A 144,179-nucleotide genomic window follows, 5' to 3' on the forward strand; every position below is an offset into this window, starting at 1 on the left:
GGCCGCCTCTCGTGACCACTCCTGTTCATCGTACCAGCCGACGGCTCCGAGGCTTGTCCCCCGAGGCCTTCCCTCTTGACGAAGAGACTCTGGCTGTGGCAACGACACCGCCCGCCCATACCATGACTGTCCCTTCCACCCCTTCGTCCTGTCTCATCCTTCAGACCCCACGTACCCCTAAACCATTTCAAGGTGAGCAGTTTGAAGACGCCGAGGACTGGCTAGCTCACTATGAAAGGGTCGCGACGTTTAACGGCTGGGACGACGCTGCGAAAATGCGGAACGTCTACTTCAGCCTTGAAGACGCTGCTCGGACATGGTTCGAGAACCGCGAGGCCACATTCTCTACGTGGCCGGCCTTCCGAAGTCAGCTCCTCGGTACGTACGCCAACAGTGACCGCCGAGAGAATGCCGAGCGTGCCCTGACCTCTCGAGTTCAGCGTCAGAACGAGGGGGTCGCAATGTACGTTGAAGACGTCATGCGCCTTTGCCATCGCGCCGACCCGTCTATGAGTGAGGAGAAGAAGGTTCGGCACCTGATGCACGGCGTCAAAGAACAGCTTTTTTCCGGCCTCGTGCGGAACCCGCCCACCACCGTCGCGGCGTTTCTGGCTGAAGCTGTGACCATGGAGAAACTGCCACAGCAGCGATGCAGCCAGTACGGTCGGCCGCTGAATTCCATCTCCACACTACAGCCGTCTGACCGAACCGACTACAATCCCGGGGCAGATATGAGCTCCCTTTGCGACCTCATTCGCACCGTGGTTCGCGAGGAGCTCCAGAAAGTTCATGGATCATTTACTCCTGGCGCAGCTTCCCTGGCCAGCATCATCCGTGAGGAGGTCCAGAACGCACTCACGCCACCAACAAGTACAGTCGTTCCACCACTACCTCCGGGCCCCACCGAGCGGATGACTTATGCTGATGTCACACGCCGCCCAGCCCTGCTACCTACCCCTTCGCCTTACACGCAACCTCAGGTCGCTGTGCACGCTGCGGCACCGCTACCCCTTTGGGCAGATCGGCGCCAGGCGCCCAGGAAAACTGATCTCTGGCGCGCTCCAGATAACCGCCCTCTCTGCTACCACTGTGGTGAGGCAGGTCACCTGTACCGGCAGTGCCCTTATCGTCAGATGGGCCTTAGGGGATTTTCCTCCGACAGCCCTCGTCCACGACCTGGTCAGCGGCCTCAGGACATCGCCGAGTACGTCACCCGCCAGTCTGCCACATTCTCCTCGTCGCGAGTCGCGCTCGCCTTCGCCTCGTCGCTCTTCACCCTCTGGGTCACGATATACCGCTGGACGCCATGGTTCCTCGAGCCCTCATCGGGAAAACTAGCTCCGGCGACCTTTGGGGGCGAGGCCGCCGCACACCGATTCGCTGTAAAGCTTCCACCGCCGCACCGCTCGATTCGCCCCGACGTCGAACGCCGAATTCCTGTCCAGTTTTCGCCGCACAGACCAGATCGCCCCGACGTCGTCCGCATCGCCGACCAGTTATCACCGCCGTGTCGCTTAAATCGCCCCGACGCAGACCACACAACTGCCGCCCAGCTTCCGTCGCCGCACCGCTTGCTTCACTCCGACCTGCCGTCGACATTGAATTGTCCCGACGCCGACCACCCAACCGCCGTCCAGCTTCCGCCACCACACCGCTCACTTCACTCCGAACCGATGTCGACAGGCCCTGGTCTTGGCCGGGTCTCCCTGGACATCCCTATTATCGTCGACACGAAGGAGGTCAGCGCTTTAGTTGATACGGGAGCCGATTATTCTATCCTTAGCGGGCGGCTTACAAGGACACTGAAAAAGGTGATGACGCCATGTAACGGACCAGACATACGTACGGCAGGCGGACATGTGGTTGCACCACTGGGTATGTGTACAGCCCGGGTTACGGTGCGAGGCTGCACATTTGTTGCGACTTTTCTCGTTCTACGCGAATGCTCTCGTGTACTTCGTTCAATGATCTGGTGAAAAGTAACAAGTGTTTTCGTGAAAAGGGGCTTTCTTTTTTTCATTTAAATACACAGAGTCTGAGGAACAAACAAGATGACGTTAGTACATACCTCTCACAACTACAGTGTTCCTTTGATTTCTTGGCTTTTTCAGAAACATAACAGTATAATTAAAAATATTGAGGATAAGTTTTACACCGTTTGAATATTTCTAGATTTTCGCAAAGCCTTCGATTCCATCAAACATCATATTTTGCTAAGAAAACTGGAAATATGTGGAATTAGGGGCATAGCACTTCAACTCATGAGCAGTTACCTTGAGTCGCGTTTTCAGTTCGTATGCCTACATGGCTACAAATCAAACCCAAGGACTGTAAAATATGGTGTACCGCAAGGATCTATATTAGGCCCTTTGCTCTTCTTGATCTATATAAATGATATAGTTAACATTCCTCAAACTGATGACATAGTATTATATGCAGACGATACGAATGTATTCTTCTCTGGAACAAATCTTAATGACCTTGAAAACACTGCTAACACGTGGCTATTAAATCTTAGTGTATAGCTAAACTTAAATAGTCTTGAACTCAACGAGAAAAAAACTAAATTTATGCTTTTCTGTGCAAAAAACAAACCAATATATTACGATTTTAAGCTTCGCTACGGCTCTTGCTACCTTGAACGTGTCAGCTCCCATTCCTTTCTAGGAGTTAAATTCCATCACAACCTAGGCTGGAGCGACCACATAGACCACACCCGTGTCAAGATAGCGAGAGCTATTGGTATGCTTTCCCGGCTTCGAGATCTTATACCTTGCTCGCTGAAAAGACAGTTGTATTTCTTTCTTATCCATTCTCGCATCAGTTATTGTCTTCTTATCTGGGGTACTTGTAACAAAACTGACTTAGAAAAAATATCAGCCCTCCAGTCGCGTGCAGCTCGGTTACTTTTACCTGCAGGAAACAACACAAATAGTTGCTCGGCAAATACACAGTCTCGAATGATCCCTGTGAAAATCATGTATGAACTCAAAATATGTGTGTTTATTTATAACGAAATAAAAACAAATTACATTAATTTTTTTAACACGTACCTAAACAGATCTACTGGTTACAGCTTGCGTCAAACTTCTATTGTGGTAAATAGGCCTCGTACTAACTACGGAACACAATCAATTGAGCATCAGATCATGTTGATGTGTAATTCTCATCCGTTTGTAATAGATGCAGCTAAAAATAGTTCCACGCACAGGGGTTTTAAACGCATCTGTTCGTCTTTCTTTTTGTCTAACGTTGTGTCCTAACAAAATGCTTACTTCTGGTTCCGTTTGATGTAACCCTGCTGGGGGGCGGGGGTCCTGTGGTGCGGTGGCCTCATAGATTGTTCATAGTAGGATGTCGTGCGGTCTGTGTGGCATATCGTGCGGTCTGTGTGGCATATCGTGCGGTCTGTATGATATGCCATACAATTCGTATGATATGCCGTGCGGATGGGGTGGTGTGTCGTGCAGATTGTGCGGTGTTCTGTGGTGGATGGTCTGTGGGGTTGTTGCGTCGTAGGAATGCTGTATCGGTTCGAACAACCCTAATGTATTGCATTACTGTACCATTTTTGTATATGATTTAGTGTGTATTATTATTTTATTATCTGTATATATTTACAAGAACTGTTTATGATGCGTCTGTTTTGTAAGCGATGGCAAAGACAGCCTTTTGTTGTTGTACAATGCATACCGCTCCTGCTGCTGTACCCAGGCGAGGACAAGACCCAGTCAGAAGGTTTAGCACCTCCTTTTGTCTTGCCTCGTGGGCAATACCTGTATGTTGCCCGAAGGAGAAATAAACAAAAAAAAAAATGTTATTCTTGGCATCGACTTCCTTCGTGAGCACGGTGCCACTATCGATCTACCGAACCGCTTGGTGATGTTTTCCGCCAAACTGGCCACTGAAAAGCATGAGTACCGTGGGTCCCACTCCACGCTGCGAGTCGCCGATGATAGCCTCACAGTGCCACCACGCGCCAGCACCCTCGCCAGAGTTACTTGTGACGAGCCACATCACGGCCTCCGGGTTGTTGAGCCTAATGTCTCCCTCTCACTCGCCTTGGGAGTTTCTGTGGCAAGAGGTCTTTGTTTCCTTCGTGGAAGAGAGACGGAGGTACTTGTCACCAATTTCTCCAATGAACATCGACATCTGTTCCGTGGCACTGTCATTGCTTACGTCGACCATCTGCACGAAGTCGCCGAATGTTTTGCTTCAGAGGAAGCTACGCCTAGCACTGAACCGGATGATGCCGTACACGCTGTCGACATCAATTCTAGCCTTTCCTCCGTTGAAAAGAGGCAACTCCAAGATCTATTGCTGGAGTTTCGTGTGTGCTTCACGTCTTCATCTAAAGTGCTGCAAACGTCGGCCATTAAACACCGGATTATCACGCATGAAGGCACTCGACCCATCCATCAGCAGCCCTGTCGTGTGTCTCCTCGGGAGAGAGACGCTATCCAACAGCAAGTCAAGGAGATGCTCGCCGATGGCGTCATTCAACATTCAAGCAGCCCATGGTCCTTGCCTGTAGTCCTCGTTAAAAAGAAAGACGGAACACTTCGTTTCTGCGTTGACTATCGGAAACTTAACAGTATGACAAAGAAGGACGTCTATCCGCTGCCACGGATTGATGACTCTCTCGACCGACTTCGCCGAGCCAAGTACTTCTCCTCCATTGACCTCAGGAGTGGTTATTGGCAAATTAAAGTTGATGAGAGGGAGCGTGAAAAAACTGCCTTCGTAACACCAGATGGGCTCTATGAATTCCGCGTCCTCCCATTCGGGCTCTGCTGTGCTCCTGCCACCTTCCAGCGGATGATGGACACTGTGCTCACAGGTCTTAAGTGGCAGACATGCCTTGTTTATCTCGACGACGTAATAATTTTTTCACCGACGTTCACGGAACACCTGAGCCACCTGAGAACTGTTCTCGAACCTGTCCGGTCTGCCAACCTTTCTCTCAAGCCTCAAAAGTGCCACTTCGGGTTCACCGAATTGAAGTTTCTTGGGCACATCGTGAGTGCTGATGGCATCCGAGCTGACCCTGAGAAACTTGCTGCCGTTGCTGCCTTTCCCGTCCCCGCCCATAAAAAAGCAGTCCGACGGTTTTTGGGGCTGTGCTCCTATTATCGTCGCTTTATCAAAAACTTTGCACAGATGGCCAGCCCTCTGACTCTCCTGACTCGAGATGACGCATCATTTTCCTGGGGCGCCGAGCAGCAGATGGCTTTCGACGAGTTACGACGCCGGCTCCAGTCACCCCCGATCCTGGCACATTTCGACGATGATGCCGACACAGAATTACACACGGATGGGAGCAACGTCGGCCTTGGTGCCGTTCTAGTTCACCACCAAGACGGGGTCGAGAAAGTAATTGCCTACGCCAGCCGTGCACTTTCCCGTGCTGAGTATAAGTATTCCACCACTGAAAAAGAATGTTTGGCGGTAGTATGGGCCGCTGCCAAGTTCCGCCCGTACCTTTATGGCCGACAGTTTCGCCTCATCACTGACCATCACTCGTTGTGTTGGCTGAAAAACTTAAAGGATCCTTGTGGCCGCTTAGCACGTTGGGCATTGCGCCTACAGGAGTTCGATTTCGATGTTATTTATAAGTCTGGCCGGAAGCACACCGATGCTGATAGCCTGTCCCGCGCGCCCGTCGGCCCTCCTTCGTCAGATGCCACCGATGACGATAGCTTCCTCGGAGCAGTCACTACGTCCGATCTCGCCTCCAAACAGCGTGCCGACGGCGAGCTGCGTCTGATTATTGACCATCTTGAAGGTGGGCATCCTACAATACCCCGATACCTTGCTCGGGGGTTGTCGTCGTATTGCCTCCGCAATGGGGTGCTTTATAAGAAGAATTCTACGTCGAGTGCGAAAACATACCTGCTAGTCATACCGGCTGATCTAAGGCGAGAAATCCTCCTGGCCTGCCACGACGAACCAACTTCAGGGCATCTTGGCTTTACACGCACCCTAAACCGAGTCCGGCAGAACTACTACCGGCCGCATCTTTCTCCGAGCGTTAGACGTTACGTACAGACTTGTCGACAATGCCAGCGGCGAAAAAAACCCACGCTCAACCCATCCGGTATGTTACAATCTATTGAACCACCCCTCACACCCTTCGAGCAAGTTGGCATGGACCTGTTAGGCCCATTTCCTTTATCCTCGAACGGACACAAGTGGATCGTAGTCGCCATAGACTACTTAACACGCTACGCTGAAACGAAGGCCCTTGCCCGAGGTACTGCCGGCGAAGTTGCTCGATTCTTTATGAACGACATTGTGCTCAGACACGGTGCACCGTCGACCATCATTACTGACCGAGGAAAGGCGTTTACAGCTCAGCTACTGCGGGACACCTTAACTCTCAGCCATACCGAGCATCGCACAACAACAGCGTATCACCCTCAGACAAATGGATTAACGGAACGACTAAACAAAACTTTGGCGGACAAGATCTCAATGTACATCGACGTTGAGCATAAAATGTGGGACGAGATCCTACCGTATGTAACCTTCGCCTACAATACGGCGCCGCAGGAAACCACGAAGTTTTGCGCCGTTCCGTCTCGTATATGGCAGAGAGGCCCGCACGATGTTGGACGGGATGCTCCCGTGCGGGGAAGAAGCGGTCGAACCCGACGCCACCCATTTCGCAGAACAGGCTGAGCAAGCCCGTCAGCTGGCCCGCTTGCACATCAAGGAGCAGCATGCCACCGACGCTCGACACTATAACCTTCGGCACAGGGAGGCCCACTACGAACCAGGTTACCAAGTGTGGGTGTGGACCCCCGTGCGTCACAAAGGCTTGAGCGAGAAACTACTCCACCGCTATTTCGGACCCTATAAAGTCCTGCGCCGCTTAAACAACGTTAATTACGAAGTCATTCCAGATGGAACTGTGACCGTCAGTGTTCGACGCCAGCGGCCTGAAATTGTGCATGTGGTGCGCTTAAAGCCGTACTTTTCGCGTGACTGAGCGTTCCCTGCAAGTGAAACCTTGCGTTATTGTACAGTTCACCTCACGCCTAATTTTTTTTTCTCCTCTAACCTTGTCATCGGGACGATGTTTTCTTTCACGGGGGGGAGCCTAGCGCCGCGCGACAGCTGTTTGGTGCCGACGACGACGAAGCGGGGGTTGGCACGAGCGGCGCGCTGGTGCTGGACGCTGTGACTCTGTGTTCGGAACTACAAGCCGACCTTATTCTCGGGTTCTCGGCTACGTGTACTTTCACGGCTCCCTCTGACTTCAGTCGTGACAATATATAATTAAATATGAAGTAAGGGATCAATATTTCTATACTTTGTGGCACGCATGCTAGAAGCCATCTTATTGTATTTCTGGTAAAAGCATTGTAGTGATGACTGCATTTTAGCACAAGCATAAGGAGCCTCATTGAAGCCATCCATTCATGATACACGCATAAAAGTCACGAGAATGAATGGCAATGTGAGTGGCCTCGTGCACGCGATGAAATTCCATATGTCGCGCCAAGTAACAACGCATATGGCTGCGTTATTCGACGAGGTATTTCTTCCTTGTCTGCCGATGATGATGTAGTAAATTTTTTTTTTCTGCGTAATCACTTGCACTCTTGCGGATCGTTTATCGAATAGCACTAACACAGGCATCTGCATCTATGTAATGTGTTCCGTCTTGTACACACAATATTTATTGAAAAAAGGTATCCGAGCAGTCAGTAGTTGTAACTGTAATCATTTTTGTTCGTTTTGGTTGTTTTTTTGCACGAAGCTGTAATACATTTGGAATCAGTACCTGATACAGAACGCCACCCTATGCAGATGTATATTAGTGATGCGTGAACAGGCACCATGGTAATAAGATTCGGCCGTGCTAAAAGAAATAGTATCTATGGTTTCATGAATCTAGGAGAAAATGAATAGAATGACGATAGGTGTTAGACGTTTGACATCCTAGTTTAACAAAAAGCCCACATCAGAGTGCATTTGTATTTTATGAAGTGTTTTAGATCTGTTGTTTTTTCTAAGCAGCCTTTTTCCAACACGAACCAATATGCCATAGCACACAGCCGCACATTTACCGATGTTTAGAGCTGCTTTAAAGAAATAAATAGCTGAGTTCGTTGTAAAGTAGTAGAAGCAAGAGGGTATATACATAAAAAGTAAGCAGGAAGGAAAATATTTGTGGGAGAGCGTGGGAACTGCGGTCAGTGGAACCGTGGTGCTGACGGGGTGCCAAAGCGGTCTCATTTCACCAATGCGCGGGGGCTACAGGATTTCAGTAGTTAGCTTCGTGCTTCGTTATTCGAAATAATAAAACAGTGCATACTAAACAAACGTATGTAGTAGGTAACTCACAGTCCAACCAATTCGTTTATGCTGAGAGTGTGCCTTTGTAAATGACGTGACGTACAAATCTTGAGGCTTTTTTCCTTATAATGGGAACGCCCTAAATATCTTCGTGAGGATGTTAACCGCTCACATTCTGGCACTGGTGTAATTCGTGGAAGCTGAAAAGGCGTTTGAAATCAGCATACAAATTACGTACTCACGGAATGTTTGGGTACATATATTGCATAAATGTCAAAAGCAGTTTAATCAGCAAGTCACATTTCAGTCCATTTCTTGGACAATTTGGGTCATCCAGCTAAAGTAAAGGTACCACACGCGGTGGATTGCGTGTGGTTCTTGAGGGTAACGGAATTCATTCACATTCTAGTGACACGACTAGATCCAAATATGTTTTAACCATATCAACTAATTGTTGATGCCGGAAACCCAACGTTGGAATTAAGACATGATGTTTCGAATTGAGAGAGGCGTGCGATGCTTGCACCCAGCCAAGCGCCATGAAACACATTTTGTTTGATATAAACGCACTTTTACAGGGCTTTACAATTCGATAATTGATTTTGCTTCATATATTACTTCTTAAAGAGCCAGGTGAACTGGCTCTACATGGGATAAAACAAATGGAAGAAATAAAGAACAGTAAACTAAGAAATTTAGTATAGAACACAACACAAGCAAAATTCCGCCGCTCCTTATAATTCTTGACATCCTCTCACTGCCCCTCCTCACTTTTAAGTTTCAGATGATCGAATATTCTGCTCTGTTTCCTTTGAATTTTCTTTGAAAGTTTTTCCGGCGCCAGTGAGCTCGGGTGTGCGTGGGGGGCAGCAAGAATAACATATCAAATGCAGCATGGAAAATAAGTCCGTTTTAGTTATAATAAAGGTCTGTGCTGGGAGGGGGGGGGGGGGGGACACGTGACTGACTTTTTTTATCTGGAAACAATACCCATATATTGCAGGCTGTTATACGAGAAAAAATCCTCAACACAAAACACCCTAATCTCTCCAAAATGCCGAAATATGCCGTAACGCGTAAGAACGGTGTTCATAGAAAAAAAAAACTAATGTAAACAAGGTTGTCGGAGGAGTGACAGTTGACACCATGTGCATTTGAGAGCGATTTGCTAATTATGGCTTTATATACCCTAAACAATTTTTAACCTCCCTGACTGCTTCTTTTTAAATTATACATTTTAATCATAAAAGAGAAGACTGAGCAGAAAGAGAACATATCAGCATAATGGTTGGTTGGTTGGTTCACAGAAAGGGAAAGGCGCAGTATCTGTCACACTTGCTCTGTGGACACCTGAACCGCGCCGTAGGGGAAGGGATGAAGGTGGGAGTGAAAGTGGATAGAGAGAAAGGGGGACCGTAGTGGAGGGCTACGGAGTAATTTCGACCACCTGGGGATCTTTAACGTGCGCTGACATCGCACAGCACACGACGCCTCTTCGTTTCGCCTCCAACGAAACGCAGCCGCCGAGGCCGGGATTCGATCCTGGGAACTCCGGCACAGTAGTCGGGCGTCTTACCACTGCACCACCCCGGCGGGGCTAGCAGCATAATGAGTGAATAAACGAGCAAAATGAGAAAGTACTGTCATCGATCTGTTATTGAAAATACAGAGACCGTAAATTGAGCTTGCAATCTTCTTTATTTTTGCACCACACAATAAAAACGCGGCTGAAATCAAATTATGATTGTTCTCTGTCGTTTTATATACTCAACATAATTCATTTGGAAAAACTTGAGGCGCTGAAAAAGGGTAGAAAGCCGAGCAGCTTTCATCGGCTTCGACCTGAAAGTAAGAAAAGCAACAACAAAATTTTGTATTGTAGAAAGGCACACCAGCCTTATCAGTGCAGAACAATTGGCTACTCAGAAATGGTCCATACAATTCATTGTTCCAAGGGATGTACAAAACACAAAATCTCTCAAAACACATTCACACATTACTCAGTTCAGAGCTTGAATCAGCGGCTGAGATATTCTTCGGAAATAACAGAACCCCCGTAAATTGTCTGAAAAGTATTTATATAGGCAGCAATATGAAGCCCATAGGAGATACCCGAAAATATGCTGCTCCAAAGAATGAGGGACACCAGAAGAAAAAAGCACAAGCATGCAGTCTAATAAACAAAGATACATTTCGGGAAAACTCTTGTCTTTAAGAGCAGAGCAATGATGCTCTCGCATACTACATTACAATACAGAAAAACCAGCCGGAATAGTGTTAGAAGTCAGGTCGCTGTTCAATAATTTATTAAGTAACAGACACTTTTATTTCCTCCAACCGTTATTGCACGTTGTGGCACGTCCCGCAATAGATTGACTGATTTCTAGGAAGAGAAGGGCGCGGTAACTGTCTCACTTGTTTTCTGTGGACACCTCAACCGCGCCGTAAGAAAAGGGAGGAAGGTGGGAGTGAAAGTGGAAAGAGAGAAAGAGGAGCCGTAGTGAAGGACTACGGAGTAATTTCGACCACCCGATTGTGATTTTTTGTGATTGATTTATAGGAAGGGAAAGGCGTGGTAACTGTCTCACATGTTTTCTGTGGACACCTCAACCGCGCCGTAAGGGAAGGGAGGAAGGTGGGAGTGAAAGTGGAAAGAGACCACCTGGGGTATTATAGTGTACAATTGCGTACGAGGGGGAGGAGAAAGTGTATATTGACACAGCAAAATGCTTTATGGTTATAGCTTTGGCTGGCACTGCATACTGTGGGACACTATTGGTAGTCACCGCTGTCTGCGTACTCTAGATCAGGGCCTCCTGGTTGTGGTGGTGAAATCATTTATTATATTACATCGAGGAATCCTGGGCCTCCGTATCCGATTTGAACAAGGCCGCATCATATTCCTCCCTAGTTGGCTGACTTATAATTTCAATATTTGGGCTCTCCTGGCAGGCCCACACCAATTGATATAGGCCACCGTGCTGCACGCAAAATTTCACAATCAATGAACGTTTATTATTCCGTACGGAGGGCAAATTGTAAGGTTCGATAGGGGAAAGCACACAAAGCGGCATTCACCGAACAGAACGTTTAGGCACGAAAAATGAATGGGCTCCAAGTTAATTTTGTTGAAAGGCCGCACTTCTTTGGGTGTGCCTTTTGTAAGCATAATAATAATAATAATAATAATAATAATAATAATAATAATAATAATAATAATAATAATAATAATAATAATAATAATAATAATAATAATGATAATAATAATAATAATAATAATAATGATAATAATAATAATAATAATAATAATTTGTTCATAAAAAAGGAGGGCGTAGTATCTGTAACACTTGCTCTGTGGACGCCTGAACCTTGCCGCAAGAGAAGGGAGGAAGGTGGGAGTGAAAGCAGAGAGAGAGAGAGAGAAAGGGGTGCAGTAGGGGAGGGCTCCGGAGTGATTTCGGCCACCTTGGAATCTTGCACTGACATCGCACAGCACACGGACGCCCCTTCGTTTCGCCTCTATCGAAACGACGGCGGCTGCGTCTGCATGGGCATTTTGTGCCGGCTATGCTTCTGTTAGCAAAGTTGTCTGGGAAAGCTTGCCATGTTGTTAGCTTTCATGGCACATGATAAAAATGCAATTGCGGGAAATCTCGCCGCCCGGCCCTGATGCGAAGAAGCATTCAGCGTGGCCGCCAAAACTTCGATCTTCTCGCAGTTGACATAAGTAGCAGATTGCCTTCTACTGACACTATATTTCAGTGACTTAAAATTTGAATCAAGCGCGCACAAAACTTTGTAAGCGACCAAAGTACCCCTCAAGAGTTACACCCATAACGTCGCATGGAACATTTTGCCTAAAATGAGCAAGCAATGAAATATTGAAGCTTTAGTTATTTGTTTTAACAGTCAAATTTCGAACACTAAAAGCACAACAGCGAAGTTAAATTTTTGTTTCCCATATTGCGTTTCCCTCATTGCATTCGCAGCAAGAATATTCACTGAACAAATTTTCGCCTATAGCAATATAAGCAGACACAAATGTAACTTCCGCACCGCTTAGGAACAAAGCCCTCAGGTAACATTGCTTGGACACTGAACATAATGACTTCGATTCAGTACGACCTGCGGTGTCTTGATAAAAGTTTGGTAGGTACAGTAATTCTTAATTTTCTTTAAAATAATTATGATCAGGTTTATGGTACTTACACCCTTTCCGGAAATGAGACCTATACTGTCTAACTGCTGAAGGCTCATTCCAGCTTGCGTTTTCAACATCATTGATAAAGTCGCAGAAAAGCTTCGTGTAGTTTTTCGGCGATACGTTTTCCGAAATCAGTTTGGCAAGACACTGAAACGAAAGGAAGCAATGTAATCGTTATTCACCGTGGGCGTACGATTACTGCTTACACAAAACGGCAGTCTGTTTCGATTCTTTGCGCTGCGTCGCGTAAGGCAACTACTTAGTTACATAACGAATTAATTGTTTGAAAGCAAAAGCAAGGAACTACACTGGTTTGCGCTACATTACATCCCGAGATTCGCTGTGAGCAAAGCCTTGTAAGAAAAAGAAAAATAATAAAATTTGAAGCCGGTACATCAGCTCGAATAATTGAATATTTCAAACTGGTGAATCGTTCATGAGCGCCTAACATTTCACTGCGTATGTTTGATAATGTAGATATTGAATGAAACAGGAAAATACCAGCATTTTGTATTCGCGTACGCAACTGCTTTTATTGGACACCATCCCATTGGCACTTGTAGCTATTCAAAAGAAATGCAGGCAAGTTCTGCGCGAGTGTGAAAGTTTTTCAAGCATTTTTACGCAAGGTAACCCCGTCCTCGGAGGCACTATGGTTCCAAGCAGTGCTAAAATGTTTAACCTTCTTTTTTTCTTCACTTTAAGACTGCTACTAAAAAGCTTCTGAATTTTCAAAGAAGTTTTAATTGTTAGAGGTTTAGTCCCTTCCACTGTAGGCTACAGTTTCCAAGGCTCATTGCGTGAATTGTTTTAATGTTGCATAATTATTTTACAAATGTTATGAAAGCTGTTCTTTACAATTGAATGTCTCTTGAGAAAATCAGTTCAGCAGCTGATGCACTATATTTGAACAGAATATATTTTTGAAATTTGGAAACGAAAACTGCAATGTTCAATCTTTTCTGTGAATATATGGTACAGTGCTCGAGGTAAGTACAACGTATGACTGTAAAAGAATAATTTTGCAAAGGCATTTATTGTTGTACATTACAACACGTACCCAGTAATCTACTTGCTGAGTTCAGTCATAAAAGTACCTAACTTCATGTACACTCAATCAAGACGTGAAACAATTGTCATGCATCTACCTTTAGCTATCATAATGTGTTTGAAGCGGCCGCTAATTCATTGCGGCGTAGTTCTTCTTACTTTCTTCGGCCAGAATTTGGAAGCGCGTATCTTTCGTTGCTATCCTTTCGTGCGCATCCTTTCACCCTTTCCACCACGATATCGTTTTGGCGGTGTATATGGCAGAATAATGCACATTTATTTTTATTTATTGCGGATTTAAAAGCTCTCTCTCCGCCCGTGAAAACTCATTACGGCTCTTACCGTGCGCTTTGAAGCACACTCTGCACAATTTCTCTTCTTTCGGAACTCTCTCATCAATTCAGATATATGTTATGGATCCGCCATCCTTCCAAGATATAAAGAATCCCTTCTCCTGCGACATTTCGACAGGCGAAGTTTTGCTAAGAATTAGACAATTGAAGGCTATGTCTGTAGGGCATTCTTTTACATTTTTTGTATACTTTTTCAGGAATCTCCTCCCTACCTGGTTGTCCCCACGAGGGCAGGGAAGAGGGACTTAGACGTATCTCATCAATGTTACTTTGAGTCATTGTTAAAAAAAAGTATATATGTAAATATTACAGTTTCAATCCTCCCCAGGTAGCACAGAATGTTGGGCCCCAGTAGGTCTGATGCAGGTAAGAGGGGCTGGGGCGACCATCATAAAACCTGCATCGGTTCCCGATGGAGCAAAGGTGGGCAAGCCCCATTTGGGCTATGGGGCTTGCCCTTTCTCCTCCTGCATGGGTCCCATAGTGGCGTTTCTTGGGCTAATGCAGAGCACGTTCCTGCATCCAGACCACAAGGGTCCCTTGCTGGATATTTGAGGGTAATCCAACCTAAATGTGGGCTTTTTATGGGAAAGCCCTCATAGATCCGAAATGAGGCCGCCCCCATTAAATCTTTGTGGGACCAACATCGGCCGTAGTGGGGCAAGAAAACGGACATACCCACATGCTGCCCAAATCGGCCCCTTGTAGGTTACTTGAGGGCAGAAGAATTATGAATAAGGACTCAATTTGGCAAGCCCTCGTGAAGCCCAAATGCGGCAGCCTTAGCTAAACTGCTTTAGGTCCCACATAGGCTGTAATAGGGCTGGAAGGCGGGCGTGCCCGCATGGTACCAAAATCGGTCCTTTGTGGGGACTTTGAAGGCCCGTGCAACAGCAGGTGGGCTCTAGCTTCAAAAACAACGTCCAGCCCAATTGGGGCTGCCGACATAAAACTGCTTTATATCCCACATGGGCCGTAATGGGGCTTGAAGGCGGGAGGGCCCGCATGATACCAAAATTGGTCCCTTGTGGGGAATTTGAAGGCACGTGGAACAGCAAGTGGGCTGTAGGTTCAAAACCAACACACAGCCCAATTGGGGCTGCCCACACAAAACCGCTGTAGGTCCCACATCGGCCTTAATGGGGCTAGAAGGCGTGCGTGCAATTGCGTAATCATTGTTTCCAACCTTTATTTGCATTCGATGTTGCCCTAAATTACTATTATAGATGATTTGTATATCACTTGTTGCCATGTTTAGTCGATTAGAAATTTACATGGCTTTAGTTCTCGCGCTCATGCAAAGTGCGCTACAAATACTAAAACAAACTGATTGCTAAATGTTGCCTCTTATGTGGTTGCTTTGGACAGCCTGCAACTCCCAGCACAATATTACTGTTCAGAACACACATCTCCATAGCCTGAACAAGATGTACATGAAGTCATTTCGGCAAGATGAATGTTATGAATTACTGTAAAATTTATTATTATGGCTGTTTAGAAAGTGCAGAGATGTATAAAATAATTACCTCATTATGTGCATAAATATTGATTGGGAAAACTTGGACTAGGGCTTTCCATCAATTTCCTGCGTCGGACCCCTATGAGGATAATGTGGGCAAGCCCAAGTGCGGCTAGCGCTATAGAACCCGCATTGGTCCTATGTCATTATCTGAGGGGCTAACTGAAATACAAAAAAATGTTCCTCCAAAGCGGCTCCCCAAATCGGTCCAAAGTAGGACCATCGCGGGGAGTTGGCGGGATGTGCCCTTTTAACAATGCCGAAAAAATTTGGGCAGCCCTGCAAGGGCTGCCTGCCCTAGTGGGGCCCATTGGGGCTTTGTCGACAGCCCCCTTCGGGCCTACCTCGGCCCCTCTTGCAGCACCCACACTGAGTCAACCGGGGCTGTCCTGCATTGCCTACATCGGACCCACCGGGGCCCACCCTTCATATCCCACTTTGTGCTACCTGGGTCATTTCTTAGGTATGGCGAAGGACATGCTGGGAGTCCCAAAACCATCACAAATGGACGATTATGCAAGCAGACGGATAGCAAAAGAAGATTGTTTATCAAGTAATGTAATATTTCTGCGGGGTGTCAAAATAGGATCAGGGAGTGTGCAATGCCAGCCTGCGCACCTTCGAGAAGACGGGGATCAAAGTCAGGCGCTAAATGGTGCATGTCGAGTAGCACACTTTCTCTTACTTTATTGCGTTGTGCCTGCGAATAATATAATTAACATTCGACACATCGTTTGTTACGTATTTATGTTAAGTAACTTCGTCACAACGAATCATACTGAGTGGGTTTAGGCTTGGCAAATATAATGAATAATTTAAATGCGTGGGATACTCTGAGTTTGTTGTTCACGTAGGCTCTTTAGGTTTCTGAAAGCCCCATATGCATGTTGCCATACTAAATAATCTTACTGCTTTGGTTTTTCTTAATATGCAATCCGTAATTCCTTCAAGTTTCGAATCTCTTCTTTTAAAAAACTTGATTCCAACATCACGATGAACGAAATGGGCTTATTCTGTAGCCTTAATGTTTTTAATGAATACCAAGCTTTTTTATTGAATGCGTCAGCGGGAAGGAGCTGTACCCGTAAATTAAGGTTTCTTACCTCGCTCACGTTTATCGCTGGTATTATGGAGCATTCCTGAAAAGATTTAAACATTTTCATACCAAACATTCCGGGTAACAGGTAATGTATTCAGATCTTCAAAAAGTTCATGCGGCTTGGACGAAGAGCAGACCAGCTTGGCACATCCTTAGGATAAAGCTTTAAGAGTGATCCCAGAAATGTCCTAATGATATCTATTCTTGATTACGAATTACACTTATGTTTGCTTGTTTTGAATAACTTTAAATGTGTACTTAATTCGCAAAAATGAACAATTTGAGTACTTATCTTGTGCGCCACAATAGCTTGCCTCTCGTGAGAGAAGCGACATTGGAAACCGGGGAGTATATCAATTACCCCCGAATGTCAAAGAATGAACACCTGCTCTTATATAACATTTTTAATAAGGTTTTGCAACTGACAATGCTTAAGTTCCGATACCCAGTCTCAAAGCGCAATATCGATGGTGACATGGGTGTTATGATGGCATGGTCATGGTGCTGGTTTTGGTAGCAATACAAGCTAGCCGATTCAAGACAGAATAAGCCAGAAGGTGTAGTCAAGTTAATCCGGTGCCTACGGGTACCGTTCTTCTGAGTTCCCAAGTTTTGTCATCAATTGGCGCACATTCAGGCTTGATAAATAGGCAGAGCACCAGTACTCAAAATCCACTTTTTCTCATGGCCATTAAATCTTCCAAAGCCAACTGGACAATTTAAACTGTCGTTGTCTGTCCGCGTCAATAGACCTTTGCAGTGCGGATGCATCAGTGTTGTTGAACTTTTCGCACAAAGGAACCTACACAGCAACGTAGCCAGTAACCTCGGTACAGAGCGCACTGGCATGGTGCTTTCTTTGGCGATTAGCTATTCGGAGAGGTTGACAATTCATGCTCATGTAGCGTCGATACCTAATTTGTGGCGAGTTGAGTACTTCACTGTTATATCGAGCAACCTATTGCAGCGCGGCGCAATTGATTACTCATTGAATTACAGCCGCAGCGTCGCTCACAAAATTCTTCATCACGTAAACTTCAGAGGATGCTGCAGAGTATACTGAAGCTGCTTTATCAAAAATACCTTTGAATTATTGGCTATCAGCTGCATAAACCTTGTGTATGCTCTGCTTGTATTTTGTCGCATTACAGTTTCTCAAATTTGCCGACTCTTTGGAACGCCGAAAGTGTCCATAATTGGCACGTTCTCAATACTTTGTTAAGAAGTGCCTGTTCAAAACTGTGTCCTGGATATAAGAGATGGAAAATATCAATTCCACCTATTTCAGTTGATTTACACAGGTTAACATCCTGTCTTCTAAATATGCAACACTAAATATTGTTAAGGGTTCTCTATTTCCCGTTACAGGTGTATAATGCACCTGTTGCAGGGTGCTCCCTTTATTCATTGCAGGGTAGATAACATATTACAGCCGTTCAGAAACAATATATGAGAGCACAATAGCCATGCAGGCTACTAGGTTTTAAAATTTGATGGGTTTATTGTGGCACAGCAGGAAACAAACTACAAAAAAGAGGGTGCACAGTACACGTATGTGGTGCCAACACTAGTTTGTTCACAAAAGGGGATAAATAACACAGTTCACTTGCGTTCTCAAATCCATACATTCACTCAAACACGGTATCGCCAGCAGTGTCGGACTCTTGGGCTGCCTTGTGTTCTTTGTTTGCTTCACCCACTCATTTCTCATTGTGAAAGGCAGGTGCTTACGCACACTATCCCAAACTGGAGACAAAAAAAAGAAATTAAAATATGTTTGCGTGCTGCTGCTTCTGCTTCACACTACCACGCGGCGCGCGTTTTGTTCTTCACAGGTTCGGCACGCGGAGACGTCTGCGCTGGCAGCTTTGTCTGCTTCGCATACCTTCTTCTACATCACACGCTTGGCAAACTTCATTAATGAAGCGCAATGCTCCAAAAATATGCAACACTGCATGACACAATGCCGCCCAAAACGTCTAGAACTAAAATGTCGTTTGGCCAAGCATAACACGCATAACCTTAAGCTTTCGCGTTTTCTACGAAGGTTTAGTCACGTCAAACCTTTGCTCAAGTATTTTATCTGGATTCAGCATCAGGATATTAGGGTAGTCTAATATTGTTCAGACAAATGATGTGTAAAGATGCACTTCTATGGCTTGCTCAGTTACACTCACGACATCTATGAACCGCGACGACTCACGAAATCTTTATTTTGTTTAGAGCTTCCTGACATCATCACGGCCGCATACGTTCGAGAAGCTTGACTCCTAACGAGGTTGGACCCCCACGTTAGCCATGTCAGTCTGATAAATGAGGGACACGTTACTGAAGTTATTCTCACATTACTATTTTGTAGAGGCCCACTCGTTTGTACGAGGTAATTCAATTTCCGAAGTCATCCTCATTAGTGCATTTAAGATAACCAGGGTCGTGGTGGGGATTGGAGCTAGGTGCGCTGTCAAGACAAAGCTGAGCGCGCTCAGTGACCGCTATATACGAAGACTATTGAAAAAGAGCTTCAGCGTGAGCGTTACCTGGTGAATGAATTGTATTTGAGGCCGGATAACTGGTCAAGAAGCCGAACCAAAACACGGGTATAGGAATATCGTCACTTGTGAGGAAATTGATCTTTCTTTTTAGACTTAGTTTACACAGGTTGACTTCCTGTTTCTGAACTTGCCAAAGAAGCGCTATATCCGACATAAAAGTACAATATTTAAGCCTACAAACAGCTTTTTGTAAGGCCTTCCTAAGATCTGCATGATTTTGAAGATTTTATTGCATAACGAACGGAATATATCTGCGTGAGGCCTATTCTGCGAGCATCTGTGAATCTGTGGTTGCTTAGGGTCATGGGTGACCATATTGTTTTTCTTAAAGTTTGTCATGCATTCTGATGAAGACAGCAGAAATTTCTTTTCTTATTTTAGACGAATCGTCATGTTTCAGTATACCTGAAAGGGATACGAGAGTTACGATCGACTGTATTACAAGCGCCACAGCTTGTATGCATTCCAACGACTGGTCTGCTTTTTTTATCTTCTACTTGTCTTACCATATACGATTCCTCATTGCTACATTCCATTGAAACCGAGAAAATGAAAAAGTATGAACTCACATTTGATGCTTGTTCATCATCAGCAGCGAATAGGCTGAAGTTTGAGCACTGCAGTAAAATGGGCAAATAAACACATCGCTTTTTAACCACAATGTGCAGTTTCTTACACAGGTAGACTTGAACTGTTTAATCTATGTAGATGTAATACTGCAGTAATAGTGGTGCAGAAAGATATTCCGAGAGCCGAACTTAACGCACATTATTGGTATTTCTTAAGTTCTATATTATAGGTAACACACTGCATTTTCGCCTCGAAACTTTTTGTTACTCTCAGTTTTACATTCGGACCATGCACTGAACATTTCTTGGAGTTCAAAGGAAACATCTACAAGCTGGCATGTGCTGATGGAAGGTTGCAAACAGCACTGAAAGTGTAGATAGTACGCGCTCTACAATTGCGTACAGGAGAATGTTACTAACCAAGGAAGAGACACGGTCACATGGCCCAACTGAAGGAAGCTTGTTCAATGATGGTAAGCTGTGTATGTTTGGCGAAATTCCAAAGACTCAATTCCTGCTGGAATGTCAGCAGAAGACCTTTAATAATTCGAATATTCAGGCACTGATGTGCAACATGAAATTGCTACTGTGGTAACAAAATTAATTCTACTTTGTCAAATAGATGGGAGGTCATCCCGTGCACCACTTCAGAAGAAAAAATAAAGTTTTAAACATTACTTGTCCCAAAACAAAGCTTAATACGAGAGTACATGTATTTACATCTCAGATCTGAGATGGATCACAGTGGAGTGGAGAGCCTTTGCGCACAAACATGGGTGATAGATTGACCCTCATAACGTAGCAATCATACACTTTCCGTCACCAGTTAATGCGATATTAGCGTAAGGCAGAACGTCAATCCCCCAAATTATTGGTAGAGTGAGGAATAGTAGTGCTATTATGCTATGACGGATAGCGCACGTGTCAACTAAAAAGAAACTCACCTCATTCCAGACGCTTGGGAAAAAGACTGTGATGTTTCCTTTGCAAGCACCTCTCAGAAATGGTTTCCTGCGCAGAGCTTTCCTCGCGCGTTCTATATAATAAGCTGTAAAAATTTTGACAAAAAATGTAGTGATTTGCGTATAATGTTCTAGCAATGCTGTAGCGAGTACTAGTTTGTCTGACAAGGTTTAAAAATATGCTCTAGATTTTCAACAATCTGCGAAATGCCACCCGACCGAATATCTTGAATAACTCTGAGTACGTATGTACTCTTTTCCCAAGTTAAACTACGAGCGGGCTTGATTATATGGCAATGCAGAATTCTATTTTCTATTGAATCAAAAATTAATTTGCAGTGACTGTTCAATAGCTATGCTTTCCTTCACTTTTCTAAGCTTATTTTGTTTTGCAAAGTAGAAATCGGTAGCTGATAAAAATGAGTACATATAAATTCACACCTTTGTAACACTAGACCGTCCAAACTGTGGCAGCTTGTGAGGAGTTTACGCAATGCATATTTTGACTTCAGCTCTGTATTAATGCGCCCTCATGACCTCATGCACATAAAACGTGAACGTTTGATCTTTTATCAACAATATTGTGCTGTAGTTTTGCCTTTTTGTTCTCTCTATTTTCAGAAAAAATTCTAAGGATGGTTACGGCACTATCTAATGTCACATTTGAACTCACCTTTTGAATGCGTTTAATGTTTAAGACAAAATTTTAAGGACGGTTACGGCACTACCTAATGGCAAATTTGAACGCAGCTTTTGAATGCGTTTAGCGATTAGGTGAAGGCCGGCCTCCCAAGTACTGCTCCGCATTATGAAAAGCACAGGACTGACTGAAAGGTTGTCATTTTGCTTTTATGTTACGTGATATGCCTGTGACGTGATGTGATGTGACTGTACTGAATTCACTCTTTCCTCTCTTACCAACAACTTTTATATCCACTCACGCCTTTCCCCTAGTGTAGCGTAGCTAGCCGGTTTCTTTTACCGGTTTACCACCCTGCCTTTCCTCCTTAGACAAAAAAAAAACAATTGAGGGATTATTACATGCATGCTTGTGCGCGCAGTTCCAAAGTACTCTTTGTCTCGCGAGTCTAATAGTTTTTCTTCACCGATAAACTTTTTTGACTCCAACAGCGACGTGTCTTAATTGTCGAATGGCAGCATACCAAGGCACGTTCTTATATCTTTACTCGAATATTCTTCATCCCAAAACTTATTTTTTGACATATCTATTTCATCATTTGCCACTGTATGGTTATTTAAACACATATATATATATAAGAAACCTACGCGTACTTCACGTACATTTAAAAGCTAACGTCATGCTGAAAAACAAGTAATGAATGAATTGAGTATGCAGACTGGAGCGCAAGCATGAATTTTCAGATCTCTAACAAGGACCTCAATGTTTACGAATGTGTTTTATATTGAAACAATATTGATAATATGCGCTTAGCTGCTTCTGTACTATATCCCCAACTCTTTCCTTGGCCTCGCCAACTGTTGGCTTCTTTCCTTTATGTATTATAACGAGCACCCTCATTTCCCCTTGATTGATCTGCTTGTAGCTTACGGGGGTCTCGGTTCTGGCAGTCTTGAAGCAATAGGTAGCGTAAGAGGGTTCTAGCACAGCTTTCGCCCTCGCTCTTGATCACGTTCTACGTGACGCTGGCGGTAACAAAGGACGTCCCACGTCCGCCGCTATGGCTGAGGGTGGCGCTGGTGAACACTCTCAAGGTTCGTATACAGACATCATAAATACCCAAGAAAGTAGCAGTGGGGACAGCGGCCGATGTAGCTCAGTTGGGAGCACCGGACGCGTTATTCGGAGGTCGTGGGTTCGGATCCCACCATCGGCACGTTGTTTTTTCTTCTACTTTGTGTCTAATTATCTTTCCCCTAAACAGATTGTATTACTAATTTCTGTGATTATAAAAAGTAAACATTAAATAAAAAAAAGACATAAAGTACCATCCCCAACGCTTTCCTTGGCCTCGCCGACTGTTGGCTTCTTTCCTTCATGTATTACAACGAGCACCCTCATTTCCCCTTGGTTGATCTGTCTGTAACATCAAGTGTTATAGAGAAGTAGATTCAGCAGTAAGCATCACGACATATTTAATGAGTCCAACACTGCTGCCAAGCGCAGCGTGAATTTTTTTTTTGCGAACAACACTGTTTCATCCGCCTATACACAAGAAAGCTATACACGTAAAAAAAAAAAAGACTACATAATTTTAAATTTGCGAATACGTACATGAATTGTGTGCGTTTATGCATATTTTTGAAGAACACAGGCATAGTAAATAAAGCAACGTATATAGATAAGAAGGCAGCAATCTTGTCTCCTTATCTGCTGTAAGTGGCGTCGTTATCTCTGCGTGATTGGTCGTTTTTTGCTTTTATATCTGCGCTCAATAGCAGAAATAAATATATAGGTCGTAAATTCGAGATACCATGCCGGATGTTTGATCCACAGTAGTCTTGACGGTAGAAAAAAAACGAAGTGAACAAATTCATTAATTGCATTCGTACACTCCGAAGTGGCCCTGTGTTTACTGAGGAGGCTGCTGCACACCGAAGTTTTCCTGCACTCCCCCCGGAGGACCCGCCTGTCTCTGGCGCCGCGTTCTTATCGCGGCTTTCCCGGGCCCTGGATCGAGTCGTGGAACGACCAACCCCGGAACTGCGCCCGTCCAAGGCGCAATGCTTCACATTCACGGTGCCGGAACCTGTTCCGGCGGACAGCCTCATGGACACTATCGAGGAGGTTGTCGGAGTAGGGGGTTGCAGTACTTGCAGCACCTTGGTCTTCGTTTCCTGGCCGCCGTGTCCTCCATGGCGCAAGCGACCAAAATGGTGGCGAGAGGCTTCCTGCGTCTCGCCGGGAAAGAAGTGCCGCTGGAGCAGATGGGAGCTCCGATGATTTATGTGACGGTTTACCGTCTTCCCCCGTGCGTCAGCGACGAGGCTGTCGCGGCGGCGCTTTCCCCGTACGTAAACGTCGATCCTGGCGTTCCAGACTAGGAGGCACGTCCGGAACGGGACGCGGCTGGTTAAGTTACCCCCCAACTTCCTGATGGTAACTGGGACCCGCGTGATGCTGGAGTATAGAGGTATGAAACGCGTGTGCTCCAGGTGCGTCTTTGAGGGCCACATTGGCGCTGCTTGTTCGGCGGTGCGCTGCGTTCGTTGCAGCGCTTATGGCCATGATAGTGCGAGTTGCCGCTCCGCGTGCAAGCGCTGTGGCGGCGAACATCCAACGGTGGATTGTGCTCTGCCGCGCTCTTATGCAGCGGCTGCTAAGTCGTCCTCGTAGCCTGGCGTACAACCAGAAAAGGCCGCGAACCTGGAGCTGGAATGAACTCCCTGATGCCATTGTCACTGAAACAGAACCAAATAAATTCAGGCAATTATTAACAGTACATTTCAAGTACTGAATGATTCTTCCGCGCTTCTTAGTGCGTGTTGTTTTTTCAGGTTGTTCTTGAGCAGCAGTGTCTTTTATGTTGATGTTTAACGTTGATGTTTTGTTTTTAGAATAGTTACAAGATGAACACTGTACCATGTATTTCTGTTTTATATTATTGTATTATCGACCAATGTATTATGTCACGGTTGTCCCCCCCCCTTATGTAATGCCCTAACAAAAGGGCCCTTAAGGGTAAATAAATGATGATGAAATGATGATGATGAGCGACTCCGAGACTTCCTGAGACGTACCCGTCTCTGAATCCCGAGCATTGGAGTCGCAACCTGTGGAGGGCCAGCACACGCACGGCGACAAGCTGCAGACGACGCCCGCTCCACATGTGAAGTCGGCAAATCTGGAGGCACTGCTGAACGCCCCGCGCCTCCTGCAATCGGCGGCTTCTGCACCCGTCCTCCTGAGTAAGGAAGCCACCCTGTCTGGCGTTACGGTGGCACGACGCTCTGGCTCCGCTAGGCCGCAACGCCTGAGTGCGGGCCGCGCTATGAAAGCGCCTTCGGCGGACCATGGCTAACATCACCTATCCGGCACAGAGAGCTGTGCATCTTCTTCGAACGCATCAGCGCCGCATAAGAAGGTGCGGAAGGCACCAGACGACTCCGAGATGGACTTCTCGGTCTCCGAGTCGTAACCATCATGGCGATGCCTCTCAGGCTCAACGGCCGCACCCTCCTCCTCCCCTTCGCAGGTCTGCGGTGGCTTCGACGCGGCTCAGTCGGCGCCGCCCTGCGGCCACCGCTTCTCGCTCCCGGCTAATAGTCGCCTCGGCTGTGTCGCTGCGGCCTGCGGGTGGGGAACTTCGTGCGTTTCGTGCAGTGAGTGTGTGTGTGTGTGTGCTTGACTGTACTTTTGTTTGCACAGACGCGCGCGCCCCACGGACCATGTCGAGGCCCGGGCCCGCAGCAATAACACTCAACTCCCCGAGTGCCTCCCTAGTGCTGATTAGCGGACATGTTTGCAGGCTTTGCCCGACGAACTTTTCCGTGAGTCTGCTATGTTCTCCTCTCTTTGTTTCTGTGATATGTATAGTAGTCTTCGATGGAGGCGAAACGAAGAGGCGTCCGTGTGCTGTGCGATGTCAGCGCACGTTAAAGATCACCAGGTGGTCGAAATTACTTCGTAGCCCTCCACTACGGCTCCTCTTTCTCTCTTTCCACTTTCACTCCCTTCTTCCTCCCTTCCCTTACGGCGCGATTAAGGTGTCCACAGAAAACATGTGAGACAGTCACCACGCCTTTCCATTCCTATAACCCAATCAGTCTTTGTTCTTCCTCCATTTTATGATATCTCTTTTTCGTTTTGCGTCCATTAACGTGCAAGGCTTTCGTCACCTTGACATGCAAATGGAGGTGCTTTATGCGCGTTCGCATCGAGTAGATGGTTCGTTTTTGCAGGAGTGCAACTTCCGCACCCCTCCGATGTCCTTTCCTTTCGTTCTCGTTTTATCGTTGAGGCCTTTGTTTCGTTAACAGACTCACGGTGTTGTGGCGTAGGCGTGATCTTTCTTTCACCAGCATACAGGGCATGTGCTCATTGTACATATGGCATAGATGGGCGCGTGATTGTCGTTGACATTTTTCTGGATGGCCGCAAGACTCATTTTGTCAACGTGTACGCGCCAGTCACGCTGTCTGACAAACGAGTTCTTTCGGTCCATCATGACATTCTTTCTCGACGACGTGCCCCACTTTCTGCTCGGGGATTTCAGTTGTGTTTTGGACACAATGCGCGACATCTGGGGGCCTGGTCAGGGCGCCTCCAATTACCACGCAAAATGACTTGGAAAACTTGTGCGATCATTACGCTTAGAGGACGCGTGGGTCACTCTTCACAGAGACCATTTCGAGGCAACTCGAGTCTGGGGCCAGAGCGCCAGCCGAATAGATCAAGTTGACATCCCCTCCGCCATGGCACCTGACTTGCTACTGTGCGAGGTATTGCCTTTCCCACCAGGCCTAAACTAAGTGATCGCTTCCCGGTCACGGTTACTCTGCGAGCAGCCCCGGGCCGTGCAAACAGCCCCTGATGTGGCGGATGGATGCAGCGGTACTACGTGATGAACAGTGTTTCACTGATATACGCCGAGAGTTGTGCTTGTCTGTTGCAGCAGTTAGTGACATAACACCTGTTACCTGGGAAGTACTGAAAACACGCTGGTGCGATGTTCTTGTGTATGCGGGGAAGGCGCGGCGTGTCCGCATTACGACCATGCTGAATGACGTTTTGCGCCGTGTGCGCATCGTACGTGACGGTGAAATGCTTTTGTTCGAGATGCGCGAATATCTCGAGACGCTGCGCGAGCGTTATCACCGCATTCTCGAAGACAGTTCTCGCGCATCACTCTCAGCGGGACCATCAAACGTGCAGCTTGAGAATGCCACGGACTTCAGACACGCTCGAGCCGTTGGCCAGCGCAGTAACAGGCGAACGCGCGTGGAGAGCGTCATGTATGCGGACGGTACGACGTCTTCGGAACCCACGGACATCCGCAACTCGTTTACAGAGCATTTCGCTGCCCTCTTTTCGTCGTAAGGCACGGACTAGGAGGAGCATTTTCAAGAAGCTGTCGACTCCTTCTGTGGGCTTCTCCCTCAACTTCCAGCAGACGCATGTTCGGCACTTAAGGAGCCGACAACTTTGGAGGAGGTGCGTTGTGCCTTAGGCGCCATGGACCAGTCGACCGCTCCCGGTGCTGACGGACTTGTAACCGGTTTTTATTCTACTTTCTTTGACATCCTCGGGCTTTCTTTACTTAAGCTCGTAAATTGTTTCCTCGAGAGCGGCACCAAGCCACCCTCGTTCAGTGTCGGCAGTATCGTTCTAATACCTAAGGAGTGCATGACGCTATCGAGTCCCTCATCGTGGCGACCGATTACCCTCTACCGACTATAAACTCGTAGCCACATTGCTCGTGTGTTTGGTGCGAGTCTACCTTCAGGACTTGGTTAGCCCATACCAGTCCTGTTCGGTATCTGGACGATCGATGTTCGCTTCGCTGACACTGACAAGAGACGTCTTCGAATACGCCTGTGCCAAACGGATCACTGGAGCTTTCGTTTCATTGGACCAGGCAAAGGCCTTCAACTGCGTAGAACATGACTACTTGTTAGCTGTGCTCCGCTAATTTGGTGTTCCTGACGAATTCATTCAGCGCCTACGCGGCCTTTACACAGATCTTAGCAGTGAACTAGTACTGAATGGCCAAATTGGCGGCAGCTGTCCGATTACGCGGGGAGTGCGTCAGGGGTGCCCGCTCTCACCTGTACACTTCATACTTTCGCTTGACCCGCTGCTGCGTAGGGTCGCCGCGGACTGGCGTATTGGAGGTTTTCCAAGAGTAGGACAGGAGACTAGCGTTTTATCTGCATACGCGGACGACATTTCACTCTTCGTGCCTGACCATGACAGCTTCATTGTTTTTTTGAACATTTTTTCAGAATACGCAGATGTGTCAGGAGCACAGCTCAACCCGAAGAAAAGTAACGCTCTCCGCTTCGGTCAGTTCGGGGGCCCTTTAGCCGCCGCCGTACCGATTGTGGACGCAGTGCTTGTACTTGGCGTGCTGTTTGAGCCAAGCGGAGTCTTCCCCCGGACATGGGACGTAGTTCTCTCGCAAGCCACGCACGCCCTTTCTGACGCAGCGCGTTTCAACCTCGCGCTTGATGCTAAAGTTAGCGTCGTCAAGACACGAGCGTGCGCTTTCACCTTTTATGTGGCGCGTATCGCGACAATCCCGCACCGGGTGGTGAACAGACTCGCGTCCCTCATAGGGACTTTTGTTTGGGATAGCAGGACAGCGCTAGTCGCCCGTCACATCCCACACCTTCCGAGGAGCAGGGGAGGCCTTGGCCTTCCGTGCATCCCCACAGTGGCTCGAGTGCTCGCGTTAAGGCTGGTAAAGAGGCTATTAGCTGACGAGTCTTACCCTGGTCGCTCGCTCATCCTGTACTGGATGAGCACGGCACGTCGTGTGCTTACATCCGAACAATACCTTGGTCCACATCGGACAGACCTCTGCCTTTTTACGGCGAGGTTGCCGACATAAAGTAGACTCTAGATGCAGACCTGTCAGATGTTAAGGTAGGCGACCTACCATCCATACGCATCAGCGAATTAGTAGCCGTTCGCAGGCTTTCAGCTGATGAGCAACGAGAGACCGACGTGCGCAAATGGCGAGCGTGGGCAGATTGTCGGCTGCCAAATGAGGTGCGAGATTTTGACTGGCTTAGGCGCTGGGGCGTCCTCCCCACGAGACAGCGCCTTGCCAGATGGGGTGTTGTACGCAATGACCAGTGTGCAAACTGTAGTGCTTTCGAGAGCCTCGGGCAAGTTTTTTTTTTCGAATGTGTAGTTGCGAGAACAATGTGGCGGCTCGCATATAGGATGCTTAACGTCCGCATGAACCCCGGCGTCAGGCACCGGCGCACCTCTTTTGAACGCCTTGTGTTTAGTGTGGCTCTGTTTGTGTTGTGGCGTCTCAGGTGCCTCCATGAGGCGCGCCGAACTCCCGCCCGAGCAATGTACCCAGCCTTGCAGAGGCTGCGCCTCGTCGTCTGGAAGTATCTGTCTGGATAGTTAGAAACTGACGGCGAGACGCGGTTTCTGTGGCGCTGGCACACGCGCCTCTATGTTGTACGAGGCAGCAGACTTGAGATGCCTGTCGTCCTTTATTAGAACCCTCCTCGTTTATACGGTTTTCCCCTCTCAGGGGAATCATGTTATGTTTAGTTTATTATGCATATGTAACCTATAGTGTTTTGTTTTGTGAGTAATGCGTGTTTTTGTATGTATGTATGCATCAAATAAAATCTCTTTATAAACATTGACATCACGTGGTATCACTGTTCACCAATCAGTTTCATTTATGACTGTTACCGTTCACCTTATGTTCCAGAGCCACCCACCTGGTGATAGTTGACATATGATGTAGCCTGCGCTGCTTCTACTTTGTGTTGCATACATGTACGTTGACAAGACCACATTATAGCACAAATTTGGCAGCAATTTTCAACTGGGTTTATTCTTTTTAAGTGTGAAGGTTCAACAAGTATCAATTCTGCAAGGCTATTTGATGTCATGTCAGCCACGCTACTCCTCATCCACAGCAGCACGTTTGTACGGCTTTGTTAATGCAAGGTATTATAACTACATCTGGTGGTTCTTTCCTATCGAAGATACTATGTTACCTCTGGATTGTATGCAAGCGTCACAAGATCATGATAACGCTAGGTAAATTGAGGCTGCCGAGCCTGAGCATCGCCATGTACGGATCAGCGTGGGAGCACGCGTCGAATCGGGAAGCTCACTGGGCTGCTAAAGATCGGCGTTACCAATGGCGTAATGGAATAGTCCAGCGGATATAGCTCTTTCAAAAGACAAATTGGGGAAGCAACGACCGCGAAAGCAAACCAGTATTGAAACAGAGACAAAATAACGGAGGAAAGAAATCTCGAAGCTATTCGACAGCAGACTAGTGAAACCCGGATACCACTGCGGAATCCGTCGCTTGAAGCAGCGTTATACTTGTCACGTTGCCAGCGAATAAAAACATGCAGTAAACCTCAAAGACTTATCGCTTGACCTTCGGTTTTATGAAATTGATGTACCGTTAGTTTTTCAGGAACATTAAGTAATATAAAATGTTTCATCCGGATATAAATCATGTAGTAGCTATTTCAACAAAAAATAAATACCCTTTTATAGATAAATTAACAAGCAAAAAGAGCGCTTCCATTTTAATATAGGCATAAAATATCCAAGTATTACTGACCTGAAATATAAGCATTATCTCGCAAAAATTCACAAACAAAAGAATTAAATATTCTTTCTACTTCTCCAAATTTAGAAAGATCAGCTTCTCACCATACGCTTGCCGTAGTTCTCCAAAATAGGGAATAAGGTTTCCCAAGTCTCTGTAGGCGGCGAGTGGAGGTTGCTGACGGAATTCAGTAAGAAGTGTGCACTGAAAGAGTATAGGTGATTGCATTTGGGGTGTTTGATTATTTCACAGCACAGCAACTTAATGTTAGAGGTTCGTAGAATTTTACCTCGCTAAGAAGTGCACCCTAGTACATAGCTAGAATCAAGTGCGAATTGGGTACTAATTAAGCGCTCTTTTTCACTAAAAGAGTGAAAATATCGCAATATGTGCACTTAAATAATCAGCAAACAATGTACTAGTCAGATGCTACGAAGAATCTCAGAAATAAATCATTATAATTCACTTTTCACCCGGAAGCAGATTCGCACCCATGTTACAGGCATATGTCAAGTTTAAAACCTACACGAAAATCACACCAAATATTGTAGGAACCAGAAGTTTTTTCAATGAGTTCTGCACAAAGTAAGATTTTTTTGCATACCTTAGCAGTGTGCCGACAGAAACAATGTGGCGGTGCCAATTTTAACCCCGCGATTGTGATTTTTGTATTCTCTAATTAAAGAACCAACGAATTTGTACGCGCCGGGGTGACGCAGCGGTTACGGCGCTCGACTACTTTTCCCGAGAATGCTGGATCGAATCCCGGTATCGGCGGCCGCTTTTCAGTAGAGGTGAAAAGCAAGGCGCTTGTGAGCTGTGCGATGTCAGTGCACGTCAAAGAGCCACAGGTGGTCGAAATTTCTGCGCTCCTCCACTACGGCGTCTCTCACAGCCTGAGTCGTTTAAGTTAAACCCCACAAACCAAATCAACGTATTTGTGTTACTAGGTAATTGTAAGCCTCGACAAAGTTTAAATCTAATAATTTAAAACGCCTACGACGGTTGGCCCATTCCAATTTAGAACATGATACGTTGAATTATTTCAGAGTCACACCTAAATAAATATCGCATTTGAGAAATCAGGATGAAAGCCAGAAATTCGTTTGTATCCATACAAATTTTAATCAGTTTATTTCATTCACAGATTCTGGGAGCCAAAGCTATTAATAAAACTGCGCTTGTCATGATTACTTTTCACACACATGCACTCGAAGCTAGTCTATACGGCGTGTCGAATCATAGGCAAAATGAAATAAGGAAGCCTAAATCCTTTATATTCATTTGTACTGGCAGCTGATTTCTGGATGACAAAAGCATTAAAAAATTTTTACGAGCCAGCCGCGCGTTAATCAACCTTTGATGTAAGCACCATTAGTTCATCAGTGATAAGAATTGAATCTTTTTTCGTATGTTTCCCCAAGCACTAAACAAATCAAGAGCAATTGCAGTACGGGGTCAATATTTCTGCAATTGTTTTGCTGTTTTTTTTCTGACCTATCCAAAGCAGTACGAGTTTAGACGCATCGACGTGTTACCCACGAATTTCAAGCACCAACGCGAAAGATTTGCGAGAACATTGAATATCCCAGAGACTTGATTCAATGAATATACAATTTTCCTAATGTCTTCAATTATTTTACTCGCATGTGTGCTGATTATGAGTGTGAACTAGTATTTCTAATTTGTAATGCCACATGTAAGATATAATTTGTAAGGGCATGTTGTAGTCTACCAAGGAAGGCTAAGTGGGACGATTAAAGTCGTTTTAATAGAAATAGTTAAATAAATATGAAACTGATTGATTGATTGATTGATTGATTGATTGATTCATTGATTTATAAGAAGGGAAGGCGCGATAACTGTCTCGCTTGTTTTCTGTGGACACCTCAACCACGCCGTAAGGGAAGAGAGTGAAAGTGCAAAGAGAGAAAGAGGAGCCGTAGTGGAGGGCTACGGAGTAATTTCGACCAGCTGGGGATCTTTAACGAGTCTCCCCTGATGGGGCGGGGGCAGGTAGGTCACCGCCGCTTGCGGCGGGGGCTTGCCTGCCACCGAATTTTTAATCGGTTGTAGGCCGTCATTGCACCCGCCACCACTTCGGTAGTGGACGATGGCTGTTGTTGCGGCGCGCGTCTTTCTCTCCCTCTTCTTTTTTTTTTTCTTCTCTATTTCCTCTTCTGTCCGCACGAGACAGCGGAGGTGGCTCAGCTTACAGAGCCAGTAGCAGGCCCGTGCATTTTAGTTTTCTTCTTCCTGCAGCGACAACAACAACGGTGACATCGCACAACACACGGACGCCTCTTCGTTTCGCCTCCATCGAAACGCAGCAGCGGAAGTCGAGATCGACTAATTTATTTATAGGAAGGGAAAGGCGCGGTAAATGTCTCACGTGTTTTCTGTGGACACCACAACCGCGCCGTAAGGGAAGGGAGGAAGGTGGGAATGAAAGCGGAAAGAGAAAAAGAGGAGCCGCAGTGGAGGGCTACGGAGTAATTTCGACCACCTGGGGATCTTTAATGTGCGCTGACATCGCACAGCACACGGACGCCTATTCGTTTCGCCTCCATCGAAACGCAGCCGCCGAGGTCGGGTTCGAACCCGGGAATTCCGGACAGTAGTCGGGCGTCTTATCACTTCCTCACCCCGGCGGGGCAATAAATATGAAGGAGCTCCTACGTCTCCGCTATGAGGCCTTCGCACATAGAGTGTAAACTGTAGCAGTTAGCGAACGCTGAATAGTGGTGTTTCTCCCCGGGCTAAACTGAATAGTTTTGAAATACTGAGCGCGGTGCGCAAACAATTTACGTGGGCACGTTTTGTGACGCAACGTGCCCTGATGATGTCGCTGAATTACAGGAACTTCTAGGGCTTTTCAACTGAGATGAGAAGGAGAATGAACTCCTAACTTCCGGAGAGCTTTCATTCCGAGGTAAATATGCTACCGCTAGGACACGTAGGCACAGTCAAACAGCTTGGTTCAGCAGGGCTTTATATCTGCGTCGCGAGCTCTTTCAGATACACTAGCTATGTACTCTATGCAAAAGAGTATTCACCCCCCTGGGGTAGTACAGTGGTTACAACGCTCGACTACTGTGCCCAAGGACGCGGGATCGAATCCCGGCCTCGGCGGCCGCTTTTAGATGGAGGCGAAGAGTAAGGAGCCAGCGTACTGTGCGATGTCAGTGCACTTTAAAGAACCCCAGGTGTCGAAATTTCCGGAGTCCTCCACTACGACGTCTCTCATAGCCTGATTCCCTTTGGGAAGTTAAACCCCCACAAACAAACAAACAAGCAAGAGTATTCGTGATGTGTTACAGGGATAAATTAACATGCCATGTTATGCCATTCAAGGAGAAGTCTGTGTCCGTCCTTTTTTTTCTCATATTTTTTCCTCTAATGCAAACTCAAAATATCCAATCCTGGGTCCACTTGCACCATGGCTTTTTGAGTGTTTTACAAAGGCAAACCGAGATTCAGGCACGAAATATTGTGCTCTGATTTCTCTAGCAATAACGCTTGTCTCGCCTAAAACCTAAGAGCACCTTTTTTAAAGTACAGTTCTAATAGGGGTGGGGAGGGAAGTAGAGAATAATGCGAAGTAGATAAGAATGCACACATGCACCGTTTTACTGACGTGTATCTATAGTTTCCGATTGTCGGCTGCTAATGGGATGCGTGGAAGAGGTTATTTGCAAGCATAGCTTTATCTATAACGAACTCGGCAATACTGTTCGTGTAAAATAGAAGAAGTACTAGTAGACATCCTTCTACTTTTCACTAAATGTGCGATAATTTACGGCATTATTTCATCTACTCTACTTTTTATTTCGTACAATGTGTAAAACTTCAAAAGAAAATAATGCGTGTGAGGAGTGTGCTCACGTTCCTGCAAAAGAAATCAAATTTTTGCTATTTATGTCGCTTCTGACTAGCTATCAAAGTTATCTTAGAATTAGATAAAGGTACAGCATACGTACGAAGGGATTCCACGTGCATGATTATGATTATGAATTTAAATAAACTAATGCATGCAGGCGTGGGGATACAAACGAACGCACATGAACGGGTTTTATTCTACCGATGCCATATGGTTCTTTTTCTGCTACTTCTAAACAATTATGTTTATCAGTATATAAATACATTACAGTCATAAATACTAAAAGAAACAATTCACTCTGGTTTTCTTGTTTTGCTTGGTCTCAGTGGCTATTGGGTGCCTATGAACGCAAATAATGTGGACATGCATATCTCTAAGTGTGATTATAAAATAACACTTCAACGACATTTCGATCCCAAGCGCTCATCTCTGTATAAAACTTGACCTGCAATGATGGCGCAACCAACTTGCGCCGAATTAGTTGCTTGCTGACAAATCAGCTCTTGCGCCATTCACTGGGGATATAATGCAGATAACATGTATCTGGAATAAATAATTGAAATGCTGAAATGTTACCGGCAGTATAATTTTCACAGTATTTCAGGTTGCGCAGCGCAAAATTACTACAACAACCTTGCAGAAAGGATGCCACAAACTAAATATTCGTTTTCAAATATTTGTACAATCTACTTTTCTGAAAAGCAAAATACTTTTATAACTGCGCCCAGGGCCCAAGAGCAGAAATATAACTTTGCGCCTTTCTCCACACTGCGCTCTATTACAATTCACAGATGACAGTGAGCTGCTGAAGGCCGCTCGTCTCGAACATTTCTCCCTTCCAGTTCACTCTTCTGGTATTTGATAAAGCTTGAGTAAGCGCTTGGACCGCCAACACCTCTTTCGTTTTTACATGAACAGACCTATTCCCCTTTCTAAACATATTGTGCAGCTCAAAGTAGGTTGCTATCCAAACACACCGCTGGGCGAATCAGACATCAATAAAATTTCGTTTAGGCTTAATAGTGACACTGTATTTAACAATACTTAATAATTTTACTTCATATTCATTAGCCTAGGTGCCACGTAAGCTGAGGCTTTGTTTTTGGTATTCAAAATTCGATGGTGCGGCGCAAAAGAATAAACCTCGAAAAACGATGCAAAACACGGCTGACAATGCAACCTTTGTTCCTTGTCGTCCTTCTATGTTTTACCCTTTCTGTTTAATTCCGCTAGTTCACGAGAGCACTATCTCGTAATTTCAGAACACACTCAAGCTCGCTTACGCTAACTATTCATTGATAATGCGAAAAACTATGGATTTGAACTTAAATTTTTGTTGTTTTGAAGTCTTGTTTCTGTCGCTTCCCTATTTAATTGGCAGTAATAAATGTAGGTGCTGTTTGCGTCGTGCGGATGTTTCTCGTTCCAACGAAAATATATCGTGAGTGTTCCGTAAATTACGTGGCAAGCATTTGGGCTCGTCACAATCCCATGGGATGGGTTTTATTTCCAGCGCTGATACAGATGGATTTAAAATACCTTCACAGAAGTGTTTTTTTTGTCGCATATAATTACCTAATGTTAAGAGGGAGTTCTTCGGCAGATTAGTTCATTCCCTTAAAGCTGCTTAGAACGGGGATTATTTATAACGTAACTGCAAGCGCAAATCTTACTAGAATAGATTTTAAGCATCAATTATTTATCCACCGTTCGGATCAGTCCGTTTTCTTACGATTTATTGTGGATAACTTGAAAATTCTCACGTGCACTGCATTCAGCCCACATTAAATGAGAAACCGCGTAAGGAAACAAAGAATACTCTTAATTTCTTATCGAGATAGATTCAAGATTTCTTAGTAATAGATGTATGCTGTATCAAAGGAGGCACAGCGAAAGACATGTCCTGAGTTATTATAGAAGTTCTGTATACAGTGCTTCTCTGGATTGGGCGATGGTACATAAAGGCAGAGTTGTTATTAACTCCTCACTTTAAGTACGTAGCCACCTTTATTCCATGCCTAAAAGCTCTAGAGCCTCTCAACAACACGCTGTGTAAGCCCTTTACCATGTAGAGCTAGTCAGGTACATAAGTGCACCCTGGTTTGCTACCCTGTACGCACCTCCCTGCTATCCTGCTCAGGTATCGCCGAGAAACCTGCACCGGCACTAAATGACTAAAATTTGTTTCTTTTTGTGCTCAAGTATACCCTCGAAGTTTTGTTTCCTCGCATTATTCACTGCATGCATGTCTTCTTCTCAAGGATACGACGAAAAACATTTTAATTGGGCCGCATAATATAGTTATTTCCCTTTGCTTTTTCTAGAGTTTTAAAGGTTGTAAATGTCGCTTCTTTAATAAATGGGGTTTTTCCTGCTTACTCAAAGACAAAGATCTAACGCCAGGTTCCAAAGCATGCATTGTGCGCATGAAATACAACTCAGCATGTGCAAATCAATGCTGGGACGAGCAGGAGGCCTTCCAAGTTTTCATATTCTTAAAATATCTGCGCAAGTTCCCGCCTCGCATTAAAGCGCTACTTGTAAACGTGAAAATCGTGAATAACGGTGGTACTAGGTACTTTCTACATCACACGTTCACATATACCTCTTTTTTATTAAAATACCTTGAACGTGGGCGAGGTGGTGCTTAGCTGTTGGCAAGAGGAGCGCTCTGAAGGAAGAAAATGACGGTACAGGCACTCTCATGTGCATTATTTGCAGCTACGCCAGCAAACGAATACGAAGGTGAAGACATGCGCAGTAACATAATGGACATTAAACCCATCGGTGGTTCACAAAACATGTTCAAGGTTCTTCACCTCTGCCATCAATAACGTTGGCCATATATCGCTGAAACACTCTCGCCCTCTCGTCCCTAAATAAAATGCTTCTAACAGTTTACGTGCAGTCTGCTACGACCCCTATCCAGTATCTTAATCTGATTAAGCCTTGGCTCGCACCCTATGCAATCAGCCCAATGTCCAGCGATATTTGTGCCTCCACACCTTATCACCCGCAAACGATCCCCTGGTCGATTATTCACACAACACCGTGTCTGGCCTACGTAGGCCTTTCCACTTGTAAACCGAATCACGTAGGTAACTCCGGAACAGCAGTTGACGAACTACTTAGCGTCCATTTTTTGCACCCGCTCATTCTTCCCGCGCATGAAATGGATGAGCAAAGTTGGGCGAGTTTCTTAAGGGCAGGAAACACGACTGGAACACCGCGCCGGATGGCCACTTTTTTCACATAATGGGCAACGTTGTGCACATGCGGAACGACAACAGGTTTGAGCGCATTCCTTTTCAGCGAGCTCTCTTGCTCAACCATGACTTGCTTCGTTTTTCGAAGAAGGGCCGCTGTGAGGAATATAATGACCGAACAAGGGTACCCGGCCGTAAGTAAAGTAACCGGTGCACCTGCTAATTAAAACAAGACTGCATAGCACGTTGCCACGACGTCGTGAGAGCAAACCCCAGACATAGGCTCATGACAGACCTCTTCGCAATGTTTGAGTGCGCAGACTCATAGGGCTAAAGCTCTTTCTGTGCCCGCGGAGTGTACTCCCAACGCACATGACCCTCCCCTAAAATAAAACACACGTCTAAAAAATGCATCGAACATTGTAAAGGGAGTTCGAGCGTAAAACCCAGTCCCTTACCACACTGCTGAAGGTTACCTAAAATGCTACCCACTGCATCAGTGTAAGTCAATCTGCTTAGTTCGTTTAGAACAATCAAAAATTCTTTCACGTACCTAAATTATTTTATCACTCGCCTCTCATTAAAATTTATTGGGACCCGCCGGGGCGGCGCAGTGGTTACGGCACTCGACTACTGTTCCCAAGGACGCGGGATCGAATCCCGGCTTCAGCGGCCGCTTTTCGATGGAGGCGAAAAGCAAGGTGCCCGTGTGCTGTGCGATGTCAGTGCACGTTAAAGAACCCCAGATGGTCGAAATTTCCGGAGTCCTCCACTACGGCGTCTCTCATAGCCTGAGTCGCTTTGGGACGTTAAACCCCACAAACCAACCAAATTTATTTGGGGGGGGGGGGGGGTGGGGGGGGCGTTGTCAAGAGAAGCTAAAAACAAGTTACACAAAACAGATCCCACACAAGCTCCAATGCAGATCCCTTGTCTCCAAAGATAAAATTTCTTCTCAAGAGAGATAACAGTAGACCCAAGATAAAAAAATCGAGAAGACGTAAACAGTTTTTCACAGAAAGCCCACGGTGAGTGCATCCGTCACAGAGGTCCTTCTTAGAGAAACGAAGCAAGGCATGGTTGAGATAGAGAGTTTGCTGGAAAGGAATAAGGCCAAATCAGTTGTCTTTTCATAAGTGCACAAGGTTGCTCATCATGTGAAGAAAGTGGTAAGCTGACACGGCGTTCCCGTCGCGTTTTCTACTCTAAAGAAGCTAGCCAAACGTTGCTCACGCATTTCATGTACGGGACGAAGGAGCGAGTGCAAAAAGAGACACGCTCAGCAGCTTGTCAATTGCTGTTCCGGAGTCGTCTACGAGATTTCGTTGAAATACGGCGGGGGGGGGGGGGGGGGGGGGGGGAGGCTACATAGGCCAGACAGGGCTTTGTGTGAATAACGATTAGGGGGATCATTTGCGGGCGATAATGAGTGGGGGAGCAAATTTAGCTGAGCGTTGCGCTATCTGCAAAGGGCGCGAGCCAACACATAATAAGATTAAGGTACTGGGTAGGGGCCGTCGCAAGATGGCACAAGAGCTGTTGAAAGCATTTTTGTCGCGAAGTTTAATGTCTCAGGGCATAAAAGGAATGTTATGATGGATGAAGGATGTGGTCAAATAAATGAAAAATTGTTGGCTGTTATAATGAAATACAGGAGTGAACGATGATGCGGTGCCAGCGTCCAAACGGCAAAGGACTGCGGATTATGGGGGGAAATGCATTTAATATAAGGAAGAGAGAGCGAGCGTGTGTTAGAGATGCATCGGTAAAGGTATTGAGGACAGAGCTAGAGTATCTTGAGCATTTTTTGTGAACCCCGGGTGGGTTTAATGTCGCTTCTTTTACTGTACATGTCTTCAGCTTCGAATATATTTGCTGGCGTAGCTGTAAATTAAACAGTTGAGAGTTAGCGCCTGTCCCGTAGTTTTATTCCTTCCGTGTGTCTTTTCTGCGCTTGTTCCGCTTACAAATATTTTTTTGCTTGTAATCAAAATAATCCACTTATCAACATACTCACAGCGAGAAAAATATTTTTGTCCACATAATATGAATAAAAAGTACAGCAGTTTAAGAAGCACGAGCCTAGTTCATGCAAAAATTTTATGTGCACCCAAATTTTTAACAGATATTTGTTTGCAATTTTTCTCCTTCTTTATTCAACGTTTTCTCCTCCACAATGTCTTCCGAATCGACGAGCGTGATCACAAAACGAAACTATAATTTTATCTCGTAATCAAATATATGGGAGAAGATGACTTTCTTTTTCTCGGCAAGCTGTGATCTCCCTACATCTTTTGAAAAAATTCTCTCGCTCCCTATAAATCGTGCCGTAATTAGCGATAAATCAATGCTTCTTTTAAATCATGGCCCGCTTTCGACAATTTCACATTTATAAACTTACCGTAGAGATTTTCCACTTACTACGCGCAAAGAAGGCAGCTGTGACTTTTGAAAATTTAATATACTAACATAATGAAGCGCAAGAGAGTGGGAATTCTGAGGAATATTGATTTATTAGTCCAGCTTTTGCGTCTTCAAAGAGTGCCACCACGCACGGTATTTTCAACAGGCAGCTTGATCACTGCCCCATTTATAAGCTTTTCATCCCTCACAACTCGAACGGCTCGCCCATGAAAAGGTTTTAAATATTCTGCCACTAGTTGGCTTCCCTACGCTCCTGGTATATATCCATCCTCTGTTTATGCTAAGGCAGTAAGGAAATAATTACCAACTATCTATTTTCCAATCAAGAATAAAATGAGCTATTTTATAAACTCAGAAATTTTATTGTGGCACTGGAGACAAAAGACACGAATAAGCGTGAAAAGAAATCTGATATCATGACCATAGATAAATGAAGTAATGACGCGATATCAAACGACAAAAATCCCGCCTAAGTTCGCAACAGCAGCCTTCTGTTGTGTTGTAATACACCAGCTATGAAGATAAGAATCTGGGTAAGTTTTCGGTCAGCTCTTTTTTTTTTTTAGTCTCATGAGGACAATTTAAAGGTATTCGCAGAACGTAGTTTGGCAACAGAACAAGAATGCAGGGTTCATACTTACACCAATCAGCCTCACAGCCCTTGTCACCGCTGTTTGCTGAAAGATATCAAATAACAATATGTTTCAAAGTATACAGTCCGTTTGTCCCTCAATCCAGAGTTCATTTAAGGCATTTACCAAGTTCTTGAACAAGCACGTTAGGATACACTGAGCAGAGTCTTCTGTACGAAAAAAAAAATATTATGGCTTTGTTCGTCAAATTTCTATATTACTATAGTAACGTGCGCCCCAAATTAGTTGCAGTGGGCTTGAGCAAATATCCGTCAATAAAACATTGAACTGGGAAAAAGTTCTTTCTTGCGAACTAATGTAAACGTCATGCGTTCCTCTTTGCTAAGGATGTTTGCACGTAGATAAAATGAACTCCACCGAGGTATTGTATATGTGGCTGACACCATATTGTGGTGTGATTTTCTGGTGAGTTCTGGCGTGCAATAATGATATTATTGTGCACGTCGCATGTTCTTCATTATTGTGGAACGTTATATTCTGTTGATATATAGTAACTGAAAGCTGTTCTATTTTTTCTGTGCTAAAAATGCAGCATGGTTCCTAGTGTAAAGTCATGGGACTCTTTAAGAGTGCGTTCATAAAATACGCCGAACACCACACTATGAAGTGTTCCACTATGTGGAAGTGGCGAGATGTTAATCTTTTACTTAGGAACAGCGTGCCCTGCAAAGGTAAAGATGGTGCTTAGTTTTTCACTTAGTTTGATGCGATTTTGCATAAGACACTGGTTCAAAACATTACAGTTCGTGGTGTCACAACAGCTATTCTACACCGCTTTTTACAGTGAACCCTTTTTGACGACTGTAATTTCAGTAGTAACGTCCGAAGTTAGTTCAATTACAACAGAAAGGTAGTTAATAGGCTACAGAAAAAGTATGAGAAAAATGCAGAACTGCAAAATCGTTTTACATTGTGGCACAACCACCGAGTATTTTGTGGTTGTGCCACAATGCAAAATATTACTGCTTACATGGCCAATTCGCAGCATTTTGTTTTGCTGAAATGTTTTCAAAGCGACACGGTTTCACTGTATTTTCGAAATCTTACAATGTAGCGTGATTTGGTACCCAATAGTTCAGTAAATGTGTTTAAGGTTAATCTTGCCTATATTAAGATTCACCTAATTTTAAGTTCATTACTGCTGTAAAGTATGTTTTTACCACAACCAATCTTTTTTGCTTCAGTTATGTGTCACGAAAAACATATGCATCAGTCAAGTGTAAAAAAGAAATTACTGCTGCTAAAATAAAATGTAAAAAGCGAAGCAGAGCAATACTGGTACCTCCTTTTCGCACATGTCCTCATACCCCTTGAAGCACTATAATGAAAGAGAAAGTTATATAAAAATAAATTTCGTCAGTCCAGTATAATCATTATCACAATTGCAACGTTCTTCAATCCTCAAACTAAGAGGCTATTCAACGTTACAATGATGGAAAAGACTTTTTCTACCAAGATTTCGCTGGTCTAGACTATGCACGCATGAGAAATCTCACTTCGCAGTTACAGTTTTGTGTTGTGTTAACTGTTTTCAAACTCTGAAGAAACCTAATTTTATCTCTTAACTTCATAGCCGTTTCAAAGAGTTCTCAGTGCCATCGAATGATGTCTGAAATATATTAAGAATATTTTTATTGATCACATATGGCATATTTCAACAGTGTTTTCGGGAATTGTGACTTGTAATTTGTGAAATTCTTACTGCGAAAATAACGATTCTGTCTTTAACATTGAGGACTTCCTTCCAGGAATCTATGATTGCTTCTGGGAAGGCGCTTGTCAGGGTTGATTTCGTTTTCATTTATTTGTGCCGTGACATCAATTTTCTTAAGACCAAAAGAATGACAAGGAAACGAACACTCAAAATAACGGCTTGAGAGGCTAGTTGGTGCATCATCGTATTCAGATATGTGGCGCAAACAAAGACAAACAAAGGAGAAGATCCACAACACACGCACACACTACCAACTGTAAGAAGAACCGGAAAACACTTTCTCTTCTACACTCAGGCACGTCTCAACTTCTTCTTCTTCTCATCTCCCTCTTCTTTGCCAAGGGGAAAATGTCACACTCTTGCTCGCACACCATACCCTTGTCCAAACATGGCGGTGACCAATCTCTTCTTTCTTTTCTTCTATTCTTTCTCTTCTTTACCAAGGGGAAAGTGACACTTTCTTCCTCTCAGCCCAAAAAACATCGACCAAACATGACAGTCACAAATTCTATACTGTCTTGTAAATCCACACCACTGCATTGCCCAGTAACTCCTACCACACTGGACAGGTAAATATCACCACATAGTCACAAATCATACACTAAAAACACCACCACACAAATACAGCAAATACAGTAGGACATGTCCATCTACACACCATAACTTAAGTAGTCCCTATCTATTGAGAAACTATATCTTGCCAACATCTAAGAAGCCACGAGGCCCATGTACTTAAGGGGGAAAAAATTCTGCAAACTCCCATGGCCCCAAAAACGTAAGATGAGTCCAAGAATAACAACTTAAGGCCAAGAATAACAGCTTGAGGCCCGATAATAATCTCATTCTTTGCATAACTCAAGAGAATTGCTCAATAAAATTAAATTCTTTTCTACGTAAACTCAACGAAGCTTCACTAATGCATCTTTCATTCTTCTTCTGTATCCAATACGCCTCTAAAATTTCGCGTGCCATCTTATCCCGACTCTTGCCTAATATGTTTAACCTACTAAACAACGGCTCACACTTGCACTTTTGGCAGTGCAAGGCTAAATTTGACCCTTTGCCATTTTCTATGGACTTCTCATGTTCCCTCATTCTATCATTAATACATCTTCCTGTTTGCCCAATATATAGATTACCGCACGTCAGAGGAACCTCATAAATCACCCCCACCCGACATCCAATAAAACTCTTAACATGCTTCTTATCGCATTGCCCTTTGTTTTTTCTCCCTATTATTGCACATAACCCACCCAGTTTATTGGGGGCAGAAAACACAACTGGCACCTCAAACCTACTAGCCATCTTTTTTTCCCTTTCATTTTTTGAAGCAAAGACTCTGCCACCCCACATATAATCATACCCGGGAAACCAGCCGCATCAAGTCTTTGTAATTGATTATTAAAGCTTTCCTCTGCCATATGTACACATGATTTTAACAAGGCCGACTCCAAACAAAGGGAAGCTATCCCTCTTTTTATAGTCTTTGAATGGGCTGATCCATATGGAAGTAGCTCTTTTTTAGCCCTGGGAAAATATTTCCAACACACTTCGCCATTGCAAATTTTTATATTTAAATCAAGAAACTGCAATTTGTTGTCCACCGGTAGCTCATGAGTAAACGTAAGCCCTTTTCCTTGTATCTTAAAAATAGAAAGCACACTTTCCACACTTTGACTCACTGCAGCGCCCCTATCCACAATGACTAAGAAATCGTCAACATATCTAAATATTTTAAAACCTGATCCATTAAGGGCTGTATAAATTGCTCTGTCAACACAGGATAAAAAGATGTTACATAGAACTGGGGCAACACATGACCCTATACAAATGCCCCTTCTCTGCACATACAAATCAGACCCAAACGATACAACAGTGGACTTAAGGTAAAACTCAAGTAGGGCTAGAAAATTGTCCACATTGACACCAGCAGAGTTCTGAAAGTCTATAGTCCCATTACTTTCAATGCATTCCCGCACCGATTCAAACAATTCTAAATGTGGCACCGAATAAAACAAATCCTCTACATCAATAGAAAAAAAGTACCCAAGATTGGTTTGATCTTTTAAGAAATTGATCACTTCAAAAGAATTCTTAGTAGCAAAGGGATCATGAACCTCCAAACCTTTTAAATGTTTAAGAAGATACCGGCTGATCTGATGCTGCCACGCATCACGTTCAGACACAATACATCTGAAAGGCGAGTCCGGTTTATGAGTCTTAACAGTGAAGAACACATCCAAACAGGCCTTCTTGCATTCACTGATCCCTTTTGCCAACCTGGTTAGCTTCATATCATTACATAACGCAATAGCTCTTGTTCTACCAAGATACAAGGGGCATTTGTATAGGGTCATGTGTTGCCCCAGTTCTATGTAACATCTTTTTATCCTGTGTTGACAGAGCAATTTATACAGCCCTTAATGGATCAGGTTTTAAAATATTTAGATATGTTGACGATTTCTTAGTCATTGTGGATAAGGGCGCTGCAGTGAGTCAAAGTGTGGAAAGTGTGCTTTCTATTTTTAAGATACAAGGAAAAGGGCTTACGTTTACTCATGAGCTACCGGTGGACAACAAATTGCAGTTTCTTGATTTAAATATAAAAATTTGCAATGGCGAAGTGTGTTGGAAATATTTTCCCAGGGCTAAAAAAGAGCTACTTCCATATGGATCAGCCCATTCAAAGACTATAAAAAGAGGGATAGCTTCCCTTTGTTTGGAGTCGGCCTTGTTAAAATCATGTGTACATATGGCAGAGGAAAGCTTTAATAATCAATTACAAAGACTTGATGCGGCTGGTTTCCCGGGTATGATTATATGTGGGGTGGCAGAGTCTTTGCTTCAAAAAATGAAAGGGAAAAAAAGATCGCCAGATATGTTGAGGAATAAACGACCACAAGTGATCCCTTATATACATAGAGTTGCACACGGCCTGAAAAAGGTGGCTAGTAGGTTTGAGGTGCCAGTTGTGTTTTCTGCCCCCAATAAACTGGGTGGGTTATGTGCAATAATAGGGAGAAAAAACAAAGGGCAATGCGATAAGAAGCATGTTAGGAGTTTTATTGGATGTCGGGTGGGGGTGATTTATGAGGTTCCTCTGACGTGCGGTAATCTATATAATGGGCAAACAGGAAGATGTATTAATGATAGAATGAGGGAACATGAGAAGTCCATAGAAAATGGCAAAGGGTCAAATTTAGCTTTGCACTGCCAAAAGTGCAAGTGTGAGCCGTTGTTTAGTAGGTTAAACATATTAGGCAAGAGTCGGGATAAGATGGCACGCGAAATTTTAGAGGCGTATTGGATACAGAAGAAGAATGAAAGATGCATTAGTGAAGCTTCGTTGAGTTTACGTAGAAAAGAATTTAATTTTATTGAGCAATTCTCTTGAGTTATGCAAAGAATGAGATTATTATCGGGCCTCAAGCTGTTATTCTTGGCCTTAAGTTGTTATTCTTGGACTCATCTTACGTTTTTGGGGCCATGGGAGTTTGCAGAATTTTTTCCCCCTTAAGTACATGGGCCTCGTGGCTTCTTAGATGTTGGCAAGATATAGTTTCTCAATAGATAGGGACTACTTAAGTTATGGTGTGTAGATGGACATGTCCTACTGTATTTGCTGTATTTGTGTGGTGGTGTTTTTAGTGTATGATTTGTGACTATGTGGTGATATTTACCTGTCCAGTGTGGTAGGAGTTACTGGGCAATGCAGTGGTGTGGATTTACAAGACAGTATAGAATTTGTGACTGTCATGTTTGGTCGATGTTTTTTGGGCTGAGAGGAAGAAAGTGTCACTTTCCCCTTGGTAAAGAAGAGAAAGAATAGAAGAAAGGAAAGAAGAGATTGGTCACCGCCATGTTTGGACAAGGGTATGGTGTGCGAGCAAGAGTGTGACATTTTCCCCTTGGCAAAGAAGAGGGAGATGAGAAGAAGAAGAAGTTGAGACGTGCCTGAGTGTAGAAGAGGAAGTGTTTTCCGGTTCTTCTTACAGTTGGTAGTGTGCGCGTGTGTTGTGGATCTTCTCCTGTGTTTGTCTTTGTTTGCGCCACATATCGGAAAACGAACACTCATGTCATGTGCTATCATGACCCTTCGCTAATCGCAATCGTCGGTCCCGGTTTTATAGGGTGGTAATGGCGTCGACTGTATTCAACCAAGCAAGCACCTCAACAAATCACTACGTCTTTTTCAAGTCTGGCTATCAAGCCTGTGTATGCCGGCGAGGGGCGGGGTATCTGGCTAATAGGTATCTGGCTAAAATCTTTGGGTCATTCCCAAGTATCACGATATAAACAGCTCCCGGATATTAAAGCTAATAGAAGCAAGCAAAAATGGACACTTGTTGCCAGAGGAGTAAACCAGAGCTTACTTCTCCAAAGTCGTAAATGTCAGGCAAATCTGCTGTGGTGCAAGAGCTGCGGTTGCCTGGCGTTTCTGCCACAGTGGCTTCAGGAGACGTAGTAGTGACTGCCGTGGAAGGGTCTGCGTACAGCAGAAATCCGACATAATGATAAGACGCGTAAGCGCCAACAATGCACAATCTATTCGAAACAGTTGTGGAATATATCGAATGTTGTTAAAATTCTGGAATGTCAGCAAAACTTTGAAATAGATGTACACTTTACATGCAATACCTAGCAGAGTGCACTGATCACTGCGTATTACATTTCATGCCGGATTGAAGAACGAAACAAATTGCGATAAACTTGTTGACCTTGTGAATAGATACCTTCTTCCTTCTCTGTAGTGGGAGATCACTGTATAATCGTCCAGGTAACTGCAAATGTGTTATGTCACCTATATTATAATTCTTTTTACATGCCACCTAATCTAACAGAAGTCTCAGTGGCCTGCACTTATTCAAGCATATTTTTTAAGTCACTAGAAGAATCGCATACATTTACTGCCCAGCACATTTGATATAGTAATACCGAGGTTATTGCCTGGCTGAAGCTTAAAGCGTGTTCAGGGCGCTGCTACTTTTGGTATTAATACGATTCCCTGTGCTTTCGTAGGAGCTATCAAAATTATGCATATGTAGGTGACCTGATGCATGTCAGTTCCGCTGAAGCAACCCTGCAGGCAAACGTCCAGGGATGACTGCCCATTTCCTCGTGTTTTCTCCCTCGTTTTTTTTTCCACCGTCGCAACAATAATGGCAGCGCCTATGTATAGTATTTTGGCAAACATTTATTGCACAAAATAACTTTTCCGCTGATTGGAATAACCGGGAATCATACCTGTCCATGCCAATGAGGTTGCTTTACCGATAAGGCAAGGCGGCACTACAAGGAGAGCTGAAGCTGCTGAAACTGAACATAATTATCATTAACCTGTATAACATGTTTGTGGGCTGACAGCTTATGGCGCCTGAGGCACCCTGTTTTTCGAGGAGCCGTAATTCGTACCTCTAGTGACGCTAATTATAGACGAATACCTTTGTGCCACAGCAGCTCCAGCTATGTTCTTCACAGATATTTTGTACACAAGACATCCGTCGAGTTTTCTCTTGAGTTGAGCCGATGTATTAGAGCAAAATGCCAAATTGGAGCAAGGTATGACGTATACAAAGATAGCATCAGCTATGAAACGTTGAGCAATCTGAATCCAGGTTATACAGGCATGCTTTCCGGTCACAACAGCAGTTTGATGCAAATATAGCAAACTATGTTTGAGAGACCATACTTTGGACGGACGCGACAATTTGTAAAATGCAGAAATATATGGCTGCCACAAGCGAAATTTGGTGGCTTGAAAGTCACCAAAAGTATCATGCATGACCAATTCTCGTTGGTTGGACCTGGGAACAAATATAGGGCTTGCAGTACTGACTGATGGGGTTCTAAATGTGTGACCATATAGCTGCCTTCTGCGTACCGTGGGGGCTACAGACGTAAAGAAAGCACATTACAACGTGTCATACTTGAACACAATCGAGGCTATGAAAGATTTTGAAATTCTTTTGTAGATGACGTAAGCTGTGTACAACTTGACTGAAGGGAGGGCCTTATCTATTCGGCTGAGTGGAGAACAAGCCTTTCATTAGATAACAAATTGTGGAATCCCAAAAGGTTCACCCCTTTTATAATATAGCCTTTTTATCATTGGATAGAAAACTAGGTGAAGCAACATAGATGTTCCTGATTTATGGTTGTGACGTCACAATATGTGGTCAACTTATTAACGTCTACAAATGCAGCACCTTCATTTACAAGCAGCTTTCGACACCTTGGATTGGTAGAGTCGCGAGTAAAAAGAATACCACACTACACGTATGAACGGATCACCGGATCATCGGAATGACAACGCGTGGCACTGAGGTTTACGAACCGGCTGATAACGAGAGTGCCGGGTCAATCCCGTATATCAGTATTAGGTGGGTACAGCGAAATTCATATTTGCTGACATTTGTAATTTGTGCTGCTATGTTTTGCTTGCGACGGTATGTACAAGAGGCAGGCCTAGAAATGTTGCCTGAAAAGTGCAACTACATTCATGTGGGTTACAAGAACAGAATAAATTGCAAGATAATAACTGCGTTTTGAAGATTTGTAACCACAAATTACAGGAAGTTAAGATGAGGGCCCTTGGGCTAGACATTTAAAGGTCGGGCAGAGGAAAAGGAAACAGTGACTATGCTACCTTTCATCAAACAAATCTCGTCAAAAGGAGAAGAAGACCCGAACCAATATAGCTAGGTGTACCGTACGTTCGAACCTCCAACTTGGATAGTGCACAAAGCTCGATTCTGTAGACTTTCAAAACGGCAGTGGGTGGAGCAAGAAACCATAAATAGAAATGCACTGCTCATCATCACAAGTTTTGCCCCGCCGTGGTGGTGGACTGGTTAAGGAACTCGAATTCTGTTCCGAAGGGCGCCGGATGCAATCACGGCCACGCTGGCCGCTTATCGAAGGAGGCGAAATGCAACGTGCTCGTGTACCGTGCGATATCAGTGCGCGTTAAAGCACACCAGGTGGTCAAAACTTCCGGAGCCCTCCACTACAGCGTCTCCCATAGCCTGAGTCGCCCTGGGACATTAAATCTAATCAACCAACCAAACCAACCACTAACAGCTTTCCAAAACATAGGTGCATCCCTATAGCTGAGGAATATGCGCAGTTGAACATTCGCGAAAATTATTTAATAGAGAGAAGAAACAACAAATTAATGAGAATGTATGTCGTGCCCGTTGCAGCCATATGCAATAAGGTGACAGCATAGACAGCAAAAATATTAGAGCCGCTCTGTGCACCTACAGGGAAATGAATATTATTAACACGACCACTAATGTTCACTTTAAAGCACAGCCAACAACACATGCAATGGTTGATATCAGTATCAGAGTATGTATAGCTTATACAGACATTGGTGAAAGTACGCCACCCACAATCGCAGTTTTCCGCACATCGGGTATACGTAACACTTTGCCCAGACTCACTTGTAATGGAATGGAGCTTTAAGCTATCCGCGATTCGAAAGAGGCTAAAATGTCGTACTCTCTATAACAGAACCCTACATATACATCGAATCTCTAGTGGCTATTAAATACCTGAAGAGAGTCACAAAAACCCTAAGCATTACACAGGAGAAACATGCTCAGATAAGAGAAGAATAAAAAGCAGTCAGATACATTCCATACAATAAATTTGGCTAAATGATATTTTCATTGCATGGTCAGCTGCCTTGCGCGAGTTGTTGTTCCTAAAAAAAAAACTTAAAACGCAAATGTAGAAACCAAAATTTTAGCATATAACACCTATATCCGCTCGAAATTGTAATAGGCAGCAATTGTATGGGATTCTCATACCGAAAACGATATAATGAATTTATAGCATGTGCTAAGGAAGGTCATTAGATTTATCTTTTGAAAATATCAAAAGAATATTCAACGCTTTTGCTAGTGCTTACGAACAAACTCAGCGCAATATAGCACAGGCTTAGAGTTAGTGGTCTGCAGTTTCTACATAGCATTGTAGACAGGCAAATCGGACTTCAGCCACCTCATTATGTAAAACATTAACGCAAGACACGACACAAACGTAACATGCTCATTACGCTAATATTTTGTGAAACAAAAAACCACATGAAAACAACCAAACGAGAATAAGTAGAAAAGCCAGAAAAGGGGGAAATGAAAAAGGGGCGAGAAAGATAAAACAGACATAGAAGAAGCAAATGAGTGAAAAAGAGGTAAATGAATGCAAGAGTCGTACGAGAGTATTTCGCCTTTCGGCCCTTAAAAGAGATATAAGTGCCTTCAATGAATTTTATTGCCTCCCATCTACCTAACTCTGGACTCTGATTGGCGACTGCAGTTTACCGCATGAAACCCTTCGCTTACTACTCTCTCTCTCTGTCCTAGTGGTCGTCTTCCTCGCATAGTTTTACCGCGAATCGACTGGATGAATTTTACATACCATTGTTCTCCTCGCCACATAGGCTTAATTGATCTACGCTGGGCACTGATTAGGAATATTAACTTTGGCACAGAAGCATAAAACACTTCCTCGTGTATGCCCGCAATATTATTCCCTCTGCACCACTACCACATATTTTATGCCGGCTTGTAATACTCAATGCGTGTTATTTTATGCTTTGACGTTATCTCCCCATTAGTGTTATTTGCCGTTAGTGATCAAGGGTAAGAGAAAACAAATTTTGGGGTAACTTGAGTCTCTTTACATGCTGTGAATGCGTATCATTAGGTGCTGTCATTTGACTTAGATTCTTTTGACCCAGCTTTACTTAGTAATGTTCACTTTTAATTACTTTTACGTGATTTAAAGCTAAATTGTAGATAGTACTCAGCGGAATCATTTAAAATATATGACTTTATAGTGCCGCCTAAACTTCAATTGTTAACCACGCTTAACTGGTTAACTAATCTAGATTGATCACTAAGAGCTGCACTCAGTTTAGTGGAATTGTTGTCGATATGAGCTATTCAACAATAGATGACCTCATGTTATAGCATAAAGTTCTCTCTTAAATATGAGCGCCTATTTAACAATGAATACCTGGAACGTGCAAAAGGCCTATTTTTAAATTATACTCGACATCAGCTTTCGAATAATGATATCTCATAAGTCTCTTTACACGTGTGTGGGGTAGAGCCTGCTCGCGTGAACTGCCACTGCATGAAAAACAGATTACCATCATTTGTTTCGAACCCAGAGGTCAGCTTACCTGCACCACGCACAAGAGTAATATACTGTCGCCGGAGTCGATCATGACTAAACAGCAGCACAACACACTACGGCGCTGTCTAGTAACCATCGTTGTCTTAACAGTGGTCCCACAGCAATACACTCTTGCGTGGTGCGGTCTTTGTCGTCTTCATAAACTTCACTCAGCCCAGCTTCATTTCCTCAGAAAAAAATCCGCCCCTTTGGGAAACGCAGGAGAGTTCCACGATTGCCAGGTGGCGTGGAAGAGAAGAAAAATTATGCGCACACGTCTAGTGCACCGAGAAAAGTAGCAACGGTCAGGCTTTCGCTTTTCTCCAGTGCAAATTATGTGGTGTTGTCGATGTCTTTATAGAAAAATAGCACTGCCCGTGTTTTATTGCGATAGCAATACTGCGCCAGGTTTCGAGCCGTCGCGTGGTCCCGCGGAAGATATGCTTGACCTTGAATAGCCGAGGAGGAGGAGCAAGAGCAGAAGAAGAAGAAGACTGGTAACGTACGCTTTCGCGTCACACTCCTAAAGGATTAGTTTAAGTGTCCCCAATATTGTAGCACCTTACACTGAGAGGGCGTGATAGGGGAATAATGTAGCAGGCAAAATAAGCTTGCGCCGCTGCTATCGCAATTCAACTAGCGTTAATCAAAGTTAAACTACAACTCATTTTTTAAATAGCACCGTACGTAAGCAAGCAGTTGCATTTGCCCACAGTGTCAACCACTGCGAAACAGCAAAAGTGTACAATTCAAGTATGCCACGTCAGCAAAGTGACTTGGTTTCTCTAGGGAGAAAACAACAGCCGCAGACAAAGTCAGATATCGTTTGCGAACTGTCATATATACGCTGTAAGGAAAAAAAAATACTTGCGTTCATATAAGCGTAACTACAGTTGTTTCGCACTATAGAGCGAAATGAATTACGACTACTTCTGATATGCCTTTGAAAGAAGTAGCCACACTCCCCCTCAACATGTTCAGGAAGCAAAGGCCACACACCATGAGACATCGTTGGTGGTAGCATTTCAAGTGGATATACTAAGTTAAGACAAAGAGAAAATAGTAATCAGACAAAAAAACCGGGAAGGCATGTGCTTACCACTCATATGGCATAAACCAAAAAATGAGAGGTAGAGTATGAATGCCGAATAGTCCATCGCAAACATTGAACCCTGAAACTGCAGCAGTTATGATTAAAATTACTCGCTACGAATCATGGGCCGAAACTACGATTCTTGGCATAGGCCAGCATATAGCTCGTGGTCCCTGAATAATACACGTACTCTAGCTGCGCATAACACCTGCTCTGATGAACCATCATGTGTTGTGGGCGAAAACGCACCTGTGGACGATGTTTATATTCCAGGTGCTACACTCAGAGAATGTAGAGGTAGTGGTGAATTCTGGCTTAAATTGGTACGTTTTGTACTGTTCACTGCAAGAGAAGCTACGTAAGTAGTGGAATTGATATTGTTCGGTTCTTAGTTTATGGAATGCACCGCCATATGCTAAGCAACCCTAGTCGAACTATCTCTCTTCAAGCCTGCCTATATTTAAAACGAAAGCATTTCTTGCCTTAGGCGTGGTGTGACTTAGATCGGCGAACTGGATGCGTGAACAGAAGGTGCTCACCGAACTGATCAGCGAATAAAAATATCTATTAAAAAGTATTGTATATGAAATTGACCTCGAGTCAAAGGCGTGCGAGAGAGAGAAGCAGCAATCCTCCCGTGATGCTTCGCCGTTTTAAGCTCAGTAAAGACACGTCTACGGTATGCGCAGTTGTCCTAAATTTATATCATGGAGATATGTACTGAGGCGAGCATCATTAGTCAACAAATTGAACAACAATAATTAACAAACACAATAGGTCAGCGAAATATTTAATACTAATTAACAACGGCCATCATCAAACCATCAATGACAACAGGTCATAAACAACAAGCATCAACAGAAGCAGCACAATGCCACCAAACGCAAGATCAAAAGCTTTATCTCTATCCCACATAAGCAGACCTTAGAGTCCCCTCCCCCAAGGAATTGCGCAGTTCGCACGTCTGATACAAATTGATGAAACGGCTTTGAAGGCGCGAGCATTTTTGGCCTAATGTATTGAAACAAACTGTCACCAGAGTGTGTGACCAGAAAACGTCTTTCGCATTGACACTGAGAGAAAAATGTCACCGCCAGAAATCGAATCATCATTCATCCGACCCCAAGCCGAGCGTGCCAACCAATACTCTATACAATCACAGTAGCTTCATGACACACCGCAAAAGGCTCCTTCAAATAGCTTGTCACACTATGAATGATTCATTGATTGATAGTACACCTTCTATTTACATTAGAAAGTGGGCGCCTTTCTCTTCGCCGCGCACGCCTGGGAAAGCGGAGAGTAGTGAGCCCGCAGCTTATAGGCTCGCAGGCAGCCATTGGCTTCTTGCGGCCTCTTCTGCTAGATGGATGGGGCTTCTGTGGATCAAAGTGTCGACGCTTCAAATCCCGTACCCTGAGGCTCTTTAGTTCCTATACTTTTTCCGGCCCCTGAAAACTGTGGGCACGCCTCAAATATGTGAACGAGATCCTTCTCGACCTACATTATTTGCAGTGGTCATTGGTGTTAAGGTTCGTCAGCACGGAAAACGCCCAGACCAGGCTCATCAAGCCTCTCTCCCCCCCGCGACACCTTCTAAAGTTATTTAGGACATCGGGCGGGGGAGCCACTCTTCGTCCTTATGTATAATGGTCTATAATTTTTCTGTAGTTATGAACAGTCTCCTAGTATGCCTAGTGTGCGTCGAAGTTGGCTGTTAAAGGAAGTAGAGAGCTCGGGCTAGCTCGTGAGCCGCATCGTTACTAGTGACGGCAGCATAAGCATGTGTCCAAAGTAATGTATTTTCCAATTCAGCGTTCTTTCGGGGAGTATTTTGGCTGCTTTCTGTCATATCCTTTGCTTTCCCAAATTATAAATGAACTTTTCGGTGTCGCTGATTATGAATTTAGCCTGCGTTCCTATGCAACAAGCGAGCGCTGTCGTAACTTTTGCCATAGTTTGCGACTCTGATATCTGCCGCGGATACCGAGGCTACTCGGCTATTACTACCGAGTCTACCACCGCATATCTTCTGCCAGTCGCAAAATATACTTAGGCTACATCCTTCGCTTCCATGCTTTTGAACCCTTGGTTCTAGATCTCCGGACTGTGGCTGATCTTTCAACATTAAATTCTTGATGCATGTTTCTAGGGAAGGGGGAATATCAAGGAAATCGTGCTTTTCCTACTAATTTCGACTTTCGTTTGGCTCCCTCTGTCTGGTTTAAATGCTAAATTTGTAAATGTCAGACTGTCCATTACGGTCGTCATTAGCCTATCTAACTTGGAGGCTAATCTTTCCGCCGATTCTATTAACCTTTTGTGCACCACGAGTTCTAGCACTAACAGTACGTTTAAGGGGATGTAAGGCAGATCACTTCACCAATAGAGGACTCCGACGGTTTCCAATTGGTCAATTCATGCACTTGCGTCACTTGAACAGTCCCGTAGCAGAAAAATAATGTTTTTCGAAACGACTTATTCACAGTGGCGATCCATCATTCTAGCTTTTCATAAACCAGCAGTCCAGTTAGAAAAACATACAAGAGATAGGTGTATGTACGCCAACATCACCAACAGCTGCGACATTAACATCAATGTCGCAGCTTTCAAGGTGCGCTGTAGGACATCTGAAAACGCCATTACGTCCTAACCCTTGTCGAGAAATCTCCTATAACTTCCGCAATATCACGAAGATGACAAAAAATACCCTTCATTGGTGATGCAAAATACCCTTTTTTAAAGCCATGTCTTCAAAGGCGATGTTTCAGTGTGTAATCTATAAAAGAAAGCGTCCGAGAAAAGAGAACGCGGCATATTTCGTACTCCTCTAATAACGTCATGTCCTAGCAATTACATCAAACGGTACAGAAGAGGGAGGAAAAACATAAAATGATGCCTTTGTTCAAGAATTTTTGTGACACTGGAAATAAAAAAACTGCGCTGAGAAACGAGCGGGGAGAAAACGTACAGCAAAATATACCTGATGCATAAATACCTATCCCTAAACAAGCACGGATGTTAGAGGACATGATACCCCCCCCCCCCCTTCCCCCAATGCGGGTAAAGCATAAATTAAAATTTCCCGCAGAAAAGCTTGCAGTTCTAGCGGAGACATATCTCGAAAAGCATAGCGCGGCATCATTCTGTCGCTTTTTTTTTTCCGATCGGCAATGAGACGGTGTAAAAGTAATCACGTCATCGCATGGGTTGCATGCAAGAACCACACAAAAAACTCGAAAAATTGCTATGAAGGTGCTGAGTACAAGTTCTTGCGCAGTGAATATTATGGGAATACAATATTTTCTTTTGCGAAACAAATTACATAAGGTATATTTGCCGATTATTGGTAGACCATATGGGACGAACGCCTCAGCATTGCACTGTACAACCGATACCCTTATATTGAATTGGTGCCACTGGGGCTTGTGCACGTTAATTTGCATTATGCGTTCCTTTTGATTTACGCACGTTCATGCCACTCCAGCATATACCGCTGGTGTAGATGCCAATTTACCACAAACCCCAACTCTTTCAATGGTTCATCTGGAACCTAGAAACTGCTCTGAGCTTCATAGTAAAATGAGAACTCGTCTACACTAGGCTGGCCTACACAAAACAAAAAGCCAGATAATCTGCATAAAACAATACTTTGAGCTCAATACCCAGGATGCGTAAACCACGAACGGTGCTACTCTGCGGAATATCAATACATAATGGTTTAAGTAGAGAGTGAACAGAAACGGAGATGATGCATACCTCTGTTCGACAGACCAGGAGTCGGACAAGGATTGAGAAAGAACACTAACATTCAAGCGGGTTGGAGAAATTAATGAAACAAAGACGTTTTCCCTCGCATACAACGCACATATTCATACACTAAAGGACAAAAACAAAATCGTGACGCACACGAACAAAAGGCTTCGCAAGGTCAATGGTAAGCATTTCAACTAATTCCTCAAAATTGCTGCCAAACTGTTTACATGTTCGTGATAATGCAGGTCATTTTGAAGAAATGGTCCCTCAAATTACATGTCTGATGGGGTACAATGACAGTCAACATCATAAACAGTTATTGATTTTTCAAGTTTAACAAGAATCGTATAGTCTACATTATACATTGTCATAAGTATACAGCCATCGATATACGCCAATTTTTTTATTTTTGCTGTTTTCTATCAATACAAATCTTTGTAAATGCCTGCGACAGAACACCGATATTCCGGCTGCCATTGAAAATATTTAATATAAGTCAATAGGGGCTACATATCTTGTAAAATTCATCAGAAAGGTCTTCAGGCCCAGGTGTCATCAAAAGTGGTAGCTGGGCAATTGCAGCTTCTAGTATATGCAAATGGAAAGTTACTGCCAAGCACTCTTCTTGCCTAAGGGACTACACAAGTGAACTGAAGAGCACCACAACCATAGCAGCGAGGCCTGGGAGGAAGTGGAAAACAACGAGACCTGGTATTTCTGGATTAATATATATTATTGAATTCGTGCTAGTCTCCATGGCTGTGCCACAATAAATTTATGATATCTTCTTCGCACCCGCATAAGCCTGCTTAAGAAGCAAAGCTTGACGATCCATCTCCTCAGATTGCAAGGCGCAATTGGCACGATACTGAATGCAGGCAGCCTTGCAGCGCTCCATATCACACCACTGAAGCTGACACTTCCCACCAGCAATCTTTTCACAACATAAAACAGGTGTCTCAACTCGAAGTTAAAACATTTATTATGGAATTACCTCACATCCATGCCTTCTGCGTTTGAGATTAGATCTAAGCGAGCCAATCTCAACTGGTAACCTTCCCACTTTCTACTTAACAATCACTCAACCTTCACAGAAACGAATTGCCGTTGAGGAACAAGACTTCAAACTCAATTACCCGTTCTCTTAAACCTTCATTACCAATTATTTCAATAGTGAGCTTAAAAAGAAAACACCGAAGTTGCAGTTTAAGTCGACTGTTTTCCCTATAATAGACAAATTAGTCACATTGTGATCTGAGAAAGACACAGGTATGACGCGACAGGACATGCGCTAGGAAATAGAGGATATGGTGCGTAAATCCGAAGCCGACCGACGGGTACGAGAATTTCCTTGCGTTTTCTTGCAGCCTTGATATCCCAATGTCGAGTAGGTCCGCATATTCCCTGTTTAGGCTGCACACGTCACAGTTTTCTTCACTGCATCGCTATTGGAAAGTTCGTGTCAACGAACCATTCCTATATCACGCCTTGAGTTGCTCTGCGTAAAGAACATTGTTCGTTTACCGACTGCTAATATCCAGGCCTTCCTGTGTTGTGAGAGTGCAGAGGATAGCATAGTAGGCCTAGAATCAACAGTGGTAAATTGTACATCCAAAATCAAAACTCGCAAAAAAGTACTTTGCAGTGTGGGTTCTAGAACTTTCATTCTTGAAGCGTTAAATTTTTCGCACGCTTTGCTGAACAACGGAAATACGTCCTACAATATTAAATCATCCTAGAACAGTGTGTAGCATCAGGCTTATACTCATCATATAAAAAGTCCCAAACGCCGAATGAGTCTAAGATATGCAATACTCTTATACTCCTCAGAAACAAAAAAATGCGCTATTGGTAAATAGACTACCTACATTTGTTGCGTATAGAGTGTTTATACAAGACAGTATTGTCGCATCCTCTGAGAGGCCGCTTTCTGCGCAGAAAAGGCATGAAAGGTGTTTCACGTTACCATTTTTTTGTGAACAGGAGACGCGGTATTCATTTATGTATACCTACTGTTGGCTTCCCTCGCTAACCTTGCAATATAGTAGTAGTGTTTTAGCCCTACCATCCTTAGGATACAAATAAGACGTCCGTTTCACTCTCTCGTCCAAGGGCTTTATATTTACCATCACTGGATTGGAACATGTGTTCAATAAAAACTATTTGAGAAAATCAGGAGACCCCGAGAACTGACTGCAATAAATGTAGGTTGTAAATGCAAGAAATAAGTGCAAGAAATTTTAAGAAAAGAAGAAGAATGTATCAAATGCGCGTTTTGCCATGAGTCGCCGATTCAAACGGAAAAATTAAATCCCAAATGGAGCATATACAAAGGTAAATCATTGCAGAAAAAAGCGCATTAAGCAATCACCACAAAAAATGCCAGAGATGGCAGTTTAAAAACCAGAAACCACATGCCGCAATGCCTTTTCGGAACACTTAAGCTTTTTCTAGAAGGAACACTGGGCCTCACAAAACGAAAACATCCACGAAAGCTGCATACTAGTGACACTTTCTTTACCTTTGTACAATTCGCTCGATTCCGCGGGTAGTCGCGAAGCATATGAAACTGCTAGCTAGCGTAGACAAAATGTCCGACAATTTTCTGCACGCTAACTTGCCGAGAAGATTCAGTGTCGCATGCTGAGTCCGTAACGTGGCCTCAGTAATGCTATTCCCCAAGAAAATCCTTTTTGGCGATAATCGGCAGTGGAAGCAGTGCGAGCACAAGGGAAGAGGGTGTTGGTCCGATAAGTCTTTTCTTACCAAAGGCACGACCTCTACGAAGGCAAATTCCTCTTTGCCTTTTCCTCTAGGAAGAGCTCAACGTGTCGTCATATATTGTTACTTGTGTACCAACGCCAAGTCTAGCAGCGTTACTTGTTTTCGTAATTTGTTTACAACAGACAGATAAAAATACGAAGGATGAAGAAAGGTACCTCTATGCGCAATGACGTATCAGAAAACGAAAGCCAGATAATGCGAATAGGGGCATAAATCGACGACATCAATCAGTGATTTGATTTCTTCTACAAGCTCGGCCACGTATAAATATTCCGAAAAAAAGCGGTGCTCTATATTAGCTGAAGTATAAAAATCAATTTGAATGAAGAGCGTCTAAGAGGCAGGTGTCATCATACCAAGTTTCAGGTTTCAGTTTTTGCTAGGGTTTAGTGCATAGCTGAGTAGTTGAAATGTCTGTAATAACTAAACCCACAAGTAACGTCCATTAGAATAAACCTAATCCGTAGAATGTCCTCCAATTCAGATGCTATCATTCATAAGGTATGAAATCAAAATACCCTGAAAATGCAATGCTGTCGGTAAGAAGCAGATGAACAAATTTTAGGCAGTTTTGGCATGTGAGCAACCGCAGCACGGGAAGTTTTATTCTTAGTGTCTGCTACGCTGTTACTTTGTTTCCGAGCTCCGCTGCAATTCTAGACTTGTTTCTTATCACACTATCGCTTCCATTTTACTTACGCTACCTTTCTCCTGAAACCTGTCTTGGGAAACAAGAATATTGTGATGTGTGAAACCAGCTGTCCAAATCTCTTTTCAGCAACAAATACTTCCCACTTTTGTATACTTATACGTAATGGATGAAACAGCAGAAACAAAAACAGACACGACGTCTACGATGCGGTAAGCGTACCGCAAACAAGAGCAGCGAGGGTGAAAAACTAGGATGTACACTTATTTCTTTTTTAGTTCACTCTTCTAAGCGAGATACAAACCACAGCGAAGGGCAGCGCGGCTGCATGACTAACTAAGTGCTAGGATTTAGGAGAGATGGATGGACGACTCTCTGAAGGATCAAGACACTTTTTGCCCGTGAAGCAGCCTGACAACAGAGATCGCGATCAAGCAGAAGCTCTTTTCCTACAGCAGTAAGGGATGCAACAAACGTCAGTCGAGAAAAGGTTACACCACTCGATCTTGAAGGAGTAAAGCAAAATGATTCATTTCTGGGATGGGTAAGAAGACTAAGCAAGTGTGCCAGAATAGTTGGCCACTCTTTGCCCTGTGTGCAAGATATATGGGAAGTGCTGCCTCATTCTGACGTTCGTATGATAATAGAACACATGATCTGCATATCATTAAGAGAATCGTAGGAAGAGCGCTATCAGGTTGCCACCCGCACATAGTCCTGTATCACGCACTGTATACACATCATAGGTAAATGTCGCCGAGTATCCAACCAGGAAAAGTTCTGAAGAGCAGCTGTCTGAGATGATTTATTTTATTTATGCAATGTGTGACACATATACAAAAGTCAACACTTGACAGCTCTTGCCTAAATGACCTCTGAATAAAGCCCAGTGTTTAGGCCAAATCCATTGGGGATAATTATTTTTGTTTCTGAAATAGTGCTGGAAAAATTTCATTTTAACTTTCAGTTAAGGCCGTCATCTATTGAAATGCGCCATTGTGCCGGAACTCATTTATCAGTTCAGTTCAGTCGTTCAGTCGTGTCCGACTCTTCGTGACCCTATGGACCATGTCACGCCATGCTTTCCGGTCTCTCACTATCTTCCTAACATCACATAACTTCATCTGCAGTGCCTCGAGGAGGCCATCTAACCATCGCGTTCGCTGCCTACCCCTTCTCCGGCGACCTTCAACCTTTCCCAACATCAAATCTTTTTCCAGCGACTCCTCTCTTCTCATCAGATGACCAAAGTAGCTGAGCTTTAACTTTAGAATTTGACCCTCCAATGAGCAGTCAGGGTTTATGGTCGACAATATTGACTGATTTGATCTTCTGGCAGTCCAAGAAACTCTCAAGAGTCTTCGCCAGCACCACAATTCAAACGCGTCAATTCTTCGGCGGTCAGCCTTTTTCACAGTCCAACTCTCGCATCCACACATCACAACTGGAAATACCATAGCACGAGTCATTTATACTAACATTTATACTAACTCATTTATACTAACAAACAATTTATAAAAGCGCCACTTAACTCAAAGAATATGCTAAGGTTAATTTGAAAAATGTTCCATAATAGCAAAGAGATGGTGTCCTAATATGATACTTGCCATGTTTTCTGCATTGCAGAAGCGTTTCCTCTAAATCGACATACATGTCGGTAGTCATCGCCTAAACAACAATGTGGCGTGAATTAAAATCAGTTGTACAGGGTCATCTACTTCAAGCTATAACCCGGTTACTGATTTCAAAGAACCGTGGCATCCGATCAGGCTGTGAAATAAAGCCACGTGCCAGGCCATGCGAAGCTCCTCCTCCGCGTCCTTCTGTCTCTGCATCGGTTTGCTTGGATATGCACTTGAGTCAGATTCAGTGTTGCTTTCAAAGCTGTCAACATGTTAGAGCTAGAAGTGGATGGCTCTGTACCTGTGATATTGAAGCGCAAGTTTCTGAGAAACGTTTGGAACATTTTTTTCACAAACATTCAGAACTGCGTTTAAGATTCGTTATGATGGCGAAAACCACTTGACAGGACTATTCTTACTATTAGTATCGTCACTGCAATACCTAGTTTCATCATCATCGTAATTATCCTTGTCGCAACTATCATCATTATGAACTAAATGCGCCATCACTGTCATCGCTACCACCATAATTTCAAGCTAGCGTTTTATTTGATAACTTTCTTGCCTAGTGAAGGCAAAACTTTTACCAATCTTCATCCGTCAAATGCAACAGGAATTCACGAGCCTTTGAATTCTCCAATCACCGTACGTTTTATGTCAGCTTGCCACACAAGTGGCTGACATGGAAGCCCTTCTTCTTTCTTAGCAAAGTAAGCTGAAGGCGATTGATACTGTTCGTTTGCACTACCCAACGTTGAAGATAAGCAGCAAAAGATGTGCGACTACAATGCCCTACAGAAGGATCTCATATCCGAAAAACAAAATCCAACAATTAGATAATCTAACATGTGCTTGAAATAAAGGTAATATATATTAAGGGGGAAAGGAGTGCCTTAATATTTGTAGCATGCAAAATATATAAACATTGCAGAATAAGCCTCTACAGAGGCTTATCTCAAGAAAAAACCCAAATCGGAGACCGTTGAAGTGTATCACAATAAATATTTATTGATTTATTTCGATAACATCCCAGTAATAGCAGAACTAAAGACACGTCAAAACTTCAATTCACAATTCTCACTCTCCATTCAGTGATAAAATATACACAAGTAAAATGAACATAAGTAACATAATGAAAGAAGAGTAGGCTGAAAGGATTCGGGTAAACAGTCAGCTCAACTATTAATTCAGCGCCGACGTCAACCTAAGGTTATTCGAGGACAGAACTCGATTTTAGTTTTTGTGCTAAAAGGAAAGCACTATTGGTAAACTAATAAACAATGTGGCTTTCAGTCATCAAGAGTTAAAGATGGTCTGTGTGTTTACTACATTCTACAATTCCGCATTGCGAAAAGCGATACAAACATTATGCTTTAAGTCGATTAGCGAGTACACAAGGTTTTTCTCCTGCTTCACATTCCGGGTCTCAAGGATGGCGAAGACGCATGCTGTGAAGGAATAGAAGATAGTATTTCAACCTTTAGTTCACGCAACTGAGGTTGCGGAGGCCCTTTCGTTTAGGAGACTGAAAAATCTCAATACTTTGCACATTTGAATTATGTTTTTGAATTATGTCATTCGTGAAGATCTTTTGGCCCGAATGCTAAAGCGTTTTGCATGCCGCACGTGGAACTGGCTTTGCATCAACATACTCCAGTATTCGCTGCTTGGGTCTCGCCCACCGCACATCACTGAAGTAGTTTGCTGCGCGCTTCTTCGGGCGTTGTGTGACCTCCGATTCGAAGGGTACTCGTTCAGCCGTGTCCAGTACGAGGCCGCGCCGCAGCCGTCTGACTACTTTTACTATTGTTCAGTCCACCCATTCAGCATTGGGGAGAATTCGTTCCTACTATTCCGCTTAGTGGCGTGGAAACCGGAGACCCGGTTTGCCTTTTTTTGCGAAAGCCTTCCATACTGGCTTTCTGCCGTTCTTCGCTCAAGCAGAAAGACTTGCACGGAACATTGGTCTCCATGCAAGAGCTTTTCTTGTCCTGCTGCCGTGAACAAGACTCCTTCGATTGGCGATTTGCCACCCGAAGCCCTCGAACGGAACAGCTAGACTCACATAAAGAAAGCTGCCTGAAGACGACACAAGAGAGGCAGCAAGAGGCAGCCCAACGGGCCCGAATGTCGCCGTTCGCTTGTAGGTTCTGCGCGGTCTTATTGCCTTATTGCGACCTTCATTTCTTTTTTAGTAGCAGTGGCGCCTCTTCTATGTCTTTCATGTGAGGGGGCGGAAAGTGAAGGGCGCTAGGGCCAAGGCTGTATTCTATAGACGGATGTCTCTCTGCTTCGTTAGCACCGTTTGGTAATGCAACGCGTAGAGGATTAACAGCTGAACACAACGGGTGTTTAAAAACAAACAAAATATTACTTTCTAGCCTCTCTGTTGTCCGGGAAAGTGCGTTGCATGGCGAATCAGTAAAATATTGATAAAACATATTCGTGGAAGAGGAAGGCTAGACACACAATGCGCTAACATTTTCACAGCAGCTTTAGACCAGCACCTTCGAGTTTCAAAGCCAGGAGAGTTGCGTTCAATGGAATCACATGTTCTTCTGCATTTCGAGGTGAATGGATAGCTAAAGTACCAAATGACAGTGCTAAGAATCTGCAGTAAAATCGTAACTGAGGGGTAGCCATTTGTGAAGGCGTCACTGTATATACTCAAAGAAGTCTGTTTGTTTCTATTAGGAGGAATCACTTTTTTACCCTTTAAATATGCACAGTCGTATACCGATGGAACCCTTGTATTTTAGCATGGTCAGTGTGTGTGTTGATCAGAAAGGGAAACAGACCAGCATTTTACGTGGTTTCTTGTGGTGTATTTGCGAAAATAAGCGCCACCATGAATATGAGTTTTGCGTTGTGAGTATTAAGTTCTCAGACGGTCAAAACACAAAGGTAAGTGGTTTTACAATAACCTCATTCACAGTTCATTAATTTTTCTAGAAATTGTTGCAGGGCGGAAAAGGATCACATTTTAAGGGCGTATTCTGGCCGTTGTACTGCTCGGTGTACTTTGCTCTTATTTTGTTATTAGCCATTACCGTCTGAACTAAGCACTGCAAACTGGTATTACATTTTCGGACACCGTTTTTACTTGCTTCTGAACATAACACTCCACATATCACAAAATTTACAGTATATATAATATCTGCCAACTCTCTGCATTCAAAGCAATATATATATATATATATATATATATATATATATATATATATATATATATATATATATATATATATATATATAGAGAGAGAGAGAGAGAGAGAGAGAGAGAGAGGGGCCAGCTTATGGTCGAAACGTCGAGTCCAATAAATGTTTCTTTAAATGAAGCGTACACTTCGCTCTATAGCTTTTTAAAGCGGCCTAGTATGTTAAATGTTCTCGCATCCTATATATATATATATATTTATATATGGATACATAAATTTTAAGCAGATAGTACTTTTGCGCTAGGAAAACCCGGGAATTCGGTTATAACCGAATTTTTCTGTACAATTTCAGAACGCACCTCACAATCGGGATGAGCGCGGCTTTCGGCTTCCTTTATACAAGTATAGTACTATTAACGACAGGAAGCCACATAATTTTCGCATTTTGCATCTAAAAGAAATAAACAGACAAATTATGACGACGAAAAAAATCTGCCAAGTGACCTTTGCCCGAACAACACCAAAATAGACATACACTGCGCAAACGCGTGAGGTCAGCCAAAATAACTGGTCGTGGTGGAGGAGGTCGTCTCGGATATATGGCCTCAGATAATATTTCGTTACTAATATTTGCGTCGCAAGCACAATAACATTTCCTGTGCCGGGAAGACTATTGCCACCGTAAATAACAGGACATCACTGACTGTATTGCTAAGTGCGCGTTGTACGAAAGTATTAACTCGACTCAAGCGCACATTTTACCGTAGCAGTTCTATGCGTTATCCTCGCAGTTCGTGTAGTAATAGCAGAGTTGCCTTCTATTCACTGCAGGTAATCAAAACCAGAACCTAAACCCTCAGATTTGTTGCACCGCTCATTTAGTGAGCAAGAGTGACCATTACAGGAACACCCCTTCGAGGAAAATTCTGCTGGCATCCAACATTTGTATTTTGTGTTAGTCATATCACCAAAGCAGTAAGGCGTAAAAAACATGTCGAAAAAATATCTCATTTACACTTCGTCTAATGAGGAGACAGCTTTGAAAATAACCTGTCAACATGTGCTTAGCGAAGTTGTATACGTACCGGTAATGGATGCAGGCACACGAGTGATGTGAAAAAGTAAAATTGTATTACTTTGGCCACATACTGAACTAATTCTATTGTGCTTGATTAGAAAGAGTCAGTAGCCTAGCGTAAAATAATATATGGTCTCGGATATACAAGACAGGCCGATATCTATAACGATAGCCCAGGCTCCACGGTTCGTAAGACAGCCAGGTCATGGTAGTAAAAATGCGCCTCATTGACGTGAGACGAAAGATATTTCGATATGTTTATCTACAGCCTCACAAGTGCCCCCTGTATTTCGCTTAAAATTTTATACACATTGCTGTGAAAGTAAAGGGGGCATATAAAGAACAGCAGCATGGCCTTCAAAGGAGAAAAATTGCTTGTGGTTTAGCTGCAATTAACTCTAGTTTAATTGCGAAAGCAACGGCGGAAGCTTCTTGTGCCTGCTACATTATACCCCTATCATGCCCTATCAGTTTAAGGTGCTACATTACTGGGGACAATTAAGCTCATCCTCTAAGGGTATGACGCAAGAGCGTAAGTTACCAGCCCACATATAAAGTCACGCTTTAAGCAAGCCATATGGACGTGCCTGCGTTTCGTAGGGGTAACTGGGATGCAAACGATTCTTGGAGGCTGATTCTGATATCACCCTCATATATATTAAAGAAGCGACCAGAGATGGTAGCTCCTGGCCATGGCATAGGGGTGACGTGAACTGAAATGTCATGGCAGGCTGAGTCTTTTTATGAGGAGACCGTAGCTACGCCACTTCACGGCGTGCTTGTGGTCACCCTAGGTCACGCGTTGGCTGCCATAGTATTGCTTTCGCAATAAAAATGCGGTTCGAGCACACATAATATGTCGCTGTTATTTTGTTATTGTGGACAAATATTCGACCAACATCATTTTCATTTCGAGTTATAGGTGAATTCGATCTTGCCTTACCATATCTGATCTGCTAAATGTCCTGCTTAGCTCAGTTTGTAGAGCGAGTGCCCCGGAAAGACATTGGCCCAGGACAATTTTTTTTATAACAAGAAAGCTGCAGAAAACTTGTATGCTTTCTTTTCTGGGCGTATGGCTGCGCTTGGGCGCATGTCAATAAGTAATTACACCATAATTACAAATGTACTCCCCCTTCGGGCATTCCCCTAAATATTCGACCAAGCTTGTGGTTAGATTTCATAAGCGTAACACTTGCTGTCCGATGATAATTTCAAATAATGTAACGAGCGCATTGATTCTGCATAGACCCTAATTCATTTATAAATGTGATATTACCGGGATCACATAAGGGGGATGCGTACACAAATTGCGAATAGATAAATGTAGTGTACAACAGCATTTCCAATTTAAATTTAGCTATGTTCAATTCCATTGTTCTCGATTGACACAAGCCATATTTATTGTTTAAATCAGTTTGTAAGCAAGAAATGTCATTCGCGTTATTAATTTGTAAACAAGGCAGTCATCGGAAAACAAGCAGATATTAGATGAGAGGTCAAGAAGCAAGTCAATGATATAGATAAAAATAATAGTCGCCCAAATACCGACCCTTGTGGTGCGCCTAAATGTACAGGGTCTGATGGTGAGTCGTTATTGTTCACAGAAACAAACTGAGTGCGATCACTAAAAAAGGCACGAATCCAGCTGAGTACAATTCGATGAAGAGTAAGAGATAATGACTGACTTGATCAAATGATTTTGAAAGTTCTTAAAATAAGCCATCGGTTTCGAAGCCAGAGTGTAGAGAAACACGAAGGTCCTTAGTGAAGGTCATAAACTGAGTTTCCTGCAAAACTATTTTTAAAATCCATGCTGCTTTGGAGTAAAGGACTGGTTAGATTCAAAGAAGAATTGACGTTACTAACTCAATTGCTCAATTGTGCTCAATTGCTTTACATGAGACGGAAGTAATTGAAATGGGACGGTAATTTAATATCATCAGATATTCACTTATGTCCTTAATATCTTCATGCTGTGCACTGAAATCATTTTGCCGATGAGCAAGTCATTGAGAAGGACGGGATGCCGTAAGGATTGCGAGGAGAGATATTGCGCTGTAATACAAGAATATTTCGCATGATCGTTAAGGAATTTAGTACTAAGGCCATCCATGCGGTGCGACGATCGCCGTTTAAGTTCATTAGAGACGCTCCGAATATTTTGTGACGAAATGATAATGGCAGTTATTAGAAAGAAGCGGTGTGGGTTAGCTGCGAAGGTTGTGGTCAGGAATCAGTGGAGCTGGAGAAAACATTGGCCAAAGGGCCATCTAAAAGCTTTGCTCACAGTAGGTCCGGAAATTGATCATCCTGTTTAGTAGTTAGTGCTATGGTGTTTGTTGCCTTTCACATTGTTGCAAAATTGTTCTGGATTGCTTATAAGCGTAAGTAGGAGAGTGCGACTAAAAACGGTAAACATGGTGGATGTTAATGTGTTTGAATAAACTGCTGAGATAACTTTATACGGCGGCCACCAGATAGCTGATTACAATTTACCATGGAGCAGCTCAGTCAGTGTAATACCCTATTCACAAGGGCATGCTTGTTTATCAGATCAGGAACCCCGTTTTTTTTTTTTTAATATTTCCCAATTATAATGAACACTGCGGTCAAAATAACAGGCAAAATGTCATCAAAAGGGGGGGACAGATTGATGTTAATAGCAATAAAGTTATCTATGAGCAATCTCTGATGCATTTGAAGCGCCTACGTGAACGTATTACGTGAAAACTGAAAGCGAAGACTATTTGTACATACCAGTACTTTGAGCGCGCCGATAGAAGGAAAAGATGCGACATTGGGCAAATTGTAATAATCTTGCATCTGAACGCCATGTATATGGAAGCAGTCCTTAATTATTCGAGCCTGGAAGATATATTTGAATAACAATCATGACTATCAAAAAACCATTGATCAGAATGAACGTTTTGGCTAGCCTTTATGTTCCCTGACTTTCCGTCCTGTCTACAGCCTCATTTCTAGACCAGCTGGTTGCATTCTTTAGTGACAGAGAGTCTATTTTAATAGGCGTTCTTTTTGCGCCATTTGTAACTACTAGTATAAAACGCAAGATGTTCCGCTGTACAAATGTTGCGTAGGTTAAGAATGCTCTCCACACGCGCTAAATGTATTATCCGCTTTCCGAAAATCAATTCTCAATTGCACGGCTGTGTTTCAGAGTATTATGTCTTCATTCTTTCGCCATGGCAGTCACGACGCAGTTTCAAATAGATGCTTGTCTCTTTGACGCACCGGCATCCCCACATAGCCGCTTATACCCTGAAGAAGAATGTGATGCTTTACGCCTTCATTTTAATGGAATATGTATGACGTTTTTTACCGCTTGACCTGGGACCTGCAGCTCCCGATGGTACAGGCTTCTGAGACGGGCCAGCTTGCTCTAGCGGGCCAGGCTGAGACACAGTAACACAGCGCAGGGGGCTCATTATAGATCTCTTCATTACTTGCATGCAAAAATATTTTGAACTCTCTACAACGTGACCGTAGGTTATAAATAGCAATGTGCACACAACTCCTTGCAGGGTCTAGGAAAACATCCTCTGTGCTCCACGCCAGTTACGCTGGCCGCCCCTGGCAGAGCCATGACCCAACCAGAGAGCCCGGACAACTCGTCACCACCGATTCTTCTGCGGCAGAATAAAACGTAGCATGAATAATTTGCATTATACGGTCACATATTGAAAGACTCACCTCACGGATGGATGGTGGAATATAGGAGCGTCCCCTTTGAAACGGGGCGGTAGCAGTAGCTGTCATGCTCATTTTTCTCCCTACATCTTAATTATTGATTTAGATTCCATTCCATCGTTCCATTTGTTAAATTTTTTCTTTCTATATTACTAACCTTATGCCACGTCTCTGCTTTTAAGCCACCAATCTTCCAGTCGTTTTTTGCTAGTTTCTACCGCCGGTTCATTCACCCGGCCACTGGTATCTCTAAACCCTAGAGCTTCAGGCACTGTGACTGCGCCTGCACCAACGTTCGGATGGATACTATTACATTCGAGTATAATATGGTCAATTGTTTCACTGGAGTTACCACACCCAGCACATCCGTCATCTTCATTGTTAAATTTCTTTTTGTAGATGCGTGTTCTAAGGCACCCTGATCTAGCTTCAAAAAGTAAGGCACTGACTCTTGAGTTATCAAAGAAAGCTTCCTTCCTGATCTGCATTTTCTACTCTCGGTATAATTCCACACTTTGTTTTTTTTCCATAGAATTTATCCAATTTTTACCTTCTGTGTTTTTCACCTGTTGCTTAATGCTCTTTATTTCTCCGTCCCAGTGGCTAGCATACGTACTAGTTAGTTTCCTAGTTATTTTCCTCCATTGTGAGTGAACGCTTTTTAAGTACAGGTATTTAAATACTTTAGCTGCTCATCTATTACTGTCCAATTTCCTCAGGCGTTCTCCATATAATATTTCACTCTGAGCTTCCCATACTTCGAAAGATGCCCAGCCCATATCTCCCTGTACCACCTCATTTTTGGTTTTGCCGTGGGCACCTAGTGCTAATCGCCCAACGGCTCTCTGATTTATTTCTAATGTCGACTGTACCTCTGATTTTAGGCACAAATCCGCATTTCCGAAAGTAAGTCCGGGTACCATAACTCCTTTCCAAGTACCCCTCGAAACCTCATACCTGTTGTAACCCCACAATGCCCTATGCTTCATTATCCCGGCATTTCTTCGCCCTTTGGCCTTAAGTGATTGCTCATGCTTTCCAATGTATGCCAATCCTTCGTTTACCCATACCCCCAGATATTTATATTCTGCTACTCTAGGTATTTCATGGCCTTGTATTTTAAGACCCTGATCAGTTGAGCCGCTGAAAATCCTCAGACCCGACTTAACTGCGCTAAAACCACGGTGTATTCTTGCACCGTGGCTAAAACTGAAGCCTAGAGCGTCCCCTTCCTCTCCGCAATACCTAACTAGAGTTTGCAATTCTTCCAGACTCTCAGCTAACAGCACAATATCGTCTGCATACATCTAACCGGGGAGGCGATGCTCTACCGCCTTTCGACCTAATCTATATGACAAGTTAAAACCTAGGTTACTGTCTTGAATACTCCGTTCCAGGTTTATCATATAAAGCATTAACAGCAGCGGGCATAGAGGACAGCCTTGTCTTAATCCTTTGCATACTTTGACATCTTCTGTACTTCTTATCCCTTCCCATGTAATTTGTATTTTGTTAGCCCAGTATATTTCCCGTAGGAACTCTATTATCTCATAACCGATACCTACTTCTTTGAATATGTTCCACAGGAGTTCCCTGTTTACATTTTCGTACGCCCCTTTTATGTCCAGGAAGGCCAAATACAAAGGTCTACTTTCCACTCTAGATGTTTCGATGCATTGGGTAAGCACCAACAGGCTATCATCTAAGCGCCTACCATTTCCAAAGCCGTTCTTATGTTCTCTGGGTATCATGTTACTTTCTACCCATGCTTGCACCTTTAATTTCACCGCCTGCATGGCCAACCTGTACATAACAGATGTTGTGGTAATCAGCCTGTAGGACTTTATGTGCATCTGTTCTCCTTTCCCTTATAAATCAAATTCATTTTACTCTGCCGCCAGCTGTCCGGAATTTGCTTATTCGTTATGACTGTGTCCAGAGCTTTTAACAACGTTTTCTTACTTTTTGGGCCAAGTTCATTAATCAGCTTGATCGGAATGCCATCTATTCCTGTAGATGTGTTTTTAAGAATATGTTTTCTGCCTTTTTCCAGTTTAGATTGGTCAGTTCTAAACTGCTTTGTAATCTGCTACCTTGTGTTGCTTCCTGATTGGCGGAGATTACCCTATCGTCGCTCTTAAATGACTCGGCTCTAACTGATGTAGCTCTCAGGTGCGCCACCTCGGTCCTTTTGCGACTACACATCACGTCCTAAGTGTGGCGCCACTTCTATTTTGTCTTTATAGCCGGGCCCTCTGTGTTGGGAGCTGCGACAAGCTTCTGCCACAGCTCTCCCTTTTGGCCGCCGCCTGCTGCAATGTGAGCTCCGAAGAGCCCCGCGCCAAGATGGAATGCTGTTCCATGAATTAGACTAGCATCTGCTCTTGGTCGCGGGAAATGCGGGGTGCATTGCGAAACATTTTTTTGACCGAAAACTGATTTGTCCGTTACTTACCTTAAATTTATAGCAGATTTGAAACTGCATCAGGGAAATACGGGGAATTAAGTCTATTAACGAGAATGTATATGGGTTGATTTCGTTAGGTTGAGTTCCGGCCGGTTGGAACAACCATAAGAAGGTGCACAGGCATCCGTTCCACTTTAGGAGATTAAAGTTAAGATAAAAAAGAATGATAAAGACTGCTGCCAATGCATGTTTATTTGTCAGCTTGTCCTTGTTTCTTCACTCGCTCGTGCTCGTTCCTAAGTACCCAGCTACATAGGTACTCGTACATACAAACAAGATGTGAGTGTGCGGTCAGAGACTTTTATTTTTACACAAGCTACATGCCTTACGGCAGTCTTTTATTTCCTGGAGGTAAGCTAGTAAAACCACAGTCACGCTCTAGTATGTGTATTTTTGCTTCGATAGTAAGCGACAATGGAAAAAAACTCACCTCCACCAGTTGCCTTCGTCCATTTCCGTGTCAAGCGCTGCATGAAATTTTATCGCTCTAGGCCCTGAGCTGCGACTACCGTCTGTTAGATATTCAGCACACTTACGGAACCCGCACAGTACTTAGACTTTAGACGACGCTACAAAAAAGCATCACCTTGTCGGGGAATCAGCTGTTTACTTGCAGGCCGCCAAGTGCCCGCCTTGACGCCGCCGGCGCACCCTCGCGGCAACCAAAGTTACCTAACAGGTATAATAAAAAATTAAGAACGCTTCTACTTAGGCCTAATGTAGTTCAATACTAAAAATAGTATCTTGCCAAAGTAAGTATTTGTTTGTTTGTTTTACCTATTGTGCATTTATTGCATCGTGTTACAAAAAGTTAGGGGACCGTACCTTGTCGGTTTTGTGCCACGTTGTGGCAACAGTGTAGGCCGTGGATTCGGAACCGGGGCGGGGCCATGCTAGATGTCACCGGTAATTGGACGAATTCATACTTCGTCACGATTGACGTCTCAAGGCTGCATCACGGGCCGTTAAGTTTGACTCCACGCTCAGAAAATTGTGAGCGGAGTTCGTAATTCGGCCCCTGCCCATCGCTTATCTCTCATCGTAACTAAGGCTTTCCATGCTCCAGCAGAATGTGTTGACGCCGTTTTGAGCCGCTCATTTCGATACAGTCATTCATTCAAAAACCTTTATTAGGGTTAGGTGAGGTTGAGGGCGCCAGACTCCGATATGAAGTCTAGCAGGGCACTAAGCTTGCGCTTGGCGTTGGTATTGGGGGCTCGCTCATGCTTACTTCATTTATTTAAAATTCGTTGGGACGCGCTGCGATACGCTAGCACAATACCGCTGTAATCTAGTTTTTGTTTTAAATATTCCGTGCCAAGCTGGAGGTATCACGTGGAAGGTACTTTAGCAGAAAAAAAAAGCTAGGCCCGCTGTTTCTGAACCCCCTGTGTTGAGTATCGCATTCATTTCTGACTCATTCACTGCATATTGCGTTCACATCCTCTTGCGGAATTCTTAAAGCCAGCTGCAACAAAAATTTGAGCTGCTAAGGGTAACCGTTTTCCTCTAGTACATCAAACGGGATTGGAAATATAAAATAAGAGGCGATTTTTAAGTGAATAGGTGACGCAATTTTCAAAATTACCCTTTTCGAAACTTCAAGCAGAACGGCGGCAATTACAGGCCGCTGGACGTAGAACCGGGCGTACTTGAGTCACTTTTCCCTTGCCCATCAGTGTAGCGGTCAAGAAATCGCCATGGTTTATTGCGTAGTGATCATTTGGAGTACGTTTTGTTGCGCTGCTGAAATGTGGCAAGCCTCAGGACTTTCTTCTGTAGAGCGCAACGTTAGCTACGAGCTGGCTTTATGAAAGCACTGAAATTGAATTTTGCATCAATGATATGGGCACGGCTCGGTTCGCTGAGCTGTAGAAGTTAATTGACTTCGAACGAAAGCAGGTTTTGGCTCGTATCATACGGAATCGTTGAGGAAGCCCGCAGGCCTTGTTGTTTCGACGATGTAGTGAATTATCATATAGGCCAATACTACTGCCGGCAAAGGAGAAACATTTGACGACTATAATGCGGGCGATAAGAAGGAACAGGCTAGACTTGGTGAGAAAAGTAGTTGTGATAGAAGTGCCAACGCTTCGCAGTTAAGAGCATTTTCTTATAGCTCCCAAAATACATGGAAGCATGGAAGTCTTGGACGTCTGGCTAAAGTTATTTTTGGAGAATAATAGCCTCTTACTGGAACAAGCTCTTTTTCTGAAGGTATTTGTGAACGAGACACTCTTTCTTGATGATATCATTTAAATTTCGTGCTTAAAGTCATCAAACTTGCCCGTTGCCAGGATCAGGGCACAATAGAAACTCAATTAGGTTTGCACAGCAGCTTCCTTAAGGTTACGATCCAGTAACTGAATGGTCTCTTGTGCAGGTTCGGTGCACTTCAAAGTAAACATCATGCCAGCGTCAGGAGAATTTGAGGTTAGTGAGGGTGGAGCAGTAGCTGCAAGCGGCCGCATACGTGCTGCAGATGATAAGGTGGTTGTAAAGCAGTTGAAAGGCACACCAGACGCGATCACAGACTACGAGCTCAAAAAGGAAGAGATATACAAGATCTGCAGTATTCTTGGCTTACGAGTACAGCGGAGACTTCCGGAGTATCCTGAAGGCCGACATGCAGAGTGAGGTTTTCGCGCGATCAGATTTCTTATGCGTCTGTTGCTGAAATGTCATACAAAGTGTGAATTGTTTTAGGGGGTGCTGATTCGTCTAGGTCACTACAGCAAAAATACAGTGTATAGACTTCGTGCAATCAGCATACCAATTTTCTCTAATTTAATCATTTCTTCATCCTAAATCGCATTACCTTATGATGCCCTGAGGCAATAAATATTGTTCGAAAAAAAAAAGCTGTCGAGCTGAGCAACATTTCCTCCGCTCTATTTATATAAAGCACTTTTACTGCCATTGTTTTGTACAGAAACTATTCCCTACCTTTTCTTTCAGTTCTTGAAGACGAACACTTGCTAGGCCCGTTATACCGTACCCACAAAAGCTCCAATTCACAGTCATTCTGCGAATGATTCAAAAGAACGCGTTATGCTATTGGTGTTTTGGAGCATTTTATCTTGATGATGCCTAAGTACTTTGGCAAATTTTTGAATAAAGAACAGGAGCGTCCTGCCTAATTTGTGCTATATACATGAAGAATTACGCTGGAGGTTGATATATGAGAAAAGATTCATTTTTAGCCCTTTTGTATAGTCAGATGGGAGAACAATCTGGGAAGCAAAATTACGAGTTATAAATGAAGTTTGCCAAGCACGAGAGTAGCTCTACCAGTCTGAAAGCTGTTATTTTGCCCAACGATATTACACGAAGCCCTCTAGAAGGAGTAGAAGTTTTGTGTAGTAATAATTACTCACGTTTATCCTCACCAGCACGGCAATACGACAACAAACTACATCTAACAGCTTAGAAATATTCTAGTTAAATGATAATCACTCCTGGCTTAGATCTTCAAAACTGCACCATGTCAGTGCAAATTAAAGAACCCCAGGTGGTTGAAATTTCCGGAGTCCTCCACTACGGCGTCTCTCATAGCCTGAGTTGCTTTGGGACGTTAAACCCCACAAACCAACCCAGCTACCAACCTTTTTTTTCCGGGACTTAACTCTACCAGAGGAGCTAAGCTGGACGGGCAGGTCTGAGATAGTTGGAGCTGAGTAGATGCAGACTTTGGTATTGATGAGCTGTTAAGAATTTAAAAACGCAAAAAATATTGGCAAATCAGTCTGCCTTTAAACACACACCAGCGAAAATACTAGATTGGAATTCAGATGCATTAGCATTCCGCTAATCCCTGGTGTGTAGATCGTGACAATGCGGCGATGGTTAATGTGTCCACTTATCTTCATATTTAAAAAATTTGCTTAACAGCAAACATAGATGTAATGCAATAAATAGGTATAACTCTTAAATAATAGTAATATATTTATGAATGTTTGTGCTCGACAATATGACTAACATACTAATTTAAGGCAAAATCATCGGCTGCGCACCTTTCCAGTGCTTAGTAGGAAACCCAGGAGTTTCATACAGAATTCGACCACTCGGTCCTTAGTTCCTTTGTGAAGGTATTAAAGATAAATACGCTTAAATAAAGTACCACATAAAATGAGACATCTAAATATCTATGGCTCCAAGGAGGAACACAAAAATGCTTGCTTAATAATTTCTTTAGACAATTTTGTTACCAAAAAAAAATATTTCATAATGTTACATAACTATCTATATTAGCACATTCATGGGCGCGTTCTATATACTATGACCTACCGCAAGAGAGGCGTTTTGCATTTTCTTTTATCCAGGACTTTGCGGAAAACTGATGTGGAAGGACAACTGGGTGACCTTCAGCTGTCCATCTGTCTTGCTGCCCGAAAGGATGCATTTAGGCTGCCGGCAAGAGTGCAGAAGTGCCACATTGATCCCAGGCTTCATCCTCAAGCTGTCGAAGATGACAAAAGTGGAGGTTAGTACATTACGAGCACAGGTTTGTCGTAGATGCATAAAGCAAGCATGTATTCGGCGCCATAAAAGAAAGTGCATGGTGATTATATATAAATTCTGTTCCATATCGTGACTCAATGTCTTGAGTTAGTCATCTCAAGAAATCTGGAGGCACGAACGTGAGATGCACACGCTTGCTTATTTCATGTAAGTGAAACTGGACGCAGAAATGGGATGGTTGAGAGAACTGCATGAAAAAGCCTGGTTCGCACGAGAAACATAAGATTTCAATAGTTTACCATTTAACACCTTGAAGGGTTATTGTGAGAACACGAGATGCTACATAGAGAACTGGAAATCTATGGTTGTCTTTCCTGGTGAAAAATATGAATTGAATAACCTCGTGCCCATTCTGTCTCACATTATGATACAAATGCCATAGCATATTATGTTATGTATGTTTTATGAAAGCATCATGACACTTGTGTGATGTTAGTAGAGATTGGGAATTCATGTGTGACAGTCTTGTCTTCTCGCTCTCTTCATCTACTGATCCGAAGTTAGCATTCTTTAGTTGACCATTTTTCTTTACCCTGAGTTGATGTCAACCTTTTAGGAATTAAGAAAAAACAATTTTTATGCACTTTCAATCAATAAAGCGGAAATTTGAAATAATCTAATATTCCTCTGTGTAAATTTTAAAAAACCAGCTGATTGACCATCACTATTATATAAGCTATGGTTTGCACGTGCTGACATGCGGAAAGTTTCATACACTGGTAACATCTTGCAATATTTTGGTGTGTCACCAACAGACCACTTTGGCATGTCACGCACATACGACAGTGAGCAACGACAATTCTCTTGACCCGGCTTTTTTACGTCTCTGTCTATCGCTAAGTCGTTGCTTACCAGCTGTGTCAGCAATGAAAGAAGTGAACACATGCATCCCATCGCTTTTCAACTCAGCCATTCTCTTGTGTTAGTCTCAACCTGCTTCGGCGTTCCTCCATGTCGACTAGCGCGAACAAAGGAATTGTGTTGCGACCGATTACATAACCCCGTACCCTATAACCAGAGCTTGCCCTACCAGCTGCGCTTCTGAGGTTGCAGACTTTTTCTTCATGACGTCACCTTGCTTCTTTGCGCTCTCTTGTAAAATGCTTACGAAATACAGCTGCTCCTTCCTTTCTCAGGTGATTCGTGACCTCTCCTCTCGTGCGCTACTCGTAACAAGCTGCAAAAGGCCAACTATCTGCAAATTAACGGTCTGAATGAGCACATTATTAGTACACTGAACACAATGTCAATAAGTGTTTCTACCATAGTCAAGACTTGGACTTTACGCCTTTCGTAACATTCACATATTACACCTCACGCCGTACTACTGCCGGATACTCTCCAGTCTGTCTATATTTCTGTCACGAAAACTTTTTATCTTTCGACATGCTACTGCTTTATACCGATTCCTCCTGTAGTTACGCTTGTGATGCCATCACTAGCGAGGATGGCGGCCCCCATACGGCGCGACACCGGCTTGTCGCATATCAAAGCTCTCAACATGACCGCTACAACTTCATCACCGTGACGCCCACTACCCTCTTGGCTCTCTCGTACTCCTCTGGCTCCTAGCCCATCGTTCGGGCATCAGCTAGAAGCGTTTACCTGGGTACATGCGTACTTACCATGTCGTTTGGCCACTCAAAGCCGTTACTAAAAAAATCATGCCTCTGCACTCCGATTCACCTTCCACAGCCCCTAACCAGAAGTCGTATGCGTCACCCGTCTTAATCATAGCCTTCGAACTCGCCTGTGTGTTACGAATCGGGGCTGTGCTTAATTTGCGGGGGGAAGGCATGTTTATGGTACGCCTTCGCGAGACAACAAAAATGTCGTGTTGGAGCGGTGTGGTGAACTACACTGAAGCTGGAGTCGGTTTTCTTGAGAGTGAGGTACTGACTACTAAGTGTCGGCTACGTGTGAGTGCTTCTCGTATCATTAGAGAAGCTAATTGGAGATTTAAAGTTTAGCATACTATGCGTTTCTTTCTCAGTATGGAGAAACGCGTGACAAAATGTTATCTAAAATGTGGCTGTGGCTGAGCAGAGACATATGCCAGCGAGATGCCTGTCCTGTTTGCTCATCCCATATGGGGAGCATATTACATACACTCCCTCTCATTCCTTTTTAAGTGAGCACTCATGATTATCACAAGTCGTAAATGAGCTTTCTTTTTGGTAGAGATTCTCAAAGTAGCGATTATGATCGGCTGCCGCTCGCGCAGAATGTGTTAGCCTCGAATAGGACCTGATGTGCATCTGAGTGAAGATGTAGGTGCGGAACTGAGAGCAAGATTAAACACAAGTTCGTCCTGCCTGGAATATTTTTACATATTCTTGAGCAAATAGCACGAGCTACATACAAACGCAAACAAATTTTCTTGGACCCGAATTTCGGACAGAGTGCTTGTTCCGAGGGGCCTTGGTGTTCGAAGAACACTCCAAAGGAACGGCTTGTGTTCACGGGGCTCGTGATTTACTCAGACTCTGTGGAGGCTGTCGGGCGAAAGCTCTTCTGAAATGCTGGAATAAGCTCTATTGATATGGTGCCACGATGGTTAATACATAAAAATCACTGTATTGAGTTGCCGGAAGACGTGGACGACGTTAGCCAGTCAACAAGAGGAAAGCGCTACAAGGCACAGGGGCTTCAACAGATCATCAACAAAATGACATACATTGCAGCGGACTTCCAGAATATAGCCAAAAAGGTCCTTGGGGGCCTTTTCTTCGGTAAAAAGTACTGGTGCAGTTACAACGGATGCCTGAAATTCTCATCAATGGCCGTGGAAAATGGAAGTGAATTGCGAACAAACTTACTTAGAGAAGTGTAATATTTTCAATGCGTTAAATGAGGTAGTATAGCGCTTTTAGTATACAAAATAAAATATTTCTATGTCAGTGTTTTAAGTTTGTATGCTACCATGCTTGTTTTTCCTCCACAAACTGCAGGAAAATGTGGTTTTAAAAATGTGCAATTCAAGCATTTTTCTGTGCACATGAAAGACCACGTGAATAGTGGGAGGTGAAACTATAGCCGAAAGCGAAAATATCCCGACCGAAGAGGAAAAGAGGTCGTGCTTTCTTTTTTATGGTGTTTTCCCGCTGGGCTGTTTCATCTTTTACGTGAGCCAAATAGCTCGTATAGAGATTTTCCTGAAGGCCACATTTCATCATCATCGTTAATATGCTTTAAAGGGGGCTAGTTGGTTGTCCATAATAAAATAGGAGTGCGCTCAGCTGAATATACCTAGTGCCGGATGAAGGCCTCTCCTATACTGATACAATTAAAACGATGCTGTGCTAGCTGCATCTAGTTGAGCCCTGCAAACTACTAAACCTCATCTATCGGCCTTACTTCCTGCCGCCCCCTGCTACGCTTTCCTTCCGTCAGTATACACCTTGTTACCCTTAGTGACCATTGGTTATCTATTTTTTGCACTACATATCGTGTTCATGCTTATTTTTTGTTCTTGGTTTCCACTAGAAGATCATTAATTCAAGTTTTTTCACTGACCCAGTCGGGGCGCCTCCTATCTCTTAAAGTTAGACTTTTCATTTTCAGTTGCATAGCTCTCTGCGTTGTTCTCAACTTAAGTAGAACTCTTTTGGTTAGCCTCCGCCTTTCAGTCGAATAGGTGAGTGCAGGTAAGATGCAGATGTTCTATACCTTCCTCTCGAGGAATGCCTGTAGGCTACTAGTCATAATCTGCGAGCTAGTGCAGAATGCATTCCATCCCAATCTTGTTCTCCTAGCTTTTCCCCTTTCATGGTCCGGATCTGCAGTTTACTACCTGTTCTAAGTAGACATATTCGTGCACCCCTTCTAATGTTTCACTGTCTATTGTGATGTGCTGTTCACCATTTAGGTACGCATTATAACAAGCTCGTGTTAACTTGTCGTCTATTGTTTCCCCAAATGTTCGCGCTGAAAGATTTGGTTGAGGTGTCAGTTAATAAAAAAATATTTTTATATGTAAGAACATTTCTTTGTCAACATTTAAGCGTAATTTATACAAGCGTTGTTCAAATTTGTCATGGAAAAATGAGCTTTTCAAGAATCCTCAGATGTCACCGGTTTCTTAAAGGTTCCAAAATATTTAAGTGAAAGGTGCAGTAGCGCAGCGAAGATGCAGAGGTTTGGAAGCTACTTAATACCTGCGCTGATTTAAAATAAAATAACCATTCTTTCTCAAGGAATCAAATTGTACAGAATATATATATATATATATATATATATATATATATATATATTCTGCAATTACGAAACTCACACAGTTTACTGTGCGAATGACACTACAGTAAGCAACTACAAATGCTATAAAGCATATTTCAGGTCCAACATAGTGAATGCAAATACGAATGTAGACATGCTCGAAGTACAACTGTATCGCCAAGGAAGTGCAATTTTGAAAACAAAAACACACTTAAGGCAGAACAAACTGAATGTTGTTGAAGTGGTACCCACCACGATGAGAGTGCTTCCAAACAAATATTTCTAGTTGCCCACTCTTTAAGACGAAAAAAATACATTACATTTGCTGAAGTATGCATATCGATTTTTTTTCTCCTAAGCCCAGAAAGTAGGCATGCAAATAAGTTACCTGCTTGTGGTAGGTGCGATGCTAGACAAGGAAAAGTGGTTTCAAAAAACAATCCCCAGGATTGCTTTGTCACGTACCCGAATATGACGGAGCTACTCATAACTTACTAGCATTCATATCTAAACAGTTGTGATGCGGCAACGACAGCTGAAACGTTTATATATATATATATATATATATATATATATATGTATAAACGTTTCAGCTGTCGTTGCCGCATCACAACTGTTTAGATATGAATGCTAGTAAGTTATGAGTAGCTCCGTCATATTCGGGTACGTGACAAAGCAATCCTGGGGATTGTTTTTTGAAACCACTTTTCCTTGTCTAGCATCGCACCTACCACAAGCAGGTAACTTATTTGCATGCCTACTTTCTGGGCTTAGGAGAAAAAAAATCGATATGCATACTTCAGCAAATGTAATGTATTTTTTTCGTCTTAAAGAGTGGGCAACTAGAAATATTTGTTTGGAAGCACTCTCATCGTGGTGGGTACCACTTCAACAACATTCAGTTTGTTCTGCCTTAAGTGTGTTTTTGTATTCAAAATTGCACTTCCTTGGCGATACAGTTGTACTTCGAGCATGTCTACATTCGTATTTGCATTCACTATGTTGGACCTGAAATATGCTTTATAGCATTTGTAGTTGCTTACTGTAGTGTCATTCGCACAGTAAACTGTGTGAGTTATATATATATATATATATATATATATATATATATATATATATATATATATATATATATATATATATATATATATATATATATATATATATATAAACGTTTCAGCTGCCGTTGCCGCATCACAGTTTACGTGCTGCCGAATGACTCTCTTCAGCCTTTTTATTGCTCGTTTTGCTCCAAATCTCAATAGTTCATTAGTGATGAAGTGGTTTTGGTAATGTGAGTTCATGAGCACATCACGAATTATATATTACATGATTGTTTACATTCAAGCTTCTTTGATTTCTTTTGTGCAGTTGTACATGCAGTATACGATAGCTGCCTCGATATATGCTGCGCTGGAGGAGTGACTATCCAAGCTCTCAAGTCTACTGTAGCTACGAGTCAAAGCTCAAGGGACTCCCCGTGCTTTGAAAAATATCAATTCGTTCCCTACATCGATGACCAAGGAGAAAGTGAGGAGCCCGAATCTGATCTGCAGGAATACGTTTCCGCGTGTAGCGCTGCTGTCAAGCGCATCGTTAAGGCAGGCGGTGCAGAAGCGAGTACGGTGTCAGGACTGAAATTGTACTCCTGTGAAGCGTCTGAGGAAAAGCTGGACAGGTATTTAAAAGAAACAGTAAAAAACAAGGGTCTCCTAAGAGCTCTCACTACTATAGAGTCGAAACTCAAAGGCGGATGTTTGTCGCTTGCCGCCGCTGTGAAGTGCATTCTGACCACTAAAAAGAACGACCTCGACGAAGACATCCTTAACAAGGCCCTTCTAGAAGAAATTTATTTGCGACCACTTCTTGATATCATCGTGGAAAATACTAATGTGAAAAAGATTCATGTGCTAGAGCTGGCGTGTGGGGAGAGCAGTTTGCTCTTAACGCTTTACGTAAGCGAACTTCTTCCTCTTTCCAACGTTGTGCTCAAGGCTGACTACACTCTGGCACACCAGTCTCCGGACAAGCTCACGGTGGAGCAGCTGTCGGAACACGTCACGAGATACTTATAGAATCTGTGCTCAGATGCTATCAACTCCCTCCCAGAGGCCCATCTAATGATTGCGTACATTAACATCAGCGCCTCAAATGAGCTTGAAACTTTAGGTCTACAGCTATCCACCCTGTGCAAGGAGCGCGCATTTGTGCTTCTCTGCCTGCGCACCGCCTTAACTTCGGCTGAGGCATTCTTATCGGCAGCCGGTGATGCTTCTGCCAGAGTGTATATATTCAAAAGATACAGCGGTGTATATATCCTCGAAACCTGTGGGCTTACTCTTGTTGGCCTCAGGGCAAACAGGTGGTCAGCGCTACTTTTGCTGAGAAAACGAGCCGCTATTGGGAACATCATGGAGCAAGAAGTGGTGCGAGTAAAAAACATGGCCTTTGACTGGATCGATACGCTGAAGGCTAAGATTGTCGAGTGCGAAAGCAAACATAAGGGTCAAAACTTGTGGCTGGTCTCCGAAGACAAAGGAATGAGCGGTCTTATTGGACTTATGAATTGCCTACTTCAAGAGTCTGGTACCAGCTGTGGAATGTGAGGCCAATTAAAAATCTGTGAACAAATTGCTGCCCCTGAGCTTTTAAAACAAAATTTAAGAACGAAAAACGTTTGCTGAATGCATGAACTAATGAAATAATTAATGCAGTGCAGGAATCAGTGATATGGTACCTTTTTATTAAGAGAGGCTTACATATATTGAAGGAATAAGTGCTACTAGGTGCCATATTTTACTTATTCATTTATTACCGCGCAGCACCATTTGCAATTAGAGTGGGGGAGGGGATACATAAAGACAAAACATGACACAAGCAGTTTCATCCACAAAAAGCAATGAAAAACATTAAAAAAATATTTCCCAAACCAAGCTTTTTACTGCACTGAGAAACGGCGGATTATGGAGGTCATATATGAATCATCTGAAAGGGTTCGCGATATACGTTAGAGTAATTTTATATCTTTCTTATGACAATAAAAATAGCCTTTAGCGATGGTAAAGATTAGAGGGCCATTATTACGATGAAATATAAATGAATTCACGTTGAGTATTTCTCATAATGTGTTTCATTGCTTTCGCGAATAATTACTGTTTGTATTCGTCCCTCCAATTAGACTTTCCTGCTTCTTAATAAGAAGCGTAATCTGCCATTAGTACGCAAACCTCAGTTTAGAACAAATCAGGTGTTTTGTTTAAACATTTTGCAAGATTTCCTTACTGTCTTTAGAATATCAGATGAGAAAAGCTTGCTCTCATACTGACGGTTTCTAGAAGATATTCTGCAACGAGATCCATTGTTTACATGATAACCGACACCATTCTGTCGGCTTAGGTGTGTTTTCGACGCGAGCATCAAGTTGTCAGGCAGTGAGACTCATTTCACGCTCAGTGATCAGACATTCAGAGAATTGCTTGAGCGATACCTTGTGATGAATGTCTACCGTGATGGCCGGTGGGGCTCATTTCGGCATCTGACCATACTTTCAGGTGAGTCGCATTTTTTTTTGTGTCTTCTAGATAAAAGGACAGACACTAGGTGCTTCCATCTAACTATTTTGTACATATCTTATATTAAAGCTAAATCCTGATAGGTCTTTTTAACTGTATTACCTTGTATAAGAATTGAACACTTGCGTACGAGCTTATCAGATACATGCTGCCCACAGTAGCGGAAAACAGTAAGGAAGTTTTTGCTGATAATTTTGCAGAAATATAATAGGATTATCCGGCATCAATTCCCAATTTTTTTCACTGCTCTCTTCAAGATCGTAGCTTATATTGATAAAACATTTGTTACATATGGACGAGCGCTCCTTAGCAAGTTTTGGGTCAAAGAAGATTTATAATATTTCATAGGGGAAACTGAGCAGAAAGTTGGGGTGGTGCAGGTGAAGATGAATAGGAGCACCCTTCTACGGACAAGGTTCGGTTTTTAAGTCGCAGAAACTGTCCGTGCAAACGTGATCGTTTCGAAATGTCGAATTTGAGCTTGTCACTTATGGTGTGGTACCATGGAAGCCGAGGTGCTTCAAAACTCGCGCAAACGCATTGTTTCAAATGAGCGTGAACCAGATGGAAACATCTAGCATACACGTCTATAGACATAAAGTGGAATTTAAAATAAAAAAATATCAATATAATCCGTGCGAAGCCTAGATTATTTTGTGGCAGGTATGCATGCGTGACGGCCCGTGTTCTGCTGCCATAACAAATATAAAGGCTTTGAAGAAGCTGACAGAATCACGCGTGTACTCAATGCTTTCCGGAACGAAAGCGAGTAACGCCATGTTAAATGTGAAGTGCGGCGCATAGTTTAGTAGCAAGTGTTCTTGCTTGGCTCTTTATAAAGCGTCGCGTTCTCGACGATGGTGTTCCCAGCAGTCAGCAGTGGTAATTGCGGAAGTATCCGGCGATTATGACGCAATTTTATGCGGGAAAAGTGGCTTAGCACCGCAGTTGCTAGCTGAAGAGTGAGAGATCCAAATCGAAAATGGTCGCTCAAGTATGAGCGCTGGGTTAGCAAAGCGCCGAGTTTTTATCAGCCAGCAGTGCCGACGGGCTCATGGATGTGATATTTCGGATTTTTGGCACGTTGCGGATGTGTGGAGCCCTTAAGCGCCATCACCGTGATTGTTGTTTGAACGGCTGTGTACCGCGCGGAGGTGGCCTCCATGCGGCCGAGGCGCAAGCGCTAGGAACTCTCAGTCTAACGTTTTTGCACTCTTGCAACGTAGTTATTGTTCAGTTCAGTTCAGTTCAGTCGTTGAGTCGTGTCCGACTCTTCGTGACCCTATGGACCACGTCACGCCACGCTTTCCGGTCTCTCACTACCTTCCAAACATCACATAACTTCATCTGCAGTGCCTCGAGGATGCCATCTAACCATCGCGTTCGCTGCCTACCCCTTCTCCGGCGACCCTCAACCTTTCCCAATATCAAATCTTTCTCCAGCCACACCTCTCTTCTCATCAGATGACCAAAGTAGCTGAGCTTTAACTTTAGAATTTGACCCTCCAATGAGCAGTCAGGGTTTATGGTCGACAATATCGACTGATTTGATCTTCTGGCAGTCCAAGGAACTCTCAAGAGTCTTCGCCAGCACCACAATTCAAACGCGTCAATTCTTTGGCAGTCAGCCTTTTTCACTTGTAGGAGTTATAAAAATTGTAGGAGTTATAAAAACGTTTGGCAGTTCGCACAGGATTCTTAGGCGTTATTTAAAGCACTGCAACAACACGACGGGAATGTCGGAAGCTCCTCTGGGCCTCATCAAGATACCTATGGTGGGCATAACCGTGACTGTCATTGCAAGCTGAAAATTTTTCCGCCTTCTGCATTCCTTCATGATAACAGCACCAGAATTCAGGAGTAGAATCAGTCCTCTCGTCGAGCGATTATTCCCACTGAGAAATACCACAAAACCTTGTAGCTCACACTAGATGACAAAATTGATGCACTACAGTCTACAAGCTGAAAACTGCCACCTGAGATAGGCGCAGTATACCGAATATTTTGCAATTCACTCAAGAGATAGAAAACTTTCGATGCCAAACACCTGATAGGTATAATAAATTCGAAACAAAATTGAAGCAGCGTTGCGCGCTACCATTCCTGATTCTTCTCGTGCCTAAATTGTATTTCCAGGGAAAAACTGTAAATGTTGCGAATATGGCCTGAGCTCTATTTTTCCACACGCTGTCCACAGATGGCGCCCAAAAGAGAGCGACAGAGTACGCCTTCTTGAACGTCCATACACGCGGAGACCTGTCCAGCCTCAAGTGGTACGATTCAGCTCTACGTTGCTGCTCTTCGCCTTCAGAGAGCGGTGACACGCTTCTATGCAGTGTTTATTATACTGCGCTGAACTTTCGTGACGTCATGATCGCCACAGTGAAGCTTTCTGCTGACGCACTACCTGGTGAGTGCATTGGGTAAAGGGTGCAAGCGCAATTCTTCTTTCCTGTGGTGGTAAGGGCTAATAATGACAGTATTTTGTATTTTTATATAAAATAAGAGGAATAATATGATCTACTTTCCCGATTGGAGTGATTGCATCAAAGCAGCGATTATATGGTTGTGGTCTTGCATCCATATAATGAGCATCCGCTTGGTGGCTATTTGAAAAAAAAATATCGATTTCGGGCGCAGGGTTGATAGGGAAGGTTACTCGGAGCTCGAAATCAACTTTAAGGCAATAATGTTTGAGCCATGCTCAGTAAGGACGACACGTCTCCAAGCCCCCCTTATCCGCGTTTCTGCCAGTGTCCGTATTTATTATGGACGCTTTGAGAAAAGGATTGTTCTGACCCTGACTGAGACGCCATAAATGAATAATACTCTTCACCTATATTATAATTTTAATTCGCCGTTATTGGCTCGCATACTTCTAGATTTATGTACCTTTCTGTAGTGGTGGATTTCGCCTTCAGTAAACGAAATTACGACATTCATACATAACGGCTTTGTTCTAGCACGCTCCCTTCAACCCACGGTCTTCTGAAAAAGATATGCTCAGATATCAATAAGTTTCTTATGATGCACTCAAGGTTCATTGTGAGCATGTCACGACCTAAAAATAGTACGGTGTGCATGGTCGCGGTTGATATTTTATAAAGACCAAATGGACATGCGCCTAATGTCGAAAGGCGCAACCGAAGTAAGTCTGGAGACAAGATATGATTTCTTGTAGCATCAGTTTAATGATCCAAATAAATGCTCAAAGTCAAGCAAAAGCTATTGTATTCAAAACTGACATACGTTTGTGTGTTCTTGGTCTCAGCTTTTTCACGGTGAGCTGTAAGATATTCTAATGTGTAACAAAAGTGCAATAAAAACAATACTTTGCACTTGGCCCAAACCTCATTCAATTCTACATTTCCGAATAGATTTGCCGCATTTAGAACGGTCTGGAACGTTTAGAACGTGTATCGTGCCACGAAAACATCACTTCGCACATTATCTATCCACCCTTTCCGCCTGCCTTGCCGTCTGAAGAGGAAGCGTAAAACTCGAGAAGCACTTTGCAACAATTTTCACTTCTTCCGTCATTGCGTTCCATCGCCTCTGATGGAAAAATTATTCCTTATTTCTTGTTATCATAAAATATTTGACGATAAATGAAACAAATGCAAAGCAACCTATAGAACCTTCTATGCTGTTAGCCCATTACATGTGTTGAGAAACTCCTCTTCTTAGGTCATGCAATCTTTAATTTTGAAGATCAAGAGCCAAATTCGCAGCTTCAACATAAAGGCGTCAATTCAAAACAAAACGCAGTTAATGTTGAGGGAATAGTATGCATTGGTATATCTGTATTGGAGCCTGATGTTATTACCATTTCCCTTACGTATTACCAATAGCGCTAAATTCATTTCGCTTATGCAAATTTGGATAATAGTATCACTCAGGTAGACTTTTGGACCACTAACAAGGTTCCGTATTGCTTGTGTATTGAGAAGAATAGGTGGGAAGCCGCCTTGTATGCTTCGTAAAAACAATAGACATCTTTCTTGACTAAAGAATTTCTATACAGTGAGTAACAGCCAAATTCGTCTCTCCTCGACGGCAAGGTGGAGTGGCAACCTCAGAGTGCCTTCTTGGGCTGGAATTCTCTGGTCGGGACCCCCAAGGACACCGGGTTATGGGCTTGGTGCCGAGCAAAGGCATGTGGTCTGCCGTTTTGGCAGATACTGACCTGCTCTGGAAAGTTCCAGATTCATGGAGCCTTGAAGAGGCATCCACAATCCCCGTTGCTTACTGCACTGCCTACTACGCGCTCTTGATGCGAGGAAACTTGCAGTCGAGGGAGTCTCTCCTGATCCATTCCGGCAGCGGAGGTGTCGGACAGGCTGCCATCTTCATCGCCCTCTCCATGGGTTGCGCAGTCTTCACCACTGTCGGTGAGTACTGTATTCTAATTTGAGTTCACTGTTTACTCTGACGACATCTTGAAGACTGGAGGTTTTGGTTTTCAATTTGGTCGCATTAGGATTTCAGTGCTTAAACTAATGGGGTCATTTTCCAAAGTGATGCATATCGCGAGAGGACACGATAGGGCACAACTGAAGTCCGCGGGCTTGGACGCCTAACCTATGTACTTCGTGTTTATTTTGTAAGGCAAGTTGACACAGCTAGATGTAAGGAAAGTTTGAAAACAGCTTTAGCATGTTAATCAAGTTAAGAGAAATGAGGGATGCTGATCATGGCGCGGCTACAGTTATATATTGTTTTCCGTTCCTTGAAAGGACTCTTAGTAGATGCTAATAAATAACATTTTCAATACTGTCCTGAGGAACAAAGTGTCAACTAAGACGCTATACACACACTTCGGAAACAGCAGGTGGGAGTATTTTTTAGAGGGATATTATCGATGGAGCTATATTTATAGGTCTTATAATGAAGGTACCATGCGGCCACGTGTTGGCGCAGATCCCTCTTCAAGGGCAGAAGCAAGGAACCATAGCGGAGAGCGCTTGGTATATGAACCGGGTTTATTCACGGAACGCCTCTTGAAGGACTCAATACGCACCGCTGTGAAGTATAGAATGCTTTATTGTGTATTTGAATTTAATTCAGAGGAAATCGAAGTACGTTGCGTAAACGGCAGCTTCGGCTAAACATTTGATCCAAGCATTTTTATGGTCTACCTGCAGCAGCTGAATTGACACTCCAGTGTTCACGCAAATATATGCGATTAGCCAGTTGGTTTTGATAACAAATAAATGTTGCTAAATAAAGAAATAAAATTTTATTGCCTTTTTCAACAAGCAACTTTTTGGTTAATAAATAAATGTATATCGGTAAAGAATTACCAGATACAATGGTATGGAGAAAAAGCGACAGGAGCCAAAAGTGTATGACATTATTATTGAGTAAAATTGATAGGCCGCATGGCCTTCGGCATTATGTGCTCTCCGTGGTCTTCGGTCTTAGTGTAGTTTCTGCTGGCTTCTTATGCAGTCACTCAATTTAAGGCAAAATTGACATCTATAGTGATGGACGATGTCATGCGCTCCACAAGCGTTTGGCTAAAGCGGTGAACAGGCCTTGCTATTGTCCATACGAGCTGCGATCTCTGTTGCTCTCAAGACAACATCGACACGATGTGTCCGGCTTTTTAAGGACCTTACGTGACCTTTCCACAGCCCCAACAATAAAGTGTAGCGCTTCAAACAGAATGAAGCAACCGGCATCGAACTATTGAGCTACAATGAGCTGGAACGCAAGGCGTTCATACAGTATAACACCGCCTTAGTCTCTAGCGCATGCATGTAAACTGCGTTGGCGTACCTGATTATGTCTTCGCACGGAAGAGATGCAAGATGAGTGACTTGAGATTTTAAAAGACAGGTGTTGAAAAGTACTGCGTGTAAAAATGTTCAGGCAAGCCTAGATGGTCATTTGAAGTTTCAGCGAATCTGTGTTATGAGAGTTATGTCTAAAAGCATAACACAATTGAAATGAACAGTTTTGTAATAATGAGTTACTTTTCTCGGCCTGTAATTCACCAATCTAATTAGGTGTATATCCAGATCACACAGTACATCTGCGTGCCGTCCTCAGAACAGGCCCAGCCATTCATCGCGCTTGCCGCTGTTCCCGAGTATTTGTTATTTCATTGCAAGCGCAAGCAAATACAAAAACATTTTAACACCTTCTGCCCCAGGTTGGTAGTACGTTATCTGCAGGTGCCCTCCGCACCACATGGTAATATTAATTACACTGAAGAGTGGTCAGAGCATACTAAGGCTAGAAAAGCAGAAATATTGCAAAGTATGACGCCAACGGCAATGAGGAGGAGTTTGCTTCCACTTTAGTGTCAGAATTAAGCGCGAAATGTCTCTTATTTTGGCTTGATCACCCCCAAAAGAATAGAGGGGATCATTAGCAATAACAATGACGAGAGATCATCGTTTCATGAAATATAGGTCCACCTATGTATGTGAAGCAAGAAAAAAAAAATAAAATAAACGTGAAGGATATTTTGAACAATCCGGGCAAAGTAAGTGGTGCCTGAGTGAAGAAGGTTTTTCCTATGGTACTCATTCAAGAAGAGGAAATCGCATCATGGTTAGTTAGAACAAGTAGACGATTTCCTCTCTACCTTGAAGTAAATGTCAGTAGAAATATGCCTGTTTATGAGAGGCATATGTTGAATTTAAGAATAAAAAGGATTCGTAGCGTACTTTGCAGAGCAATTATTCACCGCCACAGCCTCCATAACGTACAATGACAGCTGAATCACTCTTTATCAGTACTCCTGGAATACCGAAGTTGACTTGAGAGCACGTGATCGGCACTTTTTGAAGCGGCTCATTGAAGCGGCTATTTGGCTCATTGCTTGGAAGCGTATCCCGGAGCGAGAAGATTCCGCGGGATACCGCGAGTTGTTACGTCCTCATCTGGTGCCATCTTCAGCTATGATCAGACGTGACGTCACGTCTGGTCATGACCGATGACATCACCAGGCGATTCACACATATACAAAGCTGACCCCGCATGGCGTCCGAACCAGGTGTCCGTGTTGTGCCTTTCACTTGGCGCTTCCTCAAACATTGTATCACCAAGCCTAGAAGCACACGAAGTAAGGGAAGAATCAGTTGCGTTTCAGATTTTCGCTTCATTGCACTTTAGAACATCGCACTTTTGTTGTCCAAAGTGCCTTCGAAACTTTCTTTAATATCATGAGTTATCACATAGTCAAGGTCAATGCGCTGCTGTCCACAGTTTTTGTGGTGCAAGTACCATGCAGAGTGTGTTCATTATTGTTTCAATAAAATATGCTAAGACGGAAGTTGCGTTATAATGCTGTAAATGTAGCGATTTCACAAAGTACAAAATACATATATGAAGCATGTTTCAGTTGGGCCATCTGGCATTCAAACCACATATGTAAGGGCGAGTACCCGTTGACGTCTTAGCTATGCATTCGAAAAATATATTATGAAAGTATTTTCCAAATATTTACTCTAAATAGAAGAGCAGTAGTAAGGGTACTGACATTAATATTGCACAAGTTATTGGCAATGATAGGTGACATATCCCTTAGTAGTCCTATGCTAGATTGTGTTTTACCCCGCCGGCATGGCGCAGTGGTTACGGCGCTCGACTACTGTTCCCAAGGACGCGGGATCGAATCCCGGCCTCGGCGGCCACTTTTCGATGGAGGCGAAAAGCAAAGTGCCCGTGTGCTGTGCGATGTCAGTGCACGTTAAAGAACCCCAGGTGGTCGAAATTTCCGGAGTCCTCCACTACGGCGTCTCTCATAGCCTGAGTCGCTTTGGGACGTTAAACCCCACAAACCAACCAATCAACCTAGATTGTGTTTTGGACGAACACATACGTTACGTGAAAACAGCTTTGCAGATAGTGACATACCCTAATAAATGCACTTCGAACGTAGCTACCTCATACAACTTGCTCAATAGCGTTCACAGGAGAGACATCTCCTAATAGGCGGAAGAGAAGCAGTTGTCCTCATTTTAAGGAAAAATGGTCCTACTTTCGTAGTGGATTTTGAAAGCATCTTGATGCACATGTTTAGCACACGTTATTTTGTTGCAAACTTTTGCATTAACATTTTTGTTATAATAATTACTCCCTCTCTCGTGGAGAATATGTCGTGACGGTCCCTCCTCCACATTGTGTTTCATGGCACATCAGCGCTCATCCCCATCCCTCACGTCCTGCGTCTGAAGAAGGACCTTTACATCAACTTTGTACCGCCGTATGCATTTCACGCCTTTGTTTCATCTACCGCGTCGGCAGCCCCGTACAGCTTGCTGTGTTTAGCATGTAGGTTTCATTGAAGCTTGACGACTCACTCTGCGTATGATGGCACCCGCTATTTCATCCGCGGTGACGTTTCTTCTCCTGCACTGCTCTTTCGGCCTCCTCTTGTCATGGATACTTTCTATTTGTTTTTATTCAGTCTGAGCCACTGCTTGAACGAGAGAAACAAAACGCCTTTTTTTTTTTCACGTTGGCTCGGCATGCAAACATTTATGGAGTGCACTTATGTCTTCTTAGGGACAGTAATGCGAAAAGGTTTATGACACGTCCATTATTTTTGAAACAAATACGTTAAAAACAGGTATTCGGCTCTGATGTGTTCAGCGCCTGATGCTGAAGAGAACGACGACAGTGATTGTAATTTTCTCAATTCTTTTTATATTACACGTTCTTTCTATATTGTTCTTAGTTCACTCAATGTTCTCAAGCATCCTTACGCTAAACAATACTGATTATGGACACAATCGCAGGAATTCAGGCAGACTCTTAAGAAATATTGTCTGCTTAATTCTCAAGGCATTAGGTATCTCCGACCGGTAACGTGGACGGTGTAGCATATAATCATGTAATGGAGTTGAGCTTGCATAATATATTGAGTAGGATGGCGACGAGTCATGCAGATCTTGACGCAAGGCGAGCGAGAGAATACTTGAAAGAAGTAATTGTAAGTATTGTAAAGTTAAAATAAAATCTTGTAGATCTAGCTAAGGAATGGCTCCCCACAATGAGTCATTAAAGTCACTTAAAAAATTCCGGTTATGCTACCTGAGTCAAATAGGGCTGAGTGTTCTTGTGTACATGTTTTATATTTTGAGCGCCATAAACAATGTCAGCGTAGGTAGTGGTTAGCGCGTCTGCGGGGCTGTCAGATGAGCTGTGCTTCGGTTACTGGCTTGGGCACCATTTGTTTTCTTAAGTGTCAGTTTGGCTACACACGCGGTAATGACAGGTTCTGTCGACACACTCTGGTAGCACCACTGATAAGACAATAAGTGATTTCATATATTCAAATATATGTAGGCATCATTCATAAATCCCGGTTCATTTGCCTTGTTTCGCGGGCGAATGAGCATTACAGTAGTCGACGCTTCTCGTGAATACTAGTGAAGTTATTGATAAAAATTTCCGGTGCGAATACAACCGATAGGAACGCGACTGCGCCGCAGTATATAGAAAACAAGGAACGCAAGGAACGGCCCAGCGGTTCTACAATGATACATGCCGTTTTATTGCACATAGAAATTATTTATTAGTAGTCTTATCCCTTTTCAGTGTTGCAAATTCTAACGATTGTTCAGAAATAAATGTCTAACAAAGACTTAGTTCAAGGAGAAAACTTATCTGGATTACTAGTTTCTCGATCAAACCTGCGTCCTCGCCATGCTAATTGTACTGACTCTTATTCCAATACAATGAAGATGAAACAAGAGACATTCGAAATGCAGGTTCGTCGGGAAGAGAGCCCACGTAAGGCGTGTCCCGCATCGCCTCTAACGTTGGAGGCTGTCACACGTACTTACTTTTATGAGTACAAATCGTACGTCATCGTTGGTGGGCTTGGAGGCGTCGGCCTGGAGCTAGCCGACTGGATGGTTTGCCGCGGATGCCGAAAACTCCTACTGAACTCTCGCTCAGGACTTCAGACCCGATACCAAAAATTTTGTATTCGGCACTGGCAGCGGGCAGGGGTCGAAGTTCACGTGACCAAGGCGGACATCTCGGCTGTCGAAGGAGCTCATCATGTGATAGAGCAAGCCTTGACCATGGGACCCGTCGGCGCCATCTTCAACCTCGCCATGGCAAGTAAAATAGCTGTCTGCTTTTTTTTTGTTTGTTTTTTTTACTGTCGAACAAATCATAGCAACCAGCCTACGCGGCACATCTGCTGACATTGCGCCTTCCGTACCAGATTTTGACAAGCAATTTTCTTCAAGCCTCATCTGCTTATAGAGTATCCAATTTCTTGCTTCTAGCACCCAATTCACGCTGTTCATCTTTGGCAATGTTTTACATTGAAAACGTCGAAAAAGCTCCCAACCACAATCACATTAGCTGGGCATAGTTTTTTTTTTCATTTGTGCCAGCGTTTTTTGGTAGCATACTTGGGTAGGCGAAAATTATTCAAAGCACCTATTGTGCCATTCGAGAATATGGTAGCATATACCTCCACAAATTGCATTTTCCCACTATACGAATAACATTTACTCTCTTTTTACTGCGAGCTTCTACAATCACGTAAATTATATCTTGATTTTAACAACGCCAAACTTTCGTATTAATCATTGAACAGAACCGAAAGCAGTGCAATGAAGCGAGCGTCTGACCATTAGGTAAAGGACAAAGGGATTTTATGGTCGACAGTACAACATTCTCACCTGATCAGCACTTCCTAAACTAGCTGATGAGCGCAAACAGTACACGAAGCACGGAGAAGACACGAGGACAGGCGCACATCAGTTACCTTAAGAAATCATGATCCAGCTAGGCCCAGCCAAACATTTACTGATCAGCACATTAAGCTAAAGCAAGTAAATTTTATCCCAAACTGCGAAATAAAAGGGGGACGGCACATTGCTCTCATAGCTTTATTTTAAATGAACAAGACTGGAACAAGACCTGCGCACGCCATAGAACCTTCTAGCAGCAAATCAAAAATATTTTCGCGTTCCGATACCAGTTGGCAAACCTCTCTTCCCTCATTTTTTCAGTTTCAGCGTGGATCTAAATAAGTCTGCAAGTGGGACAAGGCTTGGTTTAGCTTTTCGTTCTGTTTTTATAAAGCTAAAAAAGTTTATAGTCCATTATATACTGCGCAAGTGCCGTATGTATTCGTTTACAGATGGCGAATTTGCCGGTGCGAATTTATTAGTTCTGTACACTGATTACCTGTAAGGAACATTTCAATGCGGCAAATTCCTAATAATTATATGCAAAGACCTGATTGGAGCTCATTGTTTCTGCTTTTCAGGTGTATTTGTTACTTTATCTCTTTGGAGCGAAGTTTCGAATAGTAGCAACATAATGACAGAAACATAAAATTTAATTTTCAACGAAATTTTCAACTCCATGCAGCTGCAGTACTTCCTAGTTTCAGTCACAAGTTAGTCAATATTTAGCCTATGTAAAACATAATCTTAGATAAATTAATCTTCCTGGGACACTTCCCAACCCTGTCCACACTATATCTTTTTTCAGGTGTTCAGTGACGGCCTGCTTGAAAACCAGACATCGGAATCTTTAGACCATGTTTGCAAACCAAAGGTGAAAGGAACCAAGCTACTCGACGAACTGTCTCGTAAGCTTTGCCCCAAGTTGGACTATTTCTTCGTCTTCTCATCGGTTTCATGTGGTCGAGGCAACGCCGGGCAGACCAACTATGGCTACGCCAACTCCGTTATGGAGCGCAAGTGTGAACGTCGTGTCGCTGATGGTTTACCGGGTTAGTTGCTGGTCTCTAGAGTCTCACTATTGCTTCTTCCGTTACAAAACGGCTCAGTGCATTTTACGTTGTTTATTGTGACATTACTGAGTACGATTGGTTAGAAATGAACTTGGTTTGCTCTGTTATTATGCCGGAACGTTATTCATTATTAGACAAATATTCGCCTTGTAAGGTATTGCATGAAGGGAATCACAGTAAGTGACAGTGTGAAGAAGTTCGAGGAGTTCCTGAACCGCAAGCTGGTTTTCTGTTCACGGAAATGGACAACAAAATTGTCACCACTTTTATATGCAACACATTATACAATCAGTGTGCATACATGACAAGCATAGTGGCATACTAGCTACCACGAACATGCGTTTCATGGTAGCTGGCATCCTTGTAATGGTTAGCGATTGCACGAGCTGCGAGCTCACACTTTCTTTCCTTTGGCAAGAAGTGTAGCATTCTACCAGTGAGTCTTGTATGTTTTTGTCATGCTCGGCAATGGTGTTCGTCATTTGTTTATTATTCATTACCTCACGTTAGTGGTCATTAACCTGTCGTGAGAACCTACAGATTTCGCCAATGCACTACTGGGGGCAATCAGCACGTGGAAGCTTTGGAACGCCTTGTACTAACTACCTTCAATCCGGCATCAAACCTTTGCGGGTACATGGACGATAGTTTCTGCCCTTTGAAGACGCAAGACCTCGTAACGGTCATATACAGTACAAACGTCCAGAATTACACATCTACAGTTCGTCCTTGAACATGAGAAAGACGGCATAATGTTTGTGAATGTATGTTTCACAGAGATGACGGCGCCGTCAACATTTTGGTATACAGGAAAACTGCACAAACAGTTCACTACCTCGGTTTTATGTCCTGTCACCCGGCCGGGCATAAGACATCAGTAATGTGATCTTAGATAATATACGGCAAATGCATCTCCAGATGGCAATGCATTAAAAAACTGCTCAGGCTCAATTAACCTTCACAAGGCTATACGGAGCGAAAGCTCGGTTAACCATCGTCTATCCTCCGAATTTGTAAGTGCAGCGGCGACATTCACAACAGGTACAAGTGGTTGCAAGAGCGCCTCTCCTTCCTTTGCAATCTCTGCGGGCCTTTTGGTTTCATAGGCCCAGCATCATCTATGTCTCTTCCCTGTCTGTTTCGGGTTGCCTAGACGGCTAGCGCTGCCCTTTTATCGAGCAAGAGCGAATCAGTTTGTAAGCCACGATACACAAATGACGAGAGCGTGCTGTTGGACTTGCGGTTGAAGCAACTAAGCAGCGCATAGCTTGGTGGCGGCTAGTTACGTGGTGCCTCATGTGCCACATCTGGCAAGGGTGAGCGGGCGATGCGACGATGGCTGCAGTGGTGGATGTGACTGCGAAGCGCACAGCTGTGACGGAGGAGTGCCACCAGTTCAAGGTCATTTCCAAGCCTGATTTGACCTTTAGCTCTGTATGCGAGAAGTGCAGGCTCGCTTGAAAACGAATTAAGTACAATCCACCGGGAGCTCACCTCTTCGCTTTATTTCGAATATTGAGACGCGGATATTTGGTATGCAAAACAGAGAGAAACACGACATTCCCGAGTTAAGACGTAACTAACGCGTAGACCACCAACCATCACGAGCCAAGTTTCGAAACTACAAGGTAACAATAAGTACTTACTTCTGGGCAAGTTGGTTCATTATGGCAACAGTAATAAATTTGAGCAGAAGATTGAGGAAGAAAGAGACGTGACGACAGGACATAGCGCTAACTGAGATTTGAGGATTTTGCAGATCTGTCATAAATTAATTCTCAAAGGATTAACACGCCCGAATAAGTGCGGAACCTCCAGTGGCACTACCTTTCTTTTGAGGCATAACGTTACGTACCTTGTTTGGCAGAATGTGCAGGAAATATGTGTAACACATGTAATTACTGGATCGGTGGTCTTCTGCGTCAGACTCATTTCCAGCACCGTCTTCTAAGCAAAGAACGGCAAGTTCTGCATCAAAAGAAAGATAGCGCCATTGCAGGTTCGACACGTTTTTGGGCATGTTAATCCTTCGTGGGGTCATCTAATACGTATCGGCGAAATCCTCAAATCTCTGTTCGCGCTCTGTCCTGTCACACGTCTCTTTCTTCCTCAACCTTTTGCGTCAGATATTCCTTTTGTTAGGTAACAATAACTGTAAAATCAGAGCTCCACTTTTGTTATATTGTAAGATGTCATCCGTGAGAGATTTTTCTCTGAGCGCGGTAGTTTCACATATACGGCTAATTCAAGAAGCGAGAAGTTTACTCCATTCTCGGATGCTTGGTGTTGCTGCTGATGCCAAAGCACTTATGCTGCCTAATAAGTTATCGACTTGGCATCTGTTTTGCGGCTGCTGCGCTGAGAGGATTCTTTGGTGTTTAGGTAGGACTATTTGGTTCATAAAGACGCAAAGAAAGAATTGCGTGAGCCAGATGCTTTTGCGGGCAAAATGAAGGAACGTAACTTGCAGCTTTTTATTCTCCTCTTATAGTTTAACAATAGGCGACGGATAGACGTCGAATCACGCCTCAAGTATACCAGTCCCGATGCTCAAGTTATAATCGTAGTAAGCGCCGCAGCCGCTTCTGCAAACGGCGAGCAAAGCTGCCGATTCAGACGATTGGAATTTGAAAAAGCGCGGCGCCACGGATGAAGCGAGAGCTGCAATACTGGGGTGTGAAGTAAGAATCTGGCCGATGCGTGACATGTGAGTGGGGGCGGACGATCACCAGAACGCACGTGCCACGCGCCCGGACTCAAGCGTTGCGCAAGCAGACTTACCAGACTTACCCTAAGGTTAGCGCCACATCGCAGTACGTAACTGCAGTGAGGCATAAAGACGCCTGACATTGCGAAGATGGCGATTCGGCTAACATTAAAAAAATAGGCGGACTATTTGTCCAGTAAACAAGAAACCCATACACGCCTCTGAAACATCTGGAACTTCTTCAGAATTGTTCACGGATGTAGGTTCACTTCACTGTGCCGAAACTCGGAAGCCAGTGACCTCGAGAGGGAGCTGCGAAAGCAAAATAACGCACCCTAAATGTTTTTTCAGATTTTGAAGCGGAAAACTTGAAAGGTTACGTACGAGCCGGGATGAATTTTACTTATTTAAACACAATAGAGAGCAGCGGTGATAATTTTACACAATTAGTGAGAACAGTGATTGCACATTCCGCCCGTAATTACCAGGCAAGTAATTTGTCTGGTTTAGAGCGCATTTGTTGCGTACTTAGGGAGATGACGATGAGCAGTAATGCAGAAATACGACTCGATGCACATTCACCAGACAAAGCGAATACATATTTAATATCTGAAATCGTTTGTTTTTTATCAGTGAAGATTTTTGATATACTGTTCGCGCTGGCAAGAAAACATCTGGGAACAAAACAATGGTAAATCGCGACCGAAACGAAAAAGTATTCCTAACCTACGATAAAGTGCGATAAACGGACAAGCGTTTCTCTGGGATAACGACATAAACGATATAGTCAAAACCGACAAAACAAACTAAACGCCATGACAAAGGCCTTGAACAACTAGAAGCAAAATCAATAACCTTTCTCAACTTCAATGCCAGCAGTGTAGTGCATAAATAAATGAACTTCAGGCTACCTTACTGGCTATTGAAAGTGATAATGTGACGGTCACAGAGACATGGTGGAAGTCTAGTATTTCTGACTGTAAAAATGCCCCATAGGGATGGACAATGTGGGGTGGAGGCGTGCGAAATCTTCTCAAACAAGAAAAAGCATACTCTGTGATAGCAGAATTGAGAGGTGTTGAGGCTGTATGCTGCAAAATCTATTTACCGATGTCTTTGTGTTTGTCGGTGCTATTTAAATGCCTCCAAATGACGATGTCTCGTAGCTAGTAAACTTGTTCGGATACTTGCTTAGGCATAACTCTAACGGTAAGGTTATAATTGCTGGAGACTTTAATATGCCTGGTGTTAAAACGAGATCTCTTAACCCCAGAACTATAACAATTAATGTGATGATCGAATTCTTGTTTATGTTCATCAGTCTTACGCAGATCGTTAATAAGCAGGCTAGGGCTCACACATAAAAGAGTTCAAGTTTAGACATTGTCTTTGTTGGCGACCTCTTTAAAAGCCGTTGTCTATCAATAGAAACTTTTTGAGGAAAAATTAGACCATTAATTATTCTTTATAAATATCCTATAGCTAACTTTCATCGTCCATGTTCTACCGAAAAACGTTCTCTTTGCATTTATTAGGGCTAAAAAATTTGCTATCGTCACTTAACTATTTCCCGAATCCAAGACCATTTCATTGTTGTGCTTTCATTACCAGTAAAGCATTGAAAGCGTCTGGCGATATTTGAAAAATTTTGCTAACTACATCGAAAGTTTCCTTCTTATAGTTTCGTTCCTACAATATTTCACATTAAGGGGAAGATCAAATGGCTAAGGCCGTGGAAAAAATTGCGCAGAATCACTGACGATCGCTCCAGCTTAAAGTTTTTAAATTAGAAACTTAAAAATTCAAAACGAAGTACTAAGGAACACTATTGAAACGCTACAATACGCAGGTTTATTAAAACAGCACGGAGTTAATTTTTTTATGTGTTGAACAGAAAGTAAAAGGCCAAATCTTCTGATATCATCTCTAGAGGGTAAGCGTATTGCAGACTTGTTCGATCTATAGTTTCACTCTATCTTCACTGTTGATAACGCCCTGTCAGCCAGCTTGAGCCACAACAATATGACCACGAGAAACTGGTTGGTACCATCTCAACTTCAGAGTCCAGGGTATTGTCTTCACTCCTTGATCTTAACAAAAGAAAAAAGTTGCTGTCCCGACGATATTTCTAATAGTTTTGTAGCGAGCCTTGCAGTAGATATCTCTGTCGCCTTTTCCAGATATCAATTCTCTATTGTCACCTTCCATCAGAATGGAAAGTTGCCAAAGTATTCTCTGCACACAAATTAGGAGATAAAAAGTCCCCGAATAACTAGGACCCATCTCTCTAACATATACAAGTGGCAAATTTTTGGAACACATTACCAAAATTTATAACAGAGTACGTAGAGGCCAATAAAGTAATTCACCCTCGTCAGCTTGCTTTCAGAAGTGGACTATCCACAGTAACATAACTTGTTGAATTCGTGCAATATCTTGCCCAAGGTATTACCAATCAGTTGCCATTTGACATAACTTGACTGGGCGTTTCCAAGGCGCTCGACAGGATATCATACCGTAAACTGGATATACAAGCTGAAGCACCTAATTGGTTGTGGTCCCTTTACTCAATTGATCAGCCGTTATTTAACAGACAGTCGCCAACTTGTACAATTCAGTGATAACACACCCGACATCATTCCTACCATATCTGGTGTGCCTCAAGGATCTGTGTTGGTGCCATTTTTATTTGTTTACATATTAAAATCATAACTAACCAATGTGATGTACAACTCAGACTCTTTGCGATTGATTGCAGTCTCTATTTTTAAGTAAAAAATCAGCCCAAACAGAATAATCTAAACAGCGCCTTCTAAACGTTTTTCATTGGTGTCACGATAGGGACATGAATGGTCATTAACAGAGAAAAGATTGTTCTATGTCAGTCAGAAAAAAAAAATCAATTTATGCTCTTTGTGGCTCTGGTAAACGTGCAGTACATGCTGTCACAATATCGATATGTGGGCATCCTCATCACATCGGATCTGAACTGGACAACTCTCGTACAGTACGCGTAGCACAAAAAGCTGTGTATGAGCAGTTCTTTCTCAAAACTTTCCATGAATACTTCGCCCCCTAAAGTAAAACTTCTACCACACGTTTCGCTTATACATCCAATGTTGGAATATTTTAATAATTTATGACTCCTTAAACAGCTATAGGTATGTCGACACTCGAACGTGTGCGGCGAAGAGCCGCGTGATTTATATATAATCGATACAGACGCACAGATTAACCCACTGAACTTTTGCATCTCCCGCAGCGCTTTTTCCTTCACGTATCCTATCTAAACTACATAACTTAAAATTCCTGTACTTACTGCTACACCATTCGTATAAGAATAAACCGAAGGTTTCGCCAACACATGAAATTCCAGAATCACCCGTCACGAGCACCGTCTTACGCTTCAGTAAATTTATTGTGCTAACGACACTCTTTACTTTTATTGTTTTTCCGGAAGCAGTGCACAAATGGAATTAACTCGATAGCTCAGTCGTCATGCAGCCGGCACTCGAGAAATTTGTGGAACTTGCAGAATTGGCTATGATATCAGCTATTAATTGTGTGTTAAATGTTTCGTGACAGAATCTTTCTATTGTATAACTTGTATCGTCTAAGTGCTCCTTGTCTCCGCTTCGTCTACACCATCCTTCGCATTGTATCACTACTTACCATTCCATAATTGTAGTAGCAGAAATCTGATTGCGCCTATCAAATAAAAAAAATACGGTGTCGTTTTCCCCTTATTGCGTTGTGCCTTTATATCCGGGTACATCGGCACTGTAATGAGGCTACGTGTGCTTGGCGCCCATATAGGCTATCAGGAAGTCAGCGAGAAAAGATTCAGACAGTTAGGATTTTCTCCTACATGGGCGATGGGAATGAAGAATTCACGCGATTCGCATTTGTTTTGAGAAATCCCACTATGATACCTTAACACCAGAAACATTCTAATTCCTGGAGCGAAATATCAGCTGTACCGCTCGTGGAGTGGTTCTGTCTTTACCAAAGCAGTGAATTTTCTCAGCCCCCTTCCGACCCAGCTCCCACAGCGAGATATTCTCAACGCTGACTATGAAATTGATCTTACGCGGCTCAATTTCAATGCCGTGCGCGTCGACAACACGCTACCAGAAGAATAGAAGTGTTGCCTCAAAGCCGAAGCTTATCGCGTTGGAGTAGTGTTTGGTGTTTGTCCTTGGTGCCATATCTCTAACCTATTCGCACTGACTTGAGTATCTCTCTTTCCACACCCTATATGCCCATCTTTGCGTTCACCTTTATTGTAGTGTGATAGTCCAATCATTGTTGTTGTTGCCCTCATAAAATGGGCACATAACCACAAGGGGGATTGGCCATGATCAGGTGGTGATTACAGTTTCTTAGATTCTATACCGCAGAAATGAGATATTAGAAATTGGAGCAAATCAGGTTCAGTGGCAGAGATTGGTGCTCGTAAACAGCACTAGATGTTTTTCCTCTTTCTTCTGAACTGTCCACCTCTTTTTTTCTGGCACTTTACGTGCCTTTGGTAACATTTTGTGCATGCCGTTTATATCTCAATGAAGGGAGTTTACAATCTGCTGCCGTAAAAAGAAAGGTACCTTGTGTTTTACGTATTCCTTATAAGGAGAAAATTGCTTCTGCAACACAGACGTTTAGATGAAACCGCTAGATATCTGCTCGCATTGTTCTTGAAGGGCTGGCGATCCAGTGGGGCCCCATCGGGGACGCAGGTGTGCTGCACCAGACAGCAGGTGGCGATGTGGAACTTGCTGGCTGCACGTCGCAGAGAATCAGTTCGCGCATGAATGTGCTTAACCAGTTCCTCTGCCAGGATAATCCCGTGGTATAGAGCGTCGTGAAGGCTCACCGCTCCTCCACGTACGAAGAAAGAGCAAAGAACCGAACTATACTGGAGACCATCGCACATATATTCGGTAAGCGGCCATTACTGATTGGTGAGATGGGCATAAGTTAGTTTTCCGTGTTTTTAAGCGTTTTGTTCGAGATAACCTGTATCTTACGAGACAGAAGTGCTCCTGTAAATTCTTAAAGCATTTGTACAGTTCCAGAGACGTAACAAGCATATCACGTGGTAATGCAATAGTTCTTATAGATACATGATGTCAGCAAATTTATGAGTCGAGAGCCATAGGGCAGACATTCAAATGCACTGAAGCATGGCTCATTTTATAATTATTTGTTTTTGTTAATCATTATCATTTCTGTGTCACTACCAACTAATGAACATGACGTCTTTAGACCTTTACTGTTGTGAATCATCGAAACGTAAAAACGTGAGAAATGAAAGGAGGACTTCGTTTGTCGCATAGAAACACAGCACACGAAATAATGAAATTGACAAAGCAAAGCTCTATCAATTTGCGTTTTTGTTCAAAGACCACTTGATTGTGCGTGGAAGCTGCTCATATTAGCAAAGTCAATAATGAAATATATCGCACACGGTAATGCCAAAGCAACTGATATCTGATCAGCATCACGCGATAATAGGATATCAGTTGCGTTCCTCTATTCTTGTGTGATTTCGTGCCTTTTTTTACCTTAAATGGGTGGCTGCTGTAATTAAGCAAATTGTCTGACCATAAAGACTTAAATTTTCAGGCCTCCATTTCGTCATATGCTGTCTTCCTGCGCTGAACCACATTTCCAATAATGGAGGGAACCCTCATAACCGTCCTCATTATTGAAGGAATGCAGCAACAGAAGCACTGAGCCTTCTTTTGTTTTTTGTAATGCCTTCTTGGCTTTGAGGTAATAAAATCAGAGAAGATTTTGAATGAATGGTACAGAATTTACTGCCCGTACAATATTTCTCGTATTTACTTATAACAGCATTTATTTATTTGCTACTCACTTAATATTGAAGTTATAATTCAGAACAATTGCATAAATGTGACTGTAAAATTGCATTATATTTCACGGCACTGTTTCTTCGCAGGAGTGAAGGAACCGTCGACTGTGAACCTTAACATGAATTTACAGGAATTGGGAATGGACTCCTTAATGGGCGTCGAAGTGCAGCAGACACTCGAGCGAGACCATGATCTTACCCTGTCTATGTCTGAAATCCAGGAGCTTACCTTCTCGAGACTGCAAGATACGAGTGGAGTCAATAGCACTGGCACGGCACAAGCTGAGAGCACAGCTGCCTGACAACAAGTGGAAGGTCAGCCGTTCTTTAGAGATCCGCATCTACGTGTATGTGCCGAATCGGAGAGGTGATTCTTGCTTAATAAAAATACTTTTTGTAAACCTGTGGAACATAAAATTCTCTATACAATTTGTGTTGTGTTGAAGCGTGCCTGGTGGCCAATAAATAGTATAAACCTTTCACGTCGCTGCCAAGTAGCAAGCAAATAAATACGTACTTTGCGTTTGAATGTGTAATTCATATTTGGCTACCAGTATATTACGAAGTGCAGTACCAGTACTGGTACCAGTACCAGTATAACCTAAAGAATGAGGTTGCAAATTAGTCATTTTGCCCAAACTGTAAGTTTGGTACTCATTACTGCCTATAGAGAAATGCTGGTCGCTTCAAAGAGATCTGACGAAGCGCGAAGACATATCGCAGAAAACTGCTTATCGTAGAGAAGTGACTAATCGAAATATTCTAATTTCGCTAGCAGCACCAAGTAGGCCACCTATTTTGACGGCAGTGTAACATTTTGTACAGCCTGTAAAAGACAGGACTTGTCCTACATTTCTGCGCGAAGCTTTGGGACGGTTTATGGGAGCGAAGTTTTGGATATTTGCGTGAAGAAACCATTTTCTCTTTATGGAAGTTCAAGATATATCACTTTAAATCCAGGTTAAAAGCGGCTAGGAGGCATATTCTGAAAATGATGCACTTTGAGTAGTACGCTCATCGCAAGATCGCAATTACATGATCTAGCATTATGATAGCCTGGCGATTTCGAATATTATTGCAAGAAAATCAACATAGAAATTCTGGAATTAATAAGGAAAGAAAAAGAAAGCTCTGTCGAACTACCATTTTAAAGCGTCGCATCGATGACTAAAACATTGGCGAAATTGACAATGATGAGTGTCATCTTTTCACAACACCGAATATTGAGAAAGGGCGTATAAACACCGCAAGCGCGTTACTATTTTAATGAAATGGAGACGGGAATGGCTCAACACAAGCGAACTTTATTACCTTTAGACTCATAAATTCTCACTGTATGGGAACGAGCCCTTTCACCCTGCGCGGACAATTAGTTCCGTAATGACTGTAAAACATAACTTCATGTAGCTTGATTACTATCAGCTATTTTCATTGTCAGCCAACAGAAAACGAGGCGGTCAAAATTTCCGGAGCTATTTAATACGGTGTCAATCATAGCCTGAGTTGCTTGGGGACGTTAGACCCTGCTAACCAAACGAAACCAAACATGCCTCCTAGCATAGCTCGCGAACTCTGAATCCAGAAGGGCACATCGAGCGAGGTGGTTACAAAAGCTGCGTGATAAAGAAGCCTATTTTTATAAAGATTTATTAATATTTCTCAGTCGCCGATCCTGCACACGGAAATAGTTTACTGAAAGTTGCGTTCCCTTCAGAAACAAAATGGGAAGAAGCCTCACAGAACTCGGTTATTCATTTTCGGTCAATTATAATGCTGCGTATCCGGTCCCCCATAATTCTTATTGCCCGCTATTGGAACACATTTAGATACAAACCAAGAAAACAGCGGCGTTAGCCGCCAAAGGACGAATCGCAGTGAATGGCGCAGACGTAATCGCATGGCATCCTTAATTATCCATTTAAACCTGCTAGCATAAAAACGCATGGCGCGTGGAGATGAAATGGGTTCACTGCAGCCTAAGTTTTTCCGTTAGAAAAATCGGCTGAGACCATTGGCTGAAGGGCGTGGTTTGAGGGCTCTCTGAAGCTTTGTTCTAGACATACATAGCTAACAAGAGCCATAAACACATAAACAGAGAGAGAAAAAAGGAATTGTTCTAGAGATTCGTTTCTCTGTAGTCTTGCCCCAAAGTTGATAAATGATGTTTGTCGCACGTGGGGAGCAGCACACACACACACACACACACACACACAAAAAAAAACGATTGCAAACATAACAGCAAACAGTGTCTTTCTGGTTCGCGTTTCTGTTTCCCCTCGTCGTGTCGTACTAATGTCTGTGTAAATAATTATGATACCGATATTATAAACGCCTGACCGTCAAAAAAATAGAAAGGATTAACTCCATCCTTATTGGTTTTCTCAAAAGGGAATGTACTGTTTCCGACATGTCGGACAGGTTTCCATGTTGTTCCCGCGATGGTTACTTCCTCTTGATCGCCGGTCCGTATTTTAGAAGCATTTGAAAAAACGCAGTCTTTTCTTGAAATAAATGCCTTTTCTCGCACCAACATAATACAAAAATCTGACAAATCAATCGTTTCACAAGTAAATTGATGTTGTTGCATGTAGAAGCCCATATACAGCAAAGAAACACTGTTGAAGAGGGGTAGTTTGTCAATAAATCTAAGCGCTGTACAGGGCTGGTTGTTTTATCCGATAACGGCACAGCCTATGATAAGCTGAAGCGAAATATTGAGTTCTTATTAATGATGTTCTCCGTGCTGTGGTAGTGGCGCCTACAATTAGGCGATCAATGCCTGCTTTAAACATTATATAATGAAATGATGACCAGCAGTTTCGCAATTTATTTGTACAATGCATAAAAACTCCAACTTTATATGCAATTAGCAGAACTTCTTACAAATCCTGCTATTATCCACACCTCCAGTGTTTATGGCACGTATTTTGGGGCTGATAGTGGCATTTTTGGCTCTGAAGCTACCCACGTAGACCAGCACAGAATAGGCCCAATTGTTCTCAAGTATTGAATATCTAAGCAGGAAAGAGGACTTGTTTACTCAGTCCGCGAGAATGACTTCAGTTTTCTGAAACACGCTACTGATATAAGGTACTGTAGTGTAGTGAGGCATGTAGTGAGGCACGTAGTGCGAAGAGAGTATAACCAATGGTCGCTTAGGGTAACAAACTGGATTCCATGGGAAGGAAAGCGTAGTAGTGGGCGGCAGAAAGTTAGGTGGGCGGATCAGGTTAAGAAGTTCGCAGAGGTCAAGTGGATGCAGCTAGCACAGAGCCGGGTAAATTGGAGAAATATGGGAGAGGCCTTCGGCCTGCAGTGGGTATAGTCAGGCTGATGATGCTGATGACTGAAACAAGGAGTCTACTACCGGTTACTATTAGGACAGTCAAATTATATACTATAAAGAAGTATCAGTTTGAAAATTTTACTGACGCCACCTAGGGCCAAATATTTGCAATCAGAAATGAAAGAATGCGTCAGGAAATGATTTGGGAAATTTATTTTACGCTTTGTTGTTTCACACTTAAGGTAGGAAAAAGGTAGGTGAGTTGGTATTTCATAAGAGTGGTTTAGGAAAGACAACTTGCCCTACGACCAGTGCTCTGAAGTAACGATTCAACGCACAATGGCAGCGACGCTGACCCTTGCATTATACCACTAAGAAAACCTTATGATCTATTTAAAAATGGAGCAAGTATATGGAAAGAGAGCTAAATGCACGCGACAATATTGTTTCTCCTATCAAATGCATTCCGCGTAGAGAGAGGTTTCTGGCTTAATTTCACCTCGCGAATGATTCATTTAACATGACGCTATGTCTCTCCAGCGCACTTTGCTATCTGCCGCAACCCGGCTTCAACGCTTTTCTGTTACCATTAAGGCAGAGCACTGAACGCCTCTCGCTGGTTTCGTTCTGATCTCGACACGATCGCCTGCAAATGTGCAGCCTTAGGTTTGTTTTTGCTACTCGTGGAACCTTTGTAACCTTCACGAACAGTTTCATAATCGTGGCATAATCATGCCGGCAACGCCGTAATTATACGGATCCTCCCGAATGTGGCGCAGTCAGCAGGGGAGATAAGTGTCCGGCAGTGGTATAAGCGCGCGTAGTAATCGTTTTTGTAGGACCATGGCTACGTTTACTTTGATCAGGCTGCATTATTCATCAATCTTCAGGAGCTATGACGATAGTGTCATTCGAATACAGAAAGGAGCAGATGCGTGCGCGGCCGCTAAGAGACGCTGGCCTGCTAGAACGTAGGAGAAGCAGCACGTTCGAGTTTTCCCTGACCGTGTATATAACCGTCTGCCAAAGTAATGTCTTTATGACCTGACGCCTCAAATCAGTACAGACGCGATTCCTAATGAATGAAAGTTCCTCGAGCTGCAACCTCCTCGACTGCCGACATGGGCTGGCGTTTGATGCTTGAGTATGTGGATCAGTGGTGCCATCCTTTGGGAGGACGCTGCGGAAGCCCGAGGGAGCGAACTCAACTCATTAAATCTCGTTCGGTGCCAGAATCTACACATTACGGCACCCGAATGGAGGGAATTCGGCTCTCTTACCAAGAGAGTATGTTTCCAGATGTTGGATCTCGATTCTATTTCGACGTCACCTCAAGGTTGCAGACAACAGGAGCAAAAAGCATTTCATGCATAAAATAGCATCACATATTAGCTGAGACGAAGAACCAAAGGCTGGATGTAATGTTGCTGTTTGTACTCAAATTTTAAATCAATGCGTTTACATTACGCTCTTAAATACAACATCGTCAGGATAATTACGAATCTCTGTAAACAGTTTCTGTTAACGAATCATTAGAATGTAAAACTTCACAAAATCGTGAACATTGGGAGGAAATAGTGTAAACACGAAACATTAAACCTGTTTTAACTGAACTAAAATAACATTGTGGCGATGCTTAGAAACACGTTTAAAAAAAAAAAACACATGAAGCACGCTCAAACTTCGGCTCCAAAAATACACCACACTCAAAGTTTGAACATGGATCATCTCTCCAGTTCAAACTTTTCGTTGATCATCAGTTGTCGCACGGTTCACGAAGCAGTGACACTGTTCAAAAGATTGATAGCCAGACCAGGTGCGCTCCTAATTTGCTATACCTGAGCTAATTTTACGGACAATTTAGGCCTGCGCAAAATAGGAAGCCAAAAATGTTTTTTTCACCTTATTTAGCGAAGTTTATGGTTGTATGAGTTTGCCGGGGTGCCGAGAGGTCGATCAAGGCCCGTTAATTTATGTTCCTGCACGGATCGACGCGCTACTTATCTGTTTGCTCACGGGTCACTGGCGTCACTCCTGATTTTTCGCAATTAGCGCACAACGGTTGCTTTAGCGCTCATTACGAAGAAGCACGTGTAAGACGAACAACATATGCTGAAGCTTGGGCAATTAGGTAGATTTTGCCCCGATTTCTGGCTCATATCTCAGCTAACGTGGGGATCTGCTGTCAACTTCGCTGGAACAGTTCTACGACACCTTGCATTATAGGCGAAACTAAGAAATATACTCTTTGCTAATATTCATGTTTTCTTATTCATTTGCTAAGATTCTGCATTTCAGTTAGTGCTCTGAATTAGGTGTAATTACTTATAGTCACTTCATTGCTTTTCGCTCATATTTCTCATTTCTACACTATGCAATAATAAATGAGTTCAGAAATCCGCGAGAAGCATAATTATCCAACAGATAATCGCTTATAAACGCATTTACTTGCTATTTCGAAACCTTCCACAGCAACAATAAATGAAACGGCCGGTATTGCACTGGAGCATTAATAGAATTCAACGTTTTCTTGTTTTAACTCACACTAGATTCTTGTTACAGTGATTTCTATCAACACTATCTAATGGCGCCTAAAGAAATGTTAATTTTTGCTAATAACAGAACAGTGGCGCCAAAGAAAAGTCGAAGTCGCTGCTAGACGGTAATTTTGGCTTAATATATTGTCCAGGTTACCTAGGCACAAACAAGTTTGTGGGAAGCTTCCTCTGCAGTTGCATTCCTACAGCTATTTATTTACAAGGAAACTAATCGGACCCTGTCATCCTCCGATCAGGCTCTGTATTCCGAGTTTGCTTCATTTTCGGAAATCTTAGCTCCCTGAGATCAAGAGACCTTATTGGTGGAAACGGCGGAACCGGAAGAGTGGATGGGTGGCAGCGGGCTCTGGTGTTTTTACCAATAAGATGACTCGAGCTCAGGAAGATAACGACACATAAAAGAGACCGACGCAGGTGGTGGTGGTGAACTCTTTTATTACGCCCCAAAACAGGGGACCAGTCAAAGGGCCAGTCAAAATGCTCCGGAAGCGGTGGAAGTGCCTCCGCGACATGTTCTGCCGATTTGGCAGCGCGACCGGGCGCTTACTCGGCCATGCGCTTGGAGTTGTGTACCGCTTTTTTTGCGCGCCGGGGCGCGGTGCTCACTGCTTAGACGCGCACAGCGCCGAGCGCGTAGGACACAGATGTGTCTATGGAGCGCGCCGCACAAAGGGGCGATGGAAAGTTCGACTAGCTTCCATATGGCTACGCGACCGATTTCGCTGTCTCGGCTAGGGTGCCTAGATGCATCGAGGCACCCTAATCTCGGCCACCGCGCTGCGCCTCTTTGTCCTCACCGACATGGGGTTACTCACACGTGGATCCCCCCGCACGGACCTGGTCCTCCTCCTCACTAAGAAGACCGCGCGCGCGGGCGATGGCTTTCTACCAGCTCCCAGTTCTTACTAAAAAGCCGAGGGGGTTAGGCATAGCTTTAGCAGCGCTAAGCTGGTTCCGCTCCTCCTCCGCTTTTCTGGTTCTGGTTCTGATTCTCGCTCGGAGAAGCTAGCGATAGCAGGCAGGCCCCGACTGAGAAGTCGTAAAAAGAGCTATGCGCTTTTTGCAGTTAGTGTTTCGCTCAGTCTTTGTAAAGTGTGTCGCCTCTCTGCCTCGTGTAAATAAGTTTTCTGTATCTTTTGTTTGTGTCTTATAAAGTTAGCATTCGCTTTGTTACTGCAAATTCGTCCTTCTACGTCTTATTGAGTGAGTGTGTAATCTGCACGTCGCATGCCGAATCGAGGAGCACCTGGACCAGGTGCGGAAGAATTGACGAAAGCACACAAAGATACGTTTATTGATTTCCATTCACATAAAACATACATACGATGCAAAATACACTGTATTTTCATTCTTAACCTGCTCAGCAAGTTTTGCCTGCGCACCTATGCTACTTGCATCTAACCAGGATACAACAAAGAAATGCAACGAAACAAAATTCTCAAGAGCCATCTCACTGTCTTAATGGGTTATGTATTGGACAGAACACATGTTACATGCCTCACAATGGCCCAAGGGTGAATAAGGGGAGGCGGCAGAGGAGGGTGCCTAATATCGAACGATTAGCATCCGCAGCCTGCTCCCTCTTACAATGAAATACCTTTTGTGCCGGCGCCGCAGAAACCGCGCCTCTCCATTTGCTTCTAACTGGCGGCTGGACAAGTACGGCCAAAGCAGGAGGCACAGGTTCTGCAGCGCCTGGTACATTGCTATCACGAGCTGCGTTTCCACAAAACAAATGTTGCACACAAGAAAACCAATCGTTCAAAGAGGCTCCGCGGTTCCCAAACACCAGGTCAGGCGCAAACACACCAAGCGCCACATTGTTCGCGCTACCACACATTCAAAGAACACATGGCGCACAGTCTGTGTAGACCCATAGTTGGCTTACTGGGTATTGGGCACGAGTCCCCATGACTACAGTCGCTCTCTTGTTGGGAGGACAACCCAGCGCCTTCGCCACCCCGACGTCTTTACCGCTTGGGGGTAATCTGTATAGCTCCAGTGCCCTCCACATCTTCGCCCTCGTGCGCTCCTTGTCATCTGGGATGAGGTGCGCGCAGGCGACCAGCTCGCTGGTTCGAGAGGCGGGGGTCCTGCAAAGTGGAGCATCCGGAAACTCTGTAGCAAGCAACACTTTCAGGCCCGCAGCGGCTCTGTAAAAGGCCAGGGGCCTCTTTGCTTGCGGTCCTGAGTGGCGGCCTGGGGAAACACGCGACGAGCAGTGCTCGAAAAATAACAACTGAAGTTTTTTGCAACTCCAAGAACTGAGGATACATGCTCATATACACACTATACAAATGAACCTGACCTTTACTCCTACTACTACACAATTACAACTCCTGTTGTTGTTGTGGCTGTAGGAAGAAGGAAAAGAAAATGCAAGGGCCTGCTACTGGCTCTGTAGCTGAGCCACCTCCGCTGCGTTGTGCGGATCGAAGAGAAAATATAGAAGAAAGAAAAAGAAAAGAGAGAGAAAGGCGCGCGCCGCAACAACAGCCGTTGTCCACCACCTAAGCGGTGCCAGGTCCAACGACGGCCTACAACAGATAAAAATTTGGTGGCTGGCTAGCCCCCGCCGCAAGCGGCGTTGACCTACCGTCCCAGCCCCGTAGGGCCAAGAACTGCACCGCCCTACTCTTCCTACAACTCCTCGCATGTTGCACCCTAACGTGTTTAGAAAAAAAGTTTTATTAGACATTAGACATTCACATGAGCGGCGACCAATGACCAAAACAGGAATTGCACATGATTAACAACAAAGGAAAGTGCACATAAAATACATCCTAACGAAGAAATACATCACAGATCTGTATTTACATACAGAATAAAAATTGGCAGTTCGTGAGGATGATATATACAATTTTGAATGACAATGTACATGAAGGTAGAGAGAGTGCAGAAAAATTTGCCAAATAAAATAAATATAAACATATACAACAATCGTATGCACAGTATGTATTGAACATGTGGGTTGCAATGTGGACAGCTGTGAGGGGACATGTATATTTGCATTATATTGCAGGTACCAAGGTGCGTTAAAAACCCCTAAGTACACGTCCATTCGACATGTGTGGATGCACATGTGTGTTGCGGTGTATACAGGAGTGAGTTTACATAAATATTTACATTATAGTGCAAGTAGCAAGGTGGGTTAAAAACCACCCGTACACGTCCATCCGACACGGAAACAAAAGGATAAGGCCATTGGCGAAGGAACTCTCATTCACCAAGGTAGAAAATTTGTTCAGCCAGAAAGCTTACGATTTCTTTTCATTGTTCCCTGTCCTGACAGGGAACAGCGCACGTCGGCGCCGGCTCGATGCGACAGCCTCACAACGATCGCGCCATAACGCGAAAGCGCCAGCTACAATCAGCAATCGTACAAAGCGACCACGAGGATATCTATCAGTTATCTGAAATCGTTTCATACCTAGACTTCTGAAACCGGCATGAACTGCCCTGCAAAGAACACGAGCAACGACGCATTGTTGGGCATGTGACGATTGGATTCCTGAAGTGGGCAGTTGGGGCTCTGTGCTGTCTGCACAATGCTTCATCGCTGCAGCCGATATCGTGTATGCAACCCCACCCTCCTTCAAAAGCCACATAAAGTCACGTAAATGCCCTGGCAGAAACGACGTTTTGAGTGGTGACCAAAAAGTGGAATCCACCCTTCGCCTCCGTTCCGCAGGCACCAGCGAAAGTAGTAACGTTCCCATTGACTCCACTACTCTGTTCGCCGAGGCGTCTAAATCAGGGCTCATATGGCGGACGTGGCGCCGAAATGTCAGCATACACGAATAAAAAACAGGCATCCTTAAAGCCTGAGGTCCCCTATTGAGGGGCATGTCAGGGACAAGCTCCCTCACATTTGTGCATAAAAAATAGAAGTTAAGCACACGTGCTGCGCACTCATCACCCCGCGGCAAACGAAGAAGGAAGTGTAGAGCCAGCAGCCGACAGCACACTGACAAAGAAGGGAAGGCAAACCCACCCTTCGAACGTGGCTGGCCGAGTGCTGCACGGCATGCTAGTTCCGTGCGACCGGCCCAAAACAATGAACTTACAAGAGACTGAAGGGAACGCAAAATTCTGAGAGATGGATGCGTTACATGTGCGACGTACCATATTCGCCCGAAGAAACCAGTGTGGAAAAGGAAGCGTTTCTCTAACACGGGTAGTTCAAAGGCACTGGCTATAGTCACCTTGCTGCGCATCTCGTTTAGGACGGAAGTCCACACCGAAACTGTTATTTCATGTGCCTCATAATCAATGCCAAGTGTGCGAATGATGTCGCTGTGCATAACTGGTAGGCAATAGGGAACCATCAAGGAGCGCTTTTGACCTGCCAATTAAAAGATATTTAATTTTTTGAATATTGAGAGCAGCCCCAGAAATCTTGCCGTATCTGTCAAAACGATGAGGGCAGCGCAGTAGGCTCGCTTCATCACGCAGATACATCACGCAGACGGGTACCCACCGGCTTTTCAATGGGTACGGGATTTCCCCCAGCCTGGTGCTCAGCTTTTTGCGGTGAAATGTTTGGGAAAGGTGTCATAGGTCTGAAATCGTTGCTCCGATGTGGCAGTGATCAGTTCCGCCATCGGACAATAATAAGTCCACCTTGTGCGGCAAAAGCCCATTATGTGGCCCTTTCATTTGTTCAAAACTTTAAGCCCTTGAAGGGGCACAGCAGGGTTAGCAAAGTCTCCTCCTATGCATGGTCTCAAATAGTTGCTCCAATCTGGCGGTGATCAGTACCGCCATCGGACAACAATAAGTCTGCCTTGAGCGGCTTTATTTTCTGTCAAGCCGACCTTGCTTTGTCAGATGGAAGGAAGAATGCACTAGGTGCGATCCTCCTGTGGGGGTACAGACCTCAACCTGCGACCATCATTGTCCTACGGCTACCCCAGGCAAAGCCTCCCGCACCATAAGGTTTTGGTGTTTTTTGTTTCGGGAAGCGGACTTTTCCCATCCAAGGGACTCATGCAGTCCTGCCTGATCCCACCGGGGAGGTGTCACAGTGCATATGCACCACGTCCGCACCACCCCGGTGGGTCGAAGCCTGACGCGAGCAAGTCTCCTAATATCTGAATTCTAGTTTTCCGTTTTCTTCTTTGAAGATCACCATGGGGAGAGATATCCCCATTCTTCAATGAACCTCTTTCTCCCTAAGTGGCGTCTCTCCCCCTCTAGGTGGAACCATAGTTCTTTTCTGATTTTGGCCTTCACTTCATGGAGGCTCGGAGTTTTGTTCGAGTAGGCCGCTTTGCAGCGGGCCAACCACACCTGATAGTTGACCTCTGCCAGTGTCAAGACAAACTGCTTGCGCCCTTCCTTTGGAAGCGGGTTGAAGTAGCGCACGGTGGGAAGTGGGTTGAAGTAGCGCACGGTGGGGTATGGGATCCTGTTGAGGCCGAACATATCTCTCAGACGCTCTAGGAGTACTGCGGGAATTAGGTAGTCAAGAAAGATGTGCTCCGCTGTCTCTCGGGCCAAGCAGAAGGGAAACAGATCAATCATTCTTGACGTCGCAGGGACGAAGGCACGCCTTCTGATTGGTAAAATGCCTCTTGCGAACCTCCACATCAGGGAGGCTCGGTGTGCATCGAGGAAGTGGGCGGTTATGTACTGCCAACTGGGTCGTTCTGCACATAGCATGCAGCTTGATAGGCGGGCAGGGAGCGGAGGGGTGATCATATTGATAATATCTTTCAGGTGCATGGTTCGTGGGTCAACGTCAGACGAGTTTTATTCTTTCAGGTACTCTAAGTCTGTGGCTGCGGTTCGGTAAAATGATAGGGGTGACCCTGCATGCAGGGTGTTGTGATGTAAGGCCTTCTCAGTGAATGTTTGCAGCCGTGTCGACAGATAGTACGAAGTCATCGTTTTTGTTAGCGGCATGTCGCATTCGACAGCTCTGAATGTCCATTTGATGTGCAAAGCCCTTGCGAGAATATCCAGATTGGGCAGCCCCAGGCCACCTTTGAATCTGGGCAGGCAGACAATGGCTCGCTTTAACTTATAGGGGGCTCCCTGCCACAAAAAAACGGTATATATGTTTCTGGAGCTGATTTTTTTCTTCTGGAGGGATGTCAAGAATGCTGGCAACAAAGCTGAGGGTAGAAATCAGTATTGTCTTGATGATGGTGGCCTGCGCAGTCAGGGGACATTTTAGAGCACCAAGATTTTGGGTTTTGATTCTTAGTTGCTCTTCAGCACTATTGCAATTTCTAGGCGCTGGTCCAGCCGAATCGAAGAAATATCCGAGGATTCGTGTCTCGCGAGTAACAGTTGTAGGGGAGGAGGTCGTGTTCGAGGCCATAACAGTGGCTTTCTTGTGATTGAGGCGAGCCCCACTCGCTTGGCAGTACTCCGTAGGTAATTCAAGTAATCTCTTCACTGATGTTGTGTCTGGCCAACCACAGAAATGTCATCCGCGTAAGCGAACACTGGAGTGCAGGGAGGGCCCGCTGGCAATAGTGTTTTGCGGATGTCGCCATGTCTAACAATCTTTCGCAGGAAGGGTTCAATCGCTATGACATAGAGCTACGAGGAGAGGGGACAACCTTGTCGTGCACCCCTTTCCACGGGAAGGGCATTGAGATGCACCCCTGTACAACGAATGCTGCTTGTGGAAGCGCCTTGCCCATATTTATGTATTGTACGGGAATGCGCGAGAGCTCAAGTGTCCTAAACAGGCACTCGTGACTCAGGCGGTCGAAAGCCTTCCCTTGGTCCAGGGAGCAAAGAAAGCCATTGAGGCTGCGCGATTCCATCCATGCCAATAGGTCTCTCAGAGCCATGCCATGGAGTTCTACTGAGCGGCCTGGGACACAGCAATCCTGGTGCGGGCCTACTATTGACGATAGAGCAGGTATCAGGCGTAAGGAGAGGCATTTGGCCATTGCCGTGTAGTCCGTATTTAGAAGGGTTATTGGCCTCCAAGCTTTAAGGTCGCTGCTCCTGGAGGTGACCTTGCACAGGAGTGTGATGAGGCCTTCGTTCATACTTGGAGTTAGTTCCCCTCGCTCTAGGGCGTCGTTTGCTGAGCTGGTGAAAGCGGTTTTTTTGCGACGGCCAAAACATTATGTAAAAGGCTGGCGGGAGTCCGTCCACACCCGGGCTTCTGTTTGGCTTCATCTATTTTAGGGCTGTGTGCAGCTCTTCAGACGACAGCCATGTGTCGTCCAGGTTAGGTGCGTCAGTTGCTGCCTCCAGGTGGAACGATGTGGGGTGCAGGGCTCAGCAGCATAAAGTTCGATGTAGAAATCGCCAGCTAAACTCAATACCTGCTAAGGGTTCGTAACATTATGACCGGTGAGTGGATCTTCGACTGCAGAGAGGGTTTCGTTCTTCCTGGCAAGGCGACGGCGTAGCAGATGCCGCGAACACCATGCTTCGGTTTCCCATCGTTCAAGCGCATGCTGTTGCGCGAAATCTGTCCCAGCGCCGATTTAGAAGACGATGGAGCCCCTTACGCAGGGTGGCCAACGCCGCGGGGTTGCTTGGTCCCTGAGAAAATGGGGCCGATAGCGCGATGATGGCATCCGAGACTATTCGGATTTCTTCCCTCTCTTCCCGCGCCATCTTCTTCCACCACTCTTGGAGGCAAATCTTGATGAAGGTTTTCATATTACCCAGCTTTGTGCATCCATGTTAGGGGAGACGTAACGCTTTATAACTTTGACGACTTCCTGCTAGACACGCTCGTCGTCCAGAAGTCGCGTGTTTAATTTCCAGCAACCGTTTTCTCGTGGAGTAATATCAGCCGCACACAAGCGCGTGATAAGCAGCCTATGATCACTTAGGGCATTGGGGAATACCCACACAGAGTGCAGGGAACCAGCTACGCTAGCAGAGACATAGACGCGGTCAATACGGCTTTCGAGACCACGGCCAGACCAGGTCATGCCGGCGTGACCAGGTTGGAGTGCGCGCCAAGCATCGGTTAAGTCCAACTCCTCCACCAGATCACGCAATGCCTGTGCACCATTGTGGTCTCGTCTAAGCCGCCGCGGTGCATCCCGAAGTGAGCGGCGGTCTTCCTTGAAGAGGACACAGTGAAAATCTCCCAATAACACTATTTTGGCTGGGCCGATAAATCTCTTAGCCCCTCAAAAAATTCTCGCTGTCCAAAACGGCATGGGGCATATACATTAATGATGCGCATGCCAATGTTAAGGTCAATCGAGACAGAGCGTCCTGCGTTGCCCCGATCATGGCGTAGGACTGAGAGGCCGGCGTTTCTTGGGAAGATGAGCGCAACTCCCCCTGAATCCTTCCTTCCGAAACTTCAATAGGATTTTGTGCTGGAACGGAGGTCAAATTTTCCATTTGTTCTTGCAGGTGAATATAAGTTTCTTGAAGTGCGAGGATGTCGATCGTTTTAGCGCGGGCTATGTCTATTTCAGCTTGTTTCGTAGCTTTAGTAAAGCCGGAATGTTTAGTGTTGCGAGAACGAAGGAAAAGGCCAGGATGTAACTAAAGGACGGAAGGGGGGAATGCGCGACCACCTCATGAGGAGGGAGCGGTGTCATGAGCAGTGGGAGAAGCGGAAGGTGACTCCGCTGTGGAATCGCCGTCGTATATGTCCGAGATGTCCGAGTAGCAATCACTATTCGTTGTGTTGCAAATGAGACAGGGAGGTTGGCTCGGCATTTCTGTTTCAGTGTCAGAGCTGCTCTCACTTATTGGTGGAGGGTTTTTCAGAAACGCACGCTTCGTCAACGGCGCGTCGACGAAAGATTCCGATGATGTTGATGGCGCTAATTTTTTGGTTTTCTTCTTTCTGGGATTACGCTTCTGTTTGAGCGCACCGTGGTCGTATCCATGTCCCTCTCTTCATGTTCAGTTTCAACCGATCGGTCTTTTGTCGCGGCAGCGACGCCGGCTGCACACTCTTGCTCCTCTACCATGGCGGCCACTGAGGGCACCTGGCAGTGTCCAGTTTCAGTTTTCTTTTCGGGGTTCTGTTCGGGCGCTGTACAGGGTGTGGCAATGTCCGTAACCGCTTTCCCGGCAGCGGACGTTGGGGGCACCTCGTGGTCTTCATAGACAACTTTTGCTTGTTTTTCCTCTAATTCTTCAGATGGCGCGGCCGCAGCCGTTGCCTCCTTGCTATCTTCCTCGCTGATGGCATTTGTAGACGCATCACCCTGCGTTTCGGTATCTTTCGGGTTCTCAGGAGTTGCCAGCACGAGTGCTGGTGCGGGCTGCTCCCAATAATCGGCTGGCTGTTCATTCACGTCTTCATTCCCTAACACAGACGCAAATGTCCTCTTCTTACATGCCTTTACAGCGTGGTCTTCACCACACTTAGGGCACACGACATCACACACTTCATGCCCATACGCGCCGCAACACTCGCACTGTGGCGTGTTGCACTCGCGCCCATGTGGCCTTCGTATCCGCAGTTGCGACGTATACCCTCTTGACTCCTTCATACTAGCACTGGATGGTTGTAACAATCACATCCAGGAAATTCGGAATCTCAGACTTCATCTCTATTTTGAGCCGTCGGATCCCCGTGGTGGCGAGCGGGAAACCGGGGACAGTCTCGCGAGCAACGCTGACAATTTTTCCATAGGGCTGCAGTGCACTAGCCAACTCGACGTCACGGTGCTCCGATGAGTGGCCGAAGACGCGCAGCAGCTTCGCGCGCGTGCCCCGATACTCAAGCGTCACAGCAGTTCCCTTAACATATACGACGGGATCCTTCAGGAATCTCCCAGCAGCAGCCCTAGTCTTCAGGAAAATCTCGAACTTCCCGCCTGTGAAATCTTGAACGCCACCAAGTTCCGTTTTCGAAAAACGTTTCACTAGGATCTTCGTCAGTTCTAACGTTGTGGTACCTTGCGGTACACGGCCGAAAAACGTAAAAGGCTTCAGCCGCTTGGCTCCTGTCGTTGCGGGAACGCGCCGGCGAGCGCCAGACGCGCAAATGTCCTCTCAGCGACGCGAGGCAAGAATGACGGCGTGGTCGCACAATAATCAAATCAATGGGCCAGCTGGCCAACTCACCCCTTTAGGTAACGTATCCGTTCTTGCGTCGCATTCCTTATCGCGTAACACGAGCGTTGTTGTCCTGGCACATCGGAGTCACAGAACTTCACAAAGGGTCGCGAGGCCGGACCCCCAAGTCATTAGTCCATTGATAAGTGCTCCGTAATTAAGGTGACAAACGACACTGAAACTGCCGAACGGGTTGACAACTCCTCGCATCTAGTACTTTATTGTCAAGCTGAAAAACATGGCTAAAGGAACCGAACGGGCTTGCAAACTCTGTCGACTCAATATTCTTGTGTTTGCAAACCCCCTCCACGTTTGTATTCAGAGAACCCATTTCCACATGCGGCTTGTGACTGTTTTTTCATCCGCTAAAACCGCGCAAAACATGGCTGTCTTGCTGTTAGATTTTAGGGAAAGGAAGGCGCAGTATACTTCAGGTGGGCACCATGGAATTGTGAACACCCTCACATATTGAGTTAGTCATTTTAAGGTCAAATTTCGGCCACGCAAAAACCAATTAGCGCTTTCCCTTCAATTCTAGATTCGTTTATACGAAAGTGAAGGTGCAGTATCTGTCGCGATCACTTGAGACCGACTGTACTAGTGTAGACGCCATAGTTGAGTGGACTCAGGGAATTTTGACCACCTGGGGCTCTTGTGTTGTTTTATCTGTAGGAAGAAGGAAAGGAAAATGCACGGGCCTGCTACTGGCTCTGTAGCTGAATCACCTTCGCTGCCTCGTGTGGACAGAAAAAAAAAAAATAGAGTAGACAGAAAAAATAAAAGGAAGAGAAAGATTCGCGCCGCAACAGCCATCGTCCACCACCAACCACAACATGGCAAACAGGTGAGCAACTGGGCGAGGATCGCCTCCTCTTCTCCCCATCCCCCTCTTCCCCATTCACCATCTCCGCGCCAGATGCGGAATACAGAAGCAGATTGACGTGCTCCGGGCACATAGTGAAATTTTACTGAACAAAATTAAAAATTTAGAATCAAAATTGGCGTCCGCCGCTCCGAGCCCGCAGAACTCGGACGCGATGGAGAGCGATGCGGAGCTGTCGCCAGCCCTCGTGACAGCGATCTCCGCGATGGAGGTACGCTTACCCTCAAAAATGCAATCTATGATCGAGGCCGCTATGAACCAGGTCTTCACCAAGGCCATAACTGCCATACCCGCGGTCGTCTCAAAACACATCTCGGACAACCCCCGCCTCCTCCGTCGGTCGGGCCCATTAGGGACGTCGTATCCCGTCCTGCAAAAATCAACCGTCGGATCACTGATTCGGACAATGAGGACAGCTGCCCCGCTCCTGCCGCAACCCCCTTGGTGCCGCAGGTAGCTGGCTCTGGGGCAGCCACTCCCTCCTCCTCTCCTCCAAAAATATTCAATCATGGCGAGACACCTTAGTCAAAGGCGCTCTTCTACCTCCAATTCGGCCATCTCAACATTAATAACACAATGGAACTGTAGAGGCTTTAAGGACCGCACTAAGAGGGCCAATTTCCGCCTCTACCTTGAAACATTCGAGTATGTACCGGCCGTGGTTGCCCTTCAGGAGCCAGGCCTGGGCGCCACACTTTCAAATTACACAACGTTCCAACAGGATCCCGCGTCTTGTCTTCTCGTACACAAAGCATGCACAGCCAACTTAGTGGATCTCGATCTCCAACTGGATTATTCCTATGTAATGATGACAATCCTATCACTCCGCCGCAGGGACCCGCCATTGCGTGTACTCAACGTGTACTGCCCTCCCAAACTCAAGCGATTGACATTCGCGCACCTCTTCAGCCGCGCGCTAAGAGTAGCGGGTCGCGATCCCCTCCTGATCGTAGGCGACTTTAACGCTCCCAGTCAGCTGTGGGGGTATCGCAAGAAGGAGTCGCGCGGACGTAAGTTGGCGGAACTTGCGTCCACGTTGGGCCTCACCCTCCACACTGACCCGGTCTGCCCAACACGGTTAGGAAACTCCGTGACACGGGATACGTGTCCGGACTTAACCTTGACTCGCAACATAATACACGCAGACTGGCTCAACACCAAGGAAACCCTCGGTAGTGACCACTGCATCCTTAACATTACAATACACACACGCCCGCTCAAACGTCCCACAATACAAGCCCGTATCCCAGATTGAACGAAATTCAGGCAAACTTTTGACTCACTTGATAACACACCCATTTCCGAGCAGGGCTACTCAGCATGGTCCCAACAGCTGCTGACACACCTTCGCTCGCATGAAACACAGATCCAGCTCTCAGAGGCGGTCGCGGACGTGGATAACCACCTCCTACAGCTCTGGGAAGCCTGTCGCAGCCTCGTCCGCCGTTGGCGACGCCAGAAACACAAGAGAAAGCTAAAACCTCGAATTGCCGAGCTCACCCAGAAAGCGGCTGAGTACGCGGCCCATCTCGCCGACTCCAGCTGGGTGGATAGATGCAACACGGCCGCGCGACAAATGTCTAGCCGCAACACATGGCGCCTCTTTCGAGCCCTCATCGACCCGACCCAAGCACGAACCGAAACACAGAAACATTTGCAGAGAGCCATGCATGCTTTCTCTGGCAACACGACTCAACTGGCACAGAAACTCCGGGACCAGTATCTGTGTACAGCCCAAGACCCCCGTGGATCATCACACTCTTATGCAGGCAGAGAGAACGCAGAGCTGGATCAACTTTTCCAGCTCCATGATCTGCAGGCGGCTCTTGCCAAAATAAAACGGGGCGCTGCCCCGGGAAAGGATCAGGTCACCATCAAGCTTTTGGCGAACCTGCCCGACTTGGCATACCAGTCCCTCCTCGACTACATCAATGCGATTTGGCGAGGGGACAGCCCCCTGCCAAGTGACTGGAAAACGGCTCTTGTAGCCTTTATTCCTAAATCAGGGAAACCAATTGACACAGATAACCTCCGTCCCCTCTCTCTCACCTCCTGTGTGGGCAAACTAATGGAGACGATGGTGCGGGAAAGGCTATCTGAATATCTTGAACAAAAACATGTATTCGCAGGCACCATGTTCGGATTCCGCCCACAAAGATCCGCTAAAGATGTCCTCCTGCAACTCAATCAGGAAGTCCTTGACCCACTCGAATGCCCTCATAATGACCGGGTAGTACTCGCCTTAGATCTCAAAGGGGCATTTGATAATGTAACACACGAGATTATACTCACCCACCTAAGCCAGACCGACTGTGGTCTCAACACATTCCAATACATCAAGCAATTTCTCACGGATCGTCAATCCTACATTGGCATCCAAGATAATGAGAATGGTCCTTACCTATTCAGCACGCGGGGAACCCCCAAGGCGCAGTACTTTCCCCGCTGCTCTTCAATTTGGCTATGATGCACCTGCCTGCCCAGCTCGATGGTGTCACTGGTGTGCAGCACGCCCTGTATGCCGATGACATCACCCTGTGGGCCACGCATGGCAGTATCGGGGACATTGAAACAAGCCTGCAAACAGCGGCGACGATAGTAGACCGCTACGCCCGCCGCTGTGGTCTTCAGTGTTCCCCACAAAAATCAGAATTTGTGCACCTCCGCCCCTCGCGAAAGTGCACAACTCAAATCCCTCTTTCTTTAGACAGTGGTCCCGTACACGAAGCTGACGAGATACGGGTACTCGGACTCTACATACACAAACACAGACGGTCAGACACTACATTGGCCAAACTCCGTAAGGTGGGGGACTAGGTGGGCCGCATGGTCCGCCGGGTTTCAAACAAACGCGGGGGGTTGCGAAGTAAGGATGCCTTGCGGCTGGCAAACGCCTTCGGGACCAGTCGAATTCTATATTCGACACCTTATCTCCACCTACGGAAACAAGAGGAGGATGTCCTTGAGGTTATCCTTCGCAAAATTGTCAAGCGTGCCCTGGACCTCTCCATCACTACTTCAAACAGCCGCCTTATTGCCCTTGGGGTGGTGAATACTTTCCGGGAGCTCCGGGAGGCCCACATTACAAATCAGTACACGCGTTTGTCGCACACGGCGTCGGGTCGCCACCATCTTGCTCGACTCCATATCCAACACACCACATTCGTGGAAGACAGGTTTCGCATCCCAGAATTGTGGAGACGTGCCCTCTGCGTGCGACCTCTGCCAGCAAATATGTCACACGAAGATCATAATGGTCGGCGCCTGGCACGAGCGGACGCCCTAGCCCGACATTATGGCAACAAAACAGGTGTATACTACGTGGACACCTCCGGCCCTCACCACGGGGGATGGTACACGGCCGCTGTAGTTCACAACAGCAAAACGGTTAACGGTCTCACCTTCAGAGCCCACAGTACAACACATGCAAAAAAGGGGGGCGATTGCTCTCGCGGCCTCTCATTCCGACTCAAAATACATAATTACCGACTCGCGAGGAGCCTGTCGGAACGTCAGACAAGGCTGGACTCCCTTACTAGCCTATAAAGTTTACTTAAATTGCATACGGGATACGGACCCCGCACACCGCTACCTTATATGGGCCCCTGCTCATCAGGGTTTGGCAGGAAACGAGGCAGCAGACGCAGCCGCCCGCGCCCTCTCTCACCGGGCTGTTTTCTCCTCCATACCCGATCACGAACCCAATTTTAATCCGGCCTACACCTTCAAAGATATCACGACCTACTATCAAAATTGTCATCGCCTTTACCCCAGCCCACGTAAAGGTCTCAAAAAGGCGGATGATCGGCTCCTTCTCCGCCTTTTCACCAATACATTGCTGCGCCTGGCAGCCCTAAAACATTTTGACCCCTCCTTTAGTGGCAGCTGCCCACACTATGGAGTGGTGTCTTCTGACATCTATCACATGGTGTGGGCCTGCCCCTCCAACCCGGCTATTCCCCCCATCCCCAACCCAACCCGGGAGAACTGGGAGGCGCTCCTGCTCGGCTGCCGCGACTTACAGGCCCAACAAGCCTTAATCGGACGCGCCCGAGCGGCGGCAACCGCCACTGGGGTCCCCAACTAGGGACCTCCACCTAGTGCTTGTAAGGACCGGTTCCTTATGGGCCGATCCAAACATCCTTGTGTAAATAAATGTTCTTACCACCACCACTTGAGTTATAACTCAAGTTACCGACATTCTAGTGGAAATTAAGAAGAAGAAATGGACATGGGCAGGACATGTAGGGCGAAGAGAGGATAACCGATGGTCGCTGAGGGTAACAAACTGGATTCCAAGGGAAGGAAAGCGTAGCAGGGGGCGGCAGAAAGTTAGGTGGGCGGATGAGATTAAGAAGTTCGCAGGGGTCAAGTGGATGCAGCTAGCACAGAACCGGGTTAAGTGGAGAAATATGGGAGAGGCCTTCGCCCTGCAGTGGGTATAATCAGGCTGATGATGATGATGATGATGATGATGATGACCACCACCACCACCGAAGTGGTGGCGGGTGCAATGACGGCCTACAACAGATAAAATTCGGTGAACAGGTGGTCGCATCAGGGTCAGGAGTAGCCACCCTCCCCCTCTTTAACGTGCTCTGGCATCGCACAGTCTACGGACGTGCACTGCCATCGCACAGTATACGGACGCCACTCCATTTCGCCTCCATCGAAACGCAGCCACGGGCGGTCGTGATCGAACCCGGGTACTCCGGCACAATAGTCGGAGTAACCACGTTATAGATTAAGGCAAAATCCTTTAAAGCTCACCGTTGTCCGCATAAGCTTTAGGCAGATGTTACGCTTTCGAGCGAGATAGTTGAAAACAAAAGATTATATACCTTTTCTCCACCGGGAATCGAACCTCCCTCCCTTGAATCCCCAGCCGAGCGCTTTATCAAGTGCTCCACGCCCTGAAACGCCAAATGTTTATCCTAATTCCCCTTGTCTACCGTGAGAATAGCGGGATTCCGCGAGTAACATACACTGCGCCTTTAATTTCCTGTAAATGAATTACAGAACGCCGCTAAACTTTGATGCGTTCAATGGAATGCTGGTTGTGTTCGACAGGGGGCGCGCCTTGTATGTCACGAATGGTCTTACGTCGCCAGGCGGTTCATGCATAGACGACACTTAACCCACCGGGCGTCTGATCCAGGCGTCCGTGCGGCGCTTTTCATTTGGCGCTTCCTCGAACGCCGCACCACAGCAAACCGAAACAGACTCAGACCTCTAGGAGGCGTTAATATAGCAGGCGTTTGAGGGCATTTCAAATTGATTTACAGGATTTAAAAGGCTAAGCATATGTCACAATTCTCCGCGGATGTTTGGTTCCAATGAAGGGAAATGCGCAGTATCTGTTTTCTGTGGACACCTGAACCGCGCCGTAAGGGAAGAGGGGAAGGTGGGAGTTAAAGTGGAGAGAAGGAGGAGCCATAGTGGAGGGCTTCGGAGTAATTTCGACCACCTGGGGATCTTTAACGTGCGCTGACATCGAGAGGGCCCCGGTACTCCTTTGATGGGGCTGGGACAGGTAGGTCACCACAGCTTGCGGCGGGGGCTAGCCTGCCACAGAATTGTTTTTCGGTTGTAGGCCGTCATTGCACCCGCCACCATGTTGGTGGTGGACGACGGTTGTTGTTGCGGCGCGCGTCTTTCTCTCCTTCTTCTTTTTCTTTCTTTATTTTCTCTTCTGTCTGCAGGAGGCAGCGGAGGTGGCTCAGCTACAAAGCCAGTAGCAGGCCCCTGAATTTTTTTTTCTTTCTTCCTACAGCCATAACAACAACAACAACGCTGACATCGTACAGCACACGGACGCCTCTTCGTTTCGCCTCCATCTAATCGCAGCCGCCGAGGTCGGCTTCGAACCCGGGTATTCCGGACAGTAGTCGGGCGTCTTACCACTGTTCCACCCCGGCGGGGCTCTCCGCGGACAAATGTACCACTTCATAAAAGGAGAGAGGAAGGTGGGAGTGATAGAAAAGATTGGGATAGAGGTACCGTAGTGGAGGGTTACGATCCACCGCGCTATAATTCATTTCGCCTCATCGCACTTTCTGGTCTAAAGTGCCACCTGGAATTTTTTTCGTGTACTGGAATGGAGTGGCGCAGTATATATCACTTGGGGAATCTCGATGACAAATCTCGCAGACGAGATTTTCACCATGAGCCGACAAATTGTTTTGCCTCAAAATCTCTCGTTGGTTATATTTGTCCACGAGATGTGTGTCAGCGACATTCGCGAGTGATTGACACTGCGCCTTGCCTTTCCTGTAAAACAATGATAGAACACCGGTGAACATTGATGTGTTCAATGGAATACTGGTTGTGTTCGAGAAGGGCCGCATGATGTATCGTGTGCATCAGTAACGCTCACGTTTTCACATTTCTCCACTGCAGATTCTTCAGTGATGTCGGAATGTTTTGTTCTGCAGTCGGTTGATTACCTCGCTATACATCTATATACACTTTCTGACCATACCTGCCCATTTTTGCATGCAAATGATACCCTCTCCCGCTTGCCCACGTTCAAACATTTCGAATTTCCCACCACCGAAAGTTAGGCCTACATCACCGAAAGTAGAGTCACGTGACTCTCTTTGAACGTCAATGACCCCTGTCGCTATTTCGTTATCTGATTGACTTATTTGCATCTAACGTTTTAACTAATTAACCCATATCAACCGCTTTGCCACTTGCGCACCATTACTTGACGCTTTATTCGATTCTGCCATTCGTTTTCCGATGTACATAGTAGTTCTTTAACAGCTCCAACAAGGTCATGCCTACATTAAACCCGCCTATATGGCCATATAATGCTTACACATTGATAACTGCCGCCTGTACGTTTGCAGCGTCAGAGCTGTAAAGCAATTTAGAAGCGTCACATTTTCTGACTTTAATTATTAAACACTGCGAGCTAAAAAGGGCGTGATCCGGTATCTTACTTTCTAAACCATAGGCGAATAGAAACACGTGTGCGATGGCCTTGGGGAAATTCGCAATTTTGTTTTCATTTTTTTTTATTCTTATTTTATTGCGAACCTTCAAACTCGCAAAGCTCAGGCACGTATTGAACGCTTTGATTTCATAATACAAGCAAATCCCTCAATGGTATCAACATAATTCGAAATTCTTTTCGCGCTGGCCTGAATTGACGATCGGAACCCGCACGGGAGGTGCGATTGTAAACCAGCGCCAAATCACTTCGTAGCCATAGTGAGACTGCCACGCAGCGGCGGCCACCATTCCAAATGCCAGTTCACTTAGCGACAGCCAAAGCTTATTAGAGCTCAGCACATATTTTCGGACCAGCATTTCAGCTATAGACTTGGTTCAATTGGTGGCAAGACCAAACGCTCCGCTTCTATCATTTAATTTCGTTCCGATAGATTCGGATTTGGATTATATGATTAGGCCTCCCAATGATACTTGGGCACTGAGGTACATCGCATTTGGGGACTCCAGAAGTCTGGCATCCGATTTTTTTGGAAAGAGAATTCGCAAGGGGAGCGGTAAAATTAGTTATCAGCCATTGCTTCGCACCATTTAAAGCGAAGACTCTCCGCACCTCCTGCTTTGTGATTTCTTGAAATGGTGCTGAACAGTTCCTCGTACTATCCGAAGAAAATGTAGTCCTACGCTGTAAGAATGGAGTAAGTCATTAAATGGTTTTTTTTAGCATTTAAAATGATTGTATAATCGCAAACGTAATTGAACATTACGGTCAGGCTGCTTTGCGCAGTGCCAATAACATAAAATTAAAAACGCGGAAAAACCTCTTTCAGCGGCACTGCATAGTCAGAGATATATACTCACGGCAGGCCATGTCGTCAAGCAATGCATGTGCTCTCAGCGGTGCGTGTTTCCATTTGCTTTCGGTAAGAGAATCTAACATAACCATTTATGTCGTTCATCCCGTGACACTGTGAGGGAGGGGACTGAGAAGAAGCAAAACGTCATTTTTAGTAATTATAGTTACGCGAATAAATACTGTTGAAACAAACAATATTTTACACGCTTTACATGCCAGTGGCCCGCCTTCAGCACAGAGGAAACCATCCTGAAGAGGTGAATATTTAATCTAGTCAGTTGAACGGAATTCGAGTATTAAAATCCGGTACATTTTTCTTGGAGTCCTTTGATACCTTCATTCTTTTAAGCACACCAGAAACATTTCGGAGCAATGGGCCTTCAACATATTCTATTACACGCCTCAATATTCTGACCTCGAGCTCCGAGAACATAAAGTAAGGTATAAGTCTTTCTGAGTGGCGGATCAAGACAAGACTTTCTCTCCTATGAAAATGTTGCCGTAAATTGAACACGAACAGTTATAAGAAGGCACCTTCAAAACGCCCATAGCTTTGCTTCCTAGCATGTATTTCCCCTCACCAGGTCTGTGGAGGGCAGGCATATATAAACTCTCTTAGCTGCTGTAGCAACGAATTGCCGCACATAGCAATTCTTGAGTGGAGGAGACCGCAGAGAGCTATGGAGAAAAAAACATAGCTGTATTAATAAGAGATGCGTGCACTGTGGGTCAGACAAATAAGTAGAGTTTATCACAGTCTAGTTCAAAGTAAGACTAGATGGGCATTCATAGAGCATCCAGTATGGAGAGGATAACGAATGCTCGCTCAAGGCAACAGACTGGATTCGAAGGGAAGGAAAGCGTACAGGGGGCAGCAGAAAATTACGTAGGGAGGTGAGATTAGGAAGTTTGCGTGGTGAATTTGATGCAGCCTGCATAAACCGGGTTAATAGGAAGAATACGGCAGAGGTCATCACCCCGCAGGGGGTATAGTCCGGCTGATCATTTTATATACAGTAGCATTTCATTTGCGTGGGTGAAATTCGACGCAAGCAAAACTGCACCGTATCTTCCTTCTGTGTTCTCATACTTAGTACAGCACGGGTGTACTGACTTTATACTTGACAGCGAACAGCCGCGTGTAGTCTAACCCAGAAAAACACCCAAAGCACAGAACAAGAATGTCGCTTATGGTGAACGATACACGTAATAGAAACGCTTGTAGAGCGGTTTCATGTTTTGTTGAAATGCGCTGTAACCATGCTGTCTATTGAGGTTTCTTCATGATGTTTACATGAATTTAACGATAACGACGAAAAGGTACTTGAACTCGTTCGCTTCTTGGCACGCTCTGGCGCAAAACGTACCGTGAAAATTGATTGTGGGGCAAACTATTATTTATTGCTTCTAAAGAAGATCTGTTTTTCTAGTATTTGTTATATTCCACAAGAACGCTGCGTAACCACCTCGTGTCAATGCGCGCCCGTTACTCAATCTGTACATAATGACATGCCTATTATTTTCGAAGATGATTTTCATTTTGTTTTTGACATTATATATAGATGCAGAGATGACTACCATAGATTTGTTACGTGTCATATTAAATTTGAAGTTGAGGAGAAAAAGAAATGCAGCAGAAGAACGAAAAGAAGAATCGAAAGCTGTCATAGCATCTGAAAACATCTGAAAAAAAAAATCTTGAAATTTAGCTTTTGTCAAAAGGACAAAGGCTCAATATAGCCGCGTCTAAATAGCGGAAAAGGAGCCGCAAAAGCGAGTTCACAATAAAAAAAACGTGCGCTCTTTATGACATCTTTCCCCTTCCGTTTTTTGACCAAGTTATAGGGGGTTTCAGTAAGCAGCGAATATAAAGTGCCAGAGCTAGGATGTTATTGCGAGACTGCCGTGCACTGGTTCCTTTCTTCGCTTACTTTCAGCTTATATCACTTTCCGTCAAAGGCAGACGTTAGCTTCGCATCGCAGTTCTGATGGCAGTAAGACCTCTGATAACATGCCATTACAGGCAGCCAAACACACTAATTATTGAATAATAATTAAGCGACACAACGTGTAATCCGCAGTTGTCTGCTTCTGCTGCAAACAGTGACAACCGCCTGCCATTTCCTGCAGATGGCTTGAAATCAGTGGAGTGAGTTATATTTGGGAACTGGGTTTGGCGGCAACGATGGTGCCGCAGGGACGGTGCACTGTCTTTTCTTCCGCACATTACACCATCTGATGATGGCAACATCAATCAGGAGGGAAAATTCTCAATATTTGTCTGAAGTAACTGCACTGTCTTCTTGGTGCCAAAATAATCACTGCTCGATACGCATTATTAAGCGTTTCCCAAATTCTGGCTATCACAGCTTTCAAACTTTCACTCGAGAAGAATTCTAGTGATGAATGCCTCTCACCAGTGTGTGAGCCACTGAAGTTTACCGTTCCGCACAGATAGCCTTTCATTTTTCATGCAATTTGTCACTGCGCTTTGACATGCATCAAGACCATCTTGTTAAAGGACAGCCCGGGACATAGAGAATTGACATGAGTTGTTCAACTTGCATGTTTTTGGCAAGTTTACTCTCACCTCCTTGGTGATACCTTAGTGGAAATGTAAGAAAAATATTATTACATTTGCAATACATGCTGAAAAAACGCCGTTACAAATTTCAGCTGTGAAAGCTGGTGGCTGCAGCAAATCTGCAGCGTCCAAACTAGAACCAGATTCACAAGGCGTGTTGTGATTACTGTGAGCTCATCGTTAAACACTTTACCCATTCGGCTACTTAGTGTTGAGCTAGGCAATGCTACGTTCTGAATCATTCACTGACAATGCCGAATGACAATAAAGAAATGAGAGTGCTTGGCTTCCCCCATGAAATAAAAAAAGCGTAAAAATGTACTCAATAAAACAATATGGCGTTGTTTACTCCCTTACCCTATGGAACTACTTCATGCTCTGTGTTCATAGAACGACGTGGACTGTGGTGATTTAAGGAAGCCAAATTTATTTAACGCTCTAGAAAATAGTGCAGTTTGCTGGGCAGGCAAATGGAGGAACGCTGACAAATAGTGAATGGATTGTTTAAGAAACGCACTAATATCCTCGCAGGCACAGTGCAAATTTCGGTACATAAGAAAATATGTTTTGCATAAAGAGCAAGAAAAATGTTTTGTAAATCATGAACCATAAAATGTAGCGCCTGAACATATCTCGTGAGCTTGAGCGGCCGACATAAAGAAAGGATAGAGATAAAAATAAAGCATGTATTTTTAATATTTTTACTAATATTTTAATACGTCTTAAAGCTATTCATGCACAAGACTGCCTTTTACGAATCCCCTAAAAATAAAAGCCGCATTGTTTTTCCGTTGCTATACCGGGTAGGCGTACGAAAGTGTTTGTTTAGCCTTTTCAGCGCACGGTTTTTCTCATGTTTAGACGTTGTCAAAGGGCGACATTCAAACCAAAGCAGTTGAGAGTGGCATTAAAACAGACAGGATGATCAGCTGCGGCTATAGCTATGTTCCACTCTCACTTCCCGTAAGAAATGCTTGTTGCGGAGTTTACTTTGTGACATTTTCTGTTCCTTATTGACTATTGCTATGGTAGGCTAAAAAGGTCACTTCAACGATATAAAGCACGCATGTTGCTGTGATCGGTTTCTCAGATTTAAAGCTAGGTCAGTGGAGGCAGGAAATATGGGAACACCATTTGAAACTTCTAGAGCATTTGCTATAAAACGACCACTAGGATTACGATTGTAACCGTAACCTTGAGATTAGTCACCAAGCGCGAAACAAGAAACCAACGATCTAGCTTGCAAACATACATGCATTTTAAGTGCACCACGCATGTGTCTTTTTTTAGGCGGACTAGAATGAGTGGGTGAACACAAACGTTTTAAGGGTCCATAACACGATTGCCAGATATATTGAAGTACCCTACACCACTCAATATTGCACAACCCTAATGTCCTACTTCCAAAGAATAATTGTCCTCGGCGCGCGAAATCAAGAACCGGGAATTTCCTCTCTCAGACAGCGAGAGCCTAATGCAACTGCTCACGTGGCGCTGCGAAGTATTACACGCCGTAACGTCGCCGGCTGTACGCGACACCAAGTCAAAGAACATACGTCTCGTGAAATATGGGCCACTGAGGAACATAGTAAAGAGGGCAAGTGAAAAAAATCAAATTGATAATTTTACAAGGCCCTTGATATGGTCAGTTAATGCAGCCCAGTAGAGTAGCACACAGTTAACCGCACACACACTCAACTTCATCGTTCCTTAGCACAATCGCTGAAATTTTTTTCGCCATATAACTCCCCTTCCTTGGCCGCACAGTCCCGGTGCTTGCTACGGCAGGAACTGAGAAGGCGGCTGGTATGGCTTCAAACGGGACACATGGATGATGTCAGACAGGGGTGCGGGTGGAAAACAATTGTGTACCATTGGCTCCGTCTTGTAAGTGAAATTTATCACTTGGCGACAAATGTGGTAAGGTTCTTTGTACCGCGGAAAGAGCTTGGAACGTAAGCCGACACGATGAGACGGGAGCCAGAGTGAAAAACGAGAGCCAGGTGAATATTGGATGTTCAGATGATGGCTGTCATAATGGCTTTTCTGAGCGTCCTGAGCGGCATAAAGTCGGCTGCGGGCAATATGACGCGCAGCGTCAGCTCGGACAATAGTGTCTTTGATGTAACAGCTGACGGCACCGTAAAGAAGGAAGACAGCGTCGAAGGGAAACACTGGATCTCGTCCAAAAAGAGGGTAGAAGGGAGAGAATCCAGCGGTGTCGTGACGGGTCGAGTTTTATACAAAAGTCACAACAGGTAGGCTCTCATTCCAATCGCGATAATCATCTGAGACGCGCATAGAAGCATCTCCATGAGCATGCGGTTGAAGAGTTGCGTGAGACAATTAGTCTGGGGGTGGTAAGTTGTACTGAATTTATGACTGACTGAGCAAACATGAAGAATTTCGTTTATCACTTTTACCAGGAAACAGGCACCGCGGTCGGTTATCAGTTATCGGGGAGCGCCACGGTGCAGGATGACGTCATTCAGCAGGAAGTCGGCGACGTGAGAACTGGAGCTGGGCTGAATGGGGGCACTAGGAACTTCCGAAGGAGTCTCGTGCGTGAGAACAGAGGCGGTGCATTCGCAGAGCGAGGACAGTTCAACAAGTGCAATGCCTTCGGGGAAAACCTGCCGCGATAAACTGAAGTTTAGTAGTTACAGAGTGGCTTAATTTAGACGGAAATATGCGATGAGGTGGGGAAGTACAACATTATGCGGCAGAATGATGTCGGTGATAGGGCAAGCAAGATAGTGTCCGTTAGGAACGGCTGAATAGGGCACTAAAGGGACATTAATTTGACGGCAGCTTCCGGTGGCAGGCGGCATGAAGTGACGGAGCGAATGCGAGGCGGGCTTGATGGGTGCTAATAGCAGGTAGGAAGGTTGAGGCGCAGAAGACCAGCAGAACAGTCAATGAGGACGAAAAGCCGACGAAAAGTCGAGCCCAAGAATTACTTCTTTCAGCAAGACTTTGTATATGCAACAAGAGAAACGAGTGAAATTGAAGGACTCGCTTAGTTGATTACCATATAGATGCTGTAATTCTCACCTGTTGATACCTCATTAATTTACTAATTCAGAGAAATTCAGTGTTGAGTGACTTGAAAGGTATAGTAGCATCATGTAATATACTGCAAAGGAAGGTTTTCATTTGAGAAGGCTAATCAGAGAAGATCACACTTAACATTGTATGTCAAAAACACATGTTGCGTGAATAAAACAAAAACACGTTTTAGAATAAGGATGCAAATGTGGTAAATTGGTGCCATGAATCCACACTGTCGAGGATGTAGTGACAGGGGGCAGAGTGTAGCTCTCGGGGTTGTGGTACTGAACTGGATGCTTGTTTTTCGGATTGGGTCTAATACCTTCCCTCTTTGAGAAAAGTTTCTTTAAAATTTAACGCTAAATTAGCAACAATTAACGCTCCGCTGCCAAAAACAACCTTAGTACATTCCGCAATTCAGCAACTGTGAAACTTTTCCTAATATTCATCCTGCTCAGGACTTTCGGAACCACCATCGTGTGCTCAACACCAGGGCTAAGAAAAAATCCAAGAGATGCCATTCCTGTAGGGTCGGAAAACAACAGACTTATTAAGATGGGCCACAACATTTGCACCTCCGCCTTAAGGGAAATAATATAAAGAAGGGCCTAGATAGAGTGCGTAGAAGGGAAGACATTGTGGAGAATTAGGCATCGGGAGGGCTGCTTGAATCGCGACGGGAACATTGTTCTAATCATAACTTCACCCACTAAAATTGCGGAAAGCGTCAGAAATATTGTACTCCCGTGCTAGGAAATAGAGCCCTAATATCATCTCAATTTATCATACAGAGAATGCCAAGAGCTCAATAAAGTTCAAGCCGATCAGCTTAGTGCTGTTTAACCCAATCAATATTTTTAGAAAAAAAAATTATACGTATACTTCAGAGAGAGGCAAATTTAGACCATAGCTTTCGACACGGCTATTGTACAGAAAAACACTAATGCAGTGCTAATATGATAGAACAGGGTGAAATTATCACCACGCTCTACATTACAAAACATAATGTGTGTGACAAAGACATAAACGAAGTGTTTGTTCACGTGGGTTAATTTTCGTGTGATCGCATTCTGGCCTATGCCACTGGCCCTGCTTTCGTTTTTGTTCAGCAGCATATTTGATGGAGAGAAGGAGTGAATGACCTTCCCATCACAAAGCTTCGAAGCATTCGTCTTGTCATGACTAGAACAATTTTTAGCCCTACCAGCTACGGAGCAATGATAGAACTCCTTCTTTGGTTATAAGGCCTCAACAAGAACCTGGAATCTCCTGACAATCCACGCACGACTGGATCGGCAAATTCTTATGAGTTAGCGTCTGCAACAAGCTCTACACTTCGTTGATTCTCTCCAGTGTACCAGTGTGCTGCTCAGATTCACGTTGTGATAAAAATACTGAATGTAAAGCTAAAGAGTGTGCACTCTTGCAAAGAAAAAAATGAGGGCATTCGATGTAAGACCAGATGATCAGATAATTTTGATGAAAGTGGATGCGTTACGTGCCCATTGCTGAGACATTAAAAAGGAGCATATGAGCCTGTCGCAAACTCAGCAATTGTTTAGGCTTTCTATAGTAAGGGTGTATCGGACGCGTAGCGTTCTCGCAAGCTTTGTCGTAAAGATACAGAGCAAACATTTTACACACATGCTATAAAGAACATTTGTTATTTTGAAATATAGCTAATCTTCAATGGCGGTCTCAAAAAGTTGGACTGGTTTGCTACGTTGAACAGCAATGTTAAAAGAAAACACGAATATTAGCTCCGTATAATTATGGCAAATTCCTTAACGAGTCTAATACGTCCCCACAAGAATAAGATATACTACAAACCTTCAAGTAGAACATATAATGTCAAAAAGAAAAGGAAACACAAATTCTCTCTTTTTTTTAGAAATTTTCTTTAGCCTTAATAAGGTATTACTTGTGTGAAATAGCCTCTTAGGTTTGTGTCTTGCAACACAACATCCATGGGAGCTTTCCTTGTCTATGTTCGTTTTCCTTGATGAATTTCTATTGTGGAAGATGAAAGCAAAGACAGATAATGTCAAACTCTGTGCACACGTAACATGGGGGAGAGTAAATATCCATTTGCTTGCGACATTGGCAGATGCGCTCGTCTCCAAAAGCGGGCGAATCAGTTTCTCTCTGCCTCCACACACCACGACACGAGCAGCTTTGTTGACAGCTCCCCGCGGTGTCCTTTTCTTCTCGCCTCCAAACAGCCCGACCCTAGATGCACACCGACTAAGATGGCACATACACAAAGCTCGCGCCAGTGTTTGCCTAAAGCATTCTACGGACTTTGATTCAATTACGCAAACCACGAGGAGACGCAGGCCCCGGCACTGCGAAAGCGTTTATGTGCTTACGCTGGGCGCCTGTGGAAACCTACAATAACTGCTCGTGGGGGCTGTATATAAGGGGAACACATCCGACTAATTTACTCAGTGGCTTGAGTTCGGCATGGTTTCCTTCAGGATGAGGTCATGTACTAACTCATAAAATGGTCACTGTCTCAATGTTTGTGCTAGATAGTAAAATATTTCTAAAAGACACCTAGTATCGTGCTTCGTGTTATTATGTGCCTCTAACACGGCGTAGACCTAATAACCTAAACGTATTTAAGCTTACAGATGCCGCCTTGACTCTGTCACCTTTTATAAGGGGTGGCTAGGTGTGGGTAATGAGCGTCTACAGCCGCGATGTGCGATAAGACGGCATTTGAATTCACTGCGATGTCCCCACTGTGGTAGAGGTATGTACTTAACAAAGGCTGATTGCAACGCCTAAGCTTGTGTTCCAATGCTGGCGCGGAGCGGGACCTGCAACACTATAAGTCGGGGTAGCGAAAATGCAGGCGGGAAGTAAGAAGTTAAATCAATATTCCCCAACCTATATGTATTACTAATGAGCCAGGGAAACGTTTTTGTCATTCCTTGCCATAGTTTCAGCATCCTTGCAAGTGGTTCATAGCGAAACAGCTGCTCCAAACTACTTTGTGAAAACCCTAAATTATTCGTCCGTCATTGTGGTCGCCATGTTGACCAAAATATATTATGCGGTAGGTCTCGCATAAAGGTACCAAAGCTGTTCTTGACTTATTACAATTTGTCACCTGTGCAGATTGTTCTTCCAGTTTTTTGCGCACGCATCCATACGTTAGATGGGGACCGATACTAAAAAAATCCAACATCACAGCTGTCACGAAGCCAGAAAAGCATCTGAATCAGTGTATGATATAGTCTGATTTAGGACATTATTTCCAATCATTCATTCTAACTGATATATTAGTACAAGTTTTATGAATACCGCCTAAAAGCACGTGCAGAGTGAAGCTTACCTGATGCTTCCTCAAAAAGGTTCATCCTGTTTCATTCTTTCAAATTGATTTCAAGATAACTCTGCTTGTCATTTTGAATCAAAATGCGTACAGGTGATCTCAAAGTAATATGTATTGAAAATCAGTCCCAATGAATTTTCTCAACAAACTTTGTCTCTTTTCTTTTTTTTTGCGCCTACTTTAGGGTCATGCTTGCAATCAACATCAAACGTCCTCGCCTTATTTAAGCATATACGCCCTGACTGTCGTTGTATGACTCCTTTTCATTTATTGCAACATCAAATAATTGCTATTGAGAGCGCCTACTCATTATTTTGTGGACACGTCGCGATGGCTTTTGGACAGCGGACTGTATGTTCCTCTATTCTCCATAAGCCAAGGAAACTTGTGAAATTCTAGTCTCTCTGCATTGCAGGAACCTCACTTCTAAGCATGCTGATTACGTTGATATGATATTATAAGTTGCGGGGCCGAGGCCCTATTTATTGTTCAAACTACGCGCGCTCACTTACATTTGTCTCGGTTCACGCGCGAGCAGAGCGATTGCGCATGAGCAAGCTTCCAATCACGTATAAATGTGATTGAGGCGCCAGCTGGAATAAATAAGGACAGCGGAGGGGTGAGTGTGTATTTACGCAGTCGTCGAGCGGCCCGGGCCTGGCTGATGCAGAGCTCTTTGTCACAGGAGCAGACACGTTTAGCTTTGTAGAGGTGATGTTCCTGCTGAGGCCGACGCTTTTTATCAAGAAAATCAAATGATAAGAAAATGAACGAAGCGAAATCAAATAAGATATGCGCCTAGCATTCGGCACGCAAGCGCTGGAGTTGCGATAAAGCTCTGCCATGAGCAGAAAGCACACGGGAGAAGGCTCAGAGCTGGAACAGCACACATTTCGTTTTCAAGCCCGTCGCATGTCGGTACCACCATGCTTCCATGCAAGTCATATTGAAAGTCATATTGAGCGAGATAATACATGAACGGTGGAGCGCAGTCATGGAAGCGGTGTTTGCGGAGGTGGGTTAGGCGCTGTTTTCTCGTTAGTGGCTGCACCGCGAGAGATGATGTTCCTTGTACTGCCCCGAGCCCTGTGACCACTACGCATCGCGCAATTCATGCTGAAGTGTGTTTTGTGGTGAGATAGTAAGTGATCAGAGACGCCGTAGTAGAGGACTCTAAAAATTTAGACCACCCGAGGTCCCTTAAAATGCAGTTACATCGCACAGCACGCAGGCGCCTTGCTTTTCGGCTCCGCAGAAAAGCGGCTGCCGAGGCCGGGATCGGACCCCTCATCCTTAGAAATAGTAGTCGAGCGCCCTATCCATCGTGCCACCCCGAAAGGCGGTAACATTTTTTATCAAAGAAAATATTTTTTTTGTCAGCAAGGAGACAAATCTGCACTTTACCGCTTTGCCTTTTGACCAGTTTAGCGGCAGATTTTGTGGCAATGTTTCCGAAATATCTTAGAACTGGCTCATAAGAGATCCGCAGCATCTTCCCGTAAGCTGCTCTCCGACGGCAGTACCTTTAGATATCCTTAAATGCTTTATTCTTGATACAAACGAAGTTTGTATCATACACCCTTTAGCAGCATATAATAGTGTGTGTCAGTAATTACATACTGGCGAACAGAATGTGTTATTAGCACAGAAAGAACTTCTGCAACTCATTAATATAATTGCGATTTTTGAGAATATGGTCATCGCTAGGAGCTGTGTTTATTATTCCGCGGCATATTTCTCGACGCTCAATGTAGTGAAGAAACGAATATTTTACATTTGTTGTTACCTTTGCTCTGTTTGCAATATTTGCGTTATTTTTTATCAATACTCAGCAACTACAACTGTATGATCTGTTTGGTTTCGCTACGAAGTTGGTAAAAGATACGTTCAGGGTTTGTGTCAACCTACCAAACTTAAGGGTGTGCACCAGCAAAAATAATGGGCAGCTCGAAGCCTGGTAAAACTGATGGGAGGAGCAATAGCCTGCCTTATGCCGCGTTCATGTGGTATTTCGCCTTTCGTACCACTAACTCTGCTTTTCTCATTAGTTGTTCTTGTAAGCTGCCCCCACATTCAAGACCCATGAAGCATTACATCAAAATATAGAAACCTTTATTTGGAAGCAAAAAAATTTGCCTGTAGTTTAGCTCTGGTTAAACATAGTTCATTTGCGAAAGCAATGGCTACATGGCTACACTTGTGATTGTAGTTTGTGGTTAAGCATTTAGTTTAGCTCTATTGTATGGGCAAGACAAGCTGTTCAGGTAACGAATGGGCTTTTATTATTTATACCAATAATGACGCTGCGATGGTCAGTGAAACAGTGGGACTTGGTTTCCACTCTGCTGACGGCGTGCTTTGTATCTGCCAAGGATCCGTGTGAAACCAAGTCTAAACTGCCGCCCCAATGTGTGGTGGTTTCAGGTTAGTGCTGGCTGAACGCGAGTAGAAACTGTTCATCTGCAGATCGAACGAAGGATGAGTTCCTGTCTTTATTAAAGTCCCCCGTCACGACAACCAGCTCCGTTTCTGTTCGGCTAAGCATTCCGGTCGCCAGAACGTCCAGCGCAGTTTCAACGCTGGCCTGAAGAGATATATACACTCCGGTGGTGGTGGTGGTAAAAACATTTTATTAAAAATGTTCCGGAGGTTGTGATACACCCCGGTTACTATGACCCCCATCTCGAACAGTTTTACACAGCCACAACAGCGGCGTAGACTGCGGTGCATCTGTTGGAGCGCATTCCGTTGAACCAGCATTCCGTTCACGTATCAAAGTTCACCGGTATTTAGTTGTTAGTGGTAAAGGTGTTTGTTGCATCTAAATATGGGGGACACATAAGATCCGCCTTTAAGGGTATGACGCAATAGCTTGGCTACCAGCCCACGTATAAAGCCCGCTTTAACCAAGCCGTATGAACGTTCCTTAGTGGCCTATGTACGCCTCTCATTGAAACAAATTTCAGTCGTGTAGAAATGCGGTCGCCCACAGACTTCGCACTAATGTCGGAAAGCGTGGCTTGGATTGCCGCTAACACTGGGAAGCGATAGTCATCGGGGATGAGTTAATGCAAGGTCGATGTACACTAGTAACGAAGGCTCCATAGACGCCCATTGGTCCAAAAGATGCGGCTCACGGGATACCCTGAATTTTGGGGGGCACCGTACATATGCCTGACGTTGAATGACATCACAAGCATGCGTATGCTTTTGGCGCGAATTATAAAGTGGTAGTTTTATAGAAACCGCATTTTCGAGCCTGTATCTCTTGAAGGTTGTTTGCCTTTCGTCGCGCACAAACCTTTGCAGTCAAATGTGCTCGAGTGTCTGCTAGTTTTGGCCTTGTTAATGTGCAGTTAGGAACCCAATGGAAATTGCTGGCAAAGAAGGCACAATAGACAGGCAGCCACACTTTCAGACACTGGATAAATATGAATTGTTCGCAGTGCAAATACTAGTGCTAGTAGTGCTAGTGCAGCAAGGTATGATGCACAGAGCACAGGCTCAAGTGCCCAGTTCGCAATAGAGTGTACGGCAAGTATGGGTTTCATATTGATAGTTTAATACAGCAACCAAACAATTACAGTCAAAAGTACACCAACAAAAAATGCATGTCACAAGCAGCACAAGCAGTATTTTTTCAAGCTGGCTGATCATCTCAATGGTCACAGTGCGGAAAGTAAAGAGACGTGAAGTGCCACGAACGTTTCCAGTTAGAAAATTGAGAAGTATAGAAAACTATGCTGCGACAGCCTCAATTGGAGCAAACATGACATGACATAAGTAGGCGCATGAACGCATGGACTATGGAGCACACTGGGATTACACTTCACATTTCATTTCTTGAGCTGAAATAATATAGCAGCTGGGTTCACATCTGCAGAACAATGTTCACGACAGATTTAGCATCAACAAACCTGCGAAACGGAGGATCATATACCATACATTGAGCTTGCATACAACCTCCAGAGCTACTTCTAGACGCAAGCCGGATCAGCTTGAAGTCATTCTAATCAGCATCAGCATACATAAAGTGCAGTTTACAATGAAGTTCAAGGCCATTCAAGTAGCAGTAAAGCAATAATCACTGTGATGTAAGCTAAAACACAGGCAGATAAAGGTCCAGCGCTGTTCTTATGTTTTTTTGGGCCTCAAGTGTTCCAACTAAAACCTATTAGATGCAATGAGCCTGCTTAAAGTGGACCTGGTAGCCAGTGGTGCTGAATGTCACATGATGACAAGGATTTCATTTACCTGCGAGCAAAAGTAGGTTGGGGACTCTAGAACCGGTTGCATATGGCATAAAATTACCCTAAAAGAGTAACATACTACTGGAATGAAGACTGAAAGATGCTACATTGCACAGGCTGAAGAATAGCCCATAACTTCACAAAACACTGCTACTAGCTCCAGAATTATATAGGTTTCATTTGCTCAACTTGCTTCCTTCTCTGCAACCTTCTCCGCTTCTTAGCTTTCCGTTTAGTAGTTTGACTGTGAAGTGCAAGAGTTTTGCTGCGTGTTAGCTAATGTAACCTCATCCTGACGAACAGTGCAAAGAAACCACCATAAACGTCATCTCTAAACACAGTAAGCGATTTTTCTATCTTGGAATGAAGCAACATGCGCAGATCATGTCCTACATGTTCTTTTCACACAATACTGGAGGTAGATACAAGAAAAAGTTGCTCGCAAGCATTGATGATAGCTACAAAGGAGGGTGCAGGAGCCGACAGGCTCCCAAAGTCACCTTCTTCAGGCTTTTTGACACTTATGTACGAAGTATCGTGGCGCTGATTGGCAAAAGCGACATTTTCGAGCCTCAACTCGGAAGTACGCGACCCTGTAACACACCTGTAGTCATTCATAAACTTGTAGGCAAGCCAATCAGCAAAATATACAATGTTGTTCTCTGCCATTGCAGATAGATAATCATGTGGCAAAACTTCTACTGAAATTCACAAAGATGTGCTAGCCGTACAAAGAGAAGAAGCATATTTACTAAACAAATGGAGAGAGTGGCTAAAAGGCTAGAAATGTCTTCAGCACAGTTGCTGTTTTCCGAGAGCTTGAAAAGGTTGTTAACTAAGAGATGTCTGAGTGCTGCTTGAAACTACCTTCAAGACCCGGATTTTCTGAAAACGTGTTTTCAAGCTTGACGGCCATTATTTTGGACGTTGGAATCATACCACAACCGCTTTCGAAAACCACACTTTCATCAGTGGGGAGAAAATACGGAACATTTCTGCAGCTAAAAATGGCTGGGCTTCAACTCAGCTGAACCTATTTTAAAGAGTGGAACGTCGATTATTCATTTTGACAGGATTTGTTGTAGTTAAACTACTTCATGGTTGTCTACGAACATCAAGAAAATGCAGCCGAGCACTCGTTCCAGCGCGTGAACCTTTTGCGGCTGTCAGCGCACCTCGAGGACAAATCAGCCGCATCTAGATGACAAGAAGGGGTGGGCATTTTGAAGGGGAAGATTCCAGGAGGCGGGCAAAATGGACAGTGGGGTCGTTGAAGTGAAAGCGTATATTCAGGGAACTGGAAGGTTTTGTGGCATTGTGTCACCCAGTTTTGCATATTTATGGAGGTATGCACCTCTTGGAATAAAGTTTGTAGGTGTGTGAGGAAGAATAAGGAGGCATGGAAATAAGAAGAATTGAAGCAGCACAAAAAGGAAATATGTGCGCCTCCGGCTTCAAACGCCGCACTTGCGAAAAAGAAGCGGGTTGCGCCGACTCCAAGGCAGATGTACACGTCCGCCATGTTTGCTTGCAGATGTTTATTACCGCCATGCTGGTTGCTTGCACCGCACCTGAGGTCAAATTTTGACAGCCATTGACCATAGCTAAGCATGGTGTAGTGTAGCTTCCGTACAAAAATAAAATGGCCTTTTGTTTTGCGAAGTGAAGGGAGCGAACGACGCGTTACCGTCGCGGGATTCAGTTATCTCAACGGTAGGGTGCTCTGAGCGGCGTCACCTGGGGACAAATAGTGAAAATATTGTAAAAACGAATAAGAGTGTATTCTAAGGCTGCTTTACTCGATACTCCTGTGGCGCAATTAATTGGCACTACTTACCTGTACACTGCAGGTAACGTCTTAACATCTGAAAAAGCAACGTATTACGGTACCGCTCTGCACCGCAAACGAGTCACCTATGACTTCTTTTTTTCCTACTCGTCGCGAAAATATGATGGTTTTGTCAATACTTAGCGTGTAGTTATCGCTATTTTTCTTTTAGCACAAGTCCATCAATTTTCTTTCCATAGTACACATATTTGCGCATATTCAGGTTATGGAGAGGTTTCAGCGTATTCTGTGCCTACTGCGGCTTTCGCGATCACTTCCGCACTTTGCTCTTTATTATTGGTACGTTCAAGGATGCTTTGGAGCAAAACAAGCGTAGTAGAGCTCCTGTATCCACTGGTGGGGAGGATATAAATATATGAGGCCGGCTGTGGGATTGGCTTCATTTGTCATCCGGAAAGCGACAACACGTGGTGTTGTTATCGCTAAGCAAAATTATTGCTTTGCTGCCCTCCTCTAGTGGCTATATTGCCGCCTTAGGCGATAAAAATGCCACCTTCAAGGCAAGTAACTTGAAAAGAAGTAAGCGGAGTAGAGTTTGCTTAGGGCCATCGGTGCTCATATATATCCTGAGACGTTCCTGTTTTTGGTTTATATAAAGAAACACCGCGAAAACACATTTAGCAACTAATTCTCGGCTGTACAAATGCCGAGGCAAACGCGCGCAAGAACGCGCTGCC

The 144,179-nt window shown here is 44.3% G+C and overlaps 1 protein-coding gene and 1 pseudogene across 1 annotated transcript; one reads left to right on the forward strand and one right to left on the reverse strand.

Moving 5' to 3' along the window:
• Window positions 1–10,000: 10,000 nt before the first annotated feature.
• LOC146189246 (uncharacterized) lies at window positions 10,001–72,130 on the reverse strand. The gene is made up of 10 exons (XM_084605211.1): window positions 72,064–72,130; window positions 46,108–46,220; window positions 41,303–41,338; window positions 40,009–40,044; window positions 29,962–30,061; window positions 20,595–20,698; window positions 19,651–19,698; window positions 16,534–16,569; window positions 12,514–12,655; window positions 10,001–10,146 (listed from the first exon to the last, which is right to left on the reverse strand). Exons 1-10 carry the CDS (start codon window positions 72,128–72,130, stop codon window positions 10,133–10,135), a joined length of 696 nt encoding a protein of 231 aa, XP_084461337.1. The 3' UTR covers window positions 10,001–10,132.
• LOC146189247 (fatty acid synthase-like) lies at window positions 72,129–104,173 on the forward strand (annotated as a pseudogene).
• The last annotated feature ends 40,006 nt before the right edge of the window (window positions 104,174–144,179 follow it).

Source organism: Amblyomma maculatum, chromosome 5 (assembly GCF_055883805.1).
Source record: "Amblyomma maculatum isolate TAMU_Amacu chromosome 5, ASM5588380v1, whole genome shotgun sequence".
NCBI lineage: Eukaryota > Metazoa > Arthropoda > Arachnida > Ixodida > Ixodidae > Amblyomma > Amblyomma maculatum.

What these genes read in the sequence shown, in the direction of transcription:
- LOC146189246 (XM_084605211.1), bottom strand. Translation starts at nt 72,130, where the DNA reads ATGGCCCCGCCCCGGTTCCGAATCCACGGCCTACACTGTTGCCACAAC. An exon ending in AGGACATGTGCGAAAAGGAG is followed by an intron (nt 40,045 to 41,302) that starts GTACCAGTATTG and finishes GATATCTTTCAG; the next exon opens with CAAACAGCGGTGACAAGGGC. An exon ending in CAGCGATAAACGTGAGCGAG is followed by an intron (nt 12,656 to 16,533) that starts GTAAGAAACCTT and finishes CTTTCGTTTCAG; the next exon opens with TGTCTTGCCAAACTGATTTC.